The sequence below is a fragment of the Olea europaea genome, chromosome 15 (assembly GCF_002742605.1).
Source record: "Olea europaea var. sylvestris chromosome 15, O_europaea_v1, whole genome shotgun sequence".
NCBI classification, from domain to species: domain Eukaryota; kingdom Viridiplantae; phylum Streptophyta; class Magnoliopsida; order Lamiales; family Oleaceae; genus Olea; species Olea europaea.
The window spans coordinates 12987058-13131236 of record NC_036251.1 but is presented as its reverse complement, the minus strand read 5'-3'; the positions used below and the strand labels follow the sequence as shown (position 1 = coordinate 13131236).

General features: G+C 34.8%; 7 protein-coding genes and 1 pseudogene across 16 annotated transcripts; 4 read left to right on the top strand and 4 right to left on the bottom strand.

Annotated features, from left to right (window-relative positions):
• Positions 1-6187: 6187 nt before the first annotated feature.
• LOC111411260 lies at positions 6188-7177 on the top strand. Its single transcript, XM_023041808.1, has 4 exons — positions 6188-6296; positions 6423-6612; positions 6703-6734; positions 6846-7177. Exons 1-4 carry the CDS (start codon positions 6188-6190, stop codon positions 7175-7177), a joined length of 663 nt encoding a protein of 220 aa, XP_022897576.1.
• Positions 7178-12675: 5498 nt separating this feature from the next.
• On the top strand, positions 12676-21943 carry LOC111410223 (phospholipase D gamma 1-like). The gene is made up of 10 exons (XM_023040476.1): positions 12676-14805; positions 15611-15727; positions 17029-17223; positions 17938-18186; positions 18281-18349; positions 18440-18587; positions 19960-20108; positions 20341-20511; positions 21184-21381; positions 21469-21943. Exons 1-10 carry the CDS (start codon positions 13081-13083, stop codon positions 21760-21762), a joined length of 3315 nt encoding a protein of 1104 aa, XP_022896244.1. The 5' UTR covers positions 12676-13080; the 3' UTR covers positions 21763-21943.
• A 15311-nt stretch (positions 21944-37254) lies between these two features.
• LOC111410992 lies at positions 37255-39249 on the bottom strand. The gene is made up of 2 exons (XM_023041577.1): positions 38656-39249; positions 37255-38467 (listed from the first exon to the last, which is right to left on the bottom strand). The coding sequence occupies exon 2, from the start codon at positions 37830-37832 to the stop codon at positions 37335-37337; it is 498 nt and encodes a 165-aa protein (XP_022897345.1). The 5' UTR covers positions 37833-38467; positions 38656-39249; the 3' UTR covers positions 37255-37334.
• A 203-nt stretch (positions 39250-39452) lies between these two features.
• Positions 39453-46954, bottom strand: LOC111411259 (annotated as a pseudogene).
• Positions 46955-51449: 4495 nt separating this feature from the next.
• Positions 51450-52972, bottom strand: LOC111410222 (transcription factor TCP9-like). Of its 2 annotated transcripts, none has more exons than XM_023040475.1 (2): positions 51879-52972; positions 51450-51642 (listed from the first exon to the last, which is right to left on the bottom strand). In XM_023040475.1, the coding sequence occupies exons 1-2, from the start codon at positions 52706-52708 to the stop codon at positions 51573-51575; spliced, it is 900 nt and encodes a 299-aa protein (XP_022896243.1). In that variant the 5' UTR covers positions 52709-52972; the 3' UTR covers positions 51450-51572. The 2 variants fall into 2 exon arrangements, with proteins under 2 accessions (XP_022896243.1, XP_022896242.1); XM_023040474.1 differs by having other exon boundaries at positions 51450-51650; positions 51887-52972.
• A 37722-nt stretch (positions 52973-90694) lies between these two features.
• Positions 90695-95921, top strand: LOC111410220 (serine/arginine-rich splicing factor RS41-like). Of its 7 annotated transcripts, none has more exons than XM_023040470.1 (6): positions 90695-90825; positions 91831-91940; positions 94285-94373; positions 94526-94761; positions 95253-95516; positions 95605-95921. In XM_023040470.1, the coding sequence occupies exons 1-6, from the start codon at positions 90710-90712 to the stop codon at positions 95636-95638; spliced, it is 849 nt and encodes a 282-aa protein (XP_022896238.1). In that variant the 5' UTR covers positions 90695-90709; the 3' UTR covers positions 95639-95921. The 7 variants fall into 7 exon arrangements, with proteins under 7 accessions (XP_022896238.1, XP_022896237.1, XP_022896235.1 ...); XM_023040469.1 differs by having other exon boundaries at positions 94523-94761; XM_023040467.1 differs by having other exon boundaries at positions 90699-90825; positions 94261-94373; positions 94523-94761.
• A 27766-nt stretch (positions 95922-123687) lies between these two features.
• Positions 123688-126972, top strand: LOC111410219 (protein ARABIDILLO 2-like). 3 transcript variants are annotated; one of them, XM_023040465.1, is made up of 3 exons: positions 123688-123704; positions 124905-125006; positions 125102-126972. In XM_023040465.1, exon 3 carries the CDS (start codon positions 125137-125139, stop codon positions 126814-126816), a length of 1680 nt encoding a protein of 559 aa, XP_022896233.1. In that variant the 5' UTR covers positions 123688-123704; positions 124905-125006; positions 125102-125136; the 3' UTR covers positions 126817-126972. The 3 variants fall into 3 exon arrangements, with proteins under 3 accessions (XP_022896233.1, XP_022896234.1, XP_022896232.1); XM_023040464.1 differs by lacking the exon at positions 123688-123704 and adding an exon at positions 124694-124769; XM_023040466.1 differs by lacking the exon at positions 123688-123704 and having other exon boundaries at positions 124683-125006; positions 125144-126972.
• A 1237-nt stretch (positions 126973-128209) lies between these two features.
• On the bottom strand, positions 128210-138044 carry LOC111411258 (glutamate receptor 2.3-like). Its single transcript, XM_023041807.1, has 10 exons — positions 137887-138044; positions 136412-136615; positions 131811-132124; positions 130163-131502; positions 129743-130043; positions 129194-129600; positions 128811-128998; positions 128647-128758; positions 128462-128535; positions 128210-128240 (listed from the first exon to the last, which is right to left on the bottom strand). Exons 1-10 carry the CDS (start codon positions 138042-138044, stop codon positions 128210-128212), a joined length of 3129 nt encoding a protein of 1042 aa, XP_022897575.1.
• Between the last annotated feature and the right edge of the window lie 6135 nt (positions 138045-144179).

The following is a 144179-nucleotide window of genomic DNA, read 5'->3' as shown; positions in this document are numbered from 1 at the left end:
AGTATGTACACCAGCAAGTCTCACACCAAAGCTATGCAACTTAAAGAAGAGCTCACTTTGATTAAGAGAGATAACAAAACCATTCAAGAATACCTTCATATGGTCAAGTCTCTTGCAAACGAAATTGCCCTAATTGATCATCCAGTCTTTGATGATGTTCTCACTCTCTACATTCTCCATGGCTCAGGTGTAGTGCCAATCCGAGTCCGGGAAAATCCCTTAAGTTTGAGAAGCTCCACACCTACTCGTAGGCCATGAGGTGTAGTTATGTCGTCATGAAGCCACCACATAGCAACTGGTGGCTACTACGAATTTCTCTAACCGATCTGGCGGAAATCGCTCTAGTACAACCCATTTGAATGGCACCAATGCATTTCACAGCTTCAATAAACCTCCAGGAAATAGAAGTCCTAACGGGCCGAGAGACATCAATCGACCCAACTATGGAGGAAAGCCCACAATTAAGCACCATCATCAGCCAAAGTGTCAATGGTGTGACTAATTGGGCCATATTGCCAAAAAAATGTTTGAGAGTCCATTTTTCGGATCCCACTACTCTAGTACAACCCATTTGAATGGCACCAATGCATTTCACAGCTTCAATAAACCTCCAGGAAATAGAAGTCCTAACGGGCCGAGAGACATCAATCTACCCAACTATGGAGGAAAGCCCACAATTAAGCACCATCATCAGCCAAAGTGTCAATGGTGTGACTAATTGGGCCATATTGCCAAAAAAATGTTTGAGAGTCCATTTTTCGGATCCCACTACCAACTCAGTTTCAACCACCCATCGAAAGGATACCAAATGGTAAATTGATTACGCTGCATCTCATAATATTACATGTGATTTGACGAATTTATCCATTCACATGGAATATGATGGCACAGAAGAAGTTGTAATCAGTGATGGTTTAGCTTTGTGTTTCTCACATATTAGTTCTTTGGTATTTCATTCCCCAACACGTACCTTCAAATTAAATGATATCCTTCGTGTTCCAAGCATTCGTAAATTGAAAATTTAGTTTCTGTCCATTGCTTTACTAACCAAAATCATGTTTTTTTTTTAATTTCACCCATCTTACTTTCTTGTCAAGGATCAAATCACGGGGGCGATACTTCTCAAAGGTGCATGGGAAAATGGTGTGTACACACTTTCGGACTTATTAGCGGACTCGTCTTCAAAAAAGGTTGCAGATGTGCATGAGAGGACGACGATCAATGGGTAACACAAGCGACTTGGACACCCATCTTCAAAAATTGTCAATTATCTTGTTAGTGCTTTTTCTCTTCCAGTAAAAAAAGAACATCAAGTGTCAAATCTTTGTACTTCTTATTCTATCAATAAAGCGCATCAACAACCTTTCCATTCAACTAGTCTTCAAAGTCATGCTTCTCTTAATCTCATTTACACCTATGTTTGGGGTCCTTTGCATGGTATTTCATTCCCCAACACGTACCTTCAAATTAAATGATATCCTTCGTGTTCCAAGCATTCGTAAATTGAAAATTTAGTTTCTATCCATTACTTTACTAACCAAAATCATGTTTTTTTTTTAATTTCACCCATCTTACTTTCTTGTCAAGGATCAAATCACGGGGGCGATACTTCTCAAAGGTGCATGGGAAAATGGTGTGTACACACTTTCGGACTTATTAGCGGACTCATCTTCAAAAAAGGTTGCAGATGTGCATGAGAGGACGACGATCAATGGGTAACACAAGCGACTTGGACACCCATCTTCAAAAATTGTCAATTATCTTGTTAATGCTTTTTCTCTTCCAGTAAAAAAAGAACATCAAGTGTCAAATCTTTGTACTTCTTATTCTATCAATAAAGCGCATCAACAACCTTTCCATTCAACTAGTCTTCAAAGTCATGCTCCTCTTAATCTCATTTACACCTATGTTTGGGGTCCTTTGCATTGTTGGTCTTGATAGTACGCTACTACTCAATTTTGGTTGATCATTTTACCAAATATATATGGTTTTATCCTATGACAATCAAATCAAATGTACGTAGCATATTTCTTCAATTTAAGCATCTTGTTGAAAATTGTTTTTAAACAAAAATAAAAAGTGCTTATTCCGACAACTGTGTTGAGTTCATGGCTCTTAAAAATTACTTTTCTATTCTTGGAATTAGTCACTACACCGCTGTTATTCACACTTCCCAACAAAATGGTGTTGCCGAGCATAGCTATCACCATCTTGTGGAAATGGGACTTACTTTTTTAAAAGATGCCTTTCTCCCACTCCCTTATTGGCCTCACGCATTTCAAACCACTGTTTACCTCATTAATCAACAACCAACTCCTCTTTTACATAATAAATCTCCCTTTGAAAAATTGTTTAATCGACCACCAAATTATCTTAAATTAAGAAAATTTGATTGCTTGTTTTTTCCCTAACTCAGCCCTACAGAAATCATAAACTCCAACCCAAATCAAGTCCTTGTGTCTTTTTGGGCTACTCAAACCTAAATTGCGTATCAATGCATGGATTTAGCCACAAAACAGGTCTATCTCTCGCATCATGTCATCTTCCACGAAACACAAAATCCTTTCGACACCTTTCCTACACCTCACGTCGGCATCTCCTCCCCAACATCAGCTTTCTCAATCTCGTTACTTCAACTACCGCAACCGCCACTAGTGAGAATGGCTCGTAGACCTATTTTTGCTTCACCTCGAGGTTTTTCCCCAATCTCTCATCTTTCATTTACCTACCTGCACGGATTCACTCTCACAGCACAATCAACTCGTATTGAGCCCACCAATCTCATGAATACATAAACCCAAATAAAATCCCTCAATCTCGAAACCTCATCTGAACCCGTAGGAATTCAGCAACCAAGCGAACCAACCTGAACCTATTCCATGACTACCCGTTCAATTAGCAACATTCATAAGCTAAAACAACTACATTTAGTTACCAAACACCTAATTCCACCCACCATTGAACCAAGTTGTGCGAGTCATGCCCTTCGTGATCCTAAATGGAGAAGTGTCATGTCTAATGAGCTCACAGCTCTAATGAGACAATACATGGGAATTAGTTCCCACCCCCCCTGCCTACCTTATTGCAAACAAGTGGGTTGCAAATGGGTAGTCAGGGTGAAAAAAAAAAATTCGCTCGGTCTATTGGCCGTTTTAAAGCTAGATTGGTTGTCAAAGGTTTCGATCAACGACCCGGGTTGGATTACAAGGAAACTTTTAGTCTGGTTGTAAAACCAGCCACCATTAGAACAATTCTGACCATTGCTGTGATGCAAGCCTGGACCTTGAGACAGCTAGTAGTCAACAATTCTTTCTTGCATGGAAAACTGCATGAAACAATCAATATGCTTCAACCACCGAGCTTCAAAGATTTATCAAAAAAATCGCTCTAGTACAACCCATTTGAATGGCACCAATGCATTTCACAGCTTCAATAAACCTCCAGGAAATAGAAGTCCTAACGGGCCGAGAGACATCAATCGACCCAACTATGGAGGAAAGCCCACAATTAAGCACCATCATCAGCCAAAGTGTCAATGGTGTGACTAATTGGGCCATATTGCCAAAAAAATGTTTGAGAGTCCATTTTTCGGATCCCACTGCCAACTCAGTTTCAACCACCCATCGAAAGGATACCAAATGGTAAATTGATTACGCTGCATCTCATAATATTACATGTGATTTGACGAATTTATCCATTCACATGGAATATGATGGCACAGAAGAAGTTGTAATCAGTGATGGTTTAGCTTTGTGTTTCTCACATATTAGTTCTTTGGTATTTCATTCCCCAACACGTACCTTCAAATTAAATGATATCCTTCGTGTTCCAAGCATTCGTAAATTGAAAATTTAGTTTCTATCCATTACTTTACTAACCAAAATCATGTTTTTTTTTTAATTTCACCCATCTTACTTTCTTGTCAAGGATCAAATCACGGGGGCGATACTTCTCAAAGGTGCATGGGAAAATGGTGTGTACACACTTTCGGACTTATTAGCGGACTCATCTTCAAAAAAGGTTGCAGATGTGCATGAGAGGACGACGATCAATGGGTAACACAAGCGACTTGGACACCCATCTTCAAAAATTGTCAATTATCTTGTTAATGCTTTTTCTCTTCCAGTAAAAAAAGAACATCAAGTGTCAAATCTTTGTACTTCTTATTCTATCAATAAAGCGCATCAACAACCTTTCCATTCAACTAGTCTTCAAAGTCATGCTCCTCTTAATCTCATTTACACCTATGTTTGGGGTCCTTTGCATTGTTGGTCTTGATAGTACGCTACTACTCAATTTTGGTTGATCATTTTACCAAATATATATGGTTTTATCCTATGACAATCAAATCAAATGTACGTAGCATATTTCTTCAATTTAAGCATCTTGTTGAAAATTGTTTTTAAACAAAAATAAAAAGTGCTTATTCCGACAACTGTGTTGAGTTCATGGCTCTTAAAAATTACTTTTCTATTCTTGGAATTAGTCACTACACCGCTGTTATTCACACTTCCCAACAAAATGGTGTTGCCAAGCATAGCTATCACCATCTTGTGGAAATGGGACTTACTTTTTTAAAAGATGCCTTTCTCCCACTCCCTTATTGGCCTCACGCATTTCAAACCACTGTTTACCTCATTAATCAACAACCAACTCCTCTTTTACATAATAAATCTCCCTTTGAAAAATTGTTTAATCGACCACCAAATTATCTTAAATTAAGAAAATTTGATTGCTTGTTTTTTTCCCTAACTCGGCCCTACAGAAATCATAAACTCCAGCCCAAATCAAGTCCTTGTGTCTTTTTGGGCTACTTAAACCCAAATTGCGTATCAATGCATGGATTTAGCCACAAAATAGGTCTATCTCTCGCATCATGTCATCTTCCACGAAACACAAAATCCTTTCGACACCTTTCCTACACCTCACGTCGGCATCTCCTCCCCAACATCAGCTTTCTCAATCTCGTTGCTTCAACTACCGCAATCGCTACTAGTGAGAATGGCTCGTAGACCTATTTTTGCTTCACCTCGAGGTTTTTCCCCAATCTCTCATCTTTCATTTACCTACCTGCACGGATTCACTCTCACAGCACAATCAACTCGTATTGAGCCCACCAATCTCATGAATACATAAACCCAAATAAAATCCCTCAATCTCGAAACCTCATCTGAACCCGTAGGAATTCAGCAACCAAGCGAACCAACCTGAACCTATTCCATGACTACCCGTTCAATTAGCAACATTCATAAGCTAAAACAACTACATTTAGTTACCAAACACCTAATTCCACCCACCATTGAACCAAGTTGTGCGAGTCATGCCCTTCGTGATCCTAAATGGAGAAGTGTCATGTCTAATGAGCTCACAGCTCTAATGAGACAATACATGGGAATTAGTTCCCACCCCCCCTGCCTACCTTATTGCAAACAAGTGGGTTGCAAATGGGTAGTCAGGGTGAAAAAAAAAAATTCGCTCGGTCTATTGGCCGTTTTAAAGCTAGATTGGTTGTCAAAGGTTTCGATCAACGACCCGGGTTGGATTACAAGGAAACTTTTAGTCTGGTTGTAAAACCAGCCACCATTAGAACAATTCTGACCATTGCTGTGATGCAAGCCTGGACCTTGAGACAGCTAGTAGTCAACAATTCTTTCTTGCATGGAAAACTGCATGAAACAATCAATATGCTTCAACCACCGAGCTTCAAAGATTTATCAAAACCTAACCACATTTAAATGCCCTTCGTGATCCTAAATGGAGAAGTGTCATGTCTAATGAGCTCACAGCTCTAATGAGACAATACATGGGAATTAGTTCCCCCCTGCCTACCTCATTGCAAACAAGTGGGTTGCAAATGGGTAGTCAGGGTGAAAAAAAAATTCACTGGGTCTATTGGCCGTTTTAAAGCTAGATTGGTTGTCAAAGGTTTCAATCAACGACCCGGGTTGGATTACAAGGAAACTTTCAGTCTGGTTGTAAAACCAGCCACCATTAGAACAATTCTGACCATTGCTGTGATGCAAGCCTAGACCTTGAGACAGCTAGTAGTCAACAATTCTTTCTTGCATGGAAAACTGCATGAAACAATCAATATGCTTCAACCACCGAGCTTCAAAGATTTATCAAAACCTAACCACATTTACAAGTTACAAAAGACCATCTACGGTCTCAAATAAGCTCCAAGGGAATGGAATTCGGCTCTAAAAGAAAAGATTTTGGAATTTGGTTTTGTCAATTCAAAAGCATACAGCTCCTTGTTCATTTACAAGTCAACCTTTGTTTCATGCTTCCTGCTGGTCTATGTTGGTGATTTGGTTATTACTGGAAGTCACAAAGTTTTTGTCTTCTCAATAATTGCTAAACTTGAAGCTTTTTTTTTCCCTCTAGAGGACATGGGGCAACTTTATTTTTTTTCTACATAGAAGTCATTCCTACTACAACGGGTTTATTCCCGTCCCAACACAAATACATTTATGACATTCTCGCAAAGGCAAACGTGCTTGGATCAAAAGAAATGTCCACTCCACTATCCACAACAATAGCTCTTACACTCATTGAGGGCACTTCAATAGTAGACAGCAATGAGTTTAGGAGTGTCATAGGTGTACTCCAGTACCTCTCTCTTACACAACCAGATATATCTTTTGCAATGAAACAAACTTTCCCAATTTATACATAAACCCACTGCCATGCATTGGTCAGCTACAAAAAGACTCCTAAGATACTTGAAACAGGCAATTTATCATGGCATTGACATACGCAAAGGCTCAAGCTCAATCATAACCATGTATGCCGATGTCGATTGTAACCAGCATCAGAAACTTTGGTTATTGTCGCTGTTTCAGGAACTCGGCTCAAACATTTCATCTCCACCAAATTACTTTGTGACAACTTGGCTGCAGCACAACTCAGCCTTAACCCTGTTCAATATTCTCGAATGAAGCATATTCAAATAGACCTGCATTTTCTTAGAGATATAGTTCAAAAAGTTGTGCTGAAAGTCCATCATGTAAATACCCAAGAACAACTTGCAGATCTTCTCACAAAGCCATTGTCAAAGCAACGAACTAGCCAACTAAGAACCAAGATTGGAATTGCGGATGGTAGCCCTATCTTGAGGGGGCGTATCAAAGATCATGGCACAAATCAAGCAATAGATCATAACAAAGATAATTAGGCGAGATTCAAGGATATAATAGCTAGTCAATCACAAGAATCAAGCCCTGCATCAATCACCAATCTCACAACCACAATTCTAGCTAGCTTCCCTAGAACAATATTGCATTCCTAGAATAGTTTTGCAATCCTTATATATATAGAGCATATGATTCTTCTATTAAAAATCACTGTTGTATTGTAATTCATTTTATCAATATACAGTCAAGATTAAAGTTCCATCCATGTCAATGGCAAAGACCATACTAGGGATGAAGAAAGCCTCAAAGTCTTGAAGGCAAAAAATGCTTCCTATATACGAAAGTAGAGAATCCAAAGATAAATCTACAGGGAGAATCTAGTGAAAACAGCGTAGAGCCTATAACAAATTTCTTCTATGAGAATAATAGCAACATTCAAGTATCAAAAACCTATGATAGTTTACCTAATAAAAAATGAAAAGATCATCGAATGAATAGATCTACTGTATTTTATAGACTCGTGGAGAAAATTAATTCTCACTACAAAATGTATAACCAATGCTACCACCATAAAAGTAGAAAAGTGAAAGGTTTGATCAACTCTTCATATACTACATCTATACAAGAAATATGAACATCATCCCGTGAGATCATATGAACTAGGTGATAATGACGAAAGTCTGCCATTCTTGAAAGAGATGAAAGAAGTTTTAATTTTGAATAATTTCATTCATCCTGTCATAGAAAAGTATGGTGAAAAGAACAATCTGATGTACCACCTACTTGAGTAAATGACTTAGACGAGGTTGAAAAAGGTATGTCCTGCACTCAAATGTCAAAGTTTTCGTTTAACACTCTATAGATTTGCTAAGAGATAGTATAGCAAGTTACAGTCAGGTTAGATTAAAAGCTGGCTATAATTAAAGCATGCATTTCTAGGGCCTTTATAGAAGCAGGCTGGGATAGGCACCAACCACGAGACTCAATGACATGAGACTAGAAGAAGGGAAAACCTTCAAGAGCTATTTTACACGTATTAGTGCTGAACTCATAGCTTACGAAACCATGTTATATAAGAAGGCTAGAGATGCTTTATGGAACCGGTTGTTGATGCAGAATCCTTTTCTGGTGACGTTTTCATAAAAAAACCTAGGCATTCAAACCAATTAGTAAATTTGAACGAAACGAGATCCAAATAGAAGACAAGATTGAGAGCAAACAAAATATAGAGCAAGGCCGGATGGAAAAACTCAAGGATAAAAGGAAAATCCCCGATGTAAGTACCTAAGTTATCTTCGATTCGACGACGAAAATAAAGGAAAGGTGTACACAATATCTCCAGCTCCTTGGCAAATTATTGACAAAGCACGCCATCCATCCCTTAACATTTCAAAGCCGAAATTTTGTAAAATTTATCACACGATAAACTATGATTCAAACGAATACTTTGAGTACTCAAAATGGAAAAGTTTTGAGCCAGTAAGGAAGGGTGCATGAAATCCCAAAGAGCAGAAAGCCTCCTTATCCAAGTACAAGAGACTGTGGTCGAGGAACGAGGCCAAGAAATGCAAGACCATCACATGCACTAGCCAATGTCCCAAATTCATCACCCTCCTTGTAAAGGGTTTTCAAAATAGTAAAAAAAGTTCCTACTTTCTTTTTCCAATCAGTGATTTCTGCTTGTAGGTAGCCTTTCTGTTTCCTTCTCATTCTTCAAGCACATCAAAATATTTACAATAAAAACTTAAGTGTACTATTCAACATCAAGTATTTTGCATTTCACCTAATAGCTACATCTAGCATAGCCAAATTTGCATTCAATTTTTTTCCTCTTTATACAAATGAATTTTGCTAATCTTGAATGGATGATCGAACAACATTGAGCATTCGAATTAGTTGCTATTGCCATGTGAAATTCTTTCAATCCATCATTTACTATTAAATTTACAATATGTGCACAATGCCTTACATGTATAAACAAACCACCTAAGACCATCCCATCAACCTTCCAATCCTTCAACATTTTTTATTTATAGATAATAGTCCCATCATTTACACTTATATTATCAAAAGTAATTATGGACACATGCTCTATTCACCAGTCAATCTGTGGTAAGGTATACCCTCTGCTTCTTAGCAATAAGTATACCTTCCAATTATACATTCTCTTCACTATAAAGTTTTAGCACTACCTACTAATTTTTCTTTGGGATGGAAGATCAAACTTAGGGCAAGAATATCTCGTGAATTTTCTAAATTCGATACCTTCAACAAAGCTAAACAGCAATTCATCCACAATAATCATTTTCACCGTTGCTCTTATATATGTTTCTTTGTTAAACACCATAACAGCAATATTGACAATCACATCATCACCGTCATTTGATTGGTTGGTACTTTTTGTCTTTCATCTATTTTGGTACTGTCATATGCTTAGCAATTTCTGAAGTGTTTCCACAACCACAAACAAAAAGTATCACTCTTACTCGTACCACTCTTTTTTTTTCTTTTTTCTTTTTCAGTTGTCTCAGTATTCATCTATATTACACAAATAAAACAAAATGTATAAAACTTAATAAATGATTATGTAGTATGAAATCAAAGATTTTCAATGCAACAATCTTCAAATTTTTAAAGTTGATTGTCCTAATCGAGAGTTAACTTCATCGAAGAGTATCTCAGTTCGCAGTTGTAAAGACACAACTGACAAAGAATTCTATATTGGAAAATGGAAATCTACCACTAATGTCAATGTTGTTTATAAAATAAACATTTTCAAAAACTTTCCAAATTACAAAGACTCTTTATACTTATAATCTATTCAATAATAAAGAATGACACTATTTATAGTCAGTGACTGCATTATTTTTTTTACGTGTCATAATTTTAATAATTTCAAAAAAGAAATAACTTTTTATAATGTTGTGCAATGTAAGATATCATGTATAATAATTACTAGAGTCACTGTTTATGAATAGCATCACTCAATAATAAACGGCTGTGAAAAAAATTCAGATTGCAGAGTCTTTAGGGTCTAGGGTCAATTCAATCATAATCTTTTATACTTATAATTTACACAATAAAAAGGTTATTTCTTCTAATTATGGATAGAGTCTTCTTTAATTTAAATATCATGGCATTTCAACATCAACTAATAATGAATTTGCATACGAGATACAAATAAAGTAATAAATTAGCACCGTGTTAAAAAAATTAGATAATTGAATCCATTAAATGATCACCTAACAAGGCAGCAACCAAAAAATTCAATTCCAAGTCTCAAGATCAACTAATAAATGCTAAAACAAGGATAAACTATTAAGCGTCAACATAAAATGTTACATCAGGATCGTAATTTGAAAAAAAAAAAAAAAAAAATCCATACAGCAATACATATTAAAATATACATGTAGTATTTATAACCTGATTAGTTTCATAATCCTCAAGAAGAATTGGAGGTGATCTTGATTCTTAATGGCCAACAACTTTTGGAAACAACGAAAATTTTGAGTTCTGATGAAGGACCTGAAGGAATTTGCTTTAAAGCTATGAATTTCTAGAGTATTTATAAAATTATTTGGAATGAATTTCGATTAGCCATTCGAGTAATGTTGCGAAGGAAAGAAGAAGAAGCACATAGATAGTGAAATTTGAACGTGAGATAATTTTGACATCTAATGTTAAAATATCTTATTTATGTTGGTGCTATGCATTAGGCTTTAGTGAAAAGAGAAATTCGAGAGAATCAAATCCACTCTCACTTCTCAAGGCAACACAAAGAACGAGATTCAAAAACCATTAATACAGTCTTGAAATCGACCCATTTAATAAAGGAACTAGAGTCGTATCAGCCAGTTCTATTTGGTTCTTAGAAAAATGGCCCCTACTAATGAATCTACTTGCAACAAGCTGGAAATTATTAATGCTCATTAAGAGACAACTGAAGACCTAGGGCGTCGAGGGGTGGATTTTGTTGTTGGTGAGTTGTTTTGGGTAGATCTTACAAAGGATAAAGTTACCTAGTCATGTTTGCATGGCCTATGTTTTTAATGTTTTCATTCATTTTACTATGACAATTCCTTTGGGATGAAACTGGGTCCATTTCAAGGGTGAATTGCTTCCACCTCGGTAAGAAAGATGGGATGAGGATGAATGTGCATTGGACAAGGAGGAAAGTAGCGTAGGGCCAAGTGTTGCAGTGCTATTGGGCTGGTATGTATGAGATGTTCACAATTTCCATGCACACATGCAAATGCCTCAAATCAATCCGATCCCTATTGAAATAAGCAGGCTTCACATATACCATGTTCGAATTTCATATTATTCGGCTTATCAAAAAAACAACCCACTGTATATAGTCATTATGAAGTAATCCGTATATTTGGTTGGATGAACATTTAAAAAAAAAAAGAAATTACTATTGAAAATATATCAAAACGCATAGCAATCAACATGTATACACGTAATACACCAAAATTCGAACAACAGCACATAAGAAAAATTGAATTACTGTTTGGTTGGATGAACATGAATAAAAAGTAATTACTATTGAAAATAGATCAAAAGCCATAGCAATCAACATGTATACACGTAATACACCAAAATTCGAACGGTAGTACATAAGAAAAATTGAACCAAAAACATGATTTCGAAATGTAAAACATGGACACTAACCATATTTAGGAGCGTCATCTTCAAAACATCTTACTATAGGAGAAGACGTCCTCGATAAAAAGGAGGAGGAAACTTTGCACATAACAAAAATCAACTAATTTGAGAAATCCATTTCAAAAATTGAATTTTTCTATGCAAATACCAAAATACAAATGCTTAAGATTTCACTTACTACTACAAACGTCGTCGTGAGACCTTCAGCAAAATAAATCGCTCAAATCGTAGAGTATGCCATACATAATTGACTTCAATAATTGGTTTGTGCCGAAAGGATGGAAGAAGCTATTTGTTTCTTGGTACCACCCTTACTTCAGGCAAATAGATTCTTAGCTCCTGTTTGTTTCTCTTTCTTTCCCCATTAAAATGAAAAATATGACATTTTGTATGAAGTTCATAATGATTATATTTTTCATTCTCATTTTTTAAAAAATGGGAAACAAATGCTCCCTTAATAAGTAATGAGGAATGGAAAGACGATTTTACCCTTTTAACATTATTCATTTTAGCTCTTTTCAATTGGAATTAATGGTAGAAGTAGTAACATGAGTGGACGGCAGGGAGTCCTTCGCACCTCAAAGGTCATATAATTGTCAATCTAAAAAAGATAAAAGAGTGTTTAACAGTAAGTCTAAAGGCAAGGGGGATTTTGCGGCAACAAACCAAAACTTAAGCAAGTTCCCCTTTTTCCATTTTACTACTGATAGCCAATCAGGTGGCTCCACGTAATCATGATTTTCCTAGCAATCAGCTGGTAACGGAATCTGACCTTGTACGGATCTCCGAAGCATATAAATAACATTCTGAAACCTGGAAAGACCGGTATTATTAGGTTGTCATTTTCAGGGAAATTTCTATAAGAAAAATTATGTAACGTCTCACAATTCACCTGTTATTTTCATAATTTATTTTTCCTCTTTCGGTCAATACATCCTATGATTGTTTATGGTGGAAATCCTCTCCAATATGAAGCATATTCTTGAATAATTGAAAGAATTAGAAAGAACCCATTTGATCTTTTTGCATTATCTCTAAAGATTTATCGACTTTTTACTCAAAATCCCCTTGGAAATTGCCCTTTTTTTTTTTGGAGTTGTCTTGGCCAGTTTCTGAATTGTTCATTAGTTTTTTGATGAAGTTGAGTATAGATCTTTCTTAGGTCTAATGCAGAGCCCATTTTGAATTTTTGCAATCTTTTGAGATTCGTGTGATTCAATTGTAAAATTTATCCATATAGAAAAGAACCAGAAGTTGAGAAGATTTGTACGTGTTGATGGATAACAACAATTACCGTTCTCCGCCTCCCTATCAATACAGCACGTATGGTTACACCCATGTTCCACCCCTTCCAAATCAACAAAATCCGAGTCCATACACTGGCCATCCTCCTCCTGGCTCTGTCCTATGCCCTTATCCACAGTACTCTCGTTATCCGCCTCCGCCCATTTACAACATTTCCGGTTCCGGCCCTTTGAATTATCCATATTCAGGTCCACCGCCACCATCTGCACCTCCTCCTACGTCTGGACCTTTAGAGTATAATTACCTCCCATCCTCACATTCTACCACCCTCACTCACCAGTTGCACGGATATCCTCCACCAACGTCAACCCCACCTCAGTCAACCCATCAATCATATGGTAGTTTCCATTGTGGTTCTTCCCATTATCTCCAACTTCAGAACTCTGGGCCATTGCAGCCTCCAGATAATCAAGCCAATGTGCTGCCTAGAGTTAGTAGTGAGTACTCCAGTCACTACCATTACCAAGATAGTTCATCATCCGTGAGTGGTCCTATGGGGAATTATGATCACATCACTGATGGTTCTACAACTTGCCCTCCTGTTTATCCGTCCATCGATGATCTCATGGAAAATGTTCATTTGTCTAATGGTCACGTTAAACCATCTACTCCCGCCTCCCCTCCTGCCCCATCAGCCTCATTGCCTTGTTCCCCTCCAAAATATCACTCTGGGCCCTTGCCGATGACTAATAAGTATAATAGTGTGGAGGCTATATATGGACATCCTAATTCCTTTTCTCGCTTGGAGACATCTTCTACGGGTCAGATGGAGCACCCTTCTGTTCCTGCTTCGCATTTGACCACTAATGCTGCGACATCACATACTCAGAATATGCAGCTTATGGTAGCTCCATCTCCTAAAGTGTCTTTGAAAGTGTTGCTCTTACATGGGAATTTGGATATTTGGGTATACGAAGCAAGAAATCTTCCTAACATGGATATGTTCCAAAAAACTATAGGAGATATGTTCAACAACCTTAAGAATACAAGTGATCCCTATGTCTCCATCACAGTAACAGGTGCTACAATTGGAAGGACTTTTGTGATAAGCAATAATGAGAATCCTGTTTGGACGCAACATTTTAATCTTCCAGTCGCTCACTATGCTGCCGAAGTGCACTTTGTAGTGAAAGATAATGATGTTGTGGGATCACAGTTTATAGGGACAGTGACTGTTCCAGTGGAACATTTATATGGGGGAGAAAAATTTGAGGGGTTCTTTCCAATCCTTAACACTAGTGGAAAGCCCTGCAAGGCTGGAGCTATTTTGTATATCTCCATTCAATATACCCCAATAGAGAATTTAAGTATCTACCATCATGGAATTGGAGCTGGTCCTGATTATCGTGGAGTTCCTGGGACATACTTTCCTCTTAGGAGAGGTGGAATGGTTACTCTTTATCAAGATGCTCACGTTCCTGATGGATGTCTCCCAATTCTAAAACTTGAGAATGGGATGCAATATGTGCATGGAAAATGTTGGCATGACATCTTTGATGCTATACGTCAGGCCCGGCGTTTGATATATATTACTGGGTGGTCAGTGTGGCACAAAGTTAGGCTGGTAAGGGATGATAATTCTGTGTCATGTAGCACTCTGGGGGAGCTTCTGAGATCAAAGTCACAGGAAGGAGTGAGAGTTTTGCTGCTTGTATGGGATGACCCTACATCAGGAAGCATACTGGGCTACAAAACGGTAGGTGCTTATCTTCCACCTAATAAGTCACGAGTGGATTTTCTGCATTCCAAATGGCATACTCTAATATCATTTGAGACTGTGATTGGATAATGTATCCATGTGTCAAAGTTTGTCAACATTACTCCAAATAATTGAGGTTGTGTTTTTCTGTCGCTAGAATTCTATGTACAATGTTTGAGTGACAGAAATTTTGCTCACATTCTTAAAATATCACTGCAGACTATGACATAGTACCTTCTTCACCCTCCCCCTCTGGATGTCAAACACAAATCATAAAGATGTGATACAGTTAAATATTACTTGTTAAGATGCGATACAGTTAAATATTAATTGTGCAAGTATAGAGAGCACTTTGAAGCCATCTTTCTTTTTCAGTCAAATGGTCTAGAAGACAAGTTTAAATTTTATTCCAATCAAATTTAAACTATAATAAAAATATTGAAATAGTATTAAGATTCCAATGTGATTTATCCATTTATAGAGAGAGAGAGAGAGAACTTTCGCAGTTCTGTTTATTTTTCTAGAACTATGACTTTCAATATTCAATTTTCTCCATTTAACTAAACTGATGACATGCTTCTGTTCCAAAATTTTCTTGTTACTTAATGGTTGATGCTTAGAATGGTTATGTAGCTTTAGGGGCTTGTTTTACCTTGAATCTGTCTGGAGTCTAGAGACATCTGGTTTCCATTATTATGCAATTGAATTGTTTTTTCTTGATTAATTCCTTTTGAAGTTTTCAAAATAATATTCTTTTTTCTAATGGTCTCCTATTCTTGTATCACAAACTTGATCTATTCAGGATGGAGTCATGCAAACTCATGATGAAGAAACTCGCCGTTTCTTTAAACACTCTTCTGTGCAAGTGCTGCTTTGTCCTCGAGTGGCAGGGAAGCGTCACAGTTGGGTGAAGCAGAGGGTATGTCAGACGTAAATGATCTTTCCTTCTTTTATTTTTTATTTTATTTTATTTTATTTTTTTCAGGTCATCTACATAAACACTCACTTAAAAAGTTCATACAATATTTCCATTACTATAAAATTATAGGTTCTTGAAAAATCATATAGCACTTGAACTCTGATATGGACTAGCAGACCCAACATAGTACGTTTTCATTCTTATTGTGTCTCAAGGCATAATTGATGCATCTTATGTTGAACTGCTGCTGATGGTTGATTATTTCTGTTTCCCTTCAATAATTGTCGCACTATTGCTATTTGATGTAATCTCACTGGAATATAGCCAATTGATCGTGATCCAACATTTAACTGATGAAGACGACTACTTCCTTTTAAAAGGGATTTAACTAAGAGAAAGGGCTTAAGCGTGCAAAAAGATCATCAGTAATGCAATCTTAGTTGGAGATGGGTTTAATTTTTCTTGTTGGAAGCTCATCCATGGCAACAAAAGATGCTACTACTAGTTTTTAGATGGATGTGAATGAATATTCTGTTTCAAGAAGCAGTCTTTAGTCCGCCTCTATAATATTGTAGTGAAGGAAAATATGGATCATGCACTCATCTGCATGAAGCCATCAACCCCAAAGTTTTTTGTGGAGGGAAACTTCTACTGTTAGAGTCTAGCATCAAGAATCAACAAAATAATCAGGACTTACCTAGTTTTACACTTATTCCTCAAGTAATTTCCAAATTTTACTTAACTTTGCATTTAGAAGATATTTTTCTGTTATATGTAAGTTTGAGTTTATCTATGTTTCTTACTATGCCTATTTTATCATTTCATTGTCAAGGTTTTTTATTTTCATCATTGTAACTGTTATTCTAGTTAGAATGAGTTTGTTTTTACATATATTGCAATTTTTTAGTTTGCCTTAACATCCTTAACTTTCCGGCTAAGATCTCCATAGTTTGAAGGTTGTGGTTAATATTCCAATCTATAATAAGTCTTTCATGTGTCCTTTTTTTCCCAAAAAGAATTTAGACTTGAGTGGCTCTGTATTTTGCTTCTTTTTTCTTTTTTTAATTAATTTTTTTCTTTTTGGGCATACCTATTGACAATGAGTTAAAGATAACATTGAAAAATTATAGCAAACCGTTATACCAATGATGGTAAACTGCTCTCTTGCGAATAGAACAGAAAAACATGACTTTCAAACTGCAGCGGACGTTTGCTTTTATGCCAGTGTGCTGATCATTTATTGTTTGATTAACCTACTTCAAATTCTGAATTTAAGAACAAAGTTTCATTTTCATGATCAGGAAGTTGGAGTAATTTATACGCATCATCAGAAGACTGTGATAGTGGATGCTGATGCTGGAAATAATCGAAGAAGAATCACTGCATTTCTTGGAGGACTGGACTTGTGTAATGGGCGATATGATACTCCTCAGCATCATTTATTTAGGACATTGCAAACTTGGCACGCTGATGATTATCATAACCCAACTTATGCAGTAATTCTTTTACCTTAAATAAATTTTGCTGCTGTATGTGTTGAAATGTTGATGCACTATATAATATTTTATTTGCATTGCATATTTTATCAATCGTATTAAAGCAATCCGAGATTGTTTGAAATGTATTCACATGGTAAAATACCAAAGTTTGAATGTCTTGAGCATGTCAAAATTATCGGTTTTATTTTACCTTCTCCCATTACCTAATAAACAAAAAAATTGAGACAATTTGCCCCTAAAGCTCTGGGTTCATTGTCTCATGAGAAATCCTGGATTCAAGTGTGGCCTGAGCTTGAACTTTACTCAATGTACCATTTCTTTATTGTTTTTCGCTTTCCTTTTCTTCGCCAACATGAGGGGTTCAATCCCTCTGTTCAACTTCATCATCTTTTTTCAGAAGTTTTAGCAATCCAAAAAACTCCACTGATTCTCCATTTGGTGCAAAAAGAAGTTAGAGTTTCAAAATTAAGAAAAAAGGCTACATGATCAGCCAAGGCCATGCCCTAGTAAATATGAGATTTGTTGTTAAGCTCATTAAGTGATATGTGAAGCTTTAGCTACTTCGGTTTGCCTATTATATGATTGTGGATGCTCTGAAAAATGAAAGGAAACAAAATTCAATCAAACCATAATTCCCTGTTAATAAGAAAATGAAACGGCATTACCTGGATACATTTTCTTATATGTTGATTCATATTACTTCCTGAACAGGGTAGTGTTACTGATGGTCCAAGAGAACCTTGGCATGATTTGCATTGTAAAATTGACGGTCCGGCAGCATATGACGTTCTGACCAATTTCGAGGAGCGGTGGATGAAAGCTGCAAAGCCCCATGGAATAAAAAAACTGAAGGCATCATATGATGATGCTTTGCTCCGACTGGAAAGGATACCTGATGTATTGGGGCTATCTGATGCTCCTTGCATTAGTGATGATGATCCTCAAAGTTGGCATGTTCAGGTGAACAAATAACAAAGGCTGTTAAATTGCAAGTTTTCATGAGATTTATGTGACGGAATTTGCTAATCGTTGTTCTGCTATTCATCTTATTCAGGTGTTTCGTTCAATTGATTCAAACTCCGTGAGAGGCTTCCCGAAGGATCCTAAAGAAGCTACAATGAGGGTGAACTATAATAAATATAATTTATTTTGTAAGAACTTTTTCGGTTTGCAAATTTTCCTCCATGATCATTAAATCGGGTTTCTGCAACAGAACCTGGTATGTGGGAAGAACGTAATTATAGATATGAGCATACACACAGCATATGTAGAGGCCATTCGTGCTGCTCAACATTTTATTTATATTGAAAATCAGTACTTCATCGGATCCTCTTACAACTGGAGTTCATATAAGGATGTTGGTAAGGAACTGTTCTTTTTTGCCTATAGTGTTTTACGGCGAAGTATTTGGTGCCTTAAAGTTATTTATTTTGTCAGACCATTTTTCTATGGAAGTAGTATATTATGATTACAATTTGGAGACCATTTTTCTATGGAAGTATGTATATATGACTACAGTTTTGTGGCCTACCTGCATAAATCTATTTGTCTACTTAAAATTAAGTTGTTATGAAGATTGAATCTTGTAGCCCCTCCCACCACCCTCCATCAGCATGTCATCAAAAGTGAATTTTATTGGTTCGCTTTCTTATCATTTGTTACATGGCTTATGAAGACCTATGCAAATGGCTTGAAATGAATGTCACAGAGAATAAATTAATTTACAATTTGAATATTCCTGAAATTGCACTTTTTTCCATTTTCAGTAATATGCTATACTGTGATTCCCAAAATTTCGCACAAGATAAGCTATGGATATTTTGTGATTTATCAGCACAGGAATTAATGCGCAGCATAGTCCCCAGTGCTTGGGAGAATTAAAGAGGTTTTATGTCCATTTTTAGTACCTGAGGAAAGTGTAGAAAACTTCTTTCTTCATTGTTCTTTAGATTCTTTTTATTGTTTCCCTTAGCGAAAAATTCATCCAGTTGCATGTCCAAATGCAGATTTATGACTGGTAAGCTTTTTCACCATGATTTACATCGCTTTCTAGTTTCTTTGCTGTAGATTATCCTCCACTTACTTGATATTATAAAGCATGTGGCCTGCCCGTGCTTCCTGTCGTAAATTGGGTTAAGAGTAAGGTCACATGCCACTTGATCATTCCATATTTTTAAGACTGTTTTCAATGTTCATATCAGAAAAAACTTACGTAATCTTCTTTACTAATTTCCATCTTCAGTTTATTTTATTGTTTTTGCTGTTTTTTCTCTTTTATGTTTACGGTGGAGTGACTGTCAAATGCAAGTTGATGTCCTGGTACTTCGTATATATATATTTTGGCCATTTGCCCAAGTCTCATTGGTTCTTTTCCCATTTCGAAATGATTCAACACTTGCTGGACCATGGTTTTTTCACATTGATACATTCAACAAACACTAGAAACTTACATCAGGAAAGGTATACAAGATTCGACAGCCCACGACATGAACAAAAAATAAAAAATAAAAATCAACTATAGCTGCCAAGTTCAAAAAGGAGCAACATTTATCAATGATATCTGCTTATATTGCACCATACATGCAAAAAAAGGTTTCTTTTGAAGTATGTTACTGCCATGTCATAGTTTAGATGTCTCAGGTGACAATTTGACGGCCCACTTACATATATTTCTTTTTGTCATGGTAAGTTTCTTCAGATATGAAAATTTAGAAGTATGCTTCTATTTTGCAGGTGCAAATAATTTGATTCCGATAGAAATTGCCCTCAAGATTGCCAACAAAATAAGAGCGCATGAGAGATTTGCAGCATATATTGTAATTCCAATGTGGCCAGAGGGTAATCCAACAGGTGCTGCTACTCAAAGGATTTTGTTTTGGCAGGTGTGCATTCCAAAGTTTACACGAAGTGTCCTTTACTTCTAGTACGTACTAGCATATGTTGGGAAGCAGAAGATAATGGCTTCTGTTGGGAATGGTTGCGATTTTCATATTTGGAATCAGTCTATTATTATATGCATAAATAATTAGTTATCTGTTAACCAGTGTAGAGCTTTATAATTTCTTATAATTGTGTTCATTGATGTAATCTTTCAACCTGTAACTCTTATTCTAGCATAAAACAATGCAAATGATGTATGAGACTATCTACAAGGCTCTGATGGAGGTTGGACTTGAGGATGCATACTCACCACAAGATTATTTGAACTTCTACTGTCTTGGCAATCGTGAGGCTCTGGACACAGGTTATCCCTCTGAGCGTCAAAGTGCTGCTAACACTGCTCAAGTAATCTTTCGATCTCCCTTTTATATATGTTTTTTGGTGATATTCATAATCAAGACTCTATGTAAATCAATAACTGTGTAACTTATCTTAAGTTTTTATATGAGGTATTTTAATATGATATTGGAGGAAACAGAGAAGTCCTGAGTTAAAGTCTCTTGAGTCTCTGCTACTATTTATGAAAATTGAGCACGTATCAGGTCTTTGATATAACAGCCTACAAATGGGGGGCCATTGAAAACTAAATTTAAACTAATAGCTTAAGTTTTTGAATGAGGTGTATAAACAACCCTCATAGGATTTCCACTCACAAGATGCGCTTAATGACTAAGCCTATGTTTATAAATGTTTTATAATTGGTCAAATCACTTTTTTAGTAGGATCTACTAGTACTACCCATTTATCTACCACACGTTTCTATCTGTTTATAATTTACACCGATTATTAACAATTCTCAAACAAACAAACATGCTTTCGATTGTTATTAAATGTTGTAAACCACTGATCGTGAGACACTGGGTGCTAGTAAGAGGCTTGTCTGAATTTAGTTTTATTTTGATTTGTCAATAGCAAATTCAGAACTCTGCGGTACTTACTTACTCCTCAATGTTTATAAGTTCAGGTAATTTTTATTGCGAGTATGCACTTGAGTTTCCTTAGACGTTTATGTTTCAGGGACTCAATCAGAAAAATCGCAGATTCATGATTTATGTTCATTCAAAAGGGATGATTGTGGATGATGAATATGTTATTTTGGGGTCCGCAAATATCAATCAGCGATCGATGGAGGGTACTAGAGACACAGAGATCGCTATGGGAGCCTATCAACCCCATCACACATGGGCAAGGAAACAATCGAGACCATATGGACAGGTAATTTATGATCATTTGAAAAATTCTACTGCTTAAACATCCTCAACTTAAAGATCAAAACTAAATTCTGTCATCTGCATTTTGCAGATCTATGGATATAGAATGTCTCTATGGGCTGAGCATCTTGGAATTCTAGACGACTGCTTTACTCGACCAGAATCTGTAGAATGTGTCCGACGGGTTAGACAAATGGGCGAGGCAAATTGGAAGCAATATGCATCCGATGAGATATCAGAAATGAGAGGACACCTTCTGAAGTATCCGGTTGAAGTTGATAGGTACGGCAAGGTGAGGGCCCACCCGGGATATGAAAGTTTTCCTGATGTTGGAGGTAACATAGTCGGATCCTTCCTTGCAATTCAAGAAAATCTGACAATCTGAATCCTCCATTACTGATATTTGAGAATGGAACGTCAACTAGGCCATGAACTTTTGAGTATCCGTTATTTTTTCGTGGTTGTAAATAGGAAATTGTGATGATGTTCATAGCAATTGCAAAGCATAGTTTTCGACTTACCGATACATACGTTGTACCTTATAGAATAATTTCTTTTTATATTGACATCTATTGTTAACTTAAATTAACATGATGTTAAAAAATTGTTAAGAATGTTAAGAAGGAATAATTTGTTTATTTTTTTATTTTTTTTTCGAAGTATTTATTTACGATGAGATGTTTTGTTCTTGAATCTTTTAATATTTTGCGTACTTTTGGATTTAAATTGAAAGAGTTTCTATGAGTAAAAAGTTGAAAATGTTGGAAATAAGGCTGCCCTGCCCTTAAATTATCTGAATTTTGGAGAATCTTGTTGATATTGTTATGTTTATAATTTGTCTGGAATTGGAGATGCTACCATGTTTATCAATTAAAGTTTCAAGGGAACAGAGGAATGTTAACTTGTGAATCCCATATCTTCCAAACTCGATTGAGTCATATTCTTCAATATGGACCCGAGCCAAATCTCAAAGGTAATGTACCAAATTGAATATCCACCATGGTACTAAATCTGTGTTGACATTTCTCGTCAATTTTGCTTGACCTTACAAAATGTATAACTGAGACCTCTTTTGTCCCTCCCATACAACACAGACACTCTTTTGGACCCTCAAGAATCCTCCACCAAAGAATGTGAACCCTATTAAATCAAGAGTACTCAACGAAATGAGATTTTTCTGATATTGCTTAATCTTGACCTCTTGTTTGAAGTGGAGTTTGGTTCATTGGTGTAACTGGCTAGGACTAGCAAGCAAAACAGATTCGGCTCGAATATCATTTAAATATAAACATGTTATTTATTTAAATGTATTTCTGTGCTTGTAAAAATATTATGTTTAGGGTCTCACGATAATTAGTCGTCTAGGGTTCAAAATTCTCGGTTCTGACCCTATAATGAATATAAGAATTAAATAGTTTATTTTGAAGGGAGACAAATGGAATATAAAATTTTACTATTGGATTGGAGTGGATCTGCAATAGTGGGCTGAGCAGACCAAAAACTAGAGAAAATATATATAAAAATAGAAAGAAAATGAACATGGATTATGGATTGAGTAGCTCGTTTCTAACGAGTAGGTATATAAAAAGATTGCAGAAAGTTAATCACACAAAATAAAAGAGCTTGGCTTCATTAGGATTAAGAAGATTCACAAAACGTTCTTGTCAAGAATTGAAATTGAGAATTCGTCTAAACTCAAATATTTAACTTCATGCTTAACCTAATTAGATACAAGTAAACAAACTCGTGGCATTACATTTTGTCAACTAATAATTGAACTTCACCGTCGACCTAATTAGATTCAAGGAAAGCAGCTCCAAGGCATTTTATTTTGTCAATTATTATTGAATTTTGCTACTTGTACATAAAAATGATACATAAACAGTTAAGAGAGAAAAGATTTAATGAAAAAGTTAATTGTGATTTAAATTGATAAATAGTAAAGTGCTATGTAGAGATTATATAATCCCTTATGTAAACTTAGAGGGTGTTTGGTAGGAATTTTTATGTGAAAATGCATTTTTGAATAGTAAATTGATGGGAAATGTGTGGTTGAAAAATAAGAAAAAGTTTTTGATTTACGTGTAATATTATTTTAATAAAGAATGTGTGGTTGAAAAGAAGAGAGAGAAAAATGCATTTTGATAAAAATGGGTGCCAAACAGGGCCTTAATGTACATATAGTATAGTCCATTATTATTACTATTATTATAATCGTTTTGACAATCAATCATGAAATATTATATTAATGACTCCACATGAACCAATGGTGCAATAAAGTACCAATACAATGTACCTAGGGTCGAGTAGCGTGCTAGAAGTAGCAAAAACAACTAGATTGTGGCCATTCCCATTGAGGAGAAAAATCGATAAAAACAAAATCAAACTTCTCAAAAGTCTCAACATAATAAATAAATTTTAAGTCATAGAAGAAAGAGAGACTCTCAAATTGCAATTTACACACCCCACTTCACTCCTTTACTTGATATTAAGACTTGAGTTTCATCTTAAAATATTAACTTTAAAAAGTGGAATAGCTTATATGTTGATTTATGTTTCTGTATTTAATCGATATGGGACTATCCCTTTAACATTCGTCAACAATGTAGCTCATTTGAGCAAACTAATCTGAAAAATTATGTGCTAATTTTGTTTAGTTTTAATTGGATTGAATTGTTTATTGGAGTTTAATGAACTCTGATATCATATTAAAATTAAAGCATGAGGCATGGAAAGTGTGATTGTACACTATATCTGAGCAACCAAAAGTGGGCATATGTGAGTGCTTATATTGACAAGATAATTTTGCTTATTCAATGATTAATTTAGGGAAAAATCTGATTTGAATGTGAACAGATGAAAAGGAGCCGATTTTGATCAATTCGACCAAGGGTATACAAATTTTGGAAATCGAGGACTATTTTATCGAATTTGCAAGAAGACAAACTTTTCATGCAATTAATGAAGATGTGGAACGAACCAGCAATTGAAGTTCAGGACCAAAATGCACAATCTGAAAGATGAATGATCGTTACAATCGCAATAATCTAAACAAGTGCGATTGCTTGAGGCAAAAATAATGAGGTCATACAACAAAAATGACATGTGATCGCACCAAACAACCTTGTGCGATCACATAGGACCAAACCAAGGCCAAAATCCAACTTTGCAATTTGATTCAAACGCTTATTCTTTAAATTTTAGGACTCATTTTTAGATGTATTTTTTACTCTTACAAATAGTTTTAGTCATCTTTTATCATAATCAGAGAGAAAAAAAAGACATTGCAAGTCAAGATTCAATGAGCAAAAACTAGGTTTTTCAAGATTTTGGATTGGATAATAAGATTCAAAGTTCATCATCCCATTCTCTATTTTTTAATTTTCCCCCCTCAATACTCCAACATGAACTCTATTATTTTTAGTTGTTTTCTTTCATTAGTATGAATGGATAAATTTATAGTGATAAGTGTATTTTTTCAAATCTATTTAATACCTAAATATGCTTATTATTGATTAAAAATGGGCAAATTTCTACTCATAATTATGTAATTATTACTTTTGTACGTAAAATATGACCCAAGGAGTACAAAAGCAAAAAGGAAGAGAAAATGACCAAAACGTGAAAAATTGTGAATCGGGACCAAAGTGAACAAGTCAAAAAATTCAAGGACCTAGGGTTTTTTGAGGGCATGATTGATATGAAAGTCAAAATTTGAGGACCAAATTATACGTGATCAATGTTGAGGGACCTGGAATGCAATTATCAAGGGGACTTAGCTGCAAATTGAAACCAATTCCTCTTCTTCTTCTTCTTCTTCTTCTTCTTCTTCTTCTTCTTCTTCTTCTTCTTCTTCTTCTTCTTCTTCTTCTTCTTCTTCTTCTTCTTCTTCTTCTTCTTCTTCTTCTTCTTCTTCTTCTTCTTCTTCTTCTTCTTCTTCTTCTTCTTCTTCTTCTTCTTCTTCTTCTTCTTCATCAGAATATTGGCGCCTAGACCCTTGGTTCAAAATGCTAGGACCGTTTTGCTGCTATCCGAAATTTTAGGGACTTAGCTATAATGTTTGGATAGTTTTTACAAACTAGCTGTTGGATGAGGATTTTGTTTCCTTCTTCCTTTCTCTTTTTTGTTTCATTTTTCTTTTCCCTTTTTTTACTTGTAATTTTTGGGGGAAATAACTAAGAGCATAAGGAAAATACATTTGTAGAAATAGTTGGGGAAAATCAAGATCAAGCCATCAAGAATCCATATCCAAAAACGATTTTATCTTCACACTTGTATTTTCTTCATTATTGTCTCATATTTGCAATGTATTTTATGGAATATCTCCTATTTATCACTTGTATAAAATGGGCTACTTATTTGTGTTGGAATTTATGATTCAAACTAGACCTAGCTTTAATAAATTTAATATTTGCTCTTTAATGTTAAAATACTTTCTTCCATGTATTTTTGCTATTGTTATTTCTTACATTTTCATTTATATGGCCAATAAATTATTATGTTTAGTGATTTGTATATCATTCGAGAAAAGATTGTTCATTTCAGACCAAATAGTAGAAACCCTAGGTTTCTGTAGAGGATAGAAATATAGTCTTAACCCTAAGTGACCCATTGAATTATTTTCACAAGGATTTAATGCGGTTATTTGGTTTTAATCGACATAGAGATATAGTAAGTTAAACCAATCAATAAGGAGCAATTTCGCTCGAGAGAGGTAATTAATTAAAATTGAAAAATTGGATCTAACATCGTAAATGAATAATTTGTTAATTGGTTTATAAAAAAATTAATGTATTTATTTTCGAAATTCCCAAGTGTTTTTATTTTCTTATTTTGTAGATTTTCAATTAATTTTTCTTATTTTCCAAAAATCAAATTTAATTGTATGTTTGTTTTTATTATTAAAAGTAAATCAATTAAAGTTGTATAATCGAAAGTAAACATTCAACGAGGGATCGACAATCTGAAATCAAAAAGCCAACTTTATTATTTAAATGCGACCTTTACACTTTTAGAGAACATATAGTTAGGAAGAAAACGATGTAATGTATTGTGACCTTTATTTTTCAAGATTCTTATAGTTTAATTCTTCTTCTGTTGATTTTATTTATGATTTTAATGCTTTGAATTAATTGACCTCTAATTCAATGAATTGCGCATTTGTAACAAACTGAAAGGTATTAAAGATTTCAATAATGGAGTAAAATCCGATGATTTGAATAAAATGATAGAGATATGTTTTTATGATTATTGTGATCGTTAATAGGATTCTTAAAAATTAAATGCATTTGATTAAGGTTTGTTCAGATTCATAAAAAGATATAGTGAATTGAAATAGTTAAATATGATTGATTGAATACGAGGAAGATAAATTAATTAACTAAGAAGAATTTAGTTGAATACTACAATAGTAATGATTCTTGAAATATGAATTAAAGGTGATCACTATGTGAAATCATAAATCTTAACATCCATATTAATAAGTTAAACACTAATATAAGTCAATTGGGTAATTAAATATTTTTATATATTTATTGTTAATAGAAGTTAGGAATAGTAAATTAAGTATTAAAAAATAATATATGTGTGAATGATTATTCGAACGCATAGGTCCAGTCTATTACTCATTCATGATATCACACACTTGATGTAGTGAACACAGAACAATTTTTTAGCCATTGTAGGGAACTATTTATATTTAATCTTAATTTATTTATTTTTTTAATTTTATTTTGTTCTCTCTTATAGGTGAAAAATGGTATTTGTTGTATGCTTCATTCACAAGGTAATGATCTTAAACCATTTAATCTGAAAATAGAATGTACAATCAGATGAAGAATCAATGAACACAAACAAAAATATGAAACTCAAATGACGAATGAACCAGTTTGATTACTCATACAACGAAAGCCTCTCGGATAACGGCACCCATAGTTAGCAACACGAACCAATGGAAATTGATGAAGTTGACTTGTTTAACTTCCAAATAAAGGCCTATTTGATCAATTTATTTGGCAACATGTTACCTTCAGTTCTAGGGAAAAGGCACATGAAAACCCTAACACTCATGTTTCGAGATTTCTCAAGAAATGCCAAAATTTCCAATTCTTGGGAATGTAAGATGATGTAATCAAACTTCGATTATTCCCATATATTTTGAGGGATAATACATTGGACTGGTTAAATTTTGAGCCATATGCCAGCATTACTATCATGGATGAATTGACAAAGAAATTTTGTTATATATACTTCTTACCTACAAAAGTAGCTAAAACGAAGTACGAAATCTCAACTTTCCAACAGTGTGATAGAAAAACTACCACAAAGCATGAGATTGGTATACAAAGTTGTTAAGAAAATGTCCAAATCATGGTATAAGCATAGATCAACAAGTTCAGCACTTTTCTACCTCGCGAGATGCATTCATCGATGGTTGATAGTTTCAAGACCTTTTTCAACTACCTATTAGAAGTCTCACCGTGCTTAGTTATCTAAGGATGATACGTAGCATCTACGCGACATTGAACAATATATTTGTATAGCACCTCTTTGAATAAACAATTTCTAAAGTGAGTTTTAGCATGCTTATAATGGCTCGAGGTGCTCTTTAATTGTTGACATGTAAATTGTACAACCACCTTGACATTATTAGTTGGCAATGCCTTTCTTCTATCCATCTAGATACATAGTCCAATGCCATATGACGTATTGATTTGAGTAAGATAGGAAAAATGGTCCCATGAAATCTATGCTCCATACATAATAATAATAATAATAATAATAATAATAATAATAATAATAATAATAATAATAAAAAAATCACTTCCAATATGTCGTTCAGTGGCATTTAATGTGAGGCCCATATATTACTAGTGCATTAACACCCTTCACATTGCTGGCTAGTAAAACTCACATTGAAGCACTTTGTAACTATTTTGCTATGAGCAAAGTGACCACCATAAGCTAATGCATGAACTTGTGCCAATATTGGTTTCATCTCATCTTCATGAACCTCTTGATGATTTGATACGTCCCTCTTTAATATAAATATAGCTAACTCAAAGAAATAAAATTTAGTTTCTTGATGTAGCTTTTTTTGTTGATAAGAGAGAAATTTGGATTTAAAACACCATTGGCTAGATAGTTGACAATGTTCGCATATCATGGCATTATCTGAACTTACATAATTTGCTCATCGAGAAATACTTCGTTAATTTCCAATTTATATTTCTCATTTTTCTGCTCAAGTTTTAACAAATGATCTGCAACATGATTTTCTATTTCCTTTTTTAATCATAGATCTCAATGTCAAATTCTAGTAATAATAACGTCCATTCAATTAGGCTAGGTTTGTCATCATTCTTCTACAGCAAAAACCTCAATGTTGCATAGTCAATGTAGACTACTACTTTTACAATCAGATATGAATAAAATTTACCAAAAACAAAGACTATTCCTAGAATCTCATTTCTAGTCATGACATAATTGCTCTGTCACGTAAGATTATTCCCTACGTTGTGTAAGAACCAAGTCTACCCATTGACACTGGCATCACACATCAACTCAAATGATAATTCCTAATTAGTGTATCTATAACTGGTGTAATTATCAACTTTTCTTTCAAAATGTTAAAAGCTCTTAAACACATCAAAATATTGAAATGACACAGCATTCTTCAATAAGTTGCATTACAGATTTGTTATCTTAGAAAAATCCTTAGTAAACTTCCTGTAAAAGCTTGCATATCCTAAAAAGCTTCTAACCCCTTAACAAACTAGGTGGCGACAATTTTTCAATCACTTTTACCTTTTGTTGACCTCCATCCATACGCATTTATTAACGCTCGGTCAATAGCAAAAAAGGGACTTCCCAAAATAAGTAGAACCTTTTTATCTTCTTCCATGTCCAAGATGATGAAATCAAGAAGAAAGATAAATTTGTCAACCTTTACTAAGATATATTCTATTATTCATTCAGGATGTTTGGTTGAACAATCAGCTAGCTGTAAGATGAGAATTATGGCTTAACTTCTCCCAAAAACCTAATTTATTGCAAAAGGCATCAAGTTAATATTGATACCAAGATCACATAACGGTATATCTAAATGATTATTACCAATAGCACAAAGGATGGAAAAGCTCTCTGGATCAGCTTATTTTATAGAATGACACTACACTCTTCAATTAACATTACTGTTTCATTATCCACTAGCTTCCACTAGTTTAAAAGCATATCCTTTATAAACCTTGCATAATTGTGCATTTGACCAAAGGTAGCAATGTTGATATGTAGTTTCTTAAACACATTTGAAAATTTGTGAACTTTGTATCATGTTTATATTTTTGTAATCTTTCTAGAAAAACGATTGGAAGAACATATGTATTGACCAGAATGATTACCTTAACTTCTAGTTTGTATGAATTCTTTTCTGGATTAACCTCTCTAATTTATCAAGATTGATCCGCTTGCTCCTCATCCGTGGTAGGTACATTTTTCACTTGTTGTAGTATGCCTATTGAAATGAATCTACAATAGATTAACTCTACTTCTTGTATTGATGGCCTTTACCCATTCTTTTGAATTTATTTCAATGTTACTTCATAAGGTACCTCGAGCTCTATCAATAATACAATTGTTATCCGGCTCACCTAATTTTCTGAGTTCTTTTTAAAAGTCTATTGGTACTATAATGTGTTATCAATCTCTATGGTGTATTGAATGATCAATTCCTTCAATGATGGCTTTTTTTCATGATGTTTGTTGATCACCAATCTCCGATCTAATTTAAAATGTATGTCACACCTATCTCATCAACTTGCCATTTCAGGATTTCAAGATTGGCTCAGTTTCGTAGCTGCCGTAAATTCAACAGACATCATGATTGCAGATTCCTTACACATTGTCAAATCACCAAATTGGTCTAGCACACTTGAAAGAAGTAACGTCAGTACCACCCAAATCTACCAATTAACTGTCATAAATCCTTATCCCAAAACAGGTCATGATTTCCTGATAGGATGAGATATTATTGAGATTTGATTGGGACCGGCCTTGTAAACCAATCAAGGAAGAGATTAACGGTACACAAATCAAGCTTGGCACAGTGGTTAATAAGATTGACAAGACATAATTCCCGAAAAATAAACTTAAATCCCCACCTATAAAAAGGGAAACAGCTCACGCTGACTAAACAACAAGAAGCGTACTTGTAACCTTCATTACCAATAAAAAAACACGAATTTCACTCAAAAAGTGGGCCAAAAATTACACTTGGCGATTTTTGCCGTCAACAGTTTGGCACTAGGAGGGCTCTTATTGTGCGAAAATAGCCCCACTTTTTGCCAAAAAACAACCAAGCAAAAGCTATAAGTCGTAGTTCCACCTCGGGGAGCCAGTCTCACACCCATCCCCATGAAGCTAGTACCCCCACACAGTTTCCAGAAAAGCAAGACCAAATTGAAATAAGTAACCTTTAAATAATTTCCATGAGAGAAGCCATCGAAAGGTTGACAATGCAGTCAGTAGGCTAGAACGAAATCAGACTCATGTTTCCCTATTTGATATCGAGGTGGAGTACCTAACTATGAAACGACCAGACGACTCCTCACAAAGAGATCACTCTGCTTTTCGAAGGGAAAATCCTCCAAAAGTTGAACTGACGAAGTCAAAAGCCCCTTCCAACGATGAAGCCAATCACCAGGAAGGCTAGAAGTGTATTTGATAGGTTAGGCTCTTAGCACTCCCCAACACCCCCCTCCAAAGAGTGACCGCTAAACCTAACCTGAAATGTTCACTTGAACAAGAGGAGCCTGAACTAAGCACTCTGAAAAAGAAATATTGCCGATCTGGAGGCCAGAAGTAAAAGACTGGTGGAAGAGTATCTCGCCAAGTGCCATTCCCCCTTCATAGAAGGCATTTTCATCGAACATTAACCTAAAAAGTTAAAAATACTACAAATGACTGCGTATGAAGGGAAATGAGATCCTTTAGTCGCCTAGACAAATATACCTTATGGATGGAGCTACAAGAAGTAAGTAATGTCATTATGTGCCATGCTTTCTCTTTGACCTTGGCACACAAGGCTCAATGGTGGTTCAGAAGGCTGCACCAAAGGTCTGTAAAAAAAATGAAACAAAGTTGCCATGACATTCTTGGCACAATTCATTGGCTCCAAGGCTAGAACCATACCCAATGAGCGACTAGTAAGCATTAAGCAAGAGAGAAGTGAATCACTTAAAAGTTATCTTAGCATATTCAAAAAACAGTCCATGGAGGTCTAAAAGATCTCTGATGGAGCTGCTGTCATGGCGGTCCTATCTAGATTACAACCCAGAAATAGGTTCTAGTGGTTCGTCGATGAAGACGAACCCCAAACGTACCACAAATTCCTTAATTGAGCTGAAAAACATATAAGTACAAAGGAGGGGACACCAAACCAAGACAAAGCCAGAACTGAATCTCACCCCACGAGACAGAACAAAGAGAAAAATTAAACAGATATCCTGTGCCTAAAAGAAAAAAGGGCACCCTAAACCTCACCTATATAAATTCCACGTGTACCACCTGCTGAAGACCACCTTGAAAGAGGTCTTCATGCAAACAGGTGATAAAGAAGTATTCCGTAGATCGATATATCAAAAAGCGACCTGATGGAGGGCACAATATGGATGATTGTCGAGAACTGAAGGAGGAAATAGAATCTTTGATCCAATGAGGTCACTACAATAGTTTGTGGCCAAACTTGGGAAAGTAAACCAACCCATCCCCAGCAACCTTGCCAGAATGGATCAGACTAGCAAACTCAGCCTGTTGTCCCAGATCATAACTCTCTTCCTCGAACTGAGATCAGGATGATGATCGGCGAAAACCAATATATCAAGGGGTCCAAGAGGGAAAGATGCAAACAAGCCCACAATGTTCGCATATGGCCGAACTACAAGGTGCGTTATTCAAAGTCAACACCAATGCAGCACCAGACTTCAAGCATCTCTAGTTTTCTTAAGAACATTCTTGAGGGCTCCTACAGGACCATAATGATGCCCTTATAATAACCATGCGTGTCGCAGGAGTACAAGTGCATTGGACACTTGTGGACAATGAAAGTTCAATCAATATCTATACGCTCGAACCTTGAGATGGAGGGAGATCTCAGAACGATATCTCCAGCCATATTTCAGGAAATTACAGGGGTTCCTTGGGACCCCATCAAAGCCCGAGTTCAAATCATTCTGCTTGTGGAACTAGGAGAGGCCCCTTGCCAAATGAGAATCTTACCAACTTTGTAATAGTTGATTTGCCCTCCAACTACAACGCCATACCTAGAAAGCCTATGCCACACGAGCTCAAAGCAATTATGTCAATCTACCACTATTGTATGAAGTTTTCCACCTACTGTGGGGCTGAAATCATATGCAAAAATCAATATAACGTCAATTATGCCAAACCTCAAATCTACATGATAGGAGGTGAACAAAATGCCAGGCACAGAGAAGCAAAGCTGAAAAGACCCATTGTGACCGACCTATCAGAGATCGGTATATCTGAGAAACACCGATGGAAGCCCATAGATGACCTAAGTACCCTTCAATGATAAGTAGGCAGACCAAGATCCTTATCTCGAGGTCTTGGTGATCTCGATATCCGTTGGAGTTACCATACCAAGGTCTTGGTAGACACCGAGAGCACTCTCCATATACTTCATACCAGCACGCTCAATTGGATTGGTATCCCGGGTCACTACTTGTGATCCTATTCAAATATAATCCTCGAAATAAATGGAGCTTTGATCAGGGAAAAGGATCAATCAAGCTCACAGTTGAGGTCAGTAACACATCACAAAGGACTAAGCTAAAGGACGAGTACGTAGTATTTGATTCAACCTCACCTTATGATGCTATTATGGAGCAACCCCTACTGTTCAGCCTCAGAGTCATTGTGTTCCTATACCATTACTCGCTGAAATTCTCTACGCCCCATGGCGTAGGAGTAATCAAGGAAAATAAGAATCTTACTGAAAAATGCCAGATGAAAATTCATCCTATCTGCCAAAATACACGTACACCCCTAGACGTATATATGATACATCCGTACGATCTCGACCTTAGCCCACTGAATCCACGCTTAAGGATCAAAGGCGGAAAGCTCATAGAAGAGTTGGACAGCATACTAGTTTGCAACGATGACCCAACAAAAGGGTTCAAGGTGGACGATGAGCTACGACCACCAATTCGAGGACAGATAATAGAGTTCGTCCGTTAGAACCTTGACATCTTTGCCTAGAGTTATGAAGACATGGAAGGAATTGATCCTGGAATTGCTTGTCACCGATTAAATATTGATCTCTCAATTCGACTGAAGTAGTAGAGACTCGTTCCTTAAAGCTAAATACCACGAGTGGATTGCTAATCCCTTTCTCATAAAGAAAAATAATCGAAATTGGAAAGTGTGCATAGACTTCACCGACCTCAATAAGGCATGCCCAGAGGACAGCTTTTCCTTACCAAGGATAGACCAGATGGTCAACGCCACGGTTGGGCATGAGCTACTAGCTTCATGGACGCGTTCTCGGAATATAACCAAGTACCCATATATGAATCAGACCACGAACATAGCTCGTTCATCACCGATCGAGGTCTTTATTATTAAAAAGTGATGCCCTTTGGGCTCAAGAACGCCGGAGCTACATATCAACGCCTTGTAAACTCTATGTTCGCCCATCAAATCGGCAAAACCATAGAGGTATATGTTGACGACATGTTGGTTAAAAGCAAAGATGTAAAGGACCATTGGCTATCTTTGTCGAGATGTTTGAAATCCTGAGAAAATATTGGATGAAGCTAAACCCGAAGAAGTGCACCTTCGGCATAAGTTTGGGAAAATTTATAGGCTACATAGCAAATCACCTAGGGATCAAAGCAAATCTTGAAAAGATACAAGCCATCATCGAAATGAGAGCACCAACAAAACCAAAGGAGGCTCAAAGCCTAACTGGACTAGTAGCTGCCCTCAGCCGTTTTGTTTCAAAATCCAAAGATTGATGCAAACCATTCTTTGATGTACGAGAAGGGAAGAAGTTTGAATGGATCCCTGAATGTCAAATTGCATTTGATGAGCTAAAGAAACAGTTACCCTAGCCATCCATCCTATCCAAACCTAAGACAGGGGAGACCTTGATATTGTACCTTGCCGTATCAGAACACACAATCAACGCTATCCTGGCCAGAGACAAAGAAGAAATACAACACCCTATCTACTATACTAGCAAAGCTCTCTGTGAAGTCGAGCTCTGATACTCCTCACTAGAGAAGTTAGCATACGCCATCGTTATGGTGGCTAGGAAGTTATGACCTTACTTCATGGATCATCCCATTGAGGTTTTGACTAATTGTACGCTAAGGTAAGCTTTTCAGAAGCCTGACACCTCAAGTAGGATGGTGAAATGGGTAATGGAGCTCGAACAGTTTGACATAAGGTACAGACCACGCAGCTTAGTAAAATGCCTAGCTTTAGCCAACTTTGTGGCAAGATTTAGCTCCGAACCTATGGAAAAGTAGCTGCATAATGCTCCTTGGGAACTCCACATAGATGGCTCATCCACTGAACATCAATCTCTGGAGCCAAGGTAAGCTTGGTCAGTCCCGATAAGTAGATGTTTTGTGAAGCTCTACTCTTCGACTTCAAGACCTCCACTAACGAAAATGAATAGGAAGCACTAATCACAAGAGTAAGGATGGCCAAGGAGTTAAGGATTACCTGCCTAGTAACACAAATGACTTATAGCTGGAAGTCAACCAAATCAATGAGATCTATCGAGCTAAGGAAGAAAGGATGGACAGTTACCTCAAAATTGTCAGGCAGGAATTTAAAACCTTCCAAACCATTCAGGTCAAGCAGATCCCACATCCAAGAATGGCCATGTCGACACCTTAATCCGGCTGGCCACAAGCAAATGAGTAGAAGAGTTCGACAGTATCCTAGTTGGAAAGGTTGTACATTCTGCCATTGAAAGGATAGAGGCCATATCAATGGTAATAGACCCTAAGCCTAGTTAGCTAGATGAAATCACCTCCCATCTAAAGACTAGGGTATGCCCTGATGATCCCGTTAAGGCGAGAAGACTTCGAATCAGGTCTGCTAGGTACACCTTGATTGATGACATTCTTTATAAATGAGGGTACTTGACCCCTTTGCTAAGATGCTTAAACGAGAAAGAAGTGTTATATGCCCTACAAGAAGTGCATGAAGGTATGTGTGGAAACTACTCTGATGGACAATCTTTGGCCCTCAAAATCTTATGCCAAGGGTACTTTTGGACCACAATGAAACTAGATGCACTCCAATTTGTGAGAAAGTGCGACAAGTGCCAATACCTCATTCCCATCATCAAAAAACCTCTACAAGAGATCAGTTTTGTAATTATCCCTTGGCCCTTCACAAAGTCGAGGGTTGACCTAATTGGTCCCATGCCCACTAGAATGGGAAAAACCAAATTTGTCATCGTTGCAATCGATTACTTCACTAAGTGGGCCGAAACAGAACCTCTTGTCAAGATTACGGAACAAAAAACTACCGATGTTATATAAAAATTGATCATATGTAGGTTCGGAATACCTCATTCCATTGTGACTGACAATGGAAAATAGTTCGATAATCCCCGTTTCACAAACTTTTGTGAGGAACTGTGCATCAAGAAGCAATTCTCAACAACAAACCACCTACAAGCAAATAGCCAAGTCGAGGCCATCAACAAAATCATCAAACATATGTTAAAGGTAAAGCTCAACACTCTAAAGGAGAGGTGGGTTGAACAGCTCTCCAATATGTTATGGTTTGGTAATCCCACTGGAGATCGAGATATCATCATTCCACACAGCAGCATACAATGAAATGGAAAATGAAAAGGTCCTCCGTGGAGAGCTTGACTTGATAGATGAATGAGAGATGGAGATCAAACTCAGAAACGCTATGTATAAACAACGAATGCCAAGTATTACAATCAGAAGGTGTGGAAATGGGCATTTGAGATCGGATTCCTGGTTTTACAAAGAGCTTTCCTAGCTAACAAGGAGAGACCCTATAAGGTGACCAAACTCCTATCTAAGGGAGCCTACGAATTGAAAGATATGGAAGGAAAACCCCTACTCCATCCGTAGAATGTCGAGCATCTTAGGCAATACTACCAGTAAAACCCATTGTACTATGTAAACCCTTAACCATGCTATTAATAACAAGGGGTTCCTTATCATTAAATATGCTATGCAAATTGATCTAAGGTTGCACGTGCTGTAACACTTGGATGAATTTTCTCCTAAGGAAATCCTCAATCCCTGCTTTAACAGTAGGTCAAACTACAGTTGTATGTACTACAACACTTAGATAAATTTCCTCCTGAGGAAATCCCCAAGCCCTACTCTAATAGCAAACCGAACTAAAGTTACATATGCTGCAACACTTAGATGAATTTTTTCCTCAAGGAAATTCTCAAAGCTCTGCTCTAACAGTAGGTCGAACAAATTTGCATGTGCTGCAACACTTGGACAAATTTTCTTCTAAGGAAATTTCCAAAGCCCTACTCTAATAACAGGCCAAGCAAAGATCGCAAGCGCCATAACACTTAGAGGAATTTCCTCTCAAAGAAATTCTCAAAGCACTGCTCTAGCAGTATGCGGAGCTAAGGTTACATGTCCTGCAACACTTATACTAGTATCCCTCCAATCATTAAGGACTTATCGATAAACAATTCATACAAAAGTAGAGCTCAAATGATAACTCCTCTAACACAAAAAGATCAATACAAACAGTTTGGAAGTTAACCGAATGATAGAACGTGCAAATGCTAGAAGTTAAATACAATATTCAAAAATAATGGAAGCTGATGTGGTGGCGGATCTTGAAGGACGAGGGCATTCTCCTTGATATTTTCATCAGGATGGAAACCCCCGTCGCTTCAGATAGATTCTAAAGCTCCTCCTTATGCTTGTCCAGAACCTTCACCAAGAAGACAGTATCGATGTTCGGTCTCTCCTTGTCGATGTGTTTCACTATCTCCTCCAGAGCTACCATATAAGTGTCCTGAGCTAAGGCATCAAACTTAGGAGAGGTCCTCCAAAGATCGACTACAATGATGGCCTTGGCCTTAGCCTCCTCTGCCCTCTTGGTGGCCTCTTCAGCTCTCTTCACTACATCATCAGCTCGAGTTCGCTCCTCTTCAGCCCAAGCTCGCTCCTCTTCAGCCTTCTTCTTTGCAGTAGCTACTCGCTGACAGGCCTTCTTCTCTGGCATCTTTAAGACTTCATTATCATCCATTAACCTCAGCTCCAAAGCCAATTTTGCCTCTAACTCTATTCCCATTTTTGTAAGGCAATCTTCATATTCTCTCTCTCTTTCAGTGAACCTCATCTTATTCACCTCCATGCTCTCGTAGAGGCCTACTGCTTGGTTCTTAACCTCAAGCATCTTATCGAGCTTAGCCTTCACCTGGAACAATATGAAAGTAGAGTTTGAGCCCTAAAGAATGAAGTGAGTATTGTACTTTATCAGCCACAAACATCATATACAAAATGGGTTTGTGGTTGTGGCCTGGATAGATATGACACCTCCCCAACTAGCATTTTCGTGAAAAAGCTCTACTCCTTCTCATTCCAGCTCCTCATGAGAAGGTTGGCTAATTTGTTGAGGATAGATGGGATTACAGTTTGGACTTTCTCAATAGAGATAGAGTGCGGAGAAAGTCCAGAAGAATGTGAGGTTGATAGGCCACCAAACCGTCCAAACTTAGCCTTTGCAAGTCTAGGCACCTCTATTGTGACCTGGAAGGGCTAGCCCAAGCAATAGGAAGACCAGGAAAAGGCGCAAAGCTCGGCCCCTGTATGGACAATACTAGAGAAAATCGCTCTGGAGATAAGACCGTTATATGCTCCCCAGGTGGCAATACCTCGAGTGGTTATACTTCAATGGTTGAATCTTCTCCTAAGCCTCGGCCTCAGTAATGGGAGGTTGGCTTTCAACCTGAATTAGGGCCTCCCTCTTTTTGCTCTTATTTCCAACTACTGCCTACGCAGCCTTATACACCAACATACCTGGATCTCAACCTGCACAAGAAGGAAAAAATTCAGCACTTAAGATCACTGACCAAATTTGAGTACCCTTATAAGATAGACCTCGACAGAAAACTAAAGAGCAACAACAACAAGTGATTGAGTTCAGTAGTTCCTCATATATAATTATTGACTATAGTAATAGAGTAATATCGAGAAGACAATTGTTTCAAACTCCTTACTAGAGATAGTAAGAGCTGAAGAAGAAGCACTGGCTGTTGTTGAGGTCGAGGAAATAGATTGAAACAACCCTGCCTGGAACAAGTTGGAGTCAATAATCAAAAACTTGCAAAATCTTCTTCCCTTGTGCAAAGCTCTGACTGCTTCAGCTCATCTCTAAGTAGCTGAGGTCAAAGTCATTTCCTTGTAAACCTGCAAGAAAAAAAAAAGAAAGAGAGATAGAAACGTTCTATTAGCTAGCTCAACAAAAATTTAGAAGGCTTCCACTTACAAAATGAGTGACAGAGAGTGGGAATGACATCCTCTCTATTCACCTCGGCGGGATGGAACTTCCATTCTCCCAACACACTGAAGAACTCATCATTCCATTTCTTGACTAAGGAAAGGGTATCTAACACTAAGGACCCATCGGGCTAGGCCTAATGCCAGTATACCACCAACCGGAGTCCTTTCTATCTTTTTTAAATGTGAAAAGGGAGTTGAACTGCTCTACATTAAGCTCGAGATTTCTCGCCTGGTTCTAGAATGAGAGTGGCAATCAATGTCTGCCACCAATTAGGGCATAACTGGGTCGGAGTGATACCCCAGAATGGAAGAAATTTTAGGATGACCCTAGGAAAATAGAGTCTAAGACCAGCTCTCAAGATAGCCAAATTCAAGGCTACGCATCTCACTAGGAAAGCATCAGCTCGATCAGATGGTTCAAGAACTACCCTTTCTACCGAGCTAGGGATACTGTACTTGGCCTCCCAGCTGGCTAACATATCTCCATTACCACCGATCCATAGGAGCTCGCCCCCTACTCCTCCATAATATTCACTTCACCACCCTCTCGTAACCCAACATCCTCTCTTTTAGGGCTTAGAATTTGACTCCATGACTACAAATTGACCAAACTCTACAGGGTTAACGATGGTGATTAGGATGGGTATTAAGATTTCTCAACAGCTTGTAGAGGAACTACAAGTGGGGAGGACTGATTCTTCCTGTTGATTGTCCCAAGAGCATACTATGGATACGTCCGAACTTATATAATGACTAAAGTGAAAAAGAAAAATGAGAAAAATTAATAGAGACACTTTCTAGAAAGAGGAATACCTGAGAGCTGGAGATAGACAGCCTCACTCGGGAAGGGAAAAATGCAAAGGGAAGTTCTCTTTTCCTTGAGAGGGAACGGATGCAAATGCAAAATGGTGAAATGAAAAAAGGAAAAAGGGGTTTAAAATGAAGGAAAACCAAGGGACTCCACCTAGACCATTAGATGAAAAAATGGAGGAAAAAAGGGATGGCCCAGATTCACCAACTTAAAACTACGTAGTTTTGACAAAACTTCTAAAGAAAGCCATTAAAAGTGGTAGATAGCTCATCCAAGTAGGAACGTGACACTTGGCATGCCCTTTAAATGCTGTAATAATTATACTTATTTGGAAAAGGACCGACAAAGTCCGATGATCAGTCCTTCCATGAAGAGAGCACTAACCTGGGGGTTATTTGTTGACCACTCATCTCCGATCTCATTTAAAATGTACTTCACACCTATCTCATCAACTTGTCAATTCGCGTTTTCTACATCGGCTCAATTTCATAGCCGTTGTAATTTCAACAGACAACATAATTATAGATTCCTTAGACCTTATCAAATCACGGAATTGGTCAGCCACACTTAGGAGAATTGATGTCATCACTACCCAAATCCACTAATTAACTACCATAAATCCTTATCTTGGAACAGGTTATGATTTCTTGATAAAATGGGATATTATTGTAATTTGACTGGGACCGGCCTCATAAACCAATCAAGGAAGAGATCGCCCGCACACAAATCAAGCTCAGCACTAGAGTTAAATGTTTCATTAGCCACTGAACTTTACACCATGTCACGATTTACTCACTAATTCGTCAATTGTCCCATTAGCCATTGAACTTTGCTCCAATCAATTCCATCACTCACCAGATGGAATCCGTTAAACAAAAGTGCATACGTGGATGACAAAAAAATAAGTTGTACAGTTAAATCATTCCAAATAATAACTCCCTTAACAACTCATCGCCACATCATTTTGCCTTTCCTTAGAGAAATCAAAACCTAAAATTTGGGGGAAACAGAAGTCATGAAAAGAGAAATGTCTCACGCCCAAAATCATCTCTAATCCGAACCCCAAATCCATTCTACCCCTTCGACGACCTACCAAATCTAACGAACGAGTAACATTTTTTCTTTGCTTGGATTAGAGAAGGCGTGCAAATGGATGCAGCAAATGAATTCAAATTTGAAACAATTTTTTTTCGGTGTGTGTAAACTTGAAAAACGCAGAGTTGATAGGGTGCTGGGAATAAGCAATATATTTCGATGTGTATAAATTATTACTTTTGGTTGAAAAATGTAAGGCACCAGAATGTGCCATATTTGTGGAGTTATTCTGACTAGTCATAAACGAGTAATTGGCAATATTTATTATAAAAAAGTCTGAACTACTATAATGTTATTGTGGTAGAAATTCGAAAATATGATCAATATTAATATTGCGATTGCTATTGCTATTGCATATTTTCAATTGAACAAACAATTCGAAATTTCTATCCAATCATGTTCCTCTGTTTTGGGAATAGAAAAAAAAAGTGTGAAGAAACATTTTTATCCATTCTTTTGGTAAAAGTACTTAAGGCTAGGTGCTTTTTTGAATATTAAAGCATCAAACTTTTTATTGAATAATGACTATATTTTCTAAAATTTCTGTTGTTTTCATTTGTGTTTATTGTTAAATTTTTTATGTTGTCGAAGCATTATATGCACTTTAGTGAGAAGTTTACTCCCGATTTGAAATTTTGTAGCCCCATCTTGGATCCAATCCTGGATCCGTCCCTGTATCCTTCCAATTCATGCCTACTCCCATGTGGCGAGAGAAGTGCAAACAGGCAGCCTTCGTGACGGACCAGCAGCCACCTTGCTCAATACTGACGTAAACCAAGGCGGATAGTTGGTTGCATCTAATGTACCTACCAATGAAATGAATTTTGAAGTTTTGGTGGATGAATTGCAACACATAGACGAGGTGGAAACACAGAGATAATAAATTTTCTATGTCAGTTTATGGAAAAGTTTGCTTGAAATTTTTTGAACATAGTTACTGGAAATGTTTTGGACCAGTTAGTGTAACTTTTTGTTAACCATCATCATTAACATTTGATGGTTTATGGGTATATTGTTCTGTTTTCATTCTATATTCATATTATACATTTTACAACTTTTTAGATTTTGAAGAAGTTATCCTTCCACAAAGTACATACAAAACGTCAGAATACTTTTCAATGGAACCATTGAAGAAGTTATCCTTCAACTTCTTGGATGTGCAAGAAGCAAGCAAACTGTCTGAATCTGCATGGTGAAAAATGCCAATTCTCTCAAATTCCAGGAGCTCTGCCTACTTATTTAGACCACCGTGAAGGTTGTTGCAGAACTTCATCAAATGCTTATCATGCACATGCGAAACTACATGTTGAGCAAATAAAAAAAATTCGACTTTGACTGGGGCAAATTCTTACAAGTCAATAACTTGAGCAAATATCGAAAGTCATAGCCACTGTGGAAAGTAAGGGCAAATTCTTACAAGTCAATAACTTGAGCAAATATCGAAAGTCATAGCCACTGTGGAAAGTAACCCAATGCACACTATCATTCAAAACGATTCCTGAAGACATCGAGAGCTCGGGAAAATGGTTTGCATCAATGCCCATCTCATTGTTCTTCTTAAAATCGATCCCAGATTGCCTCAAAATATCAAATGAATCATTAGTGAAAATGTCCGTGCTCACATTGAATTCATGGAAATTAAATTGACAAAAGCAACAAGTATCAGGTCCACTTCCCATTTCATCTGAAAATGTCAGACCTAACTGAATCAACTTCAGCATATCAACATTATCCTTCTGTTCCTACTGCCCTTAACAATATGCAGGTAATTTACCTTTAATTTAGTTCAAATCATGGTCGCGGTCCAATGAACAATTGATTACTGTACCCTGTCAGTTGGATTTGGGGAACCTTACGCTCTTCTCGCCGATTTAATTGATTTGGGGGCCAGGGTATGCGAGGTGAAGTTAAGGGATTTCAGAATCGTCTTTTATCCTTTTAAGAAAATGGTTTTGGAGGTGTGTTTGCTAATGTGGCGATTAGTTGGTCAGAGAGTTATTATTTGGAGTGATTTAACTAACCAACTCATTTTTCCGTCATCCACGTAGGCACGTTTAGTAACAGATTTCATCGGGTGAGTGATGAAGTTGGACAGAGAAAAGTTCAGTGGCTAACGAGACATTTAACTTTAGTCAATAAGATTGAAAAGACATAATTCCTAGAAAATAAAATTAAATCCCCACCTATAAAAGGGGAAACAACTCCTGCTGGCCGGACAACAAGAAACGTACTTGTAACCTTCATTACTAATAGAAAACAGAAATTTCATTCAAAAAGTTGGCCAAAAATTACACTTGGCAATTTTTAATGTCAACAATGTTGTTGGAACCCTAATAGTTTTCCTTGATTATTACATCATCACCCTTTTTGTTTTCTTAAGAAAAATTTGAATGATTTTTTCAACCTGAATTATATGTATTGGAGTATGGGTTATTTTGCTGACTGTGAAAGTCTCTTGAATAGTTAACCTCAGAATAAAGATTGAACTCCAATATTGAGGGCTCCCACCGTCTCATCCCTAAAGTTTTGTGAGGGAAGTAAATCTCGAAATATACCCTAACAGGTCATGGAACAAGAGCCGTCTGTACACTGTACCTACAAAGAGTCCAATTTCATGTCTCAGAAATCAAACCCTCACACTACAACTGCCAGCAAAGCGTGAGATAACATCAGTCATATCCTTTACGTCATTGGACTATGCCCCGAAGGGCTAGTTAACCTCAGAAAAAGATGTGCGAGAAGAGGCTAAAGAAAAATTTATATTCAGATGATTTGTCCCATACACAAATTTGTGTAAGATTGTGCACCGTGTGTACTGTCTAAGTGAATTTATCCATCTTCTTTGTAAAAACCTCCATCTAAGCAAATAAGGCTGAAACAACATCATATATTGTAAACCTCTTCTGTCTTCTTTAGTGTTTCTCTCTTTGTAAGCTACATAGAACTTATTTATGCCATTCTTTCATATAATTTATATGCCTTCTGAACTTTCTTAGTTTCAGTGGAGTAATCTATGATGCATCAACCGCAGATCAATAGGCCAAGAGTAACCCAACATAAAAATGTGTTGACATATATTCCTTAGATGATGTCATAGTCTGAACACTTCCTTAATAGCTCATTGAATCTTGTCCATTCTCAATGAAAACTTTTGGCGTCAAGTTGCCTAAATATAGATGAGACATGCTTAAGTATTTTAACTTTTATCTATTGCAAGCAGGGGCGGACCCAGAATGAAAATTCAGTGGGGGCGAAATCAAAAAATCATAGGATTTCACTTGAAAGTTTTGAAAAAACCTCAAGAAAAATAAAAAAAAATTGAAAATCGAGTGGGGGCAGCCGACCCCACTCGGCCTCAAGTGGGTCCACCCCTGATTGCAAGTATTTGTAGGNGTCAAATGTTCCAAAAATCAACATCATCTGTGCTAAAAATTATATTAAATTAATCAACGATGGGACATGTACCAAATGGCTCTAGTTGAAGGGTTACACATGCCATTAGCTCATGGATATCCTCGAGTTGGTCGACACATCTGTCCAATCATCGAGTGATATGATCGAAATTCCTCTTGATACGACCTTGATCAAATCACACCTTAATGTTGTCCATCTCCAAAAGTCATTGTGTGGTAGGGATGGCTGCTATATCCCACTACACCTGCTGGCTCTAGTGTTCTCAATCACCGTAGAGAAATTCTAACACTTGATATGTGAATTAGATGTGATTACCTCGAGAGCTATGGTGGCAAAATGAGGTACCTGAGTTGATGCTACATCTTCCAATAGTAAATGATTTCCCCTCTCCGAATATTTACAAATAATTGATATCGAGAAAAAAAAAATAGTGTGGAAATAGTCAGTTACACAACAAATTGTAAATAAGAGTATTGATGCTACCAAAAATTGTACATATCGATTTTCAAGCTTAACGACTGAGAATTGTTGACCTATGGTTGACTTTATATTTTGATTATAACAAATAAATTGTTGTTATCTCTAACAATTGAATTTGAGTCGTTATAGTTGCAATGTTGATCAGTTGAAAAAGATCGCTATCAAAAGACTCGCAATTAACGTTCAAAAGAAAATCAAGATGGAAGTCGAGAATTCTCATCAAAATAAATCAAGACGAGCACTTCAACATATAACATCGAAGATATTGGATTTAGAAAATTTAGATTCATATGTAAAGGTCAAATGCTTTAATCCTCAGCAATTAATCATCAAAAGTTCAAGATGAATTTTTATGCACGGAAAAATTATTTCATAAAAATACTTGCATAAAAATTGTTATTTCAAAAGGTAAGAACTTCAACCCGATATTTTTAATTCTCTTAAAAAATGCACTTACCTTGAAAAATTAAGTAAAGAGGTCCTTTGAAAGTCTACATTTTTCAAAACAATTAAAGAAAGAAAAATTCAGGAAAACACTATCCAAACGGACGTCCGGTTGGCTTAGTGGATGTTTGGTTCGTCCAATGGTTGAATTTTTTAACCTTTCTGAAATTCTTCATATAACGACTAGTTTTGTGTTCGATTCAGAAGCAGACGTCCAATTGAGTCATCCAGTTGGTTAGAACTTTCAGCTTTTTAACTGCTATAAGTACTACCTCACTTTACACTCATAAAAAGACTTTTCAAGAGCATTAAAGTGAGAACTTTTGAGCAAAATTATACTCTTTGTTTATCTTTATCAAATCAAATCATTTATCTCAAAAAACTTTTTATTGAATTAATTTATAAAAATCATTTTTCTCATCAAAGTTTTTTTACCTAACATTTGAGCTTCACTCATTATTAGTTATTATTGTGTGACCCTATTTCTTATGCTACTTAATTTTAATTATATCATTTATTAAGAAAGAAGTTTAAATTGTAAACTCATTACTCTTTATATTTGTGGGTTATATACAGGTCCCTAAAACTCTATATTATATAATGATCAGTGCTCATTGATTGTAAGTTATTGGAAGCATTATAAAGGCTTGGATTGTACCATAAGTAAATTAATATAGTGAAAAAGATCTTCCTCATGAGGAAGAGTTTTGTAATAAAAGACATAGATCATTAGCTAGGATCAAGCCTTCACAATTACATCATCTACACACTCTCTTCCCTTCTGCTTATTGCTTTTGTATTTGTGCATATTTATTTGATTGGCTTATTTGCTATCAAATTCGTTTAAATTTAGATTTATTTTCAAAAAAAAATTTCAACAACCAATTTACCCTTCCTCTTGGTCAGTATTCTTGGGTTATCAAGAATGAGTATGAACGAGATTTTTCGAACCCTAAAACAAAGGCAACGAGATGTATCCTCATCTTTCATCCGATGCTTAAGTTAGAGAGAGAATTTGTACATGAGGTTATAAACTGAAAATAATGTAAAAATGTACCTAAATAATGGGTTATGGTTTTATATTTATAGAGGTATGTAGTGAACTCCTAATAATATTGAACTAGTTGAATATCCTTATCTCAAAGAGTCCTACCTGACAATGGTATTTGAATTATACTACAACTGCAAGACCAATCATAATTTAGAGGTAATATAGTTGAGATAGAGTCCTTATAGGCCTAGAGTCTCGGGTTGAGGTGTTTGGGTCAAATTAAAGTCCTTAGAGCGTAGGACTCCTTTTAGGTTTGGCAAGAAAGTGTTCAATATTAAGCAATGGAAGTGCTTGAGGACTCGTGTGTCCCTAGGTGTCAAAAAGACATTCCCAAGGACTTATCCCAAGGACTCCGCCGTCTAAATCTCATGTGAGGCTTGCTACTGCTCCTCGGGTACTTTCCCAATGACAGTCTCACAATCGAAGACTCCGTAACTTATATGTAATGAGCAAGCATATACGAGTCCTGGGGAAGTACTCTTCAGGAGGTAAGCCAATGGTGACAACATTAAGTATAAATCTAGCTTTCGAGGTCTATCTTGTTCCCTTGCACTAAGTGGTGTGATAAACAGACTCGAATGTGTGATAAACAGACCTGACTATCATTGATATTTGTCCTATGATCGAAGTTATAGCTAATAAACTTGGAGAAAATCACAAAAGACGTCGTCAAAGTAATTGTGCTCGAACTCCTTATGGAAAGTGACCATGTGCTTTCCATACCATGCTTAGTTTGTTGGGATAAAAGTGATGTGATCTCGAGTCAAATCATCGTACTATCGATCACCTTTGGCCTAAACTTGCTATCAGTCAATAACCCATGTCTAATGATAATGATCTGATCCAAGCGTGTCTAACTCTTAATAAAAGTTTGTAAGGAACTCTCAGACGTGGTTAAATCAAATTAAAGCCTCGGCAACTTTTTCTAGACCGACAATTCAAACTAAATTAGTGATCTCTAATTTTGGAAAGCCTGTCAAAACCACCCATCAATTAGGTAACAATTTCCATCATGATACCACTTTACTAAATCGGGTATGATGCTATGGGAAAAAAGAAGCAATGTATTATGTATGCCACCGTCGTCAACTCGAATCCGTACCTTGGGAGAGGAACTGTTGGCATTTTTTCTTGAAAACGTATGGACGGAAGGGGACTCAAATATGGAACAAAGGCAAAGACGTAGGCATGTAGTGTGCTCGTGATAAAGGTGTATGATTTGATACTAAATTGAAAAAAAAAAAGGCATGGAGAGTAGTGTGTGTAGTTCATGACAGGAGAAAATGGTGTCAAAATATGATAAGCATACTCATTCTGGCATTTCATCGAACACGTGACAAAATGGTGTAAAAAATTCACTATCAGAAAATGCTTAAGCATATCTCGAAATTCTTGCCAAATAAATTTTAAGGGTCAATAGACATGCAACGTGTCACATTTCACTAAGATGAACGCATAACACCAAAAAAATCACGTTGTGATTTGATACTAAATTGAAAAAAAAAACTTACAGGCATGGAGAGTAGTGTGTGTAGTTCATGACAGGAGAAAATGGTGTCAAAATATGTTAAGCATACTCATTCTGGCATTTCATCGAACACGTGACAAAATGGTGTAAAAAATTCACTATCAGAAAATGCTTAAGCATATCTCGAAATTCGTGCCAAATAAATTTTAAGGGTCAATAGACATGCAACGTGTCACATTTCACTAAGATGAACGCATAACACCAAAAAAATCACGTTTTACCATATTTTCGACCTCAACTTTGTCGAAAATAGTTTGAGATGAGAATTGGACAGCAACACTTGCTCACCAATTTCAAAATCCTTTGTTTTAACGTGCTAGTAATGTCATTTTTTTCCTTGTCCTTGTAAAGTTTTGTATTCTCATAAAACCCTACTATAACCCTGAAAGATTGACCACCTTGACCCCAAGTTTTTCAAAGATAGTTTGAGAGGCGAATCGTACAGCAACACCTACTCACTAATTTCAAAATCCTTCGTTTTAATGTGCGAGTAGTACCATTTGTTTTTCTTGTCCCTGTAAAGCTTTGCATTCTCACAACCTCCCAAACATAATTTAGCAATTTTGTTGAGTTAAAGAATTCTCTTTTTACCGGTCATACGAAAGTTTAAAATGTGTGGACTACCCAATATACTTTGTGTTTTAACTCATCTAAAAAATGATGTGCTTTCCTAAACACCAATCGATATATAAAAGCACTAAAAGATGTTTTCAAAGCCATACAATAAGCCCATTAGACATTATCAAGGTTCTTCGACCAATCTACACAGGATGAATTCATCGTGACTTCAAAAATTTGTGGTTAAAAAGTTGTAAATCTCATATAATGTATGGTTAAAAATAATTTTGATTTCGACTTAAATTTTATCAAGATTTTAATCCACGATGAATATGAATTAAATAGTAAAATATAACATTTTTTTTCTTATTTAATAATGTTCAAATTGTGTATTAATCGTACCCAACGCGTTAGTATAATTTAGTAAGTTTATAATTGAACTAGAATCACAAAATATCTTGAGAGATATTCGCATAATTGAACAGTTAAACAAATTAGAAAGTCGCAGGATTTAAATAATTCATAGATTTTTAAAAAAAAATGTAAGAAGGAAAAAAAAAAAAAAAAAAAGATCGAATATTCGATATCTGCCCTATTGGAACAAAATTTGAAACAGAATTGGACCACCCTAAGGCTATCCACTCGAGTCAAAGTGTCAAACCGTAAAAGGGGCCCCACTATAAAGTGTCAGCCCATTAATGGCCACGTCTTTTGGAGCCCACCATTTAGCTTTCTCTCACTAGGGTTGGCCCGGCGGCAAGCTATGTCCGGGGCCACCACTCCGCCACCGTAGTAGATGGGTCCACTACCCCTCGGGAGCGGTGCCGCCCATCTTAGCTATTGACCATTAGTGTGGGCCCCACTATTTATTTAAAATCACTAAACGTGGGCCCCCCTCAACATACTTCTCCCCCAACCTCACACGTGCACATCTTTCCACCGCTATGAGATGCTCTCCCTCACTTGGACCACAAGTGTAAATTGGTAAAATTTAGGCCATGTTTGATGGACATTATTTGATAAAATGAGTTGTAATAGTGAATTGTTGGAGACTGTATACTCGAAAAATAAGAGAAAGTTTCGAATTTACATGTAAAACAATTTATTTGAAGAACGCGTAACTGAAAGTGAGGTCGAGAAAAATGAGAACCAAATAGTGACTTAATCCAATGTAGAATTGTAAGTTGTAACAGCGAGTTCTAGCTCATGTTTGAAGAATGCGTGATTAAAAAAGTAAGAAAAAATTTTGAATTCACATATAAATTTTTTTATTGAAGAACGTGTGATTGAAAATAAGTTTCAAAAAAAAATTAACTAGACTAGTTCAGCGGTGTTAAAATAGGCGGATTCTACCATTCGCGCTATGTAAAAGTGTGGATATTGCGAACTTTCAAATATTTTCGCATAAGTTTATCAAAATTTATAGAAATATGTACATTTTTACGTGGAACAATTAAAAATTAACATCCTGACAAGAAATATGCATTGGATTGCACCTGCTCGAGTTTTGTTCAGCATTTGATATGTAAAATCATGACTACGCAAAAAAAAATTATCAAGAAAACTTCAACACAAGCCACACTTGTAAACTCTATCCTACCACCCATGCTTGAAATGTATCCTCAATTGCGTTATAACTTCAACAAAAATTTTACAATCCCGCTACATTGATCGAAAATGATTGACCGACTCTCACACTGGTAGACCCACTTTTATTTGAACTTTTTTATTCACGCGGAACTCACGGGTATGTGAGAGAATGTCAACCATTCAGGCAAAAAAAATCGGGCAAACCAACAAAATTCAAAATTTTATAACTCGTTTACCTATTTAGCCCTTGTTTGATTATTGTTATTTTCAAAATATAATTTTTTTTCTTTTTTTAACTACACAATTTTTAATAAAATAATATTAAATGTAAATTCAAAATTTGTTCTTTTTTAGTCTCGCATTCTCTATCGAACTACTATTTTACATTTAGGCCATGTTTGATGGACATTATTTGATAAAAATGAGTTGTAATAGTAAATTGTTGGAGACTGTAAACATGAAAAATAGGAAAAAGTTTTGAATTTACATATAAAACAATTTATTTGAAGAACGTGTAACTAAAAGCGAGATCGAGAAAAATGAGAACCAAATAGTGATTTAATCCAATGTAGAATTGTAAGTTGTAACAGCGAGTTCTAGCTCATGTTTGAAGAATGCGTGATTAAAAAAGTAAGAAAAAATTTTGAATTCACATATAAATTTTTTTATTGAAGAACGTATGATTGAAAATAAGTTTCGAAAAAAAATTATCTCAAACAAAAGACTAGTTTAGTGGTGTTAAAATAGGCGGATTCTACCATTCGCGCTATGTAAAAGTGTGGATATTGCGAACTTTCAAATATTTTCGCTTAAGTCTATCAAAATGTATAGAAATATGTATATTTTTACGTGGAACAATTAAAAATTAACATCCCGACGAGAAATAGGCATTGGATTGCACCTGCTCGAGTTTTGTTCAGCATTTGACATGTAAAATCATGACTACGCAAAAAAAATTTATCAAGAAAACTTCAACACAAGCCACACTTGTAAACTCTATCCTACCACCCATGCTTGAAATGTATCCTCAATTGCGTTATAAATTCAACAAAAATTTTACAATCCCGTACAGTGATCGAAAATGATTGACCGACTCTCACAATGGTAGACCCACTTTATTTGAACTTTTTTATTCACGCGGGATCCACGTGTACGGGAGAGAATGTCAACTATTCGGGCAAAATAACTCGGACAAACCAACAAAATTCAAAATTTTATAACTCGTTTACCTATTTAGCCCTTGTTTGATTATTGTTATTTTCAAAATATAATTTTTTTTCTTTTTTTAACTATACAATTTTTAATAAAATAATATTAAATGTAAATTCAAAATTTGTTCTTTTTTAGTCTCGCATTCTCTATCGAACTACTATTTTAAAATACATTCGTCAATAACAATTATTCTCAAAAAGACTATTAATCATTTGAATAAAATAGTTAAAAATTTTAATAAATAAATGTGTCCCCCTACTCCACCGTTGCCACCGGGCCTCAAAAATCAAAATCAAAATCAAAGGCCCTACTGTCTGATGGGATACTGTAAAGATTAAATCAAATGATCTGATTTAAGTACTTAAATAATCTACAAGAAATCCAAAGCATGATTCAATTGGATTTACTTTCTGAAGTAACAAAAACAAGAAAAAGCCACATATGAAGTCCCTCAGCATCTGAGTCTTTGTTGTGATTTCTCAATCACAGTAGTGCAACCTGCAGGACTTGAACTCGGCAAACTCTGAAGATTGACTTCGGGCCCTACTGTCTGATGGGATACTGTAAAGATTAAATCAAATGATCTGATTTAAGTACTTAAATAATCTACAAGAAATCCAAAGCATGATTCAATTGGATTTACTTTCTAAAGTAACAAAAACAAGAAAAAGCCACATATGAAGTCCCTCAGCATCTGAGTCTTTGTTGTGATTTCTCAATCACAGTAGTGCAACCTGCAGGACTTGAACTCGGCAAACTCTGAAGATTGACTTCGGTGGCCGGAGGTGGCCGTGCTATGCTAGCGCCACCAGGTTGCACGGCGGCGAAAACTGTAGATATAGGCCCTGCAGCCGCGGAAATATTCACTAATGGATGCCCATTTTGTGCTGCCTGTGGAATAATAAGAAAAGTTGGTGATGCATTTGCATTTGCATTTGGTGGTGCCGCCGGAATAGCCCACATAGTGATCATCGGCACCAGTGCGTGGGCCGGAGTTGGTACCGTCGACAGTAGTGGAGCAGATATTGTAGAGTTCGTTGAAATAATTGCAGGATTTGCCGTTGTGAGACTATTATTAGTGTCAGAAATTTTGTTGCTGAGAGTCTTTACATCCACAAATTCGCTGTTAGTGGGGCGTTTGCGTTTCCGGTCTGTCTGGCCACCATCGTCCTTGGCAACCGTGGCGGCGGTGGAGGAGGTAGTGGGGATTTTTAAGGCACCGTTGACTGACATGGCAATGGCGGGGATGGTACCGGTGCCGGTTGCGGCGATGATGGAGGGTTCAGCTTGTTCTAAGAGCCACCTAATGGTTTCGCCATCGGACTTGTGACCGAGTTCTCGGGTTAACTGGAAGACTCTGGCGGCACAGGTGGCTGACATTCGGATTCTCCGCCCTCGCCCCTCGACTTTTGTGTGGCGGTCCTTAGTAGATGATCTCCTCGGAGGCAGCTCCACCGCAGGAGCCGGTGGTTGTACAGTTTGTGGAGGCTTCGGTGCAAGTCCAATAGGTGGAAAGGTTGGTTTCTCCTCCATGTCATGATCTTCTTCCCTGAGAGTTATTAATGGGATTGAAGTTGGTGTCGACATGCAAAGTAGCTGAGCCTCCGTGCACGGCGGCGCTGGTGGCGGTAGTGTATTACAGGATTAGGATAAAAGATATTTGTTGGGGAGGAAGCAATGCTGGCTAGAGGAATGAACCTTGGAAGCTTTATAAATAGATTTTATTTTCAATAAACAAACAGAGGAGAAATCTTGTTTTGATAGAAGAAATCCAACGGTTGTTAGCCCACTAGATGCATCATGGGCCCACGCGAAGGCAAGGTTCGAAGTTTTCTATGATGTAATAAGACCCACAACAAAATTAAAGGCTTATTTATTACTATAATAAAAATAGAATTACAATTTATTTTTGTCACTTGGTTCTTTTTGCCTTACTAAAACTTAAATTAATATTTTTTGAGTTTTCATGAACACTAACGATTTAGTTCGTGTTTGAACATCCTTTTTTTTTTTTATATCTTTAATCATATATTTAACAGGATTCATTACTTTCCAACAATTCATTTCATCAAATTTTATTTTTAACGAAATTAAACAGAGATTTAATAACTATCTTAGTATTCATTTTTAAAGTTATTTTCTCCATATATGGACTAAACAAGATATGCATTCTAATTCCAATGACTTACTAATCATCGATTTTGATTTTCAATTTTTTTTTTCTTGACTATATAGTTCATTCGAGAGAGTGATGGAACTAAAAGAAATAATTACACCAATATTAAGTCTTGCAAATTTTGAATGGTGCTCGTATCCAATCGATAGAGGAATTGCATGTGTTTATGGAGGATTACGATTGGATTAATTGTATTTAAGTGCTTGTTTAATTTTGATTATTTGATAAGTGGTTCTTTGAAAAGCACTTTTTTGTGAATGTATAATTAAAAAATAATAAAAAATTATTTTAAAATATGACAAAAAATTGTTTAAAAATATGTAATTGAAAATGAGTAAGGAGAAAATTGATTATCATAAATGAATTAAACAAGGGCGAAAAAAAATAGTTAGTAATTTAACCACCATAGAAAACATTTTGCTGATCAGAAATTTGTTATGTTTTGACTTCGCGTATTGGGTTTGGACATGTCAAAGTAGGGTTCAAGAAGAGAAAAATCGGAGTTAAAGATGCCACACTAGATTGTCGCCTGACTTTGGCTCAAGCGAGAGAGGCACATTTGGTGCAGAATGGTTTTCGCTCGCCTATCACCAAGTTTTCGCTCGAGCGACAATGCCACACGATTTTTCTCGTTTTACGCCTTTTTGACTTAGTTTCCATATCTTGTATTATTTCTAGGTTTGGAACATCCCCTATACATATGTAGCCACTTCATTCAGCTTAATTGAAACATTATTGCTAAGTTCTTTGTATTCTCTCATTATTGTTATTAATAAAATATGGGTTCCTCTGTCAATTTCTCTTCTTCTTTACTTTAACTTTTGTTTCTGTTGTTTTGATCTTATACCTCATATTATGCATTAATCTTTGAGCAGTTTTCCCATCAACAAGTGGTTTATTACTGTTCTACCTCCAACAAGTCGTATCAGAACTATTGGTTGTGTGGATTGTTTGAGTTCTGTTAGAGATGGCAGCCATGTAGTATGATATTCCGTTGTTGGATTGCAATACAAGGTTTTTTTTGTAGCAAGTAAAGATAAGAGCTATTTTGGCATAGATGAATTTGAACAATGCTTTGTTGGGTTTTGATAAGATGCCAACGGAGGAGAAGCAACAGAAGGATAGGAAGGCTCTTTCGCAGATAAAGCTTTACCTCTCCAACAACATTCTTCAGGACGTATTGAAGGAGAAAACAATGGCTACTTTGTGTTTGAAACTGGAGCAGTTGTGCATGATAAAGATTTGACGAGCAAACTGCATCTAAAGTATAGACTGTATTCCCATCGCATGGCAAAAGGAGGATCCTTGAAAGACCACCTGGCTATGTTCAAGGAAATCGTTGCCGATTTGGAAATGTTGGAGGTTAAGTATGATGAAGAGGATCTAGCCTTGATCCTGTTGTACTTGCTGCTCGCTTCATATTCGTCGTTTAGGGACATGATTCTATATAGTCGTGACATACTCACCATTGACGACGTTTATGATGCTTTATTCTCAAAGGAGAAGATGAAGCATCTGATTGAAGCTACATCTAGGGATGAGGAAGTTCTTGTATCTCGTGTGATCGACAAAGAGATAAGTCAAGGGTGAACTTCAAAAATCAGTTTTGTTTCTACTACAGGAGGAAAGGACATATCAGGAATGATTGCGACAAGTTGCAGGCTGAGGGTAATTTAACCGCAAATCATGGGAGGCAATCAGATAATTTGGATGAGGCTAATATTGTCGAGGACTTTTCGGATGGCGGAGATGTGGTGTTGACCGTATCTGACATGGAATCTAAGTCGGATGAGGAGTGAATTTTGGATTCAGCGTGTTCATTTAATATGTATCTCAATAGGGCTTGGTTTGAAACATATGAGACGGTGAAGCAATGTGGAGTTGTCATGGGAAATAATCAGTCTTGCAGGATAATTGGAATCGATTTTTAGGTCAAATTGAGATTGCAAGATGAGACTTTGAGAGCATTTGGCAGGTTCGACATGTTCTAGACTTAAAGGAAGAATCTCATCTCTCTGATTACCTTGGATTCAAAGGGATACAAGTTTTTTGGTGGAGGTGGAGGTGGAGGTGGAGGTGGAGTCTTGAAAGTCCGAAGAGGTGTCTGAGTTGTACTAAAGGGAAGGAAGAAGTCTCAGTTGTACATCTTGCAGGGGCACGCAGATTCAGTTAAGAGACATTTGGATAGGTTTGGTACCGTGGTGGACATACAATATGGTACACTACCTTTTATGATTGGCTCTGAGTCGGTTTAGAACACTATTCGGGATAATTCAAGGAAAATGGGTAATTCCGCTTTGCCACCAGTTTATGCGGTTCCATCATGTTCAATTGCTAGGGTATGACTCATTTAGCGTAAGTACGGTGTTGCAGATGTTAGTGATAATGCTTTCGGTGTGTTTGAAGATGTCAATTCTAGTAAGGGTCTATCAGTTCAAGCATTTGTGTGAATTCTGCAATAAGGTGTGTTTCGATCTTGTTTGGTCAATTTTGAATTCCTCGTTGGAATTTTGGGAAACCAGAATTAGGGTTCAGGTATCATTTATGGATACCGGGTGGAGGAAGATGTTTCCGTAAGGTGGAGAGTTTTGGTTACTGTTTGAATTGTTCAGTTTATTTTGATGCAATCGGACATATTTTTCAAATGGAGAAATTTTGGAGCTTCATTCGTGACATCGAAACTTGGGTCAAGATAGAGATTATTAGATTTGTGACCAAAATTAGGTTTAGGCTTTGGTAATGGGCTTGGACATGTCAAAGTGGGGTTCAAGAAGAGAAAAATCGGAGTTGACGGCATTGCACTATCACTAGCTTGTCACCTGACTTTGGCTCGAGCGAGAGGGACAGATTTGAAGCAGAATGGTTTTCACTCGCCTATGACCGAGTTTTCACTCGAGTGACAGTGCCACACGCTTTTTCTCATTTTACGCATTTTTGATCTAGTTTCCATATCTTGTATTATTTCTAAGGTTTGGGACATCCCTATAAATACGTAGCCCCTTCATTCAGTTTAGTTGAAACATTATTGCTAAATTCTTTATATTCTCTCATTATTATTAATGAAAAATTGGTTCCTCTATTAATTTCTCTTCTTCTTCTTTACTTTAAATCTTGTTTCTGTCGTTGTGATCTTATACTTCATATTGTGCCATTAATCTCAAGACGGTTTCCCATCAACAAGTGATTTATTGTTGTTTCGCCTCCAACAAAATTGTAACCTACTTGGGTTAATTAGTAACTCTTGGGTTGTAGCATTTTATCTATGGTATTAAAAATGGATTGTACTCTATATCTACTACCATTATTACTAAATCGCGTACAATTGTTATATTTGAAAAAAACTCGATTTTGTTTTCAATTATTTTTATAATAAATTTTATGAATTTCGTAAACTAGATTAGATCCCTCAAATTTTTTGATGCATTAACAAAAAAATCTTTCATAATCGTTGATACTAATATAATTGACTGTAAAGTTTAGACGAAATAAACTATCAAGATTGGTGTCATATAATAGAATATGACGATGAAATATGTTGATTATTATATAATTCACTTATTTATTTATTTATTTTAATAATTTCTATATATCCAGTTTAGACTTAAACAAATTTCCACTTTGCAATTCAACCTTTGAAGGTACTACCAGGGTGGGTGAGGGATTTGGGAGTTGCTTGTGGTGGTGGAGGCCAGCTATAGTTGGTGGACCACCGGTGTTTTGGTGGCCCTAAATTTTTACATTATTCATCAATTGTTCTAGACTAACATTAAAGTAAATTGGCCCCACTTTAGGTAGGGCCCACTATGGCTAATGGACACCACTTCCGGGCCCACATGATGAAATGGGCGTACCCCACATGGTTGGTTTGGATAGGAACCCTTCAAATTCAGTGGGGGCTATATTGGTTTGAATATTGTGAACATATTGATTCTTTTTTATAAAAAAATTTTAGACAGGAGTTAAAAATAGAAAAACAAGTGTCAAAATCTTATTTGACAGTTTGAAAAAAGAGGTTGACAATATCTATAAAAAAATCCTGCTACATAACTCTGTGCAAAGAGCATTATTCGTTTTTTTTAATTGATAAATCAATTGCATTAGGTAGTACGATTTATTGATAACTAAAGAAAAATAGTTCTAGTAGAGGATTAGGCCGACCTTCCCAATAAAAAACATGTTCGTTTAAATTATGACATTTATATTTAACATGTTGAATTAGATAGTTTCTAGTTCAATGAGACATATATTTTTAGAATAAAATTATGGAAGACCATTAATGCTATAATACCAATCTATGTCTTTAAGTGATATGTCCATCTTAAATGTAATTCATATCCCTATTTTCAAATTATCTCAATTAACGATACTCTTCAAATTATAAATATATATCAAAAAGATAATTATATTTTACTTTTAGTCTTATGTAAATTTTTCTAAATACGCATATATAAAATTATTTTTAAAATATATTGTTCTAAATTCATCCACTAATATTTATTTCATAAAATTTTTTGAACTTTTTTATATTCTTTTAGAGTTTGTAGATTAACTAAAATTCTAATAATCATAAAACATCATCTTCCTCCAAAATCATAAAGGTTAATTATATTACCACTATAAATTTTAATTACTACACCACAATTTTTAGTACTTTTCTTATTTACCTAAATAGTCTTAAGTAAAATTACATAATTAGCCTAAAATAAATTATTATTCCACCACAAATAAAAATCTTTATTTTTTTCTCATTTCTTTTCAACATTTAATTGTACATAGCTTTTTCATCGATTGTGACTTTTGCTTTCTTCCACGGAGGCAAACATAATTTTCTTTTTCTCAAAGTAAACGTATTTATATCATATGGTGTTATTCCATGAATTTATTTTTTATTTTTTGTTTCTTAATCTAGTGGTGTCATGAATTGAGAATTAATTAGGATAAATAAAGGATCCCCTCTTTCTTATGCCGCCTATGCTTCCGAAGCAGAGGCACCACCACCACCATAATGTATTTGCTGGAAGTAAATTACTAAAGATTTATCCACAAGCAAAAAAATAAAATAAAATAAAAATTAAAGAAGTTGAAAAACACCAACACAACATTAGAATTGGTAAAGACGAATTTTCATGGGTTTGTTTACACTTATTTGGAGAAAACTGGCTTGCTAAATTTGAATTCAATGAATTAAAAATTTAGAGAAGTCTTGGGAAAAAATTTTGGAAACTAATTATTGCGGGTAAATGGGCAGTATACCTAAGCCATAAATGTAGCACTTAAATTATTGGGGGTGAATAATGAAACACTTGCAATGTGTCAACATAGATGGAGATGAAAACCAGAAAGAGAAAAACATATTCTAAGAAAAAATAAAATAAAGACGAAATATATTGGAAGGATGAGTATATCATAATATTGTTTTTTTTTTTTTGTCTAATTGTATTAGGAGTATAATTGTAAATTTGTCGTGGTATATTTATTGAAAATATATTCTAATTGTGGTGTGATTATAATGTGGTGTAATAATTAAATTTTGTAGTGGTAATATAATTACTCAATCATAAAACCCTAATCATCATAAAATATCATCTTCAATACATTATTTTAGTTATAATTTTTTCATGATATGAAAATGGAACCTTATTTTTTATGCTTTGTTTTAAGTATCAGTTTGACGAATGAAAGTATACAAGAAATCCCAAAATAAGTTTCAATACCTGTCCAAATATTTTTACATTACAAAAGGAAACAAATTTAAAATTACGAACCAAAACACAAACAATCAAAATTATTAGCTTACAAGCAAAAAAGAAATTGATTAATATATGATTTGAGGAAGGATCTGTTTGATTCTCTGAGCAGTGTACTCTTGACAGAATCCAATAAATTCAAGAAAAGATATTCACTAACCTTTGCAACTAAATATTAAAGCATTGACATGGCAATATAGAAAACGAAAAGCAAGAATCAAATTAGATGTTGATAATGATCGGATTATTATAGTATTTTTTAACCTTTTTAAATTGTATTGGGATATATTTAGAGTAGCATGAATATATAAAATTTGTGTGGATATAATGTTTAAATGAATGAATTTAATAAGGACAATACTAAAATTTGACGCGATGAAAACAGTAATTTTTTAAATTTTTAATAAGGATGGATATCGAATGGGATGAATATATAAAAATTTTGGATAAAAATAGAGGCACCGAATATTTAAACTCAGTGATGGTAAAGGGTCAATGTAGTTATAACTTGTTAAACATCAAGTTCATATATGTTGTCCGAACTTCGTGTTTTTTATTACTTTTTTGATATTTCAGCACATGATATCTCCTTCACAAATGAAAATGCTACCATGCCTCTTATAAAGAGGTTCTAGATCGTTGCCAACATGGCAGTCAACTAAGCAAGTCAACAAGGCCCATGCTTGAAGTCACCGTGCACCGTTGAAATGTTGAGGTGAGATAGTCTACTAGCACATCTGTGGGCTAGGTCGAGGCCTTGAAGTGATACGCCTCGGAATGGTATTCATCGAAAGTCAAGAGGTGGAATGTTGTTGCTGGTGCGATATCACGTCGCCTTACCTATATGTAAAGCATGATCTTTTGTACAAAGATGTAGCCAAAAATAAAATGTACACGATTGATTGATGTTACATTTGTAAAACAGATGTCAAAATGTCAATTCACAAAAATCCACTCATTAGGGAACATTAAATGCCTATCACCTATGGTTCAATTGATTGATACTTAGTATGGGATGTCTTGGCCAGCAAATGCGACCATGTGTCCCTACATCCAACAGTCCCAAATCCATATTTTCCCATATAAATACTCACACTTATTTCTATTTGAATGTTGATGCAATTCTATACACTTAAACATATACTTTGTATTATTATCTTGAGATTAAGGTGTGTTGTTTCCTTTTTTCTTCATCATCAACTGACTTGAACGTCGGGATGTTCACGACCGTCTCCACAATTATCAAAAACGTCATGAGTGACTAACGATTCGCCACTGTGCACAGTAAGTTACCTACGTGGAGAACCTACATGTTGACCATGTTATCTATACAAAAATTGAGGTCAACAAATACGTCGATATATTTTTTGACATTTTGACACATTTTAAATTGACATTTTACAATTTGCTATGGAAGTGTATTGTGTTGAAATGTTGGATATGTATTCAAGAAATAGTAAGTTTGAAACAACAGTGATGTGAACCCGATTAGTAAGGTTGCAATCGAACCCACAGGATATTGAATCGGATCCCAAGAACGCCAATATGACCAAAGTTTATGGATCTGACCCCAAAATAGTGAACTAAGCAACCCAAGAAGAATAGCACTATGAAGGACCTCTTGATTACACGATTGTAGAAATCAAAATCCGGAATTGTAAGTTTGACCTAATAAATTATCGAACTAGAAACCAAGACAATTACATGAATATCTTAACCCTGTGATTACCCAATTTATGAAATCTCCCTTGATTTGTGAACGCCACAAGAGATTACTTTCTTGATAAGTTCAAATCGTCCATTTAAGAACAAAGTTTGAAGCGAAACTTCACGAGAAAAATCTCTATTTTCAATGATCAAAGTCTTTTCAATGATGAATAAAATTCCAATTTATATGGAAACTAAAAACCTAATTTTAAAAGGAATAAAATACTAGGAGATAATTTAAAAACGTACTAAATCTCCTCAATTGTGGAAATTACCAAAAAGAATAGAATCCTAGATAAAGTAGAAGATCTCGCGAATATGAAAAAATTCTGTCTCGAAAAACAGTAGTGCGACCGCATGGGCAAAACTGGTGCGGTCGCAAGGTTCTGTTGGTCAGGTCCCAATTCTTCCCTGCACCTTTGTATGCGGCCGCATGGAGTTTACAACGTGCGGTTGCATAGCTGTCCAAGTTATGCTCCAAACCCGGTTTTTAGCTTCTTGTTCCCAGGTGTTCCAGCCCTCATTCCCTTGATGAAATTTGATCTCAACCTTGTACTCTTCCACATTTGGAACTCCACAACTTTGATCAACCACTTGGCCAACTATATCACTCCCAATTTACCCCCAACTTAGCTCGATCCTTGGCCTCGACCTTCTCCCAATAATCAATGAATTCTTGGAAATTGATGGCGCACCCAAGATCATATCATCCCCTCTCTCTTCGAAAGGATTCGACCTCGAATCCAAAGCTTGATCACCCAAATTGTATCCTTTATTTTCTATCATGGCAATCACATGGAAAGGCCTGTCACCTCTTGGATGAAACTTGGACCTCCTTTGAATCCTTATTCGCCTCTTGCATAAATAAATCCAATCATCCTCACACATATCAAAGTGCACCCGTCTCAATTGCTGCCTTTTGCAAGCATGAAATACTCTAAGAATAACTTTATTCGATGAATTTCCGTGCATATTCCTTGCTTTACTCGGCCTAGGCAATTTTAGTGACGTCAATTCAAACGGATGCATTTTTTTCGGGAAGTCAACTTTGTAGCTCAAACCCTTGTGTAAGAATTCCTTGCACAAAAAGTCCTTCCATGGCATTTGAAACTTTGTCACTTCCTCAGGGATCACAAATTCTACTTTCGGTGTCATGAGAATGTTCTAGCTAGGATGTTGTTGCTGATCAATTCTTGGGTCGGGTGGCATTCCATTAGGATTAATTTCTGAAATTAAATCTTCAGTACCCTGCAAAACAAAATTAGCAAATCTGGGGAGGGAATGTTAGTTTTCTCCAACGCCCCTCAACTTAACGCTTCTCTTCATTTAAGCTCACTTTCAACTCCTCATTTCCCTTCGAAAACTCTTCTTCATTTTCTTTCTGCAACTCTACTTCCCCTTTTTTATTTTCACGCTCAATTTCTCTTTCACTCTCTTGTGGCATTTTTCCTTTTTCCTCAAAATCAACCACATCACTATTTTCTCTCAAACTCTCTTTTTGTTGAATATTTTTCTCACCCTTTTCCCTCAATCTCTTCTCTGCATTATTTTTTATCGTGCATTGATCCTCATATGCTAGTCGTGGTGTCAACGATGCAAGCTTAATATATCTCCCATCCTTGGTAAAGCTGTAGCGATTTGTGACTCCATCATATTTCGCCTTCCTATCACACTTCCATGGTCTACCCAACAAAATGTTACAAGCATGCAATGGAATGACGTTACACAACATTTCATCGTGGTACATTCCAAATGAGAAACTTAATTTCACTTGCCTATATACTCCAACCACTCCACATTCATCCAACCACTGCAACTTATAAGGTTTTGGATGTGCCATCGTTTTCAATCCTAATAACTCCACAACTGTATTGCTAACGAAATTAGTGAAACAATCTCCATCAATAATCAAACTACATACCTTGTCTTCAACATGGCATCTAGTTTGAAAGATCTTTCCCCGTGATTGCTCCACAGCATCCAATTTGATTGGTGTATTGATAATACACTTCAACACACTTGTTTCTCCCATGGCCGAGTTATCAAATTCATCAACAAGATTTCTACACCGCTTTTCAATCATATCCATCCAATCTCCCAAATCCACCAACATTTTCTCAAATCGCCGCATCATCCTTTCAGGCATATTGATTGGTTTTCAATTGGGTTGTGGGTGAGGCTCGGGAATTTTTAAAGGCTCAAAGAATGGATAGAAACTTTGGAATGAATTATGAAAATTCAAGAAGTGGTCTTGAATTTCTGATTGAATAGACTACCTTGATTGGAACTTTAATATGAATTCAAGAAAGTGGTTCTTGAATTGGAATTTGACACAATAACAATTTTTTCTTTAACCCAAATGACTTGATTTTTTTTTCGAACAGTGAACAGTAAAGTTTTTGATTATTTTTTGACTCACTAGATAGAAAATTTGATTACGACGCTAACGGAACGAACGGAAGTTGATTTGGACGCAAATTGAATCCAAAAAACAACTTTTGAATTTTTTTTTGGATTAAAGACTCGAAATAAATAACTGACTCCAAGAACAACAAGAACAATTAAAAAAGAAAAGAAAACTGACTCAACAAGAAAAGGAAAAGATATAACCTTCGATTTTGGAGCCTATGCTCTGATACCAAATGATGCGAACCCGATCAGCAATGTTGCAATCGAAGTCTTTTCAATGGTGAATAAAATTCCAATTTATATGGAAACTAAAAGGAATAAAATACTAGGAGATAATTTAAAAACGAACTAAATCTCCTAAATTATGGAAATTACAAAAAAGAATAGAATCCTAGATAAAGTAGAAGATCTCGCGAATATGGAAAAATTATGTCTCGAAAAACAGTGGTGCGACCACATGGGCAAAATTGGTGCGGTCGCATGGTTCAGCTCGTCAGGTCCCAATTCTTCCTTGCACCTTTGTATGCGGCCGCATGGAGTTTACAGCGTGCGGTCGCATAGCTGTCCAAGTTATGCTCCAAACCCGATTTTCAGCTTCTTGTTCTCAGGTGTTCCAGCCCTCATTCCCTTGATGAAATTTGATCTCAACCTTGTACTCTTCCACATTGGGAACTCCACAACTTTGATCAACCACTTGGCCAACTATATCATTCCCAATTTGCCCCCAACTTAGCTCGATTCTTGGCCTCGACCTTCTCCCAACAATCAATGAATTCTTAGAAATTGATGGCGCACCAGAGATCATATCAAATAGGTCTCAATTCTTAATAGGGTGCATGGTTTGGTTTGGTTCGATTCTTGTCAGAACCGAACCGGACCTAAGGATGTCAAATCGGCTCCATGGCTATGGCGGCCCGTGGCTCAAATAAAGCAAGTCGAGGCTCAAGCCAAGCCCCATTTTAGGGCCCGCCCATTGTGGCTCGACGACCACATGGGTCAGCTCGTGTCAAGGATCTTTTTGGTTTGTGAAAAGGCTTGTGACGAGCCTAGGCCGAGCAGAAATTAAAAAAAAACTAATTTGAAATTTAAAAAAAACAATTTTAAAAAAAATGACAAAAGCTGCTGTTACAGCAACTAGCTGCTTGCGACATCAGCTATATGGTAGCTATAGTTGCCAATTTATGAGGTAGCCTCGTAAATTGAAATTTTCGAATTTCAAATTTCAAAAAAAATGGATTTTTTTTACTATAAATACGAGGTAAATTTTTAAGTTTCAGATCAATTTGTTTCAATCGATTTTAACTTGAAGTATTATAGATTCAAGTTTCAACTTCATTTTCTTTACTCTCATATTCAATTTCTTTTACTCTAATATTCAGTATTTTGTATTATACTAATTATAAATAGATTTTATTAGTGATGAACTTAATCAGTTTAAGGATAACTTGAGTACTCCATCTGGTTACAATGCATCTCAAAATGTTCCAATTGATTTGGAGGATATTGAAGAGGAAGAAGTACTCGAGATTAAAAGGTCGAAAAAAGAATCCTCGAATTGTTGGCAACATATGACACGTAAAAAAATTAGTGTTCAAAATGGAGTAGATATTTGGAAAGCGTGTTGCAATTACTATGACAAAGAACTTAGTTGGAAGCCCGGAGCTCGAGTACAATGTATTTGAATAGACACATATTAAGGAGTTGCAAAGCGAAACCAATTGATTTCGACCCAAAACAGACTGATTAGTGTTTGACGGTTCTTGTTCTACTCTTTCTAGATTTGTATATTCATAGGAAAGATTTCGTGAAGGAATGGCTGACTAAGTGGCAGCAGCAGTAGAGATGCCACTTATGACGATAGACTTGATACGCTTTACCCGGCTCGTGCAGAACTATCTCCAACAAGATATTTTTCTTATTGTAGAAATACTTTTCGTTCGGATACTATAAAATTATATAACAAAAGAAAACAAGTTGCCATTGAAAGTCTAAAATTTTTTAATAGTGTTATATCATTTACATCTGATTTATGGACCGGTGGTAATAGAAAATATTATATTGCTGCTACGGCTCATTATATTGATCACCTGTGGCTTCTACATAAAATGATTATTTCATTCAGATATGTAGAATATCCTCATAATACTACTAACATATACATGGTTTTAAAAGATGTCATGCATGAATATGGTATACAAGATATATTTCGAAGTTTTACTTTTGATAATACTTGTGTAAACAAAGGTATTATCGAAAGATTTATTGATGATCTTAAACTTACATTTGGAAGTTTATTTTTTCATCAATGTTGTGTATTTCATATGATCAATTTGATTGTAAAAAGTGGATTAGAACATATAAGTTCTCATTTAGATAAAATTAGACAAGCAATAAATTTTATTATTTTGTCACCAGCAAGAAAGCATGAATTTAATAATTTGTGTGCAGAGTATAGCTTACAAGAGAAATAATTCATCACTGATGTAACACATTGATGAAACTCTACATATCTTATGTTACATTCGTGTGAAAATTACGATAAAATGATTTCACTATATTATAATGGTAGGCATACATACGGACCCGAACATAATTTGAAAGATTGAGAATGGTTCATTGCATTTCACATGAAAAAATTTTTAAAATCTTTTTTCGATACTACAAAGGAATATAGCGATGTTTATTACCCTACATTTTCACTTATTTTACAACATTTTTTCTACATCTCACAAACATTTCATAAATACAAGAATTTGTCATTTTTTGCTGACGTAGTATTCTCTATAGAGTTAAAATTTCGTAAATATCGGGAAGAGTTGTCCTGTTTATTTATTTTAGCTTCATTAATGGACACTCGACTTGATTTGACTGGTACAAAGCCACTGTAATGGGAATTTCAAATTTCATGAATATGGAATTATCACATGTGCATACAAAATCTATGTTATGTGAAATGTATAATAATTATTCTGGAAAAGAAGGCCAGTGTAGTTCTACTTTCCAAAGTTTTTTTTAAAGAAATATTTCAACAAATTCATATGATTTATGGAATTATTTGCAAGGTAATACAAGTGTTCCCTAATTTAATTTTAGTTCATCAATGTTTAGAGCAATAAATGTCAGTGTTATAAATCTTGAAATTCCCTATGACTAAGCTAGATATATGTGCATGGACGTTCGTAGTGGTTACAACCAAAAGAATTATAGGAATTTAGTCTTCTAAATTGGTGAATGTATAACAAAAGGCAATATATAATTGTATCCAAAATTACACGTGATCTACTAATACCTCCAGTGTCTACCATAGTATCAGAGACTGCATTCAGTTTAGGTGGTTGAATTTTATCAGATGAACTTTCAAAACTAAAAAAAAGATATATTGAAGGCTTTAATATGCTTGAAAGACTGAGAATGTGCGGAACTACATATTCAAGAACATGTTGACAATATGATGGCCGAAAAGTTGCCGTAGATCCAAACATAGTGTTGCAAGTTTTTAAAATAATTTGTTTCAAAAAAATATGTAATCTTTAAATTTATTCGTTTCTAGAAAAATTATACACGAAATATTTTATTCGTGTACAACTTTAATTCCTCCTACATCATTAGCTGATTCCAAGCCTGAAAAAAGGATGAATATTGTAAGTTGTAACTTTTATTTAATTTCTAATTCGTATAAATCACCCAATTTTATAAGTTGTAATTTTTATTTAATTTGTAACTCGTATAAATTATGCAATTTTTAAATTCTTTAAAAAATGTTAAATTTGTAATTTTGAAAAAAAAAAAAAGAGCCAGCTCGGCTCAAGCTCAGGCTCAGGCTCAGGCTCAGGCTCAGGCTCAGGCTTGAGCTTCGCTCGGCTCGCTAAGGCCTGAGCCGAAAACTCGGGCCAAACCTTTTTTTGTCGAGCTTTTGCTCGACTTGGCTCAGGTTTGAAAAAGCTCGTTTGATTTTGTTCAAGCTCGAGCCTTGAGTTTCGGCTAGGTTGGTTGACATTCCTAATTGGATTCGAAATTTTCAGGTATTTAGTAAGTGAAATCGTCGGGTCCAAATTTAATTATGAAATTGTTCGTGTTTGGTTCCATTCGGTTCGGTTTGGTTTTCAAGTTCTGTAGTATAATTAATTTTTTAATATTGATAAAGTTAAATTAATTTAACTACATGTTCAATCTTAACTCTTCTAAAATAATATAGTCCAATTTTATATGTCTTTTACGTCTCTCTTTGCTGAGTTTTTCATAAATTTGATTGTTAAAATCATAAGAAGAAGACGATAGCGAGCTTACAATAATTAAAGAAAGAACGGTCAAGTTTCAATTCGATTTCTCCAAAATCTAGAAACGGTACTATGGTAGAGTAATAGATTTAGGTAAAATTTAGGTCAATTTAATTAAATTGTGCTTGGATTGAAAATTAGAAATAGGAAAATTATATTTTTGGGCTAATTAGCAAATTTATTTAGAAAAAATAAAATAATTTGACTTATTTAAAATAACTAAATTAAAAAAAATTAGAGAGATTCGATTTTTGTTCAATTATCCGGTTCTTGATCTACAACCGAGAACATAATCGAACCTGTCAGTTCTCAATTCAGATACCTATTCGGGTAATTAACTTAAGAAAAATTGTTCGATTTGGTTAGGTTTGGGTTTGATTCGATTTGAGGATTTGCCTAACCCAAATTCTTAATCATCTAACTAGTATTGTGGGGCTAGGGATGTCAATTGGGTCGAGCCGGTTTGGCTCGTCAAAGCTCAGCTTGTGGGCTGCTCGGGCTCGTCAAGGCCGAGCCGGTTCGGCTCGTCAAGGCTCAGCTTGTGGGCTACTCGAGCTCGTCAAATGACGAGCCCGAGCTTGAGCCGAGGGGGGTCCCGTCCAATGAGCCGAGCCCACGAGCCGACTCGTCCAAAAATGTGGAAAAAAAATAAAATTTTATCAATAAAATTTGAAAAATTTGCAAAAATAAATAAAAAATAAATAAATTCACGAGCTAGCGAGCCGCTCGTGGGCTCGGTTCGGCCCATGAGCTCGCCCACGAGCAACGAGCCGAGCCCGAGCTCGGCTCGTGAAAACGAGCCACGAGCCCAAGCCGAGCTCGTGGGTTAACGAGCCGAGCCGAGCCGAGCCGTCATCTCTATGTGGGGCCATGTATTGGTTTCACTAGTTTGCTCTATCTAATTAAATTATGTGGGGACACACGGCGGTGCATAATTTTGTCAATGGCCTTGATTTTCGTATTTTATTGTGTAGCATTTAATGAGCTAGACAAATAAAACTGAGAGGGTGGATCATTAAACCCCTACATTCTCCTAATCAACGTCGACTTAATACGATTTATACGATTCCGAATTATAAGGTTGATCCACGTGAAATTGTTTTAAGTTGTACAATATGAATATTTTTGCAGTTAATAATATTTTTCTAGGATTGAGAAAAGTTACTTTAATCCTACATTTTAAGTTTTAAATTCAACAATCAAGTGTTTAAAATTCAAAAATTTTACAAAATTAATTATTGTTTTCAATAATTAGATAATAATAATTATTTTTAAAAATAAATTATATATATTTCTATCTACTCTCTACTCCCTCTATCTACAGATATGAAGTCTAGTGGAACCACCAAATCCAGCCACTCTGACAAACGTTGACGCCTCCATCAATCTGCATTCTCTTTGCTCACTCTTTATCTGTACGACAAATTGCGGATGAGTTGCAGTTGGTGGTAGTGTTGGTGTGATGGAGATGGCGGTCATGCTGGTGGTTATAGATTTGTGGTGGCGGTGGAGATTTGGTGGTATCAACGAGGTGGTGCAGGGGTGAGGTAGGTGGGATGAAGAGTGTCTGTGATCAGTTCATCGAATAATTATGACTAGATAAATTGAGTAATTTATGACTAATAAATAAATTGTGAGCTATTAAATGTGTGATTTATGATGTAAATACATAATCGTGACCCACAAATTGTGTTCTTATGATTGTGACCCTGCGTAATTAGTAATTAATATATTATTGTGATCATAAATTATATGTTATTGTTACATGCCTTTTTTATTATTATTAAATGACACACGGTATTTTATTAGAGGTCATAAAATTTGATTACTTAGTTTTTGAAAAAAATTCCCAATTTTGTTATTTTTGAAAATGTATTTTGAAACATGGATAGTTATTTACTTTTTCCTTTAGAATATGTAGTTTGATTCGAAGTTTGAAATTCATAGGCTGTTGTTATTAAGGTACATTGAAAATTGAGGAAATATAGAGAAATGACCAGTTGATCGGCCATATTTTCATAATGGCCTTTGACAATTAAAAGAAAAAGGGGAAAAAAAAATTTAAAAGCTAAATCATTAAGTTAAATACCAAACCCAAAAATAACCTCATCTTCAACCAAGACCTTGAGCGGAGAGGAAAAAAGAAATTTCAAAAATACTCATACAGTCTAATAGTCGAATCCAATTGAAGAAAGCCATCTTCATAGTCAACCAAATGCCGACCACCACACAACCCGGTCATTATCCTCAATAAGGTTACTTTTTTTGGGATTTTGAGACTTATTTTTCATTGAATATGTTTCAAAAATTTGTGGATTTATGATGTTTATATTTTATAATGTTGATTCTCCATTATTTAGGTAGATTATTGAGTGTAAACGTGATTTCAGTGTTTATTTTGCATGAATTTATCTTCTTCTCGTAAAAAATGATGATTTCCGACGAAAAGTCGACTAGGCGGAATATTCTGTTAAATAGTGGCAACTGCACTGCTGGGCCGACTAACTTATTATTATTATTTTTTGTTGCCTAACTTTTTTTCTTCATTTTGTTATTCAATTAAAAATTCTTTTTAATTCTTTTCTTTTTATGGTAAAGTTTTTTTTTTCAATTTTAATCAAATAATATTTGTATTCTTTATTTAATTTTATAATTTCATTTTGTTTATCTATTTTTATTATATATTATTTGGAAATAATTTGAAAATTTTCTTCATCGTTTTCTTCTTATTATAATTTATTTTTTTTCAGTTTAAAATACTCTCTCAAACACTCTCCGTTTTCACTCTCTATATTTCGCCAATTTCATCTTCATCTTCATCTTCATCTTCATCTTCATCTTCGTCCATTTTTGTCGATTTCTTCTCTGTCCGTTTTCACTACCTTCAACTCCACGTCCGTCCTTCTCCGTCCTTTTTTCGTCTTCTCCTTTCCTATTCGTGGATATCTTAAACATCGACCCACCAAATCACAATCAGCAAAAATACTAACATGTTCCAATCCGAAATCAAAAACTTGTAGTTTGATTTTGACTTCTTCACTCCAACGCCAACGTCGACGCCAACTCCAACACCTGACTCCTATTTCAACAATGGATGGAAAAAGTGGGTTAGAAAGGAAAAGAATATTGATGAAGAACCATCTTCAAAGAAGAAGAACAGAATTTCTTCAACATCTTATAAACCCATTGTATTACTTAGTGACAATTAGTTAAAAAAAAATAAGTTATGTGAAGATTTTTGTACCCTGCTGTTTGGAAATTTTGATTTGGGTTTCCATTTTATAATATATGTTGAGATTTAAGTTTTTACTTCAATTTTCCGATTTAAGGAAAGTTCAGTTGTATATGTCCACTTAATAGTGAGGTTTTAAAACAAAAATAATTTTTCGTTTGCCGACGAAAATTATAAATAAGCAATTAATTTATTGTAACGTGGAGGTGTCTGCGCAAGGAAGCAACCGGAGACCAGCTCACACTTGTCTAAGTTGGTGCTTTTAAATTTCAAAGTAATGTTTAGTCAGATAGTTCTCCTTTTTGCATCGTAAACCAGCTTTCTGGTAATGATAGTGAATAAAATCCAATTATTGGATCTCAAAAAGTTACTTCAAAGGTTTACAACTAAGTTTAATATGAATTTTAACTTCTAATAAGTTTTAAAATTATGAAAATATTGAATCCTAGAACATCTCAAATGCATTTGTGGAATATAGTCCATGTGATATTCAAATAGATGGGCTTCTAATTTATATCACATTGATGTTTAATGAATTTAAATAGTAATTCTCTCTTTTGAAATTTTCTCTTTCTTTCTTTTGATTGATTGAATTAATTTTTTGAGTCAATATGTCTAACATAACCTTTATATGCCTTAAACGATGTTTATTTTATATTCCCCAAAAAGTGGATCCCACTCTAATAGCTCCGAATAAATTAGATAAGTACATTAAGATACGATGACTTCTTATTTCACAACAACAAAAACTCTTTTTCACTCTTTCATACGCGATGAAGGTAATCAAAAAAGAAAGAAGATGAGTTCTTTTTTCTTTTATCACCTAGAAACCGTGTGAGATGAAAGTCTCATGCGCGGTTTTGAACTAGATCAGAATCATCCTCAACAAGTCCATAAGAAATGATCTCATTTTTTTCATCGGGTCCAAGTAGAGACCAATGATCTTGAGCGATGTCATTGGTACAAATCTTACAAAGCATGATTTTTTTCTTCGTAAATCGAATTAGAATGAAATAGATTCATCCACTTGCACGCAATTAGAATTTGACTTCTTGTTGCATTTAGGAATGTCAAAGAACCGAGCCAAACCTCGACTCTTGAGCTCGGCTTGAGTAAAAATGGTTCAAACATTTTTGGCCCGAACCAAGTCGAGGTTTTACTCAACCAAAAAATTTATACTCAAGCCTAACTTTCGATTGGAGCCTTATCAAGTCAAGCTGAATCGGCTCGTGACTTTTTTTAAAGGCAGCCACATAGCTGCCTTTTTCTAAAAAAAGGGTAGACAGCCGCGTGGTCTAGCCAATGGCCGCCTAAACGGACAAGATAAATCAACACCCCTAACTGCGTTGGATTTCGACATTGTGTCATTGTCTATTTGTACTCAAGTGATCAGTTTTAAGAATAATTAACATTAGTCTGGAAAATGTTGTCAAATCAAATTGAAGATTTTACTTCACATAATTCTCATTGCATTGAAGGTTTTTGAAAATCCAAGAATAGCTAATCAAGAGGGGGTGAATTGATTTTTAAAAATTTTTCGAAAAATAATTCAAGTATAAAAATAATGTACTAGCAAGTGTAGCAATAAAATAGATACACACAAATATGAAATCAAATAAGAAAAACACAATATAAAATGGAAAATAGAAAGAAGAGAGAATGGAAATGATTTGATTGTGGAGGTTTGATCCAACGCAATTATTTACGTCCCCCTTTACCAAACTTTTCGACATGAGCAAAGCCTTATTCACTAAATTTGATTGACTTATAATGCAATCCAATGTTTTACAATGCTTCGATGGCTTACAAAAAAAGAGTACCAATTCTTTTACAACATCGAGCTTTACGGGACTTCAACACGACTCACAAGTTTATAAAATAAAGAGTTTACAATATGAAACTTCCCTCACAATAAAATATGTAGTCAAAGTTGGGTACAATGAGAGAAGAAGGCTAATACTTTAATGAATAGCATTGAATAAAGCTCAAATGTTAAGTTTGAAAAACTTTGATAAATGAATTGATTTATCAAAAGTTTTTCAAAAGTAAATGAATTGATAAAGATAAACATGGAGTATAGATCAAAACTTTAAGCTCAAAAGTATCTCAATTTAATGCTCTTAGATATGTTTAAAATGAATGCAAGAAATGAGGGTATTTATAGAGTTCAAAACGTTAAAAAAAAAAATCTATATTTGCTAAAGATGTGTCTGGTCGACGCCTCTTGTTCTGATGACCAATATAGCCATTTGTACTATAAAAATCAGAAGTCAGAATGATCAAATTTTGGACCGTTGGAAGAGATCCGATCGATCACCTCTCTGGGCGGTTGACAATCCCGACAATGCAGTTTTTTTATGGTTATGCCTCGTTTGTTCTGATATGAGAGTTTCGAAATGTATGGACTTTTGAAAAGTACTTTTAACTAATTTTTCAAGATAAAAAAATATTTTTAAAGTCCAAATATCATTTTTAAAAGTCATTTTATATTTAATCAAAACGTTGCATTCGAATGACTTTTAGTGTACAAATTTTTTGTTGATGTATAAAAAGATTTTGAACTTAACTATTCATTGTCAAACACCAAAGTGTTAGTACTTTTACATTTTGTTTAAGAAATTAAGTCTTTGATCTAGCTCCGAAGTTTGGCTCTTTAATTCTTGAATGTGTGACTTCGATCTTGACCTCCTTTTTTTTGCTATTTCTCATGCTCTTGATCTTGATCTTGATCTTTCTTCGTCTCGAATGATTTGATTATAGTGCTTGATTCATTTTAACATAGAACTATTACCACTTGAATTAAATTGTTAGAAATAGGATTAATCTTATTTATTATGATTAAAACATTGAAAATGGAGTCAAGCATAGGTCAACAATTTCCCCCCTTTTTGATTATAACAAACAAGATAATTTACAAAGTAATTTGACAATTAATAATGAATATAAATTAGTTTTGCATGTAATCCATACATTCTCCCTATATTTTGCAATTCAATATTCATATATTTCATGGTATATCATCTCATATGTTTCCCCCTTTTGTCATAAGCAAAAGATATAGCATTTAAAATCAAAATAGAACCATAGGAAATAATATAATATTCCCCCTTAATTTAACACACAAAGCTTAAGAAAACATTTTATACCGCATACATAAGCAAATCAGAACATGAGATTATGAGGGGTTAAGAAGTTAGACCAACATAAAGATTACAATACATATGCATAAAATTATATCTAAGGCTCTGGAGGAGGGGGTGGCGGGAAAAGTGCATTGAACCGAGCATAAAAGGAATTTTGCTGAGCTTGCATTGTCTCTTGTTGAGCATTGTAATAAGTGTAGAATGTATCTTGTTGAGCTTGCATCACTGCTTGTTGAGCTTGTATTGCATCTTGTTGAACTTGCAGCTGGTGAAGCATTTCGCCAAGCCCAACGATGGATAAGGTAAGGGAGTCAAGCCGTCCATTGAGAAGATTATAGTGATCCTCGATAAAAGTAAAACCACTGGAAAATGGAGGAGCACTTAAACATAGTCATGTAGAGGATTGGGAACTAATAGTGTGTCATCGGCCTGATCATCTTTCCCATTCGTTATCTCCTTTAGAGGGTAAGGTCGAAGGGCCCAAGTCCATATCAAATCCGTTAGTGCGGGTTGCCCATTACTCATGCTCCTTGGTAATTTTCAATCGTTTAAGAGTGTGAATATTGTTAGTGTTAGTGGGACAGAGGAAAACGAAGACCTCGCCATTTAGAGAAATTTCAAAATGTTTAAACATTTTAGTGAGTAGCATGCCAAAGGGTAAGGCCTTTATGCAAATGGTGGAATGGACAATTTTCATGTGATCAATAAAAATTGTTGGAAAATATAATTTTTGCCCGAAGAATGAGTTAAGAAGGGATAAATTGAAGTGAGTAACTTCATCGAGGTGACCTTTCTTAGGTAGAATAATATGGACAATGATATCGTGCAAAACTTTACAAGGTAAAGTTAAGTGATTTGAACTAAGTTTTATCGGATGTTCAAAATTCTTCCGGTCACTCTATGACATAAACTATAGGATTGTAACCTTCAAAGGTCAGGTGAACCATATGATAAAATATTTGATTTGGACATTCTTCAAGCTCAAGGAGAGAACGTAGAAGGGCTTTGGTAATTGTAATTCTTTTATCTTTGAAAAAATAAGAAATACTACTCAGACGAGGAGTATAAACCATATATTTGTAAAATTCTCTTATAAGCTTAGGATAAGCATTTTCTTCCATTGATGCAATAGACACCCAACCCATGCTTACAAAGAATTCCTCTATATGAAATGTAGGTGCTTGAAGTGCAAAGTTAAAAAAATCTACGATCTTACCTATAAGGATGAGCAATTTATCAAAATGATTTTTTGACACTTCGAGTTCGTCCTCTGATGAAGGAGTTGGTAGCCACTCCTTCCTTGGCTTTTTCCCTGGCATTTTCTGCATAGGCATGATGGTTGAAGAGTAGAAAATTTTAGAAGATGGTTGACCGTTGAAAAGAGAGAAAGAAAGGTTGGAGTAGAAGAGAAAATAGGGATTTTAAGAGTTTTGAGAAGGAAGAGTGACGGGTTTTTGGAATCTTATTGACTTATCAAAGAAAAATGGTAGATCTATGGAGATTAGAAGGAGATCTATGAAGGAGATGTGAGAAATGGAAATGGGATGCTTTAAAAGGGCAGAAAATCCTAAAATGGCGGTCAACCGATTGAGCAGTCCAGTCGATCAGACATAGCTTCTGTTTTTCCAATTGGCAGGTTATCGTCCATTTTTTTTGGTTCAATGTTTTCTAGTTTTCCGGTGGACCTATTCCGGTCAATCGAAAGTTGTTAGGTACCTTTTTTTAAATCAACTATGATCATATGGCTTTAATTTAATTTAGCTATGTATTTCAAACTCATCAATAATGCTTTAACTTTTTCAAATATACGAGAAATGATCAAGCACTAGAGTTTTAGTGAAAATGTCGGCCAACTGATTTTTGGTATCTACAAATTCTAATACAATATCTTCCTTTTTTGTATGATCTCTTAGAAAATGATGTCTAATCTCAATATGCTTCATTCAAGAATAAAAGATGAGATTTTTTAACAAGTTTATTGCACTGGTGTTATCACACATGATAAGTATATGATCAAATGACTAGTGCTAATCACTAAGAGTTTGTTTCATCCACAAGACTTGTGCACAACAACTAGCAACTGATATATATTCGACTTTTGCGGTATATAATGCAACGGAGTTTTGTTTCTTACTAAACCATGATACTAGTGTAAAACCTAGAAAATGACATGCGCTACTAGTACTTTTTCAATCAATTTGGCAACCGACCTAATCGGCATCCGAATAGCTAAGTAGGTCAATATGAGTCTCTTTTGAATACCAAAGTCCTAAGGTTCGAGTTCCACTAAGATATCAAAAGATTCTTTTTACAGTTTTAAGATGAGATTTCTTAGCATTTGATTGAAATCTAACACATAAACATACACTAAACATAATATCAGGTCTACTTGTAGCTAAATAAAAAAGGGAGCCGATCATACCTCGATATTTAGTAACGAACGAGAGCACATTCCTCATCTTTGTCTAATTTTATAGATGAGCTCATAGGTGTGTTTATCGGCTTCAAATTTTCCATTTCGAATCTTTTGAGCATATCTGATATATGCTTACTTTGTTTTATAAATATTTCATCATTTGTTTGCTTAATTTGAAGATCGAGAAAGAACTTAAGTTCTCCCACCATACTCATTTCAAATTCAATGCTCATGCATTTTGAAAAGTCTTCAAATAGAAGAATATTAGTTGTACCAAAAATAATGTTGTCACTATAAATTTGAACAATGAGCATGTCTTCCTTGTGAGTTTTAACAAAATTCGTAGTATCCGCTTTTCCAATTAAAAATCCGTTTGAGAGTAGAAATTTGCTTAAACGTTCATACCAAGCTCTAGGAGCTTGTTTTAGACCGTAAAGAGCGTTCTAAGTTTGAAAACATGATTATGATCTTTAAAACTCGGGGGTTGTTCAACAAAAACTTCCTAATAGATACTTTCTTATTTATTATAACATTGGGCTACTAATCTAGCCTTGTTACGTACAATCATTTCATTTTCATCTCTTTTTTTCTAAAAATTCATTTCATTCCAATTACGGTTTGATCTTTTGGTCTAGTGACTAAGTCTCAAACATGGTTTCTTTCAAATTGATTTAGTTCTTCTTACACTGCTAGAATCCAAAACTCATCAAACTCATCTTCCTTGAATTTTTTGGGTTCGATTTGAGAAATGAATGTACAACTATCGAGATGATTTCTAAAAGAGGTTTGAGTAATATCTTTGGATGGATTCCCTATTATTAGCTCTTTAGGATGAAATGGAACAAACCTCCATTCTTTTGGTAGTGGGGGATCACTTTGAGCTTCGGTTGATTTCTTTTCACTCTCTTGAACATTGGTCTCCTTTGTTTGTTCATCGCTTGACACTAGAGATCGATATTCGGTCATATGTTTTGAGCATCCGCTATCCAAAAACCATTTGCTGTTTATTTTCTTTGATACCTCATCGTCGATTGTCATGAAGCACATGTTTGCAATTTTTTCTTGACTATTATTTGCCTCTTGGTTCTCATCTTCGCTATCATCCCAAATGGCTTGAAGTGCCTTTTTCTTAATGTTCTTCTTCTTGTTTGGGTACTCGGTGCTTTTATGATCGAGTTTGTTACAACCATAACAAATGATTTTCTTATTCCTTTTTTCACCCTTTTCCTCATTTTTTTTGAAATCTTCGATTATTTCAAAGGCCTCTCCATTTTTTTTCCAAGAATGAATAAATTGTCGAACTCTTCATCACTCATGTTGCCACATGTAGTTCCTTCTTCAATTGCCATTTTTAGAGCAATTTGTCGTTTAGGAGGCTCATTTGGTTTTTCTTTGCTTTTTCTTGTCTTCTCCTTGACCTCGACATTGTTGAGTCATAAGTCATCAAGGGCCTGTAAAGTTCTTCTAAAGGATATGTGTTAATATCCTTGGTATTCTCGATAACATCCCTAGAGGACTCTATTCCCATCCGAAGATGGACAGATCTTGGTTGGCTTACTACATTTTCAACATAAAGATCACAATGGAAATATAGAATTTGGTCTTTAATAGCTTTTAATATGTTCAAAGCACAATCTCTTTGTGGTATCCTAACAATATTTTAAGAGTGTTTTTCTGTCACTTTTTCAAAACTGGCATGAGAGGGTTTTAAATGAGAGCAGTGCTACGGGTACAGGGGCCTGATTTACAGGCCCCTGCCAGGGAAGACACACACGGTGGGCCCCACAATAAATTTTTTTTTTAATACAGGTGGGCCCCCCCCGCACAGTGAGGGGCCTGTAGGCACCTTGTGAAAGAATGCCCTGTACGCAGGGCATTCTCCTTTAAATGAAAGGGGTCTTTAAATATCTCACTAAAAAGGAATAAACCCAATAACCTTTTGTTTCTCACACAAACCAGTATACTATAATCTTTTTTAAGTTTGTCACTTTTTTTTTTTTTTTAAGTTTCTGTAACTTTTTCAAGTTTATGTTACTTTTTTATATTTATTTTAACAGATGAATCTAACGAGGTTCATGAAAACAGTGGGTGTTTTGGAAGTGTTATGAAGGTGTTTAACTTGGACTTCAGAAAAGTAACAATGTACGTTATTAAGTGCCTGGGCACTTAACCTTTTTCTTCTAATCTGTGGTTGGTGCCGTCAATGCATAGGCAAGACTAGGCATGGTGGTTGGGGTTTTCCTGATTCTCCTGTTTGTTGGTATTTATTGATTTGTCTTTACTTACAAAATATAAATATCTTGATAAAATTATCACACATGATGTGTAGCATTAAAAAATAGTTGGTAGTGTATGCTTGCATAGTGACAAGTTGCTGCATATGTGGAAGAAATGTCACATTAGAGTCTATACATGTATGCATTATATTTTTTTTTACCAATTTGAATGATCATGAATTGGATGTTGTTTTGTTGTCTCCTTATTTACTGAAAGTCGTTCCTTCTTTTTCTATGTTCCCCTTACAAGACCATGTACTTGATACTTTCTATCACAAGTTGGGTAAATAGGTTTGAAAATGCTAGTGAAACTGCAAATAAACAGCAGGAAATAGCCAGACAGCTGTTGTCGGTGTCATCAAGAATGTGGACAAGAACGATCCATCTGTTGCCAAGGTCACCAAAGCTGCTGCTAAGAATGGTGCCAATGTCATCAAGGTTTCAATTGACCTTCGATTGTAAATTTGGAAGAAGTGTTTAGTTGTCACAATGGATTTTGTTTATCGATGCTTTACATGGTAGATGTCATTTGTATTACCACAACTATGGCTTGTAGTGATGTGCCCGGATCTTTCTTATCTCGTGATTTTTTTCTCTAGGATCTTGTTGCATAGTTCATTTATTAAAGTAACGCATCTAGTTGCCAAGGTTAAGATTTATAATATTTTACACGTTCAAAGCTGTGGATAGTTGAAGCATGATTTAGCAAAACTTAAAAATTACTCTCGAGTAACCATTTCTTTCATAAATTTATTGAATAAGGTTCTTCACATTCACTCGTTTCAACAGTAAATTAGTGGTTACTTTTATATTAAATAACTTTAATGATTTACTGCAACTTTCAAAATATTTGTTGTCAACCTTTTCCTTTAACTGTATATGCCTAATAGACCATCAAAGGGCAGAAGTTTAACAATAACAATGAATAAAGATAGTTTGAGAAACATTTAAGTTCAGAAAAACTTGATGTAGGAGCAGGAGATTTCAAAAAAAAACTCAATCGAGTTACCATGTAACAATGCTTCTAACTGTGTATTCATTGTCAAAGTGACTGGCGTGCTATTCGCTTCTCTCATGCTAGCCATTCGTAAGTCACTTTTTAACAAAAAGTGATATAATGTCAGGTTTTTAACAAAAATTGAATTATGTCACTTTACAATGATCTAAAGACTGATATTTTTGTTGGCATAACAAAAAAGTGATATAATGAATACGTTAAGCTCTTGTATGTTACAATGTTTCTCTCTTTTTCAGCTTACAATGTTTAGCTTTCACTGAGAGTATATTGTAATAATGTTAAGAGCTCATAATATCACTTTTTTAACAAAGTAACACAATGTCACTAGTTTTACACAGTGCGTTCACCCAGTGTATATGGGTGATCACCTAGTTAAATGTTTAAGGGCTTGCTGCCCTTTGATGCTTGAGCAATCAGCCAGAAATCAACAACCTAAATTTTGTTGTAAAAGGAAAGTTTATTAAAGTTTAGAGGTAAATGAAAATTATATCCCTACAGCCCTAGAAATAATTATTATTGTATCTTTGATTCTGCCCTATAAATATAGAGTTTCGGATCTTAATAAAACATACACAAGTCTACTGACTTTTCTTTGTTTTCTTCTCTTTTCTTCACTTTTATAACACGTTATTAGCACGATTGTCTCAAAATCAAAGTAAATTAGTTAAAATGTAATAATTGCATAATCATCTGTTACATGTACCGAAATTAATTTGGTGACATGTTAATTTTTTTTATACATATGCATTATATTATTCTGTCTCTTGAATCTACTAGAATCAGTTCACGAATCAAGAGGTTGACTTTATTTACAAATCATGAGGCGGCCGATTATTTTTTTTCTTTCTTTTCTTTTTCTCATACCCAACTGCCGCATACTGTTCTGCTACATACGTGCATTTTTTTCAGTTGCCTGAAAAATGATCATTGTTATATAATAATTCTGCCACATACTAGTCATATTAGAAGGTAATGATATTTTACATATACATGTAATCATGTCACGGATTTATAAATTTGATTAAATGTGATTCTAATTTTTTTTATATTAAACTTGGTTGGCCGCATGCACATTTGTCATTTAGATTGTATAATTATATTATAAGTTTATTAGTCAATTAAATATTGCAATTAATATTCAACATTGCTAAACTATATAAAATTGATTAAAATTATTTCATCAATTAATACATTAAATTGAAGTTCACAGTCTATGAGTCCATTCAATTTTTAGATTCTCTTTTATATTCTTAAATTGATAATGTAATTTGTTGTTGCTCTTGAAAAATCACAACTATGTAAATATTAACATTGTTGTAAAAAAAAATACTCTTGAAGAGTTAATGTTTTTAAATAATAGTCTATTGTTACTCCTGAAATAGCACAACATTATTAATATTTTAAAAAGAATATTAGCTATTCCTGAAGAACATAAATTATATTTTTCAATAATCCAGAGAAATATTGATGTATTGATCTTGAAGAAATAATAATAAAATACAACGTGCTCCTGAAGTAGCATATATTTTGAAGAAAATATTATTTTAGTGTTTATCCTTGAAGGAAAACACATAATTTATGTTATTGACTATTTGATTAATCATTATATGATGTTTAATCACATTCTTCAAAACTAATTGTATTTTCTTTATTGTATAGCTAATTAAATGACAAACATCACGAGACTTGAGTTTGCTATACTTGATATATTTGGCAAAAATTATTTATCATGGGTACTCGATGCTGATATCCATCTTGTCTCAAAAGGTTTGGGAAAGACAATAAAAGAAGGAAACAAAGAATCCCTGCAGGATCGTACAAAAGTAATCATCTTCCTTCGTCATCATCTTCATGATAGATTGAAAATTGAATATCTCACTGAAAAAGATCCACAGGTTTTTTTGAAAAAATTAACTGAAAGATTTGATCATCAAAGGATTATAGTCCTTCCCAAAGCTCGCTAGCCCGCTATGAGTGGATGCACTTTCGTTTGCAAGACTTCAAAATTGTTAATGATTACAATTCTGAATTGTTTAGAATATGTTCAAAATTGACATTGTGTGGAGAAAAAATCATTGATGAAGACATGTTGGAGAAAACTTTTTCCACCTTTCACGCCTCGAATGTGCTCCTGCAGCATCAATATCGCGAGCGTGAATTCAAAAAATACTCATAACTTATATCTTGCCTGCTTGTTGCTAAGCATAATAATGAACTATTGATATAAAATCATGGGTTACGTCTAACTGGTTCTGTACTATTGCCTGAAGCAAATGGTACTGCATTGTCTGAAGTAAATGCAATAACAAGACGTGGACATGGATGTGGACATGGATTTGGACATGGACGCAGATGTGCACGCGGAGTAAATCATGGACGAAATAATCAATAAAGTTATCAATAATAAGACAACAATTTCAAAAGGCACAAAATAAACGAAAGTAGCATACCTAAAAAGGTATATGAATAAAGTTCTTTTAGATGTGGAGTGAATTGGCATTGGACATGTACCTGTCGTCCGGCAAAACACTTTGTGGATCTCTATCAAAAATCAATCAAGGGAAAGGAAAAAGTTGAGACAAATTTTGCTGACTATGATGATTCAATTGATGTTATTCATTTGGATGTCTCCGATTTCTTTGCTGATCCAAATGAGAATATTGACCATTTGATTGTGGGTAGTGTGTTGGAAAATATAGATTAGGTTTTTTTTTTTTTTTTTTTTTTTTTTTTATGGTTTTTTTTTTTTTTTTTTCCCTTTTTTTTTTTGGCACACTTTCTTTGATAGATAATATATATGACTGTGACATATTAAAGTAAAGTGACTCAATTGAGATTTCACTCAAAATCCAGTGGCTAAAACATCCTTCAATAAGATTTCCAGGTAATATCTATCAAAGAAAGTTAAAAATAGAAAAATGCATGGCTGGATTTCGTATTGTCAAGGATAGATTTCGTCCGGTCACCGAACAAATAGGAAAAATATCAACTGGGTCAATAACTTGTAATTTTTTTCCCAATTCGATGACTGAATATCAATTTAATTTAAAATTTTTTTCACTCTTATCATATTTTCTCTCAATTCGATCATGGAAGAGCTTGTATTATTTTGCCAAATAATATAAAATTATATATTGACGATGCACTTTATTCTAGCAAATTCAGAAGAAATTTGCTTAGTTTTAAAGATATCCGTTGCAATGGATATCATATTGAGATAACACAAAAAAATAATGTCAAATATATTTGCATAACTTCTTTTATATCTGGTCAGAATCAGATAAAAGAAAAATTTTAGACTCTCTCATCTGGCATGTATTATATATTTATAAAAAGGGTTGAATCAAATAATGTCACGAACCAGAAATTCGTTGATCCAAAAAGTTTTATACTCTGGCATGATCGATTTGGACATCCAAGAACTATAATGATGCGTCGAATAATAAACAATTCACATGGACATCCTTTAAAGAATCAGAAGATTCTTTTACCTAATGATTATCCATGTGTAGCTTATTCGCAAGGCAAGTTAGTCATTAGACCTTCAACTACAAATGTCAGTATTGAATCTCCAACTTTCTTAGAAAAAATTCATGGAGACATATGTGGGCCAATATACCCACCATGTGGACTATTTCGTTATTTTATGATATTAATTGATTTTTCTACTAGATGGTTACATGTTTGCTTACTTTCCACTAGGAATGTAGCTTTTGCTAGACTACTTGCTCAAATTATGAAATTACGAGTACAATTTCTCGATTACTCAATTAAAATTATTCGCCTTGACAATGCTGGTGAATTTAAATCACAAGCATTCGATGATTATTGTATGTCAATCAGTATTATAATTGAACATTCAGTTGCGCATGTCCATACACAAAATTATTTGGCAGAGTCGTTTATTAAACATTTACAACTTATTGCTAGACCATTATTTATGAAAACAAAACTCTAAGTTTTTTTTTTGGGTCATGCCATATTACATGATGCATCATTAGTTCATATTAGACCAACTGTCTATTATCAATATTTACATTTGCAACTGGCATTTGGTTATGAATCTGATATTTCTCACATACGGGTCTTTGGTTGTGCTGTCCAAGTCCATATTTCACCCCCACAATGTACTAAAATGGGTCCCCAGCGAAAACTTGGGATTTATGTGGATTTTCATTCACCATCAATTATTAGGTATCTTCAAACTTTAATGGGTGATTTTTTTATTGCATGTTTTGCAGATTGTCATTTTGATGAAATTACTTTTCCAACTTTGGAAGGGAAAAAACTACATCCTGAAAAACAAAGTAAAATTTCTTGGAATAAAAAAACTCTATCTCATTTGGATCCCCGCAACAATCAATGTGAGCAAGAGGTTGAAAAAATCATTCATTTGCAAAGAGTTGTAAATTAATTATTTGATATATTTGTTGACACAAGAAAAGTGACAAAATCATATGTTCTAGCAGAAAAATTTTCAGCAAAAATTGATATCCCTGTAAGGCAATTTGATGTAGTAAATGAATCTCAAATACGCCAGAAGCGTGGTTGACCAGTTGGTTCGACAGACTTTGTATCTCAAAAAAGAAAAGTACATGAGAAAAACCAACTAAAAATTTTGGAAGAAGTCACATTAGAAAAGATTGATCAATCAGATATTGAAAATACGATTCCTGAAGAACCATAAGTGTCAAAAAATAATGAGATTTCAATAAATTATATATTATCTCATAAATTATGGGAACAAAATAATGTTGTTATAGACAATATTTTAGCCTTTAATGTGGCTTTTGATATTATACAAAATGAGGATCTTGAACCATAATCGTTTAAAGAATGTCAAAATAGAAATGATTGACCAAAATAGAAAGAAGTCATACATGCAGAATTGAATTCTTTGGAGAAACGAAAAGTGTTTGGAATTGTAGTTCGAACACCTGAAAATATAATCCTTATTGGATATAAATGAGTTTTTGTACGAAAGATGAAAATAATGAAATTACAAGGTACAAAGCCCGACTAGCAGTTCAAGGTTTCTTACAAAGACCAAAAATTGATTACGAGGAAACTATTCTCCCGTAATGGATACCATCACTTTTAGATTCTTAATTAGTTTGACTGTGTCACAAAAGTTTGATATGCGTCTTATGGATGTAGTAACTGCATATTTGTATGGTTCATTTGATAGTGACATATATATGAAGGTCTCTTGAAGGACTTAAGGTGCTAGAAATAAACGATACATGCCCGAGAAATATGTTTTTAATTAAATTACAAAGATCATTATNATTGAAGTGCAAGAAACCCTTCTAACTGAAGTTGCAACTTACCGGGGTAAACAGCGGTTGCTAGAGGCCTAGTGAATGTAACTCAATCCTTTTCTTCTTTTATATTTACTCTTTTTGTTCTTAACTTTTCTCTTGTTTATTTCTTTTTTAACATCAAAGCAAACAAAACTCTTGAACAATTTGTTAATTTATGTTGTGGATTAAGGGTTCCTGTTATGTGATTGCTACATTTTTTTAATTTATTATTTGAACTCTTTGATGAACCATTTTAATTTTTGAGTTGCAAATTAGACTTTTAATGCTGTTGAAACCTTTTACCATGTAATATGAATTTGTAGATAGTTATGGTTTTTGTTTATTAGTATAATTTTGTACTTCTGTAAGTACTGATTTTTTTTTTTTTTTTTTATTGATTTATTTAAGGCCCAGGCATCAAAGTGCCTCCTGTCTCAGAGGAAAAGTGCCTTGAACTTGAAATAACCTTTCTTTAACCTGCTTAGTAGCATTTTGTATTTTGGGACTCTGTAGCTATCCTTGCTTTGGGCTTATCAACAATAAAAAATAAAAAATAAAAAAATAATTGAAAAACAGCATACTGGACTGGTGCAACCATTAGAAGTAAGAGCTAACCTGTGTTTGCAGCAACCTATTTAGATGCATCTTTAGAATTTCAATTTCTTGGTCACTGTATTCATTTAGCAAGTACGGTGGTACTTTTCACCTCTAAGGTCATTGATGGCCTAAGCATTTGCCTACGTCAATTCCTGTGATGAACAAATGCAGCGTAAAGTAACGACAGAAATATATTAAATGTTGTGCTTGTATAGTTATATTTAATCTCATTCTATCAATAATGGGATGTTGCTTCAACAGAGCATTCACAATGATTAGGAGAGTTCGTTTAGGATGATGCTGTTATAGACTCTCCATTTGCTTTATTGATTTACATATTTGCATAGAGACGTAATAATGATCCCTCAAGTTGAGTAACATTGGGGCCCAGTCAAAATTTAATGAATTATCAATCCAAGAACAGCTTGTTGACCTCTTCTGGTACCTGCCTCATTGCACACTGACAGGGCCCTATGGTTGATGATTATTGAATAAAAAAACTAGAGATTTGTTTCAAGTTTCATTGGGCAACTTCTCCCATATTCATTACAAGTCTGTATAATGTGATTATTTTGTCAAAATCACTTTTGGTGCTCAATGCTGAGAGATTTTCATTTATGCAATTACTTAAATGTGATAGGAGGTAGGTTTCATTTCTATTAGCTTAAGATTATGCTAGGCGATGGGGATATATTTTGAAATTGTTTCTTTTCCTATGACAAAGGGGAAAGCCCTCAGCTGAAGTGAAAGAGCTAATTGTTCTGTTTTTCTGATTCTTAAATATCAAATATTTTGTGCATGTCATGTTACTGTGAGAAAAGAAGGTTTTTTTTTTCCTTTTTTTTTCTTTTTTTTTTTTTGGGTAGTGAAACCCCCAAGCTCAATAGTTTCTTTGGCGCAAGAATATTGACATATTACTTTTGAATGAGTAATATATATATATATATATATATACACACACACACACACACATATGTTTCGAAAAATATATTACTTTAAATTCATGTTTATCCTTGAAGAAAAACATATAATTAATGTCATTAGAATATTAATTAGTTCGACTACTTCAATTATATATGATTATATAATATTTAATCATATTATTCGAAATTAAACAATTGAATTATATATTATATTGAACCAGAAGTTCAATTTGATTTTATTATTTGGCATGACCAGTTGGACCATCACTGGATCAATAATGATGTGAAGTTCAAAATTTTTAATGGATATTAAATGAAGAATCAAAAGATTTTTCAATCCAAAGAATTCCTATATATTATTTGTTCTCTTTATGATCATTAAACAACGCTAGCTAAAATATGGATTGAATTCCCTATATTTCTGAAAATTAATTAGAGTAATATATGGAGCCTCGTCACCCATCATGTTAACCATTTAAATATTATTTGTATCTAACAGATTTGACACAAATATTAGATGATTGCAATACGCAACTTGAAGTTTTGTGAAATTATTGCTCAAGTTATGAGCATAATTTTCAGATTATATAATCAAGACCGTGTCTTGTTAATGCTAGTGAGTATATATCTCAATATTTTAATAAGTGTTAATTAAGATGTCGATAAATGGTTTAATACTATTGTTTGTTAAATGCATCAAATTAATTTTATTGAGAATAATTTATTTCCCATTTTTATTTAGGGAATTCTATTGCACATCATACTAAAATCACAGTTCTTCCAGTTATAATCAGCTTATTGTCAGATCCTAATTTTTTCATCTAATTATTTTTTATGGTGTAGTATATGTAACAATTGAACACCATAATATATTGAGATGAAAAATAAAGAATGCTGAGAATAAGTACGTAGTTTGCACTATTATTTCAAATGGACGATATTTTATAATACTGAAAAAATGATTGTTAATTTGATTGGACAATTCTCTAAGTATTAGGGGAGGAATTAAGAAGTTGAAAATAATATATAAATGCATCGTCATCTAAATCCTCATTAAATATCATTCGAACCAAAAGTTCGAAAGATAATTTATTTAGATACATTTATTGATCAAAGAGATCAACAGTATCTCACACACCAATTTTCAATGCTCCAATACGAATTGATGTCTTAGGGGATAATTTGTTAACATTATATTTGATATATTTATGGCACGCCTGAAGCGTGATAGTGTTCGATTCAAATACAAAAACCTTCAAATGAAAATGGAGCAATTAGCAAAGATGATTTCATTAAGAAGACATTTATTCTTAATGAATATTTAGATATAACAAATTATAAAACTCCAAAAGAAGTTTAGATACCTAACATGTTGAAAATTGATATATCTAAATAAGTTATGTCACTATGATAGACAGTATCATATGTGAATCGTGAGGAATTGAAATAAATACATCGAAAAATATCGATCAAAATAATGTTTGACCAAATAAAAGGAGACACAATCTTAAATTGAATTTACTAAATAAACACGAAATTTTTGGACTTGTAATCCGAAAATCTAATGGTATACACTTATACGAAAATGACATGAGAAAAACCAACCAAAAACTTCGGAAGAAATCACATTAGAAAAGATTAATCAATCAAATATTGAAAATATAGTTCCCGAAGAACCACAAGTATCCGAAAATAATGAGATTTCAATAAATTATATACTATCTTATAAATTATGGGAACGAAATAATGTTATTATATACAATATTTTCATCTTTAATATGGCTCTTGATATTATGCAAAATGAGGATCCTGAGCCACAATCGGTTAAAGATTGTCAAAATAGAAATAATTAGCTAAAATAGAAAAAAGCCATATAGGCGAAATTAAATTCTTTGGAGAAACGAAAAGTGTTTGGACCTGTAGTTCGAACACTTGAAAATGTAATTCCTGTTTGATACAAATGGATTTTTGTACGAAAGAGGAATAAAAATAATGAAATTACAAGGTACAAAGTCGGACTAATAGCTCAAGGTTTCTCACAAAGACCAGGAATTGATTATAAAAAAACATATTCTCTCATAATGGACACCATCACTTTTAGATTTTTAATTAGTTTGACTGTGTCACAAAAACTTGATAGTATGTATTATGGATGTAGTAACTGCATATTTATATGGTTCACTTGATAGTGACATATATATGAAAGTCTTTAAAGGACTTAAGGTGCCAGGAACAAACGATACATGCCTGAGAACCATGTTCTCAATTAAATTGTAAAGATCATTATATGGATTAAAATAATTCAAACGCATATGGTATAATCGCCTTAACGAATATTTGTTTAATGAGGGTCATAAAAATGACGATATCTGTCCATGTGTTTTCATAAAGAAAACAAATAGTGGATTTGCAATTGTGGTAGTTTATGTTGATGATTTAAATTTAATTGGAACTCCTGAAGAGCTCAACAAAACTGCTGATTATTTGAAAAATGAATTTTAGACGAAAGATTTGGGAAAAACCAAATTTTGTCTTCGATTACAGATTGAACATTTCGCAGATGGATTATTTGTTCACCAATCTACGTATACAGAAAAAGTTTTAAAATGTTTTTACATGGATAATGCACATCCATTGGCATCACCTATGGTTGTTCGATCACTTGATGTGAAAAAGATCAATTTCGTCCACTTGAAGATGATGAAAATGTTCTTAGTCCTGAAGTACCATATCTTAGTGCAATTGGAGCATTAACTTATTTTACAAATTGCACTCGACCTGACATAGTTTTCTTTGTAAATCTCCTTGCAAAATATAGCTCTACACCAACTCAAAGACATTGGAATGACGTTAAACATATTTTTCGTTACTTAAAGGGTACCATTGATTTGAGATTATTTTATTTTCAAACGTCGGGATCTGCTTTAGTGGGATATGCAGATGCATGCTATTTATCTTACCCACATAAAGTTAAATCACAAACAGATTATATGTTTACACATGGAGGAATGACTAAATCATGGAAATCTGTGAAACAATCCTCAATAGCAACATCTTCAATGAAGCAGGCTGAGAATGTGTATGGTTGAGAAACATGATTCATCATATCCAAGCATCATGCGGATTAATTTCAATAAAGGACAGTCCAACTATTTTGTATGAAGACAATGCAGCTTGTATTGCACAACTCAGAGGAGGCTATATCAAAGGTGACGGGACGGAACACATTTCTCCAAAATTCTTTCATACACACGAGTTTCAAAGAATGTCGACATTGATATCCAACAAATTCGCTCAAGTGACAATGTGACCGATTTATTCACAAAAACACTGCCAACATCTACATTCAAGAAATTAGTCCATAAGATTGGAATGCATCGATTCAAAGATTTTCAGTAATCAATATCAGGGGGAGTAGCTGTACTCTTTTTCCTTAACTTAGGTTTTGTTCCACTAGGTTTTCCTAGCAAGATTTTAACGAGGTAGTATTTTTTTTTTAATACTCAAAATTAACTGTACTCTTTTTCTTTCATTTGGTTTTTTTCATTGGATTTTTATCAAACAAAATTTTAACGAGACAAATATTTTGTAATATGTCATTCAAAGGGGAGTGTTGTAAACGGAAAGTTTATAATGGTTTAGAGGTGAATGACAATTATACCCCTACAGCCATAGAAATAATTACTATTGTATCCCTGATTCCGCCCTATAAATACAGGGCTTTGGTTCTTAATAAAACACACACAAATCTACTGACTTCTCTTTGTTCTCTTCTCTTTTCTTCACTTTTATAACAAATTTTAAAATTTCACTCTTTTAATAAAATGTGACACTATCACTTTTCTGAATGGAAATTGACGCAATTTCACTACTCTTTTTTTTTTTTCCTTTTCTTTTTTAACAAAGTTACTAATGTCATTGATTTTACACTGGGCGATCACCCACGTGAATGTTTAAGGGCAATCATCATTTTGGTGTTTGTCACTTTATTTGAGTGTTTGTCATTTTTTTATTTTTTTAATTTGTGTCACCTTTTTTAATTTGTCACTATTTTTATTTTTATATTTTTTGAATTTTTGCCACTTTCTTTCACGTTTTTGAGTGACAAACATTACCTTTTAATAAATTGGCATTGTATGTAATTTTTTAATAAAATAAGTGACACTTAATTTTAAAATGAGACATTGTGTCTCTTTTTTTTTTTTATCTTTCATATTAAAAAAGTGACAATTAATTTTACAAATAATTTTTACTTTCAAAATATTTTAAATATATTTTTTGTAAGTTGTCTAGCCAAGCCACACTGGGGTTTGGATAGCCCAAATCTCTAAAGCCCACCCTCAACAACTTTTAACCAATTTGAGATGGGAAGCCAAACTCTGTCGTTTTATGATCTAATTCAAAATTTTCGTTTCTTCTGCCCAAGTGTTCAGACTCTGTCTCTGTCTAGGGTTTTACTCCACTCTGTAAAGGCTTCAGTGTAAGAATTTCAAATTCTTCTCTCTATTATAATCTGTTTGAATAAATTATGTGTGGGCATGTATTTATGTATGCATTGAACACATATTTTCTCAGATCTGATTTATTTCTCTCACGCTACTGCGTCTGATTTTGGTTTGAATTTAACTCTTTATTTTGTCAAGCTCAACAGAGGTATTCTGTAACTTTAGCGAAAAGGCGTAAATAAGTAATTTTTATTATCGATCAAAATTAAAAGTAGGTTACTTTATTTATTTATTTTTATTTTTACAGTAATAAAATTTATTTGTGGAAACCGAAACAAAAAGTTACTTATAGTTAGTTTTAAGCTTAGCTAATATTATATTTGGTTTTTAGTTTTCAATGTTTTCTGAAGATTCTTTTTGAACTGTTACAGCTTCTCTTTATTTAATTTGATGTACTCCTGTTTCATAATTTATTGTTGAGACAATTAATATTATTTTCTTTTACATTATCCACGGAAATCTGTGCATGGAATAGTTATGGAAAAAGGGGGAGGACTGATATACTGACATGAGCGAATGTCTAAAAACTGACCTTTAAGTTGTTGATTTGAGATTTATAGAATGCTAAATTTGATGTTTCCCTGGACAACGGAGAATAAAGAGAAGCATAACAATCAGAAAGATTGCTGGAAAAAGGAAAGAAAGAGATAAACTTGTTTCCTTAGCAAATACACACACACACATATGTTTTTTTTTTTTTAAAAGAATTTATATCAATAGTTGGAAGCAAGGGGAGACATCTGTTTATATGTCATGTCTTTCTGGAAAAATGGTATTGTTTCTTTATGGTTTTTGTTTGGGAATGCGAGATGTGATTCCAAGAGTTTATTCCCAAACAAAAGTCCAATTGTTTTTTTCTGTGTGCCAGTTCGAGATCTTATTCCACGAGTTTTATTTGCTTGTGATTAGAGGTATCTCTAGATGAAGATTGTTTACGTCCAAAAATCCTTAATTTGAGATTGAAGATTATTATCGTGCAGGAACCCAATGCCAATCTTTTGTGGTAACCTGGACTTTGATGCTCGCCAGTCTGATGTTGAACGTCTTTTCAGAAGATATGGAAGGGTGGAGAGGGTGGATATGAAATCTGGTAACTTCGAAGCTTTATTTTCCTTAGATCAGCCCTTTTGTTTATAAGCAATGGAACGATGAGTTTTTTTTTTACCAAATGAGTCACTTGGTAGAGCTGTCCTCCCTCGAGGCCTTTATTAATCACCTCAAAGATTACCCTTTGAGTCTCATTGTCAAGACTTGAGCCTTGAGACGACTGAGTGTGGATTTGCTAGTCTTGCCCTTTTGGGGATTTTCATTTTTTTCCTTAGCTTTTTTGGGTTGATACTTTCGTGCCTTAGAATGCTTGGAGGGTTTTAGGAATTTTTTTTTCCAACACCATCTCACCCTGCAAACTAGAAAAATAGAATTAGAGTATAGAAAACAGAACAAGTTGACGTAGCGTGCATAGCCTCGTACCATTGAAGTGCAAGAAACCCTTCTAACTGAAGTTGCAACTTACCGGGGTAAACAGCGGTTGCTAGAGGCCTAGTGAATGTAACTCAATCCTTTTCTTCTTTTATATTTACTCTTTTTGTTCTTAACTTTTCTCTTGTTTATTTCTTTTTTAACATCAAAGCAAACAAAACTCTTGAACAATTTGTTAATTTATGTTGTGGATTAAGGGTTCCTGTTATGTGATTGCTACATTTTTTTAATTTATTATTTGAACTCTTTGATGAACCATTTTAATTTTTGAGTTGCAAATTAGACTTTTAATGCTGTTGAAACCTTTTACCATGTAATATGAATTTGTAGATAGTTATGGTTTTTGTTTATTAGTATAATTTTGTACTTCTGTAAGTACTGATTTTTTTTTTTTTTTTTTTATTGATTTATTTAAGGCCCAGGCATCAAAGTGCCTCCTGTCTCAGAGGAAAAGTGCCTTGAACTTGAAATAACCTTTCTTTAACCTGCTTAGTAGCATTTTGTATTTTGGGACTCTGTAGCTATCCTTGCTTTGGGCTTATCAACAATAAAAAATAAAAAATAAAAAAATAATTGAAAAACAGCATACTGGACTGGTGCAACCATTAGAAGTAAGAGCTAACCTGTGTTTGCAGCAACCTATTTAGATGCATCTTTAGAATTTCAATTTCTTGGTCACTGTATTCATTTAGCAAGTACGGTGGTACTTTTCACCTCTAAGGTGGTTGATGGCCTAAGCATTTGCCTACGTCAATTCCTGTGATGAACAAATGCAGCGTAAAGTAACGACAGAAATATATTAAATGTTGTGCTTGTATAGTTATATTTAATCTCATTCTATCAATAATGGGATGTTGCTTCAACAGAGCATTCACAATGATTAGGAGAGTTCGTTTAGGATGATGCTGTTATAGACTCTCCATTTGCTTTATTGATTTACATATTTGCATAGAGACGTAATAATGATCCCTCAAGTTGAGTAACATTGGGGCCCAGTCAAAATTTAATGAATTATCAATCCAAGAACAGCTTGTTGACCTCTTCTGGTACCTGCCTCATTGCACACTGACAGGGCCCTATGGTTGATGATTATTGAATAAAAAAACTAGAGATTTGTTTCAAGTTTCATTGGGCAACTTCTCCCATATTCATTACAAGTCTGTATAATGTGATTATTTTGTCAAAATCACTTTTGGTGCTCAATGCTGAGAGATTTTCATTTATGCAATTACTTAAATGTGATAGGAGGTAGGTTTCATTTCTATTAGCTTAAGATTATGCTAGGCGATGGGGATATATTTTGAAATTGTTTCTTTTCCTATGACAAAGGGGAAAGCCCTCAGCTGAAGTGAAAGAGCTAATTGTTCTGTTTTTCTGATTCTTAAATATCAAATATTTTGTGCATGTCATGTTACTGTGAGAAAAGAAGGTTTTTTTTTTTCTTTTTTTTTTTTTGGGTAGTGAAACCCCCAAGCTCAATAGTTTCTTTGGCGCAGGATCACTTGGAAATTCCATGATCTAACTGGAAGGATGGTTCTCTGCATTTATTTAGTGACTTGTACCCAAGATGCATGTTCTTGTGTTTGTTCAAAAGAACCAATATGCTCTACGATGGTCCTACAATCCTTCAATTTCCTGAGACCATTACCTTTGCATTTCTTCTGTCTTTGCTCAGTATTCAATTTCCGACATGTTCCAACATAGATATAAAGTTCATCTCGGATCCAGTGGCAGGTGTTGTGTTTCCTCCATACAGATTTTCCATTCCCCCACCCTTTGACTTGCAGGGGTTTTGAGTGGTAACAATTGTTTAGTCAACGATGTGGTAAATTTAGTGTCTTTGCTGGAGGAATGTTGACTTAAAGTATTTGTATTTTCTCTGCCAACTTAATGATTTGGCTTGGTTTCTTTTAACTTTTTGGGTTTTATAGGCTTTGCTTTTGTCTATATGGAAGATGAGCGTGACGAGGAGGATGCGATCCGGAGACTTGACAGGATAGAGTTTGGTAGAAAAGGTCGCCGACTTCGTGTTGAACTGACAAAGGTATATATATATATATGCAGTGCCTTGATTTGATGCAGTTTGAGTGCAGTACAACTGATAACACACTACAACTTCGATTGCTTTGACATCTAATCGTATGTTGATCTTTCTGAGTTTTAGCACAAAAACTAACCTATCAATTTGATTAGCAGCAAGAACGTGGTGGCAGGAAGCCTGATAGATCAAGAAGATCTGCAGCTAACACAAGACCAACAAAAACTTTGTTTATCATCAACTTTGATCCTATCAGTACCAGGACCAGAGATCTTGAAAGGCATTTTGAACCATATGGAAAGATATCTAACATTAGGATTCGAAGAAATTTTGCATTTGTGCAATTTGAGTTGCAGGAAGATGCTATCCGTGCATTAGAAGCAACAGACAACAGGTTTGTCTTTTAAGACATTTGCATGCTATTGTATTATTTGAAATGACTGGTTGAGGTCATATAAGAACTTGTATTGATCTCAATATATATGCGCCAATTTATAGTAAGACAATCTCGTCAGAGGCAAGTCTACTACCATGAATATCTTTCAAGAGACTTCAAGAAAGGGACGGTTAAATGCATATGCGGACTTTCATGCTAAGAGCATTGGTTAATCAAGATTTCTTGAGTCTCGAGCACTACATTTCATATTTATCTTTTTTTTTATAATCTCAAGACAGCAATCTCTTGTTATCCATCTCCCATTCCTTTTGTTAATCTTTGCTGGGCAGCCTATAGTATTGACTATTCGTATTCCAGATACTTCCTGAAATGTACTCTTGTGCACGAGTCTTCTCACCTCAGTTAATCATTTTCTTCCTATCATAATTTTATGGTTATTATGAGATGCTTAATGGTTTTACTTTGGTTCTTCCTACTCTCGCTTACAGCAAGTTCATGGATCGAGTTATTTCAGTGGAGTATGCTATTCGTGATGATGATGACAGAAGAAATGGGTACAGCCCTGATCGAAGAGGTCGTGATGTCTCCCCCGATAGACGAAGCTATGGTGCGGGTCGTTCCCCAAGTCCTTATCGTAGGAATAGGAGTAGTCCTGATTATGGACACGGATCAGTCCCTGATTCTAGATCCAAGCTAAGTCCTAGTCCTGATTATCGCAAAGCAAGAAGCCCTGTCAATGACAGATACAACAGGTTAAGGTTTTCCAAACGCTTTATTTATTCATGCATTGTGGTTTCTGTGGCTGAATATTAACACAGTGCTACATCGTTTACCATGCAGCCGTTCATCTCCTCGTGAAAGATTTCGATCCTGAGAAGCATGTAAGAAGAGTTCCTTGCATTTTCTATAGTCTTTGTTATCTGCTGTTGATTTCTGTCTTCCATTGCCATCTGTTACACTTTATTTGAACAAGGTTAATCAACTAGTCATTGGCATGATTCTGGTAGAGTGAAGAATTGTACTTCTTTTAATGCTGTAAAGCAGAAAAACGTAAGATTTGAGTTACTGGTAATGGTATGCCTCTTCTAGTTTATGTACAATTTACATTTTTTAATTTGTGGAGCTTAAAATGTTGGATTAAATGTCTTTCATGACAATCTGTTTTTAGTTTATCTTCTGATCTTTGGTCATTGATCCGAGGACGGCGGGGCCCTGTTTGTGAATTTAGTATAAGATGTTCCTCGTCGCCACCGTTTTCAGCCAAATATAGGCTGATGCTCGGATTCGACAAATGGTTCAGTTCTATCTATAGCTGTTTCGTAGGGGCTTTTTTCAATTCATTTTGGGGGAGCATTGAATTTCAGTGCAGGCTTCTTCAAGAGACTTATAGTAGACTTCAAATACAAAATGTTTAAATCTAAATTCCAAGTTGGGAAAGTTAAACCTATTATCTATACGTAATTTATACAGTCCTATTAAAATTAAGGAATATATTATTGAATTCACCTGACTCAGTAGTAAAAAAAAAATTTCTTTAAATTTAAAAACTCTCTATAAATAGAGTTTGTTAGAGATATTTTAAGGTTGTAATTGCATGGAGCATTTTTAGCTCTAGCTGCTGGCCATTGCATTATCGTGGTATTCTTATGTTGGACCATTGGATTAGTCGAGTACGTATTCAAGTTTCATTGTCATTCAATTATTTGACTCAGAAACTTTAGATGAGCTGATGGCGAGATCGGTTTCTTGTTCGAGGTTCAAGAGAAAGGAGAGGAACCACCGATCAACAGTGCTTTTTCGAAAGTACGGTCACCGGTGGTTAATACCTTCTCGACAGTATCGAACCTAAAATCCACTTTCAATTGCTCTTTTTAGGTAGAAGAGAGCGCCAAGAAACAACATAGACCTATCTATACGTTTGACAAAAATGTGTCTTGTTGAAGGTGGGCGATGTGTTGAACGGAGAAAATTAAAGTTGTAATAAAGTGGATTAAAATGTTGTAATTATATTGCGTTTGGTGTTACATTACGTGAAAAAAATACACTTGTTACTTGTATATGGATTATAACATATTCTACGGAAATTTACAAAATATGTGTTACACTTTACACAACATAATTTCTAGGGTAAACATGATTCCATTTTTTGGTTTTTGATTCCAAAATAATTGAACCGAACCATGAACAAATAATTTTTTTGATATTGCAACCAAATGATTTATTTATTCATTCATTTTTAAGAAATGGAACCAAATTGGAATCGAACCATTCAGTTCTGGTTTGGTTTGATTATATTTTAGTTTCATTTCTTAAATTTTCAGATTTGAAACGTATCTATAAGTTAGTAATATATACCTAAATAGAAAGAAAATAGATATAAAATATTTAGCATTCAAATCAAGATTACAAAGGTCCAAACTAACAAACAAAAATATAATCATTATTTGAATATATAAATCAATTATCATTCCTGTACAAAAAAAGATTATCTAATAAGTAATAACAATTATTCCCTAAATTAATTGTAGCAGTTTTGATGACACACGCCATAATAAAGAATGCATTATGCAAAAATTTTACAATCCACTTTTACAGGCATCTATTAATCATTTAATGTCCTATGAATATTTATTAGATTTTTCTTTTGTTTGTGAAGAACACAAATAATTCATCAAACAATTAAAAAAAAAAAATAGTTTAAAGGATTTTTAAGCGACTGACCAATTCCATTTTCCGATCTTGAAAGAGCCTATTCCACTGACTTGATGAAATGTGGTGCGGCCGTGTAAAATGAAAAGGTGTTAGAGAGAAATGATTCATATAAATACAAAATTAGGGTGTACAAAATTAATGGGTTGTTTCGAATGAATACAATATTAGGAACTCCACTAATTAATATATAAAATTTTAAAATTAAGTTTGGTTATAGTTCTAGTTCTGATTTACGGTTCTAGAACTAGAATCAAACCAGAACCAAAATCATCAATTTTTTTAAGAATCGAATTGAACTACTTGATTAGGTTTTAATTTGATTTGATTTAGTTTGGCCATTTTGTCCACCTCTAATAATTTCTAAATTTATACGCATTTTAAAGCATGGTAATAAAAAACTCTTACCAACTTGCCATTGAAAATCAATAATCCTAATTCTAAACCGCAGGCCCTGTTTGAGGGCAGGCACCCTGCGTCCCCCGGACAAATTGGCCATGTTTGCCAAGCATTTCTCATTAAAAATAGATAAATAGACCAAAATCAATACTTGAAAATAACAAATCATCAAATTACATTATGTCGCACTTTACATGACGAATTTTTTGACCTTTTTTTAAAAACTGCAATTACTATTTCATTTTCGTCTAATTTTTTTTTTTTTTTTTTAATTTTCGTTTCTCATTCACCTATATATATATTTATGACCGTGAGTATCCGGATCAGATTAAGCCTACCTCAACTAATCCCATGAGGCCCTAAAATTTTGATACGAACCCGATAGCAACGAACACTAACGAACCAACAACTAGATTGCCACAATTCCCAAGAACGCCAAATAATCGATGGTTTTAGATTTAATCACCAATCAATGAACTAAGCAACTAAAAGTCTATAAACTAATGACCTTTTAATTACATGGAATAAGGATTTCACCAAGATAATTGTGAACGCCACAAGAAATAATGAATTTCTTGATAAATTCAATTGTTCTAGCAAGAACAAAGATTAGAAGCAAAGTCCCTCCTTTGATAAAATCTCTCAAATTGTCAAAAGATCCATACAATGGAAAATAAATCCTATTTATATGAAACAATAAAAAACCTAATTAAAATTGGTAAAAGACGTCCAAAATAATCTAATAATATGGAAAGATTAGGATTCTAAGTAAAATAGGAAACTCGCGCAAAAATCAAGTCTCGACCCCGAAAATGGTCTATGTGACCGCATCATGTATTTTCATGCGGTCGCATAGATCACACGAACTGCTTGCTCAAGATCCCTTCTGCCCTCCATGAGGTCACATGGCTGGGACAAACATGCGACCGCATGGCTGTCCGGCTGGACTCCTACATGCCAACACCCGGTTCATTTTGATCCCCTTGCTTCGGCCTTCGTCTTTAACTCCCTTCTGGGACCTTGGCTTATCATCTTCACTCCTTTGATCCTCAAAGCTCAACCAAGCATTTGTGTGCCTTTTGTTAACCTCCCGAAGTCTCGAACCCGACTTTGACTTCTTCCAATCTATCACCAAATTCTTGATTATTGGCAGCGCACTCCGAGTCATATCCCCTTCTTCTTCGAAAGGATTCGTCCGCGAATCCAAAACTTCAAGATCAAATTTGCACTTCTCGCCTTCAAGCTTTGCAATGCTATGGCATGTTTTATGCTCCTCCCATTTGCCACCTTAGGAAAAGCTCATCTTTATGTCCTGCTTTTCATCTGCTAGAACCTTATCCAACCCTTGCTTGGGAATCTGATGCTTCGCTAAATTGTTGTTGAATGTTCCTTCAATGCATATAAAGTCCTCCAATGGAAATGCATCAACTGGATGCTCAAATGGTGTCACCCGTTTTTGGAAGTCCCCATGTAGCAAGTTTTCACATTCCTGCATAAGAGAGATATTCAAACTGGGGAGGAATTTGTTAGACCTCACCAACTCACTCTCGAGCTCACTCTTTTTTGCAAAGAAGCTCAACTTACCATTTTCTCTTCTCTCAATAGGCTTCTTTTTTTATTTTTTATTTTTTATTTTTTTTTTCATGTGGCTCTATTCGATTTTTCTCACATTTAGTCACCTCTCCATTTTCTCTTGAGCAATCTTTTTGTTTCTCTTTACCTTTTCTCTCGTTCTCATCCCTCAACCTCACTTGATCTTCATACACTTGCTGCGGTGTCAATGGTACAAGCATGATAGTTATTTTTATCTTTATCAAAGCTGTACCTACTTCTAAACCCATCATGTTTAACCCTTTTATCATATTGCCAAAGCCTACCCAATAAAATGTGACCCGCATGCATTGGCACAACATCACACAATACCTCATCTTTATATTGCCTAATTGAAAAGTTCATCAAAACCCTCTTATTTACCTTAACTTCTCCACGATCATCAAACCATTGTAGTTTATACGGTTTAGGTTGTCTTATTGTTCTCAGCCCTAACTTCTCAACTAAAATGGTACTAGCAATATTAGTGCGATAACCTCCATTAATAATTAAACCACATACCTTATTCTCCGCGTGGCATCTAGTGTGAAAGATGCTTTCTCATTGCTTCTCCTCTTCATCCACCTTGATTTGTGTATTGAGTGCACGCATTAGCACAAGGGCTTCACTGTCCACTGCATGCTCCAACACTTCATCATCACTAATATCCTCTAGTTTGGGCATCCCATCTCCATCTCCATCACTAAATACGTCTCCGTTAGCACTCAAAATCATTACTATCTTATTAGGACATTGAGATGCAATGTGGCCCTTTCCCAAGCATTTGAAGCATTTAATGTCCTAGCTCCTAATAGTTTGTGACTCTGCCTTTGGTGGTTCCTTGCCAGTATTTTCTTCCTTCCTCCTTGGCACTTCAGCTTTATTGTTTGCAATAGCCCTGTCAACCCTGTCATCATACCCTCTCAACCTCCAAGCTGAGTTAGGCCCCGATTGATTTCTAGCTGTCCCCTTTCGCTTCAACTACCGTTCCACCTTCATGGCCACATGTAGCATATCCTCTAACTCCACATAGTGCTACAACTCCACCACATTAGCATTATCCCTGTTCAACCCATTCAAAAAATGAGCCATAGTCGCTTCTTGGTCCTCCTCTACGTCTGCCCTAATCATCAAGATTTCCATCTCCTTGTGGTTGTCCTCTACACTTCTAGAAACCTAATACAACCCTTGCAACCTTTTGATGAAATTCCCTATAGTAATGACTAGGTACAAATCGTTTTCTCATCATCGCCTTCAACTCATCCCACGTGTTGATAGGCCTCTCCTGATTCTTACTTCTTGACGTCACAACCTGATCCTACCAAGTGATTGCGTAGTCAGTAAATTCAAGGATAGCTAACCTCATCTTCTTCTCCTCAAAATAATTATAACACTAAAAAATAAGCTCCACCTTTTTCTCCCATTCTAGATACGCCTCAAGGTCACTCCTACCCTTAAATGGAGAAATTGACATTTTGATGTTGTCCATACCTCCATCCACATCATCTCCAAAGTTATTCCTACCCCAATGTTCAAAACAATCACCTCTATTCATCATTCTCCCCAATTCAACTCCATTAAACTCATTCTCATCCAAATCACTACCATACCCATATTCATCATGCATTTCCACTCTAGTCCTCGTCTACCATGTCCCATATGAAGATTGGTGACAGATGCCTCTAGTCTATCTATTCTATCACCCGTATCCTTTAACATCCTCTCAAATCGCCTCTTCACATCGTCAGACATATTTGTACGACCATCAATCCTGCTTGAGTTCGATCCTTCACTACCAGACATCCTAAATTCTAGAATTTTATTTCTGCCTCACCATATTCACTCATGAATCACTCAATTTCGGCTTTTACCCTCAATTTATCTCACCACTCAGCCTTTTCCACTCACTGCTTCCAATCAATGTTTCAAAGAACAATTCAAATTTAGTATCTTGTGGAATTTCAATTGGATTGTCATAGACTCAAAGAATTGGACAGAAAATTTGGAATGAATTATGAAAGTTCAAGAAGTCGTCTTGAATTTCTGGCTGACTGGACTGAACAACTTGGAATTGGAAGGACTATCAAGATAATTTCAAACAATGAGAATAAATTTTTTCAACAGTACTGGTGAACAATAATTTTTTTTACTCACTAGATAGAAATTTCGACTACGACGCTAATGGAACAAACGTAAGTGGATTTGGACGCTAGACTAGTCCCAAAACAAGATTCAAATTTTTTTAAATATTTTTTATAGATCTAAGACACAAACTCAATTGAAAATTGCAAAGAACACAAGAATAAAAAAAAGAAAAAGAAAAACTGACTCAACAAGAAAGGAAAAGGTCAACTTTCGACTTTTGGAGCATAAGCTCTGATACCAATTGATGCGAACTCGATAGCAATGAACACTAATAAATCCACAACTAGATTGACACAATTTCCAAGATTGCCAAATAATTAATGGTTTTGGATTTAATCCCCAATCAATGAACTAAGCAACCAAAAGTATATAAATTAATGACCTCTTAATGACACGGAATGAGGATCTCACACAGATGATTGTGAACGCCACAAGAAATAATAAATTCCTTGATAAGTTTAATTGTTCTAGCAAGAATAAGGATTGGAAGCAAAGTCCCTCCTTTTATAAAATCTCTCAAATTGTCAGAAGGTCCATATAATGGAAAATGAGTCCTATTCATATGAAGCAATAAAAAACCTAATTAAAATTGGTAAAAGACGTCCAAAATAATCTAATAATATGGAAAGATTAGAATTCTAGGTAAAATAGGAAACTTGCGCAAAAATTAAGTCTTGGCCTCGGAAACGGTCTATGCAACCACATCATGTATTTTCATGTGGTCGCATACACCACACGAACTGCCTCCTCTAGAACCCTGCTGCCCTTTATGCGGTAGCATGGCTAGGACAACCATGCGACCGCATAGCTGTCATGCTGGACTCCTACATGCCAACACTCGATTCATTTTGATCCCCTTGCTTCAGCCTTCGTCTCTAACTCCCTTCTTGGATCTTGGCTTATCATCTTCACTCCTTTGATCCCCAAAGCTCGACCAAGCATTTTTGTTTCCTTTGTTAACCTCCCAAAGTCTCGAACCCGGCTTTGGCTTCTTCCAATCAATCACCAAATTCTTAATTATTGGGGGCGCACCCCGGATCATATCAAGTTTACAGTCGAATACTCACCTCAATAGCTCTGAGGGAATTCGAACTGGTGACTATTATGGAGCAAAACCAAAGTTTGACCACTGAGCTACTCCTCAGGGTTGAACATCATATATATATATATATATATATATTCCCATTTTCAATTTTTACACGAAAAAAAATATTTCTATTGGTTATATTAGTAGATTATTTTCTTCTATGAAGTTTTCTTGTTAGAAAGGAAAAAAATTAATCAAAAGCAAACTAATGATATATATTTTGGTAAAGAAAAGAAAAATAAAAATAAAAGAGCAACATCAAGGACGATCATGAATGTAACTGATTCCTACACTACCTCGTGAGTGTCTATATATATATATAGGGAAAATTGTAGCAGCGGTCTCTAACCTTTTCATTTTTTATAGACTTTATCCTAACCTTTATTTTGTGTCAATGAAGGTCCCTAACATTTCATAAATATGCACCTGATGTCCTTCTGGACAGAAACTGTCTAAAACACCATCAGTTGATTAGGAAAATTAAGGAATCGACATTCAATAAAATCATCCAAAACACCATCCAAAAAGATATTAACATCCAATAAAATCATCGTGGTATCAGATAGTTTAAGGAATTTTTCCGGTCAACTGATGGTATTTTGGACGGTTTCCATCCATATGGACCTTGGTGCATATTTATGAAAGGTCAGGGACCTTCGTCGGCACAAAATGAATGTTAAGGTAAAGTTTGCAAATAATGAAAAGGTTAGGAACCTTATATATATATATATCCGGCTTATAATTTAGAAAGTTTTATAGAAAGACTGTATAAATTATAGATTCCTGTAAATATATTTTAAGAAATTAATCAATTATTATCCTTGTAAAATCTATATCATGCCAAAATGCAATACTTTAAAATTAGAATAATATTATTCATAGTGAGATAATAAAAATTATCACATTAATACATCAAATAGTAAAACGACATATGTATGTCACGTAAGATAACTACCGATAATTTTCACTATAAATAACATTATTTTAAAATTAACACCATCAAAAGCAACACTAATGATATATATTTTGGTAAAGAAAAGAAAAATAAAAACAAAAGAGCAACATAAATGACGATCATGAATGTAACTGATACACATTTACTTGATATTTTACCTCATAATATCTCTATCCCTCTTCTCACTTAAACAATAGTTTTAATTGAATAATATCGTTACATGATTTAGCATAGAAAATAGGTAAAATTGTTAGATCGAAAAAATATAAATTTTTTAATATGTCTGACTAAACTTAAAAAGTTCACTTATAGGTAAAATAGGCAATATTCAGAATAAAAAATTAATTTTTGGTCACAATAGTTAATTAAGTGTTTGTGTGTGTGTGTGTGTGTGTTATATATTATCTAAACGTATTTAATTTTTTTGTTCTTATGCAAAACGACTTTTACTTATAAAATAACTGAGGAAAGAATGATCTTCCTCTTACATTTTGTCTCTAAATATAGAAAATAGAAAGTGAAATGGCTTGAGATAAAAGTTTTCCTTTTTGAATTGAAATCAATACAAATGAAATAAAAAAATATTTTTGAAATAAAATGAAGGTAAATTAAATGGATGGACCAAGGGCATGATGAACAAACGAAAAACAAATATGATGACAAAACGGAAACCTGAATGTCTCTCACTTATCCATACTTTCTATATATTGTATATGTAAAAGAATATAGAACATAATAGTTTTTGCTCGTAGTCGCATTAGTTTGTGTTGACACACTAAAAGTGTAGCTCAAATCAAATAGTCCAAAGAGTGAAGCCCAATTGGGGAGTCCAGGATAAAGGTCCAAACAGAATTATTGATGAATGCAGTGGAAGCTCATGAACACAGTAACATCATCGTCCAAACTTGCGAGACGCCCATAATCTGAGTGAATTGAGTGTCTTACAGTCGCCCAGAGCGATGACCCTATTCTCGCCCAAACGTTCGAATCGCCCAAGATTTTAACAAACATAAAATATTATGGTTATCCAGAATAGCAGTTGTTGAAACAGTTATTGAGTAATCTTATCACATTCCACAATTCAAGGAGTCCAGTTGAAGGCGGTTGAACGACAAAGAGTAATGACAGCAGTTAGAGACGACAGTTCCACGACAAGTTAGCCACCATAAAGAAAGTGGGTAGTTATAAAGCGATCAAACAGTTTCCAAGGGGTTTGTCACGAGAAAATCATTAAGGGAATATAAAAAGGAAGAGAAGATATAGAGAAGAAAAAGAATCAAACACTCTCAAACAGAGAATATGTAATTTAATTTCTTAGTTTAAATTTAAACACTTCTTTTAGTACTCGTGTGCTTGCGCCCCTTGGAGGCATTCTGTTTATTTCCAATTGTAAATCATCGCCAATAAAATACCCTTTTTTGGGACTCTGTCTCAAGAGGTCTGTTCCTTACACAATCGTCTGATCCCTTTTTTAATTGTTAGCGACTACTCGCGCGAAACAATTTGGCACGCCCAGTGGGACCTTGGTGTTTGGTGTTGAGGATACAGAAAGTGAAATAATATGCCTCACAAATCTGATAAGAAAGTAGTAAGTCAGGGAGGAGTCCAGTCTGTGATCGAGCGATATGAGGAGCGGTAAAGCTCTCCATGAACAGAGGAACAGAGTCAGAGCAGTCATAGTCGTTACGAACCAATGACAGATTTCAGTCCTCGAACCATGCGTGCATTGCTTGGAGAACTCACACAGGATGTCGTTGAACAGGTAAATCTACAAAATGTTCATAATATGGAAAGATTTACCCAGAATGGGAATGCACATTATGACAACATGTCCAAACAACTGAATACATTAAATGAAATAATGAATAAGTTAGTAGGCCAAATTTGTCAGCCAGTTGTGCCTATTGCAAGTCACTTTCAAGCTAGGACAATTGTAGGACATAATTCCCCAGTCCTAAGTTCAAATCAAGGAATAGAACCACCTTTTGGTCCATCTACTTCAAACCATGGGGATGGTGCAATGTCAAATCTGAATAGTGGTAATGGTACATCTAACTTAGGGGGTAACCTAAATGTAAGAGACAATGTCCTAAATAATGGACAGAATACCCCACGTGTTAATGATGGAATAAATATTCAGGTACAATGGCCCAAATCATAGCAACTTTTTTGCCAATCAAAGACCAAATATCAGGTCTCAGGCAAATCAACCGATCAACCAACCTGTAGAAATTCCATATGACCCCAACGTCATGTTGAGAAATCAGATTTTGGAAATAGTACAGGATCAAATGGCTTTTGGGGTATGTCCTGTCATTAGGCCGACTTACACAAAGTCATATCCTGATTGGGTAGACCAAGCATATCCATGGCCTAGAGGGTATAAGGTGCCAGAATTCTCATTATTTACCGGTTTAGGAGAGATGTCTACTCTAAAACACATAGGGCGATTCACACTGCAAAATGGTGAAGTAACAGACTACCATAAAATGAGGTTGTTCCCTAGTTCATTAACAAGAGTAGCTTTCTCCTAGTTCATCAATTTGCCAGCGAACTCTGTTCAAACATGGCGAAAAATAGAGCAATTGTTCCATGCTCAGTTTTATAAGACTGGGTCTGAAGTTACTTTGACCGATTTGGCGAATCTACGTCAAATGCCAAACGAATGTGCAGAAGGTTTCCTTCAAAGGTTCAAGACAACAAGAAGTAAATGTTTTGTACCTTTACCCGAAAAGGAGTTTGTCAAAATCGCTCAAAGTTGTCTAAACTTTGATTTGAAAAAGAAATTCGAAGACAGGGAATTTCCTGATCTTTTCCAATTGAGCACAAACGTGATTAGGTATGAACGATTAATAAGAGAAGAAGAGCAAATGAAAAATTTTAGTAAGGGGACTTATTATAGAGACCCAAATTTTGATGTTCATACCATTAATGACGAGTATCACGATCAAACCGAAATGTGTTTGGCCAAATTAATCAAAGGAGACACGTATACTTGTCCTATAATGGCTAAGCCTAGATCGTCAGGCAAGGATAAGCCTATAAAAGATGAAAACAAAAAGACTAGAACGTTCTCGTTCGATGTAACCAAAGCTGACCTTATATTTGATAAACTATATAAAAATAAGCAGATAAAGCTGAGAGATAAACTTAAGTTGCCAAGCCCTGAACAAATCAAGGGTAAAAAATATTGTAATTGGCATAATGTATAGTCACATTTGACTAACAACTGTTTGATTTTTCGCCATGTGTTACAGGACGCCATTGAATCAGGACGAATTACGTTCGAGGATAAGAAGAAGATGACATTGGATGAAAACCCTTTTCCACAGCCACTTGGGGTGAACATGGTGACGACTGGTTTCAAAAACAGGTTGTCAAAATTCAAGTTAGTTAAAGACGTCGGAGAGGAGGACCCCGGGCAACACCCCAGTGTCTTTGAACGTATATCAAAGGAAGGAGGTTAAAAAGGATGAAGACGTCCTGTGTGCAAGATGTAAAGGAGAAGTAAGTGCAAATACAGAGAAACCAGGGATATGGCAGCATTACCATCGCCCTAGTTTTTTTTTCCAAACGCTCAGCCTGTCAGAGGGCGAGGTACATCATTCTATAAGGGACCGCCTTTTGAGAGGCAATTCAGGTCAATAAATAATGGGAGAACATTCAAGCCGCAACCTCGCCAACCAAATGTATGGCATTCGTTCCAATATAATGCAAGAAGGGTAATACCCTTCAACGAGATGAATAGAACCCAACAAAGGTATTTTCAACGAAATTATGGACGAATGATAAGGCAACAACAGGGAGTGCGACGTCCTAAGGTGCCTAAACTACTCGAGGTAGCCAATCAAAATATTCTCGAAGACAGTGAAAAGACTAGTACAGGAGAATCGATGGAAGAATTTCCAGAGAGTTCATCTGGGAGATCGAAGCTTGGGCGAGACAGAAGGGATGAAGAAGATCCAGCTCAGCCTCTTACTATTCAGTTCGGTACATTACCTTTTGTCATGGCTAATAACTATTTACTAGCCAATGAGTTCAAGAACAAAGAGAAAGAAGAAGAAGAAGAAAGGGAGGATAACGAAGAAGAAGCATGTGTGATGGAATGTGAAGAAGGCCAAACTTCTAGAGGGGCCTACAATGATGAAGAGGATGATGGTATGATAGACATCGAAGAGGAAATTAATCTGGAAGCAGAAAGAAGAAAAAGAGGAGTATCGCGCAATACCCTGTTGAAGCAACTACATAGAGAAGGTGTTCGTGAAGTGGATTTGTTGGGAGAATCGTCTGGACGTTCTTTCGATTATTATGTGTTTTATGGGACACCCAAGAGGAAAAGGAGAGTACCTCGCTCTGAAAAGTATGGGTCATCTCCACGAATATTGCCTCCTACCACAGGTTAGGTAATCGAAGAAGAAGTATTAGAAAACAATAAAAAGAAAATTCAGGAAGCGGAAGCTCAGTGCGACATATTGCACGTTGACTTATCACAAAAGGATAATTCAACAGAGAACAAGCAGGAAGTGGAAATAGATGCTGCCGAAAAGGTTATTTTTAATAGACTAGCCATGAAGTTAACTAAACAGTTGAAGCCATTGTACGTTAAGGCTTTAGGTAACGGTATACCTGTGGCGAAAGTACTTATTGATAATGGAGTAGCTATAAACACCATTCCATCTAGGATGATGAGGAAATTTGCAAAGATAGAGGGTGATATGATTCCAACAGAAGTCATCATTGCAAGTTTCAATGGAGGAGCAACTTCAACTAAAGGGGTTATGCCATTGGACATAACTGTAGGGACAACTACTAGGATCACAGTCTTTTTCATAATAGATGATCCTACTAGTTACAATGTGTTATTAGGAAGGGATTGGATACACGGAAGTCGCTGCATACCTTCATCGCTCCATCAATGCCTGGTTTTTTGAAATGACAAGGGTGAAGCAGAAGTGGTGCAGGCAGATCATAGACCTTTTGTCGCAGAGACAAACTCAGTGGAATGGTTCATGTACGAAGGAAATTACGGACCTGTCAGAATAGTCCAAGATGGAGACAAAACTCAAATTGTTGCACAGAGCGAAGAGCCGTTTTCAGTAGATGCACTCAGTGAAATGTTCAGTCAAATGAGGCCAAACATAATGGCCCTAGAAGAGCCAGTAATTGGTAAAAAAGTAATCAAGGAGTTTTAAATGAGTTGTAAGCAACAAAGGCAAATGGAAGATGTTCAGGCCTTCAAAGCCAAATTAATAGCTTTCAATAAAGAATGTAAAGATAAGATGAAAGAAGAAGCAGCATTGAAAGCATTGGGAGACAAATTGACAGTGTTCGAGTTGGAACAAAGTATTGGCCGAGAACTCAACAAGGTGGATTGTTTAGAAGAAGAAGTGCCTATAAGGGAAATGGACGATGAAGTAATGAGGATCACCAAGTCTGGATCTGCTCAAGTACAAGACCTTCTAATTAAAGTGAATATTGGCAATGGAGGGGAAGATCGCCCAACATTCGTTAGCCAAATGCTCCATCAAGAGGTTAGTGATAAATTAATCGATTTATTAAAGGAATATAAGGATTGTTTTGCTTGGGAATATGAACATATGCCTGATTTAGATAAAGATTTGGTGGAAAATAGATTGCCAACCAAGCCAAATTTTAAACCTCATAAGCAACCTCCTAGAAACTTTGCTCCTAATGTACTTCTTGAGATTAAGAAAGAAATAGAGCGATTACTAAAAACAGGTTTTATTAGAACAGCCAGATATGTCGAGTGGTTGTCTAATATCGTGCCAGTACTAAAAAAGAATGGTAAATTAAGGGCGTGCATAGATTTTAGGAACCTAAACATAGCCACACCCAAAGATGAATATCCAATACCTACGATAGATTCTTTAGTAGACTCGACTGCCAGACACGTAATATATTCCTTCATGGATGGATATTCAGGATACAATCAAATTTATATAGTTGAGGAAGATATACACAAAACTACCTTTAGATGCCCTAGATCTCTAGCATGTTTTGAATGGGTAGTTATGCCTTTCGGCCTGAAAAATGTAGGAGCGACTTATTAAAGGCAATGAACTTGATTTTTCATGATATGATAGGCAAGTTTGTTGGGGTGCATATAGATGATATAGTGGTCAAATCCATTAAAGAAAAGGACCATTTTGAACAATTGAGATGTTCATTTGAGCGAATGAAGCAATATAAACTAAAATTGAATCCATTGAAATATGCATTTGTTGTTAATGTAGGAAACTTCCTTGGTTTCTTAGTACACCAAAGGGGGATTGAACTTGATAAAAATAAAGCGAAGGTCATTTTAGAGGTCAAATCACCTAGCAATAAAAAAGAATTGCAAAGGTTTCTAGGCTAAGTATTTCTAACTGTCTAGGGCGAACTAAAGCTTTTTCGCAGCTTTTAAAACTAAAAATCAGGTCGAATTTTTCTGAAAAGAAGAGCATCAAAAGGCTTTTGAAAGCCTAAAGACATATTTATCAAGTCCACCAGTGTTGGTGTCACCAATCCAAGGACGGCTAATGAAAGTGTATATATCGGCCGAACAAGAATTAATAGCTGAAATGGTCACGCACGAAGATCAATTTGGTGAAGAAAGGGCGATTTACTATTTGAGTAGACGGTTAACAAAATGTGAATGTAATTACTCTGTCATTAAAAAATTATGTCTTCCATTATATTTCACATGTACGAAATTAAGGGCTTATTTACGGCACGTAACTGTTTATTTGATTTTTAGAGTAAATTTGGTTAAGTATATGCTCTCTCGCCCTATTTTACACCAAAGGGTAGGCCTTTGGACTTTAGCATTATCAGAATTCGAAATACAATACATACCCTAAAAGGCAATAAAAAATCAGGCATTGGCTAACTTTCTGGCCGATCATCTATGCCTTGACATGCCTGAAGAAATTGAATTAGAAATCGATTCATTCGAATTAAAACCTTGGGTTATATATTTCGATGGGTCAAAAACCTCTAAAGGTGCAGGAGTAAGAGTAGCATTAATAAATCCTTTAGAGATTTGTTACAAGTTCTCATTCACCTTGGATAGGATGTGCACCAACAATCAAGTCGAATATGAAGCCTTAATCGTGGGTTTAGAATTAATAATAGATATGGAGATAAAGAATGTGATTGTTAGAGGTGATTCTCAATTGGTAATTCACCAATTGATCGGTGATTTTAAGTGCCAAAGTGATTTCATTATAAGTCAATATGAAATCGCCTAAGAATTGTTGGAAGAATTCGATCAAGTAGAGCTTCAATGTGTTAATACGATATATAATGACATAGCAAATGAGTTGGCCCAGATGGCCTCAGGGTATTCAAAGGCTTTAAATTGGAAATCTACTTGTGAATATGGAGTAATATTGCCCGTAGTCCAAAGAAGGGCAAGAAGGATTGAAATTCATTGCATACAAGATGAAGATGCAATAGATTGGAGAGTAGAGATTAAAAGGTTCCTTAAAGAACCTAATAAAGGAGGTAGTAGAAAAATGAAGTTGCGTTTGCTAAACTATACATTGATAGATGAAGAGTTGTTTAAGAAATGCTTTGATAGTTTATTACTAAAATGCGTGAGTTTGCAAAAAGCCAGAACAATCATGGTTGAAATGCATGAAGGGATATGTGGAGCTCATCAAGCTGGCCAAAAGATGAGATGGTTAATTATTAGGAATGAATATTTTTGGCCCAAGATGGGAGAATCATGTATTCAATATGCCAAAAGTTGTCTAGCGTGCCAAAAACATGGTCCTATACAAAGGGTGTCAGCAAGAGAGATGACACCTATTATGAAACCCTGGTCGTTCAAGGGTTGGGCGATAGACCTAATAGAGAAGATTTATCCCCCATCGTCCAAGCAACATACTTTTGTTATAGGTGCAACTGATTTTTTCACTAAGTGGGTAGAAGTGATACCTTTAAAGGAGATCACCCAAAAGAGTGACATAGAATTTATCTGTGATAATATTATCTATAGATTTGAGATTCCATAAACTTTGATGGTAGATCATGGAACTTCTTTGAATGGAGATCAAGTGAAGAGATTCTTGAGCGAGTTTGGAGTTAAGTTAGTGAACTCCACACCATATTATGCTCAATCCAACAAACAGATAGAATCTTCTAATAAGATTCTAAAAAATATCATAAGGAAAATGATAGATGAAAATGTCAGAAATTGGCACGAATGTCTAAACAAGGCCTTATGGGCTCATAGGACGTCGCCTCGGTCAAGTACCAAAGTTACTCTTTTCCAACTTACTTATGTACAGGAGGCCGTTTTGCCTATGAAAATCAATGTGCAATCAATCAAAGTGTGTTTGCAACATAAGTTAAATGATGGTGAGTATACCGAATCACTAGTTCAAAACTTATTGGAGTTGAACGAATTAAAGTTGGACGTCCTAGATAGATTGCAAGTTCAAAAACAAAGGATGGCTAAATTTTATAATAAAAAAGTTATAGCCAAGTCATTTAGCCTGGGCAAATTGGTTTGAAAAACAATACTCCCTTTGGATAGCAAGGATCCAAAGTATGGCAAGTGCTCACCCAATTGGGAAGGGCCATATAAAGTAAATAGTGTGTTACCTAATGGAGCCTATCATTTAGAAAATTTAGATAGCACCAAGCACATGAGGTTCATCAATGGCAAATATTTAAAAAATTATATTCCTTCTTTATGGGAAAGTGAACAAATAAATGCGTAATCAATATAATTGCGTTGAAAGATCGTAGATAAATAAGGTAAGAACGAAATACGTTCAAATGAATTCTTTTGTTATCAAATATTCATTACAAATTGTGAGATACAAAATACCAAATGCTCTATGAGCTACAATCGAGAGCAAACTAATTTTTGGGTCGATCACCAAGTAAGAGGGTGAACTAACCTTGATCGCTGTCCTGATCGCACTGCTGCAAGGGCAAGCAGAGAGGTCGAGAAGCACTCTCAACAAGCAAAAAGGAAGAAAAGCACCCTCAAATCGCTTGCCTAATCACATTGCTGCAATAACGGGTAAGGAGATTGAGAAGCACTCTCAGCAAGCGAAGTGGCTTGAAAGGCATTCTCAAAAATTGCCTTCCATCATTGAACTCCTTATAAAGAACATGGAGACGATGGGAAGACCTTTGCTGACCAAAGAATATTTCCTATATCTCCCATACCAAATGTGACATCAAGACAGATAGCAAAATGGGCGGATCAAATGATCCATTTCTATGGAGGATGAAAATTTGGCTCAATTGTTGAGATGTCAAACGATGGCAGCAAATTAGTTTTTGAAGAAAAGAATGGAAATTAAAATGATAAGTGCGAAATACACACGCATTTATAGAGACGTGAAGGTGAAAAGACAGAATATGAACGGCCACATTCGTGCCTAATTACTGAAATCAAATGGCCCAAAGTCTTGGAAAAAGAGACGGGAAATACCAAGAAAGAATGTACATGAATCTCAGCATAAATCAATTGAATGTTTGGGGGGTTGACGATTAAGGACAACGTCAATTAATACGCAAGTAGACAAAATAGTTGTTCATTAATGACGATAGTTGCTGTTACATTCAAAATTGACAATTAGTGTGAAATTATAAAAGGAAAGTTAAGGCATTGGATGTCTTAATCACAATTCGCCCCAAGCCGAACGTATTCTTTCCCTAAGTCTTCCCCAATCTTCGCTCTGTTGAGAAGAAGCGACATTTAATTCAGCTACAAAATCGTCATTAACCTCCAGCTTTTTATACTGCTCAACCAAAGACTTGGTTAGTTCAATTCCTTGGGAAGCATTACGCTTTTTAGCAGCCATTCTCGCCCTACAGTCTTCCATCTTTGCTTGAAGCTCCTTCATCTCTCCAGCCAAGCTTATCATCAAAGAGTCTTCGATCATAACGTCGAAAGAGATTTCTTTCAATTCATCCTCGGCTTTGTTAATTTTTAGAAGCAAAGACTCTCTTTCAGATGCAGCACAAAGATATTGAGTACTCCTGGCCTTCAGTTCAACATTTAAAGTCAGCAGAAACATTGAGCAATGGAAGTGTAAGTGCTTGTGCCAATTTCGCACTCAATAGCTCAAACTTATCCTTATGTTTAGTAGCACTAGCCTGGCCGATATCCATGTCCATAAAAGACACATACTCGAGTACCGTCTGCTTGAGAGACTTCATATTTTCCTCCGAAAAAGCAGAAAATGAAGCAGACGGATGACTGGTTGAAGTAGGGCAAGATGTTTTGACTTGTCCCCAGGAAGTGAACAAGTTTTGGATGGAACGCACAATGTCATCAGCACCCTGCAAAGAAAAATGCCAACATTGAGGACTTTCACTATAATAAACGAAGCGAAAATGAAAGTGAAGCAAAATGTTACCTCATCAGCAATCTTGGGAAGTTCAGGTATATCACCAGTTGGCTCCACCACCTGTGGAGACTTCACCTTATTTGGGTGAGAAGACTCTGCCACAACGGGCAGACCCATGGGAGCATCTGCATAATTCAAGAAGCAACGAATCAGAAACCAGTAGCATAAGCAAAGATAAAACATCAAAATATGTATTACCTTTTGGTTCGACATTTGGGGGGTTGGCGCCCTGGGAAAAGGTGGCCCTTTTAGTGGTTGTGATGAGGATTCCGGGACTAAGGGTTTTTCTTTAAGCATAGTTCCTTCATCAGCTGATTTGGACGAAGCAGTTTCAGCAGAAGATGATGAAACAAGAATTGCCAAAACCAAAGCCTTCGAAAGAGAGGTTGAACTTTTCTAAGAAATTCAGGTAAACCATTAGTATATAGAAAAATATGTTTGTGAATAAACAAATTCAATTACCTTTCTCCTAAGGATGAGAGGAGCGTCATCATTATCATCATCATTATCATCCCACAAAATGGGAGATGCCAAAGCTGGCCGTTTGCGACTTAAGGCACCTTTAGCTGCAGTAGCCTTCGTAGGTGGAGAAGCAGATGGACGGATAGGACGTTTAGCGCGAGCAGGGGAGGAATGATTCCTAATGGACACATGGGTGACCAAAATAGGAGAAGTAGAGGAAGTATCTGGCTGATCCAGTAAATGGAAGGTACGATTAGCATCCGTTGCAAACAATCTGCGCTTTACTGATGGCCAGAGCTGTTCAAAAAGAGGATGGATGGCACAGCTAGAATTGAAAGGGGCTAATGAAAATTTGCTCATCAAAAGAATGTTGCGAGCATCTGCAGCTTGTGCTTCTGTCTTATTAATAGTGTGAAAACGATCTGTCAAATTTTTGGGATAGCAAGGAGGAACAGGCCAAGTTTGGACAAAACCAAGTTGGCGAGCAAAAAATTGGGGAGCATATATTTCAACGCTAGCCTTGGCATTGGTTCCAGTTAAAATATCGTGGAACAATTCCCTCCCAATCAAAAACTGAACCCAAACAAGTAGAGAGGTGCTCGCATTGTCCAGGGTGGATGGAGGTTGCACATAATCTCGAGTCAAGTGAGCAGAAAAAGGAAAGAAGGAAGGAATCAAATTTAGGTATAAAAGAATGAAAAAATGTCCTTATTGGACATATTTACAGGGTTCAATGGGTCAATGGCTAGCTTATAGCAACTAGCAGAACGAAGGGAAATGGATGGAGGACCAAGTGGTAGAAAGTATGCTCTCAACCACAGTTGAGTGAACCAAAGGAGCCCACTGCCAGTGGGAGATGCACCATTCTTCAGTTGAGATTGAAGGGAAGCCATGTCTCTATAAAGGACGGCTAAAAAGAAGGAACATAAGTTCAAAGGCTTATCACGCGCCAATTCATGCGCTCTGGGTAAGTAGCTCATAGAAGGTTTCATACTTGGCACGCAGAGAATATATTTACAAAGCTAAATTTGGAGAAAAGCCACATGCTCAATATGGGAAGGTTCAACGCTTGAATGATTAGCAATAAGTTTCTTGTCAAATTTCGGGCCAACATTGGAAATCAAGATACCAGGAAAGATGGTATCGCCCAAAGGTAGAAGATTTACTAGGGTTCCAACATCCCTTAAAGTAATAGACATGGGACCAAGAGGAAAACGAAGGTATTATATTCAGAAGACCAAAAACTCAAAGCAATCGAAAAAAGCACTTGGTCGAAAATTGGGGGTTGAAGAGCGATCTCTGATAAGTCTGAAATCCTAACATGATCAAAAATTGCCTTGGTAGGGCCATGATTCACAAGACGTGCATACCATCTACGAAAAATAACATCAGCTTTGGGCCAAGTGCGAATATCTTTTTCGCGAATCTGCCTCAGTGGCAGAGAGTTCAGGAATGGAGGGTCTTGAGTGCAAGGGAACAGCTGGCCCACCGCCACTTGTCCAACGGTTTCGGCATTATTGAATGATGGACCCAAATAGAATTCATTGAGGTCAGCATTGGCTGGTGTAAGGAAGTTTGGATTTACATACGGCCTAGTAAGGATTTTCTGAAAATCTTCGAAACTAAAAGAATCATTAGATCGAGTTTGTGAAGTCGTCATTGGGTGCAAAGTATAGTTTTGTTAAGATGTGCCTAAGAAACATAGCAGAGAAGTAAGAAGATGAACAGTAAAATAGTGAGGAGGAAGCGCGAAATATAGAGACGTGATTTAGTGGTGCGATGAAATGACGTGTCTTTTGGGTTTATAAGGGTTTTTAACGTTGCCCCTTTCCAGGTTATAGAAGGAAATAATGATTGAAATTGTTGAAATTTCAAATGTTGTTGGAAAATACAAAGTGAATATGGCAAAGATTAATAATTGGTATTAATTCTGCGATATTGGGGGATAATTGTTGACATACTAAAAGTGCCGCTCAAATAAAATAGCCCAAAGAGTGAAGCCCAATTGGAGAGTCCATGATAAAGGTCCAAACAGGATTATTGATGAATGCAATGGAAGCCTATGAACACGGTAACATCATCGCCCAAACTTGCAAGACGCCCAAAATCTGAGCGAATGGAGTGCTTTACGGTCCCAGAGCGATGACCTTGTTTTTGCCCAAACCTTCGAATCACCCAGAATCTTAGCAAACATAAAATATTATGGTTATCTAGAATAGCAGTTGTTGAAGCAGTAATTGAGTAATCTTATTACATTCCACGACTCAAGGAACCCAGTTGAAGGCAGTTGAACGACAAAGAGTAATGGCAGCAGTTAGAGACTGCAGTTCCATGACAAGTTAGTCACCATAAAGAAAGTGGATAGTTATAAAGTGATCAAGCAGTTTCCAAGCGGTTTGTCACGAGGAAATCATCAAGGGAATATAAAAAGGATGAGAAGACATAGAGAAGAAAAATAATCAAACACTCTCAAACAAAGAATATGTAATTTTAATTTCTTAACTTAAAATTTAGTATTAATGTGCTTGCGCCACTTGGAGACATTCTGTTTATTTCCAATTGTAAATCATTGTCAATAAAACACCCCTTTTTGGGACTTTGTCTCAAGAGCTCTGTTTTTTATACAATCATCTGATCTCTTTTTTAATTGTTAGTGACTACTTGCGCGAAACAGTTTGATACGAGTTAGTTTTTACTAAATTTAAACCTTATTTAGTATAAACTAAATTGGTTCGGAAAATTGAGATAAAAGGATTGAATAACTGTTTTTTAGTTTATAGTGAATTTAACCTCAATTTTGAGACGGGCCTTCAGGCTCTTTAATTAGTGGATTTTGGCTCTTGAGCGTTTAAAAGTAAAGTTATGATTATTTAATTTATTTAAATCTAAAAGTCCTCACATTATAGGAGTTGTTAATGTGCACATAAATTGTGATTTTTATATGACTTAAAGCTAAAGGATAGAATCAGTAAAGATTTAATGCGACGATTTAAATTCATAGAATTAGGTCCTGTTTGAACCATATTCTTTCAAAAAAATACATTCTTAAATAGTGATTTGACAGCGTTTCAATTACACATTTTTCGATAAAATAATATTACACGCAAATCCAAAATTTTTTTATCATTTTTTCACCGCACATTCCCTATTAATTTACTATTTCAAAATACATTCCTTCAAAAGAATGTGGCTCAAACAAATCTTAATAGGTAAAAATTTCATAACTTCATTTTGAAGGTTGAGAGGTGAGCTTAGCCCAATTTTTTTCCATATTATTATGAATTTACAATTTCTATGAATTCAAGTATCCTCATGATTTGGTAGAAGACTTTCCCAATGTTTTTGGTACAAAGTTAAAGAGGTAAAATTAAAATAAAACTACATTGATTTCTTCAATGGAGTTGACACATTTTTGTCATGATGTAGTTTGGCTCATTATTATAGTGGCGTTGATTTTGATTTTGATTTAATTACCTAATTCAGTTGCAACACATTCAATGCATCTTTGTCATCAATTTCTAACGCGAGGGACTGATTTAGGAAAATAGTTGACTTTAGCACTGTGGCTAATTCTTGAAAGAATTTATAAATAAGTAGAAATACTTTATGTTTAAAATGAAGTTTAATTAATTATAAATTAACTTATAAATTTTATTAAATGAATGAAAAAACATTATTTTCAAGTGGATCCCCAGTGAAATTAATCTGAAGGAGGCTGGGGTAAATTTGTGAAAGATATAAATTTCGGTTCAAATACATTTCGAGGGTATGTAAGTAATTTCCTTTAGACATGCCAGCCAAGACAAATAGGTGGCTATAATTGATGTCATAATTTGTTTTAGGTATAGCTATTAAATCGATCCGGTCATTGATTCGGACAAATAATTGGGTCAGCAAGTTATTAGCTCAATTGGTGGATCGTTGCTAGACTATAATTCTAATTAATTTTTTTTTTTAAATAAAAGGTCAAATATATAATTTTTTTAATGCCAAATTACTAAAATAGAATTTATGTGTTTCACTCACATAAATGCAAACGTTCTAAAGTGTCATAGTGGTCGATGTTCCAACCTTCCATTCAAATTGCAACGGTTTGAATCTCTTCTTGTGTATATTTGAAATAAGATTTTGCTTGGACCAATTTTGGTAAAATATTGATTCACATTGAACCGGTTTCAATTTGGGAAAATTACCTAGAAACCTACATTTAAAGATTAATTTTCACAAAGAAGAAGATTATTTTAAATTTCACATATCGGGCTGTAATTAGATTTCAATAATTATAATGAATAAAATTTGTTTAAACCTAATTTACATATCTACCCCCTTCCCCAACCAATTGTGTCCCCAACCAATTTCATTTTTAAAAGCTAGATATTTCCTCACCCTCTTCATTCTCTGTATTTATCACCCTCAAATCTCCCTCTCTATAGTTGAAAAGGACCGTCGCATGCAGCGACGCCATGCTTCATCGTCGCTACTGCTCGCAACGAGCGTTGCTTGCGGTGGTCCATTACTCATTGTCACTACACCCACCCACTCTCTAATGTTGATCTTTCCTGGTCTTATTGAACTTAGAGATGAGAATTTAAGGTGTGTGTTGATAATTTCGTGTAACAGTGAAAGAAAACATTTGAAATTGATTTGGTGGGTGATTGTTTGATCAGATATGTTGATATGATGGTGTAGGTGACGATGGTTCTTTTGCTGGAGGTGCATGTGGTCGTGGTGAGGTGGTACACATTTGGTTCTTGACGTTGGTGAGGGTGGTAGTGGTGATGGCAATTGGGTGTGAGCAAGTCTATTTTCATTGTCACTATTTGTTAACAGATTTATGTTAATTGAAGCTATGTATGACTTGGTTACATGCATTCACAAATTAGAATGACACGATCATAGATAATCACAGATAACAAATTAGTGAAGGTAGTGTTTATGGTCGTAGATTGAGTTAAAGGTAGTAGTGGTGGTACATTGGAGGTTATGGTTGTGGTGACTGGTGGTGGATTGTTGTGTAGGTCTACAGCGTGTGCAAATTTATTTGTGATTACCCTGTTTCACTAAGTATGTGTTAATTGTGATCAATTGAGACCAATTCTGTGTTAATTGTGACTGGTTGTGACCTGGTCACATACCGTCATAGTTGAAATTGGTTTAATCATGGACAGTCACATTAAGACAAAATACAAATTTGGTCACAATCAGTCACAAAATAACACAGATTAAAGACTTAATTACATGCAGTCACAAATTAAACAATCATAAACAGTTACATTGAAGACAAATTTGATCACACCTAGTCATTTTATAACATAGGTATCACAAATAATAAATTTGATCACAGCAAGCACTTAACACCTAAATATTAAAATAATTTGACAAGTTTGTTAGTTTTGAAATGTGATTCTTATATGTAGGAGTTATTTATTCTTTACTTTTGACTAAAACCCTATTTGGTTTGAACTGTTACTAAACGGTGATAGCGATTCTAGATTGGTTCATTAGCAAATAGACCAAAAAACTCCACGTGGGTCAAAATAATCGGTCTAGTTCGGTTATGATAACTATGGTTTTAGTTATGCTACTTTTTAATTGCATTAACATCTTCAATATTTACTTATTATCTTATTGGTGTCCACATTTTATTTTTGTCAAATTCTTATCTTCAATCCTTCATTAAATAATACATCTGTACATATGGTCCCTAATAATTGTTTTTGTCCAATTACTCTGTTAATGTGCTTTGAAGGGAAAAACATTATGCTACATTTTAATATATGTTAATTTTTGCTAATTTTAAAAATATGAGGGAAAAATAAATCTTTTCTAGGCCTACTTAACTGACTTTTTCATTCTAAAAGTGCTAGTTAATGAAAATTTGAAGATAAAAATATGATGAAAAAAGTTGGAAATATAAGTACTACATTGGGCAAAGATTAATAAATTCTAATGTAATTAAAATATATATATATATATATATATATATATTTATTTATTTATTTTTTATTTTTCGATATCTTTTATTTTCATTAACTCCCCTCCAAATAATGATATTATTTTCCTCCATTTAAAATTGAAATATTCTTGAATGCCTTTAATTACAGATGATGGGTTTGGCTATCCAAATTTGAAGAGCTAAACTTGCTCACTAAATTAAAATGCTAATTTAAAGAGTTTTTTAAAATATAACTTTACGGATTGATTATTTAAAATAAAGTCCATCTTATATTTAAAAGGCATCGTGTGGATGCTCTAATATAATTATCCAACACAAATTTCTATTCAACACATGCAAACAAAACCCAACATAAAACCTCAAAGTTTTGAAAAGTCACAACTAAACCATCTTCACCTTACACGTGGTACAATGACGTGCCATATCATGCACCCTTATCGAATTCATCACACACTTTCAAATTTCATTCAATCCTAACCGTCAGTACCACTACTGTGTACGCCTTACTAAAACCGTCCGATTTCTAAACTAGCTTGACATGTATCACCCTTTGTCCAAGCCCCACAAAAGCACGACGGGCAAGGCTTACTTATCGGGTTATAAAAAACACTAGAGATCACTCAATGTTATTTTTTGTACCATTTTTAACCACTAAAGTTTTGTTAAAATCTCAATTAATCATGCTACAAGTACATAATTTTTTGACAGAAAAATCTTACAGATAATATATGGCACGGCGTCATTGGAAGATGGGGAAAAAAAAAAAAAAACACTGTCCACATACATTTTGCCACGTCAACTTGAGTATAAGTTTTGTTAAATTTTTTCTGTACTTATGACTTTATTGTATTCAGATTTTATTGAACAGAAAAATAAGTCTGGGGTCAAAGTTTTTCCTTAGAAAGTCACAATTCATATGAAAAAACGACTCAAACTCAAAGCAGGCTATATAATTTTCTTGGTAAAGTTGTACATGAATTGTTACTTTTTAAGGGAAAAAAAAACAACTTTGCTATCGAACGATTTGGACAAAATGGTATCATAGTGACTAAATTGAGATTCCAACTAGATTTGAATGATTAAGGGGTGTTCTCAATTGAGAATGTGATAGACTTTGAAAGTCATTCTAAATTTAGGTGTTTTTAATTGAGATTTTATTAAATTTTAATGAAATTCATAAAAATTTAAGTGTCCTCAATTGAGATTTTAATGAAATTCTTTGAAATTTAGATATCTTCAATAATTAGTGAATTTATAAAGATTTCATTAATAGAATGATTTTAAAAAATTGAAAGGATTTCAAGCTTAAAAATACATATAAGGAAATCTTTTGAAATTTCACTATATTTTATGAGATTCTTATAGAATTTGTAAGAATCTATTCAAATCCACAAAATTTGTTAGAATTTATAATCTTTTAAAATTTATTAAAATTTTAATTGAGAACATCCTTGTAAATTAATCCAAAAATACTTCATTTACTAAAAATTAACTTTTCGAAATACTACCATGACTTCTATTCTTTTACCCACAAGTGCCAAATTTTCATAATAGAGCATCTTTCATGGACTCTTTAAATAAGGATGCTTTCCATAAAAAAAACTCAATGCTTAAAAATAAGTTTCAAAATTTCACTATTTTATTTTTGTCAAATAGAGGGCAGGTTTAGCTCTCCAAGATAGAAGTATTATGATTGGATGTTATTAGTCTACATAATTCAATACTATACTTCCTAAAAATTTTGAAATCATAATTGATTTGATTGATTATTGACATACAAAAACATATTATATACAAGATTAGGAAAAATCGATAATCCCCCTACCCCACCCCACCCCACCCCACCCCAAAAAAGGAAAAAAAAAAAAGAAAAGAAAAAAAAGAGAGTATTATTAAAGTACATAAAAAATTTACCATCTAAATTTAAAGATGTTCTTTATTATGAATAAGATGCTTTTTGTAAATGGAATCTCTTGAAACAATCATATTTGGTATATATTATGGTGTACACCAATTCTTGCATTCTGCTACATGGCAACACGCTATTGGACAATTTAAGAAAAAATAGTTTTTCATCAATCAAATCTTGTCAAGGATAATGATGTAAAACATGATGTAAAAAAATGATGTACAAGTGACATTATCCCTCTTAAAACGAACTTTTATGTGTATCAATGCTCCTATATGTACACATATGCACATACATACGAAGGGAGAGAATCATGGAGTGAGTGAGACAACTTGATATTTTTTCCCCCATGGAGAGGGAGAGATGATTTTAAATTTCAAATTTCCTTTATTTTTGAATGTCAACCTAAGTTGCACACATGGACACGTGATAAGAACATGACATTAGTTGGACACATCAATATGTGTGTTTTTTAAAGTAGGACGTACACATTTTATTATAATTTTTAAGAATTTAAATTTATATACTACCTTTTTATTTTTCTACTTTTAAATATATGACATACTATATGTCACGTAAAATAGTTGTCCAAAAAATATCGATAAAAGGTGCAAAGGACAGGAATGAGATAGTCTCAGCACTGTTGGCAGTTGCAGTGTGAAGATTCGATTTCTGAGATAATGAAATTGGACTATTTGTGAGTATCAGTGTACAGACAAGCTCTTGTTCCTTTACTTGCTGGGACGCATCCCGAGATTTATATCTCTTACGATGTTCCAGGGATGAGGTGATGAGGGCCTTCAAGATTGGGGTTCAACCTTTCAATTATAATAGAGCACAACATGTAATTTGTTGGACAAATATCATGACGTGTCCAAGAAGGGTCCATATTTACACAACACACTACATGTTGATTATGAACATGCTGACCTTTAGAAAAGTTATTATGCTTACTACATGTTAACTATGTGAGCGTAGAGAGAAATTCTATAAAAGAGTAAGAAAATGATGAGTTTAGTTACTTTGAGGAGAAAAAGGGTCTAAATTCTTGTTTCTAAGTCTTAGATGTTGCTTTATCTTGTCTTTTCTACTTCTCCAATTCTTCATTACACCTATTTCAAGATGGTGAAAAGAAATTCTATTGCTTTATTTTTTTGTCTCTCATACCTACAAAAAATTGCTACTGGGATTTTCATTTGAAATCTAGATTAATAATTATGGCTCTATCATTGATTGGATTGACTCTTCTAACGTTTGATCTTTGCTTGCAAAAACAGTAGTGGAATGGTGTTTGGTGGCTGATAAAGATTTTGAGTGCCTTGAATGCTAGGCAAAACACAAATCAATTTGAGGTACTATTCGACTTTTTCTATACATTCATTGCATCTATTTATCTTGAAATATAAAGAAAAGCTTAAGTGAGATGATCTTATATGCATACATTCGTATTGGGATTGTCACTGAAGTTATGACACAATGAATGCTAAGCGGGGTGGACAAATGCACTTCAATTCCTAAATATGTCACTTGATTAGTTCAGAATTCAATGTAACGTTATTCGATTGGACAATTATTTACTCAGTCACGTCTAAATATATGACCATTCGTTAAATATTTCTAACTGGGGTGGAGTGGTTGGTCCCATATTAGAAATGTATACACTACCATGTGTGTTTATATATATATATATATATATATATATATACACACACACACACACAACTGGAGATGGAGACTTCTATCTTCTCTTCAAAGCAAAGTCTTTTTCCACTTCAATACATGTCAAGATACATTTGAAAATTTTCAGCCGTTGGATTAGAATGAATCCAAATTCTCCAAATCTTGTAGAAAAATGCAGTAATTTCCAGATTGAAAAGTATACCTACCTGCTTTTATCTTTGTTCCCCATAACTGACCTTTAAGATTATCATATGATTCCTTTCTTCTACTACATTTTCTGAGGGTATGATTGACATTTCACTATATCTTGCACGATTTTGGATTGGACAGTAGTGATGGCGGTTGGAAAGTTCCTTGCTTTGCTTTGATAAGCTGTCACTTGCATATAAATTTAGCTTATTTATAAGTGCTTAATTTGGCATTAATTTTTAGAGGCCATTTGCATTTTTTTATATGTTAATGATCATGCAAGATTCTTGAAGGCTCAATTTCTAACCCCCTTTGTATTAATTTAATACAGTTTTTTTAATGCTTATTATATAATTTATCTTTGATGATTGACAGTAGTGATGGCGGTTGGAAAGTTCCTTGCTTTGCTTTGATAAGCTGTCACTTGCATATAAATTTAGCTTATTTATAAGTGCTTAATTTGGCATTAATTTTTAGAGGCCATTTGCATTTTTTTATATGTTAATGATCATGCAAGATTCTTGAAGGCTCAATTTCTAACCCCCTTTGTATTAATTTAATACAGTTTTTTTAATGCTTATTATATAATTTATCTTTGATGATTGTAACTGCTCCATAGCTTTAGTTTTTCTATCAAAAAAAAAAAAAAAAATTGATTTTTGCTAACATTTTGCACATTTCAGGCAAAAGTGGGGAGGTTGTTCATCTGAAGTCTTCTTTCTCGTTTGTCAATGAATTTGATGCGAAAATCATTGTTTTCTCGTATTTTTCACGCTCTTACTAAGGTAAAGAATCTGATTTTGAAAAATGTATTTGCAAATAGCTCTTCTGGACTATTTATTAAGGTTTGAATGATTTTTGTGCATTTCTGTTGTTTTAGCTCTTGTAAAAGCTTGACCCGTACCTCTCTCCATCATGGTAGATGATGGTGGACAAGAAGTTGTAGTAGATATCCTGTTGGCTGAAGAATGGCTATCTCGTGCACAGGGACTTGTTCCTGTTGCAATAGAGAAGGCACGGGAGGTTAAAGGATTCCCGGGGAGGTGGAAGATGATAATTGAAAAGCTGGAACAGATTCCCTCACGATTATCAGACTTGTCTTGCCATCCTTGCTTTTCGAAAAATGCGCTTTGTATAGAGCAATTGCTAGCTGTTTTGAAGACTTTGAATAAAGCAATTGAGCTTGCGGATTTGTGCGTGAAACTGAAGTACGAAGGGAAACTTCAAATGCAAAGTGATCTCGATGCACTATTGGGGAATCTGGATTTGAATTTACGAGATTGTGGGCTCTTGATCAAAACCAGAGTGCTCGGTGAGGTTACTTTGCCATCGGCTATGGGAAGCACTTCGACCGAACCAGAAGCTACAAGTATTGGCAATGTCCGAGAATTGCTTGCGAGACTTCAGATTGGTCACTTGGAGGCTAAACATAGGGCTCTTGACAACCTTATTGAATTCATGAAAGAGGACAAGAAGAGCGTGTTGGCCGTTCTGGGACGAGCCAATGTTGCAGCATTAGTTCAATTGCTTACGGCTACTTCTCCTCAAATCAGAGAAAAAACCGTGACTGTCATTTGTTCCCTCGCAGAATCTGGAAATTACGAGAATTGGCTTATTTCTGAAGGTATTCTTCCGCCCCTTATTCGGCTAGTTGAATTTGGTAGTGCTGTAGGTAAAGAGAAGGCTACAATTTCTCTCCAGAGGTTGTCCATTTCATCAGAAACAGCTCGTTCGATAGTTGGGCATGGTGGGGTTAGGCCTTTGGTTGAAATCTGTAGAACTGGTGATTCCGTTTCACAAGCAGCCGCAGCTTGTACCTTAAAAAATATTTCTTCCGTGCCAGAGGTTGGACAAACAGTAGCAGAAGAAGGGATTATTAAGGTGATGATCAATCTTCTTGATTGTGGAATTCTATTGGGATCTAAAGAATATGCAGCAGAATGCTTGCAAAATCTCACGTCCAACAATGACAACCTCCGAAAGTCTGTAATCGAAGAAGGTGGAATAAGAAGCCTGTTAGCTTATTTAGACGGTCCACTGCCTCAAGAATCTGTGATCGGGACGTTGAGAAATTTGGCAGGTTCAATCTCGAACGAAGTTTCCATTTCGTTTGGCATTGTCCAGAGGTTGGTGCAAGTGCTAAAATTGGGTTCTCTTAGCTCGCAGAAAGCGGCAGCTTCAGTGATTTGTCGAATCTGCAGCTCGACTGAAATGATAAAACTAGTGGGAGAAACGGGATGCATTCCTCCTCTTGTAAGAATGCTGGAGGCTAAAGCTAATGATGCAAGGGAGGTCGCTGCACAAGCAATTTCTAGCTTGATGACCAATCCATGTAACAGGAGAGAAGTTAAACGAGATGATAAGAGCGTGCCAAATCTTGTGGCATTGCTCAATCCGAGCCCCCAAAACACGGCCAAAAAATATGCTGTTTCCTGCCTTTCGTTGCTCTCCTCGAGCAAGAAATGCAAGAAGCTTATGATTTCGTATGGGGCTATTGGTTATCTCAAGAAGCTTAACGAGATGGAGATTCCTGGAGCCAAGAAACTAGTCGAGCGTCTGGAAAGAGGGAAATTGAAAAGCCTCTTTAGCAAGTAGCAGGATAGCATTGATGTTGTTGTACAATGAAGTACATACTTTTATCTTCATACAAATTAATGCATTAGTTAGCATTAGGAAATAAAAAAATCTCTGTATCTCCTACCTAAAGTTTCATTACAAGTAAAATGAAATCTTCTTTTCCTTAGTTAAGCACTCGAACTGCCTCCAATACCTGTTAAAGCTCTCTTCAACCTGCTCATGGGTAGAATATCGGTTTCAGGTCAAATATGAAGAACTAGAAGATTCCACCTCCACAAAGCGCCTACACTTAATGTCTTAAGCTGATTTTCCCCTTTCCTCGTTGACCCGTCATTCAAAAGTTACACATTTTAGTGAGTGCGCTTTACTAATCTGATACAAAGTATCAGCTTTAAGCTATGTTCCTTTGTCTAATTGTTCATATCACTGCATAATTTTCGAACCCGCAAGATCAAAACCACTTGGAGTGGCAGTACGCTATGTTGGGTTTCGATACCCAATAAACCTTGGGCAATGACATTCGTTGGAAATTTGCAGTCGGCTTTGATCACATGACGGAAAAATTATTGACATCTCTATGAAATGGCTCGACCTGAAAATCACTTAAGACCATTTGAAGTGGCCAAATTTAATTGGAGATACTCATGGTTTCTTCACTTCTTGGATGGCTTTTAGTGTTGGCCCACTTACGGATATACTTGGCCTACTTATTGGTTTTCTTTTGGGCTTGACCCATTATTAAAACCAACCCCTAACTATATATATGTGTTCTCCACTTTTGCCTGTGTGTTATTTCCCCGTTTATTGAGAGCAAAAATCGGTTGCTTCTTCTTTGCTTTGTGCGTGCCGTTTTTTCTCCCTTTTCTTGTCTGTGGCTGTCTTCTGTGGGCGCTTTTATGGTTGAAATAACACTCCATTTTTGTGTCCTTTGTGGGTGCAATCGTGAGCAACCGAAGTCAAGAAGTGGTGTGATTTTGGTCGTTGATTGGAGGTGTTTGATGAGGTTGAGATTAGTAGACTGAGCGTGGAAATATACCTTGGTGGCCATCATTCTGCGACATGCTACATGTGGGAGAATGGAAGAATGACTCAAGGCATGAGCAAAATACGCTATGATATCATAATAATTATTGTTCGATAATGTGAAAGTGACCATTAAGTGGAGAATATGAAGTACAAAACCTTGAACGAGGGAAACGACTAAACTTCTTTATAAAGAAAACTAAATAGTAAATAACAATAATATCTGACAAAATTAATGTTGAGAACAAAGAAAAAGAGGACATAGATAGGTATACATGTAGTTCTTCGGTCATATCTCATAAAATATGGAACTCCAAATCGCAATCTTCCGAAATATTATTTCTCTTATAAAGTCAAGTAAGTTTCAACCTAGAACTCGCAGGGGATGTTAAGATTTCCTAATATCAAGATTGTAATAACTACACACATAGGGATCCATTGGTTGCATCAATGATCACAATCCAGTAATATATGGGAGTTATGGTAAATCATACATACATATATAGATATGGGATTGTTATTATGCTAGTGAATCAGTTCTGAACAAGAGTTTAACAATTTTCTGCAAAATCTTATCTGTATTGAGTTATATGACAGTCATACAAACCTTGAAAGGTTGAACCATTGTCGTCTTACTTACAAGTCACTCCAGTCAGCAGATGTTTGCAATCGAGAGTTCAGGGCAATGGACAAGTAGGCGTCAATCTTTTCTTCCTAATGAAACGGGTCGAGAGTATGTCTCAGACATGAAGGTAAATTGGAATCCATGGAGAAACAATTTCATGAACTTTTAGCCTTTAGGAATATTATTTTTTTCAGTATCACCAGGCTTGGATCGAGAAGAGAGGTCGATTTACTTGAAGTATCTGCATAATGCATCAATTCTTGACCAGATTTTGACATTAAAGTCTGAGATTCTTTGAAGAAAACCGGGGTTCTGATAAAGGTACATGAGCAAGGAAACAAGGAGGCATGAAACTGTAACGGACCCTGTGATGGCAAAGAGAACCTGAAAGCTTTGCAATGTCACACTGCTTGGGGTGATAGAACCGTCTGGACCTACACATGCTGGATTACTAGACTTCAGCTGAGAAATCTCGAATATTCTACCATTTTCTGTCAATTCAATTATGGTGCGGGAGACATCTGCAACTATTGGTGAGCTTTTAGGAAAAGCCTGTTGATTTAAAAAGAAAGTAAGATGATCAGTAACATGAGGGAACAGATAGAGGAGTTTACTACACATGTTGGACGAACAGGAGGTAGATGACTAAACCATTGTCAACAAGTGCAGAATGCCAAACTCGATAACATATTTGGGTCCAAGACTTGATGGAAACTAGTATAGTATCATAAAAGGAAAAATACTTACGAAAGCAAATCCATCTGTACGATAGGTAGGGCCAAGAATCTTGTATTTCTGGCAGAATTCAAATAATAAAGCCCTGATGTGAGGCATAACGTCAAAATAGGCTGATATACCTTCATTTCTACTTCCCTTTGTTAAAGCTTCATCGCATTCATGAGCAGACTTATATGTCCTGATTTTCGATTCTTCAAAACCTAAACCTTTCAAGAAATCAACAAGAAAGGATCCTTGTTGACACCCAACATAATCTCCACTCTTAATAAGTTCTTTCATATTCGTGACAGCAGGTTGAAGCCTCTGCAATGTTAACCTCGATGATAAGTTAGCAGTGTAGGTCGAGGTTAGCAAACTGGCCACAAATGCCCATCCCACCAAAATAAGAAAAATTAAAGTTCTTTCAATTCCTTGTCCTACAGGTTGACACAAGTTTCTACCGAAATTTATAGCAAGAGCGATACAAGGTAAAATGAATAATCTGTTTAAATAATGATAAGAAGATATAGTAAATTTTCACTGTGTAAATACTAATGTCAAGAAGAGGAGATAGATTACCAGGGAAGAAGGGAAAATAAGAAATCATGCCAGCATGTTGACCGGCTGAACCCCGGGAACTGGTGTCAATCCTTTTTCCAAGTATCCAAAGTGCCAGACCAGTAAAGATATAAAACATAGCTGATATTAACCGCAGCTCTTTATTCAGAGGCTCTAAAAATGTCCACTTATCATTTGCATCCTCATATGTTATTGGCACAACACTGGTAATTCCTCCTTCTGCGTATGGGAAGGTAGAGTCCACATAAATTGATCGGTTAGCAGTAATTGTTATATCTCCCATAGCAGCATCATATTTCTCCTATTCTCAGCGAAGACAAATGGAACAAAAACCAATGAATACCACGTAAAAGCAATAACGTTTTTGCAGAGTAGAAGAAAACTATGTAGTCATAAGAAAAAAATAAATGTATGATTAACCTGCAGAGAAACTTGATATATGAGATCATTGTAACTTCCGGCACTTGAACCGTCAGAGTTTTCAAAAGGATAAAGAACGTATTCATATGGCACAGCATATGGTAACGCTGCCATGACGGAATCGAACAACTCTTTAAAGTATCCACTAACTTTTGTAGCATTAGTTTGAAGATCCTTTTCCACTTTCAGGAATTCATTAAAACCAGATTTTTCCGGCACTCCAATTCTTAGCTTTTTACCACTAACTGGAGATTCCCAACCCTTTGGTGCTGTTACTGAGTCCCCTGGCCAAATAATACTCCTGAAATTTTTCTTTGAGGTCGAGTAAAAATTGGTCAAATTCAGATTGGGTTCTTTGGTAATTCCATGAGACGGTGTCCAAATTCCTACCTCTCTTTCCGCTTTCCCAACAATATTAACTATTTGATATGAATTTCTCTCCAGATGTCCATTACGAAGATAAAAGTCTCCAGCAAGCCCTCGAAACCTTGTCTCTAAAATTTCTTTGAGAAGTTCAGGACCCCTTTCAGAAATCCTTAGAGGAAATGAGAATGCAGAATTGAAAACAGAAGCATTCTTTATTTCATTCAGTTGCCTATTTCCAACTCTTTTAGCTGCCATAGCAAGAGCCCATAGGGTATCGTATGCCCAAAGGCCATAAATACTTACTTCTGTCGGTTTGATGTCTTCATAATTCTGACTAAACGTCCTTTTCCATCTATTCGTGAAAGACTCGAGCTCTTTAGATTTTGGGATTTGAGGTTTTACACCCAAAACACCTTGCATAGCTTCGACAACGTCTAAATTCATCAAATTGAATAGATCTGTCAAGCCACTGGTAACAATCCAGGCATAGCCATGATTCATCATTCCTAACTCCTTTGATTTTAGAAAGAGCCTAGAACCAAGAAGCAGTGGCATGTGCACCACAAAGACTCTTGTCTGCATGGTCATCATTTTATATAGTTCTTTGCTTAAAAGATCACTTGTGGCTGATTTTGGCAAAGCACATCTGTACGAAACTCGAGCATTGACATCTTGTAACGCGTTGGAAAGATAAGGGATAATGCCAGTACCATATTCCGTATCTTCATAAATAATGGCAACCTGGCTCCCCTGGAAAGCTTTAACAATGGAAGCAATGGCCTCAACCTGATCAGCATCACTTTGCGCTGTCTGAACAAAATAAGGAGTTCGTGGGATGAGAAAAGGGCTCGTTGCAGAGAACGAAATAATTGGTACATGAGCTATATCTCCGATATCCATTACAAAGTTGACCTGTGTAGCTGTTTGAGGACCAATAATAGCATCCACCTCAACATCTCTCAGCAAACCAAGAGCTGCATTCATCACGTAAAGTATGAGCGAGTCAGTGACAAGCATCAAAACATCTTAATTATTTGTAGGGTCATGCTGATATTGGTAATACCAATTATTTTCTTTGTGCCCATTTATATTACTATTTTCCTTTTCAAATATAGATTTGCTATGCTTGAAAAAGAAATAATTTATTCGTTTATTGTATAGTGAGAATCTGTTTTCTCAGTAATTTTCTTCACGATTCAATGTTATGAATTTTAGAGACATTCATTAACAACATGAATAAATCCGACAAGAACTCTGATATGAAGGACATGTAAAAACATACCACCAGCAGCAGCATCAATAACGCTCTCATTCGAGTCCCTCCACTGGAGATTCAGCCTAGTTGTATAGTTGCTATGAACTGAATAAAAATCAGAAAGAGCCATGATCAAGCAGCTCTGGCCTATACGCCCTACTGGTGACGTTAAATCAAGAACCACACCGACTTGAAAATTCATTATGCCGTCAGTCGAATTTTGTTCAGTACTTAGAGAGGGAATCAGAAGAAGGGAAATTGACAGCTGAAGTAACAAGAAGTTCATTTCTCCAGAGAACTTGGATGGATTATGATAAAACTCTCGCTTTGATCCTGCTAACCTGCATTCAGTTTTTTGTGAGATAATTACTGCAACCCCTTCTCTTTAATCGCAACTAATTCTAGCAGCTCATTCAAAAATAATCTATTGGAACCTAGTCATTGTAAGAAATGAACTTGAACTAGTCAATGCATCGTACATGTTCCTGAAGATTAAGCCTACGTTTGGCTTTCATTCCATTTTACTTATTATATTCTACTTTTTTTATACCGTCAAAGTCAAACTTTAATCTCAACCATATATTCAAAAATATTACTCTTTATTATCCATAAATTTTGCTGTCCCCACTACTGTTCCTCCTAAAAAGTTACCAACAGAGGCTAAAAACATGTAGCTAGTGTTTACGAAAACCCCTATAAAATATGGTTAAGGCATAGTTCAGGCTCAACATAACGGGAATAATTCTCCACATTGTCCTATTATTACAGCCTTGTTGGCGAAAGAAACAAAATGTTACATTGTTAAAATCTTCGTATTAAAAAAGAGTTCTACTCTCTTGGATTGGGAGTAATCTATTATGCAGGCCATATTTGGCTTCATTTGTTGTTAGCCGGATATTTTAGTTTGTCAAAGCTATTAAATATCAGTAAAGTATAAAAAAAGAGTAAATTTAAGGAAAAGAAGCCTATTATACAAACTAATAAAAAAAGTTTGTTAACGCGTAAACAAGAGCCAAAGATATAATTTTTGATTGACTTCAAATCGGCCCAAATTCTCAGGCTCATAAATCAAACACTTGAATGACCGGGTCAATAAGCGAAGAAGAGGGCTCATGGCCAAGGTTGGGGGGACCTCCGCTGTACTTTGGAGGGGCACCTGCCTAGGCTCGGCTCAAATAGTTGAGGCTACATCATAATTTGTGGTAGTGGGGTCTACATTCTGCTGTTGAATTTAACAATAATCATGCTAAGAAATAAGAATCACAATTCTAAATTAATAGTATAAAATTCATACCCACAGAAGACATTGTGAATATGAATATTAGTAGTTAGATCTTCAATTCCTTGCTTTTTACAACGTATTAACCGTCAAGGGGACAAGTCGATTAAAAAAATATGGAGAAGAAAAAGACTAGCTTTTATATAAGAATTTATGAAGCCGTTCCATTAACGACTTTAACCCTAATTAGGGTTTATATATATTTCCTGACCACATACTTAAAATTACCACATTACATAAAATATAACCCGTAAGGTATAAAATGACCCAAACATATTTGGGCTTAATCTTAATCACAGTATCATTATGAGCCATATATCTAACCTGTAAAATTTGCAATCAAATGGGAAGTTCATATTTAGACTTATTCCAACATCCCGCCCTTGTTAAAAAGTTGAAATGTATACTGTCCTTTATCATGCATGAGACAAAAAAGTAAATTAAAATTCAATTTTTTGTCGTAATATTGTTGAATTTATCGGAAAAGCCAAGAAATGAAACAACTGGAAATTCAAGAAATTAAAAATTGTCATTCCAAGCAAACCTTTTATGACTGTTGAAATTTTGTGAATGGCCAAAAATGGGAACACATTTGGCATAGTTTCTTTCCAAAAGATACATCGTTGGGAGTTTACTTAATCATGTAAATAAAATTTCAATTTCCACCAAGGATCTATTTTGTGTTTAGATAGAAACTGTAATAGAAATTATACATTTGTTAAATTCTGCAAACTCCTTTACTTTTCTTGAACTTCAACAATCACGATCTGCAATCCACACCTGTCCAATTATCTAACCTCCAATAAAAATCTATGCATGGAACAAGATTGAGAGAATTGGGGTTTTTTTAATTTTTATATGCTAGCAAAAAAATGAATTTTCCCTATTGTTTTTCAAACCCTAGCATCCCATTAACACAAGTCCAAACAGACTTGGCCAATCACTTAAAATTAATTCGGTCCAATATTTAATTAATTCAATTAATTAAATTTAGTCAATAAATTAATTAATCCAATTAATTAATTTGGGACTATTAATAAGCAACCAACTTAATTAATTATCCAACACCTATTAATTAATTAATAGGTGGATCTCATTCTTCTAGTTCTCCGTTAGTGTGTGACTCATTAGGCTCCCAATCCAATGCCTAACGACGTGAATTATTATTTTGATCTAATCAAAATTGATAAATTAAAATGCCTCTTTTAATTTCTCACTAATTATATCCGTCGTCCTAGATGGACATGTAGCAATGTGTCAGGGCAATACATGTAATGAAAAATATCACCTGGTATGACAAGATCATCTTGTTTGTTTATCGTGAAACTATAATCCTTTTATCAATTGATCCGATCAATTACGAGATATGGGAGTGTGTCAATCTCGATTATAGAACATATATTTTATTCCACTATTAAGCCAATACATATCGAAAATTCATTTTCGATTTATGAGTACACCTTGACCAATGATTTCATTTTCAACTTAACTGAATGAAATGTAGATCTAATCTCTTACTATCTAAAAGTGACGAATCCGCTATTAATCATTCACTACCTTTATGTGATTTTTAACATATCCGAATGATGTCGTATTAGCGACCATTTGCAGAGCAACATCCAATATCACCAAAGCATGACTTATCTCATATAAGACACTATGATGACCTTAAGTCGAATGACTAATTTCACTATCGAATGTTAGAGATTAACTACTGGCAGTCAGATAGTTATCCATGTAGAATCTTCCAGCGGGTCTCCAACGTTTTGTTCTATAACAAACATCAATGTATTTATTTAAGTGTTATCACACTTTGGTTTGTGAGATCAACTACTTACTTTATAAGTAAGAAATGCCATACGTGATGGTCTATTCGTAATAGCGATATTCGTATCTTGTTCTCACTTTCAACCACGAATAATTTAAGATTCAATCATATATAGGTTATATCTCATAATTACAACTCTTTGTGATTAACAAATTACTAAGATTTGAATCTACGGACTCTATTATTTAATTTAATTGAATATTAATTGAATAATAGATTTGTCATCAAATTACATCAATTGTATAGTAAAAGTGTTAATGTCCAATTACTTATATGTATAATATTATAAAAGTCTACATGATGATCATGTTTATACTGCGATAACTCTTTGTCAGTGGATATGCTATATTATCGAGTGTGGAAATTCGTTCCTTCTTTACATTATTTTTTTTGTATTATCTCTCTGGTGAGATGATACCGTCTTAACAAATGTTTGGATAATTGATGAGACCTTAGTTCCTTCATTTGGCTCTATTGTTATCACAATGTAGAAGTTTGCGATCAACAATGTTAGGAACTAATTTAAGTTCATTAATGAACTTTTTGATTCAGGTCGCAATTCTTTCTCGCTTCTGAAGTAATAGTGTTTTAGGCTTTTGCTATTGAATCTACGGTTGTTTTATGTTTGGAACCTTTCCAACATAACGCTTAAGAGTAAGGAAATATCCTGATTGAGATTTGCTATCATTCTAGTCTGGCTAGAAGTTATCATCACTATATCCATGAGCTCTCACTTCATTTTTTCATATAAAATCTTTTCAAAATTTTATCCATGTAGATTGGGATGAGTTAAGCAATTTTCTAGATCTATCTGCATAGATCAAGTTGCTTTTCCCATATTTTTTGTTGAGATATTATTTAAAAAACATGATTTCAACGATTGAAACATGGGGATGTCATATATATGATGGCGCTCTGACTATCTTCTTGTAAACATACGGATCTTCTTTGTTTTGATAAAATCAAACCATTGACCTTCTCATCAAATCGAAGATTTCAACTCCAAGAAGATTGCTTCAATCCATATATGAATTGATCAAATTTGCATACCTTTTAAGCATACTTAGGTTCAAAATTTTCGAAATGTGCCATGTGTACTTCCTCTTGCAAGTTCTTGGTAAGGAATGCAGTTTTGACATCCTTTTACTGTAACTCATATTTATAGTATCTAGCTATTACAGGAGAAATTCGAATGAACCTAAGCAGGGCTATATTATAGAAGGTTTATCAAAGTCAACTCCTTATATTTTCTTATAACCATTTGCTATTAGCCTCACTTTGCATGTATAGATATTTCCATCCATGTTGACCTTTTCGTGTAAACCCACTTACAACCTATGGGATCCATCCCATCAGACTGGTCGATCAAGGTCTAAACATTATTTTCATACATTGAGTTCATTTCGGATTTTATGATCTCTTGCCATCTCTTTGAGTCAACCCTTGACTTTATTTTTCCGCAATTAGTAGGTTTCATCATCCTCGATTAGTAATGCTTAATTAGTAATCATGTATTCTCACCTTCTTGAAGATCGAATGATTCTACTAGATTTGCAAAGAGCTGACATGTCCTCAAGAATCTCTACTTCTTGATCAAGAGTATGTTTCTCAGTAGGTATGGGATCAAACTCAGATTCATCTATTTGGTCAATTATATTCGTGGACTCTTGAACTCCTTTAAGTTCCATTTTGCTCCCACTTTCCTTCCATAGAATAAACCCTTTTCTAGGAAAATGATATGTTATGAGATAAAGACTTTCTTATCAATAGGTTTATAGAATTTATATTCAGATCGATTTAGTGCACTTCAAACAAGTGTCACATCCCCAAACTTTCATATGTGATAAATTATGATTATTGCCTTTTTCCATAGCTCGTATGGAGTTTTTGTTAACCGACATAGATGTGATACGATTTAGTGCGTAGCACACTGCAATCAATGACTGACCCTAAAACAATTTTGGGAGATTTGCATGGCTTGTTATTAATCGCACTATATCTAATAGTTTACGATTTCTCTTTTCAGATATATCATTATGTTACAGTGTATGTGGAGAAGTCTACTATAAGGGAATCTCATTCTCTTTTAGATAATCTAAATTTTATCTTTAAAATATCCCCATATTGATTGGATCTTAGTGTAAGAATATTTTTACTTAATTGTTTCTCCACTTTTAACTTGAATTTCTTGAACCTTTCAAGAGCTTCACGATTGAACTTCATTAAATATATATATGAAGATTTTTGAAATAGTCATTAGTAATTGTAATGAAATAAGAGAAACCTCACCTGACATTGTTGACATGGGTCTACGTATATCACCATGTATTAGACCTAGTAATTGTGTAGATTTTTCACCTTTTCAAGTAAAAAGAGATTTGGTCATTGTGCCTAGCATGCATGATTCACATTTGTCAAATGATTTAAAATTAGTTGGCCCCAAATATATATATCTCGAATTGCATTCTCATTTATGTGACCAAATTTGCAATGCCAAATATAGATGTTATTCAGATTGTCATTTTTATGCCTTTAACCTTCTATACTCATTATAGAATACTTAGTATTTAGAATATAAATGTCATTTTTGTAATTTACCATAGCCATTAAGATCTTCTCAAGATAAGATAGAGCAACAATCGTCCTCAACATTAAAATAATTAATATCCAAACATGAAATTCAAATAATATTCTTGATAATGGTGAGAAAAATATAACATTTTTCTAATTCTAATACTAAGCATAAACGCAATGGTAAGAAGTATGCTCCTACAGGTAATGTAAGCAACCTTTGCTAATCTTCAACGTTACTTTCACAGTGGTCTACTTTTATTTAATTTCTACATATTTATACAAATATGAAATCCAAATTCGATAACTAATAACTAAAAGACTAATAAAGTAGACATAAGTCTTGCAGTTTTTCTTATAATGACCTATCATTTCAAAATAATAGAAAGGTCATTAGATTTGGTATTGTCCTCTTTTGCTTTGACCGTCTTAGCCATCTTGGATGCTTTTCCGAATCCCCTTTAAACTTTTTCTTAATACCCTCAGAAAAATCAATGGCTTGCCCACTATTAACTTTGATATTGAGCTTAAAAGTCTTTAACATGCTCATCAACTCAATAAGTGTGCATTCAAACTTACTCATGCTAAATTCATAATAAGTTGTGAATAGCCCTCTCTCACAGAGATTGCCGAACCAAATCCATACTTAGTTCATGTTTCATGATTGACTTCCATTAAGACAACTTCTCAAAGTCAATTATCTTCAGTATATGAGCACTGGTCTTTTATTAAATTAATTATTCTCCCACTATTTAACTCAAATTTATGATCTTCTCAAATAAATTTATGGAATCTATCTTGACTTCCAATGGGCTTGATCCCATTTGCTATATTAAAATCTTGAGTGTACTCAACAAATCTTAATAAAATACTTGGATAGATACTGCTATTAATTGTATCTCCATACAATTTCCAAATCATTAAGTTGACAACTCTTTGTTTTCACACATCTTATGTGTTAGCTTAAATTGTCTCTAACATTCATCTCCTTGAGTGTCCTTAATTAAAGATAAATTTAAGTTAAGTCATACCCATTATTTAAAAATGTCTAATATTTTATAGTGTCAAATATATCCCTAATAGACTAGCCTTGAATATACTCAACAATCTAAAATTGATTGAGGACTCTGACTTTTTCGCAATTATGATGAAAGGCAAATATAAATATGACAATTAAATAATTAATTAATTAATCAATTAATTTAATTAGTGGGTATATTTAATTAAAATCAAATTTTATATATCTATACCAAATCAGAGTTCAACTCTAATTCCACAATTATATGCCGAAACTATTTAATTAAAATCAAATTTTAGTTAAATACCAAATAGAGTCCAACTCTAATTTCAAAACTTAAGGTGATTGAATTTAATTAAAATCAAAATTTAATTAAATAGCAAAATTAGAGCCCAAATCTAATTCCAAGATTTAGGATGAACTTATTTAATTAAATACCAAATTAGACTGAACTCTAATTTCAAGGAAAATCTTAGAGCAAGACAATTTAATTAAAACCAAGTTCTAATAAATGTGAAATTAGAGTCAATTTCAATAATATAAACGGGTGAATAATTTAAGTAAAATCAACTTTTAATTAGATACTCAATTAGAATCCAACTCTTACTTAAATTGAATTAACATTTTAATTTCGGATAAAATTCATAAATAAAATAAAATTCAATTTAGAGTCAAAGTTTAATATTTAAGTTAAAATTAAATTTTAACGAAAATATTTGGAAGTTGTCAATTTTAAATAAAATTTGGAACATGTCAAAATTAAATTTTAGGATTAAACCTTTTAAAAATTCAATTAATACTCTTTTCAAATTTAATTCAACCGTTTTGAAATTTGCAATATGTCAGGGTTTAAAATTATTGACATGCCCTTTAATTATAGAAATTACATGATAGGCCCTCATTTTAAAATTTGCAAAATGACCCTTGAATAATAATTGCTGGCAGGGGTCTACAATTTCACAAATTGTATCAAAGGCCACTGCCTCCACCTTCGGACCCTGATGATTGAAAACCCTCAAAATATTTTAGGGTTGGGCAGCATCGACTTTCCCTTTTGATGTGTGGCGGATCATTGTCACAATCATACAGAAGCGACGGTCATCGTTGCTGTCATTTAACATGTGACGTGTGGCGGATCATTGTCGCTGTCATTCAGCAGCGGCGTCCGCTGCTGCAGCAACATTTGAGCTGTTGGAGTCGCAGCGACGATAATTGTCATTGCGCTTCTCATCCTTACCTTTGTTAATGGTAGTGCGAGCTGCATTGTGCTCTGGTAGCGCACGCTACTTAGTCACATTAGTCTTGCCGTCCATGGTTGATAGTGGGTGGCCATTGCCGCGCCAGTCACCCGCTGCTACTGACATCAATCCATTTTTATAAATATGAAAATCAAATTTTCCTAATTGCTGGCAACAAGAATAAGAACAAAATTAACTTTTGATTGTTCCCATACGTAAAGCAATTTCTAACGAGCACAAAGTGGGTTCTGATACCACTCTTGGAAATGTAATTAATCATGCACATCAGAGTATAAACAAAATTTCAATTCCCACTAAGGATCTGCTTTTGTATTCAGATAGAAACTGTGATAGAAATTATACTTTTGTAGAATTTTGCAAAATTCTTTACTATTCTTGAATTCCGACAATAACGATATGCAATCCACATCTATCCAATTTTCCAACCTCTAATGGAAATTCACATAGGGAACAAGATTTAGAGAACTAGGATTTTTACTTTTTTTTGTGCTAGTAAGAATATGAGTTTTCTCTACTGTTTTTCAAACACTAGTAGTCTATTAATATAAGTCCAAACAGGCTTAGCCTATCTCTTAAAATTAATTCAATTCAATCTTTAGTCCAATTAATTAAATTTGGTTCATGAATTAATTAATCAAATTAATGAATTCGGGCCCATTAATAAGCAACCCAGTTAATTAATTATCTAGCACTTGTTAATTAATTAATTCGTGAATCTTATTCTTCTAGTTCATCTTTAGTGTGTAACCTACTAGGTTCTCAATCACGATGTATAACGATGTGAATTATTATTTTGATCTAATCAAAATCAATAAATTAAATGCCCCTTTTAATTTCTTACTAATTCATATACGTCATTCCAGATTGACATCTAGAAATGTGTCAGCACAATTTATGTGACGGAAAATATCACATTGTATAACAAAACCAAACTTGTTTGTTCGTTTAATGTAAAACTATAATCCTTCGTCAATATGATTTGATCAATTTCGATTATCGATCATATTTTTCATTCCACTATTAAATCAATATAAATCGAAAACTCCTTTTCGACTTATGAGTACACCTTAGCCAAGGATTTCATTATCAACTTAATTGAATAAAATGTAGATCATACTTTCTTGCTATCTTAGAGTGACAAATCCTCTATTGATCGTTCACAATCTTCATATGATTCTTGGCATACTTGAACAATGTCGTATTATGGGCCCTTAGCAAAGCAATATCCAACATCACCAAAGCATGATTGTTCTCATATAAGGTACTATGATGACCTCAAGTAAAGAACCAATTCCACTACCAAGCATTAGCGATTAATCATTAACACTCAGATAGTTATCCATGTAGAATCTCCCAGTAGATCTCCAATGTTTTGTTGTATAACAAAACATCCACGTGTTCATTTAAGTGTCACCACACTTTAACTTATGACATCAGCCACTTACTTCATAAGTAAGAATACCACACGTGATGGTCTATCCTAATAAGGATATACATATCTCGTTATTGCTTACAACCACGAATGATTTAAGATTCAATTATAAGTAATTTGTATCTCACAATCACAACTCTTTGTGATTAACAAATTACCAAGATTTGAATCAATAGACTCTATTATTTAATTTAATTGAATATTAATTTAATAATAGATCAAGTGTAAAATTGCATCCATTGTCTATTAAAAGTGCTTATGTTCAAAGTTGATTGGATCTAGGGCGTAACACCTACATATATTAATCTAGAATTCGATACATTGATTTGAATGGTTCCTCTAGAATCTAGATAAAAAAAAATGTCTACTCATCATCTTCCTGGACACTGGTATTTGAGGATGCTTCCCAAAGTGCCTTTATAATAAATCTATATCTGCAAAAGAATATGCAAGAAGGGTTGGTGAGCTCATAAGAGCAGCTGAGATGCCTTTTACTTTGTTGATAATGTTCTCTTTTATATATCCAATCCAAGTATACTCATACTTCTTGCTCATTGGTTAAAATAATATCATCACATGAAAGAACATGATTTAAGTAATTTTATTACTATTATTTATTTTACTTACTATATTTGGACCAGATGTAACAATGAAGGTTACATATGTTAGAACAAGAAGAGCATTTGTCTTTTTAATTTCCACTTCTCAGAATTAGAATCTATCAAGCAATCCAATATTGTCCTGTGCTAACACTCATTGAGTAGAATTAGAACTTTTAGCTGGTATTGATGCTTTTAATTGAATTTCTTGAACAAGTAACTTAGAGACAATGGAAGAAAGACTAAGGCACAATGTCCGTGTGAACATATTAACTCCATGTTCAAACAAACCAACAAAGGTGCCAAAGACTAATAGAAACCAATCCTCTAAAACATACAAAATTCAGGCCCCAAACCTCACATTGCGACTAATGATTAGAACACAATTAAGAATATCCTAAAATGAAACCAATAAGTATTGGCAAGCTGCATGACCCTTTGAACCTGCAAGTACACAAGATATTGGTCAAGTAATATAATGATGAATAGAATATCGAACCCACGAGAACTATGTGTTTGAGCGAGTTAAAATTAATTGCAACTTCAATCGAATAGCAAAAAAGTTGTTGTGATTTTCTATACTAATTCCTAAATTATCAATTAAACTAGGGAAAGCAAGCAAATGTATTTTTCAAATATGTGAGATGGATTGCTAAGATGTCAAATCTCCATTTTTATTCTATTTTTAGTGTAATAATTAAAGTGACAATTTGGATTCGTTCATATTGGTCAATGTTCCTACTTTAATCAAAAGCCTTTCTCCATAGCGATCAAATCTATTCTACTCATGTGACCTTTTAATCTCTTGATGAAAGACGCAATCATGATATATACATTATCAATCTCTATCCTCTATTGAATCTTATAAAGTTTATTATATTGTGCTTAAACCCTATTGTCTCTCTCGATAACAATAAATTCACTAATAGTTCAATTGGTGATCAAGCAATTGAAATGAACTGTAAAAATGATAATAAACATACATAAATAGAAAAATTAAAGTCAAAATAATTAATTAAAAACTAAAAATATCATAATGAGGGTTCAACTCTCCTAGTAATGTATAAAACTAGCTTAACATATTGGAATTACAAGAAATCATGTTAAATGTATAGAACATCACCTGGAATTATGAATTAATGAATAAAGAAGATGAATCTTGATGTTCTCAAATTTTTTCAAAGTAATCTTGATAAATTTTCGATAATTCTTTCACTTCTTTGTCCATAAATCCCAGGTTTAATCTCCATTTGAGGAGTCTTTGAACTTCGCCTTTTAAATCTTCACAATATATGATTTCGCCTCTCTTTCTTTTATGATGAAAATTAATGGAATTTTGTAGTAAGAAATATACATGAGAGGTGTCTAATATGTATTTTACTATTAGGTATTTGTGAGATAGAAAATTGGTTGAAAATCACGTCTAAATTGGTTTTCAAAAGAGTTCAAATTAAATAAGAAAAGTGGCCTTTACGCGCATGTTTTTCGTCTCTGCACAATCGTTAGTATTTTGATCATAACTTTTTCTTTGATATCCGATTGAAGCAATTCAAAATACATTGCAAAGAGAAATCAATGGGATTCAACTTCTTTAGAAATAAGATATTTTCAATTCGAACATTTACTATGCCAAAAATTGGTTTCAATCTTCGGCTAAAAATTTGGAATACAATTTGTGCGATTGAAAATAGATTTATGATAATATTTTATTCATTTTTGACTTGTAATTGCAACATAGCATTCTTCAAAGTACCATACTGTGTAATGAATTAACTTTTGGATATTTACAATTTGGCCCTCAAATTTTGGACTTCATCATTTTCACCATTTTTTGCTTCTTTCTTTCAATTTCTCATTCAGCCATTGTGTTTTACTTATATAATATAAATATAGCAATTTAGGATATAATTTGTCAAAAGAATTATCAAATATTACTATTTTAAGTCCCGAATATGTGTATAAAATGCACTTTTCAAACATCGAAGCTTTAACGTTTGTTTGTCCTCAAACAAAACTACAACCAAAAAACCAACGAACACGTAAGCCTGCAAAAATATTTGGTTAAACAATCTAGTTTTTTTATCTCAAGATTTGAAGTTACTATATTAAATCTACAAAGCACTTCAAAGTCACAATACTGAACCAATATTCACTCTTCCAATGCAAAATTGACGTGTGTGTGAAGACCTAAGTAGAGAATCATGAATTTACAAGTTGCTTCAATTCTCGACCCTATGTGGTCAAATATATCCTTTTTACCTCCAGTATGATTCATATACCACCAGTTTATTCTTTTTACCTTTTTTCTAGTGTGCAATCTAAAGTTGAATTTTTCACTATAATCCTTACTCTCTCTAGTTTGGTGGACTCTACTAATTGCAAGTCAACACATCAGAAAATTAGAATTCTC

Coding starts and splice junctions, on each gene's coding strand:
- LOC111410219 (XM_023040465.1), top strand. CDS start 125,137: ATGGTAGATGATGGTGGACAAGAAGTTGTAGTAGATATCCTGTTGGCT.
- LOC111410223 (XM_023040476.1), top strand. CDS start 13,081: ATGGATAACAACAATTACCGTTCTCCGCCTCCCTATCAATACAGCACG. Junction 14,806..15,610: donor GCATACTGGGCTACAAAACG/GTAGGTGCTTAT, acceptor TGATCTATTCAG/GATGGAGTCATGCAAACTCA. Junction 18,187..18,280: donor CTCAAAGTTGGCATGTTCAG/GTGAACAAATAA, acceptor CATCTTATTCAG/GTGTTTCGTTCAATTGATTC.
- LOC111410222 (XM_023040475.1), bottom strand. CDS start 52,708: ATGTCGACACCAACTTCAATCCCATTAATAACTCTCAGGGAAGAAGAT. Junction 51,643..51,878: donor ACCGAAGTCAATCTTCAGAG/TTTGCCGAGTTC, acceptor CAATCTTCAGAG/TTTGCCGAGTTCAAGTCCTG.
- LOC111410220 (XM_023040467.1), top strand. CDS start 90,710: ATGGGAAGCCAAACTCTGTCGTTTTATGATCTAATTCAAAATTTTCGT. Junction 90,826..91,830: donor CACTCTGTAAAGGCTTCAGT/GTAAGAATTTCA, acceptor ATTATCGTGCAG/GAACCCAATGCCAATCTTTT. Junction 91,941..94,260: donor GAGGGTGGATATGAAATCTG/GTAACTTCGAAG, acceptor TGGGTTTTATAG/GCTTTGCTTTTGTCTATATG.
- LOC111411258 (XM_023041807.1), bottom strand. CDS start 138,044: ATGAGTAAGTTTGAATGCACACTTATTGAGTTGATGAGCATGTTAAAG. Junction 129,601..129,742: donor TTATTTTCCCTTCTTCCCTG/GTAATCTATCTC, acceptor GTCAACCTGTAG/GACAAGGAATTGAAAGAACT. Junction 128,241..128,461: donor TCTGCTGACTGGAGTGACTT/GTAAGTAAGACG, acceptor CTATGTGTGTAG/TTATTACAATCTTGATATTA.
- LOC111410992 (XM_023041577.1), bottom strand. CDS start 37,832: ATGCTTGAGGTTAAGAACCAAGCAGTAGGCCTCTACGAGAGCATGGAG.
- LOC111411260 (XM_023041808.1), top strand. CDS start 6,188: ATGGAATTCGGCTCTAAAAGAAAAGATTTTGGAATTTGGTTTTGTCAA. Junction 6,297..6,422: donor TTGTTTCATGCTTCCTGCTG/GTCTATGTTGGT, acceptor TTTTCTACATAG/AAGTCATTCCTACTACAACG. Junction 6,613..6,702: donor AGTGTCATAGGTGTACTCCA/GTACCTCTCTCT, acceptor TGCATTGGTCAG/CTACAAAAAGACTCCTAAGA.